The sequence below is a fragment of the Rhinolophus ferrumequinum genome, chromosome 6 (genome assembly GCF_004115265.2).
Source record: "Rhinolophus ferrumequinum isolate MPI-CBG mRhiFer1 chromosome 6, mRhiFer1_v1.p, whole genome shotgun sequence".
NCBI classification, from domain to species: domain Eukaryota; kingdom Metazoa; phylum Chordata; class Mammalia; order Chiroptera; family Rhinolophidae; genus Rhinolophus; species Rhinolophus ferrumequinum.
In genome coordinates this window covers 58,731,398-58,859,524 of record NC_046289.1, presented here as the reverse complement: position 1 = coordinate 58,859,524, position 128,127 = coordinate 58,731,398, and the positions used below count along the sequence as shown (strand labels likewise).

The 128,127-nt window shown below is 37.7% G+C and overlaps 2 protein-coding genes and 1 pseudogene across 5 annotated transcripts; 2 read left to right on the top strand and 1 right to left on the bottom strand.

The window, feature by feature from the left end:
* Positions 1-6,661: 6,661 nt before the first annotated feature.
* Positions 6,662-17,462, top strand: CTXN2 (cortexin 2). Of its 3 annotated transcripts, none has more exons than XM_033108935.1 (2): positions 6,662-7,312; positions 17,029-17,462. In XM_033108935.1, the coding sequence occupies exon 2, from the start codon at positions 17,086-17,088 to the stop codon at positions 17,329-17,331; it is 246 nt and encodes an 81-aa protein (XP_032964826.1). In that variant the 5' UTR covers positions 6,662-7,312; positions 17,029-17,085; the 3' UTR covers positions 17,332-17,462. The 3 variants fall into 3 exon arrangements, with proteins under 3 accessions (XP_032964826.1, XP_032964827.1, XP_032964828.1); XM_033108936.1 differs by lacking the exon at positions 6,662-7,312 and adding an exon at positions 7,321-7,472; XM_033108937.1 differs by lacking the exon at positions 6,662-7,312 and adding an exon at positions 7,842-7,920.
* Positions 17,463-24,689: 7,227 nt separating this feature from the next.
* SLC12A1 (solute carrier family 12 member 1) lies at positions 24,690-108,692 on the top strand. 2 transcript variants are annotated; one of them, XM_033108421.1, is made up of 26 exons: positions 24,690-25,117; positions 36,208-36,339; positions 36,493-36,568; positions 41,750-41,845; positions 44,093-44,232; positions 46,479-46,589; positions 48,315-48,426; positions 50,482-50,609; positions 56,750-56,834; positions 59,371-59,522; positions 60,658-60,765; positions 61,087-61,210; positions 63,019-63,120; positions 65,030-65,185; positions 67,671-67,770; positions 68,571-68,682; positions 77,987-78,127; positions 80,638-80,744; positions 84,765-84,847; positions 94,121-94,264; positions 96,987-97,118; positions 97,349-97,460; positions 99,168-99,254; positions 104,819-104,954; positions 106,313-106,380; positions 107,409-108,692. In XM_033108421.1, exons 1-26 carry the CDS (start codon positions 24,698-24,700, stop codon positions 107,542-107,544), a joined length of 3,300 nt encoding a protein of 1,099 aa, XP_032964312.1. In that variant the 5' UTR covers positions 24,690-24,697; the 3' UTR covers positions 107,545-108,692. The 2 variants fall into 2 exon arrangements, with proteins under 2 accessions (XP_032964312.1, XP_032964313.1); XM_033108422.1 differs by lacking the exon at positions 41,750-41,845 and adding an exon at positions 42,348-42,443 and having other exon boundaries at positions 24,698-25,117.
* LOC117023536 (ubiquitin-like) lies at positions 56,084-56,499 on the bottom strand (annotated as a pseudogene).
* Positions 108,693-128,127: the final 19,435 nt, after the last annotated feature.

Below are 128,127 nucleotides of genomic sequence, written 5' to 3'. Positions count from 1 at the left end.
AACATACTCTTACAAGTCAATGAAGCAATCACCCTCATAGTTATTTACCAAAATGAGCTGAAAACTTATGTTCACACAAAAACCTGCACATGTATCTTTTTAGCATCTTTATTCATAATTTCCAAAACTGGTAAATATCTTTCTATAGGTAAATGGGTAAACCAACTGTGGTATATCCATGCAATGCAATGGAATAAAGTGATAAAAAGAAATAAGCTATTAAGGCATGAAAATTCAAGGAGGAATCTTAAACGCATACTGCTAAGTGAGAAAAAGCCAGTCTGAATAGGTAACAGAGTCTGTATGACTCTATACTCGCATTCTGGAAAAGACAAAACTATAGTGACAGTAAAAAGATCAGTGGTTTCCAGGGGTTCACCAGGGAAGTGGGGAAAGAGGAGGAATGAATAAATGGAGCATAGGGATTATTTAGAGAAATGAAACCATTCTGTTATGATATATAATGGTGGATACAAGACATTATACATTTGTCAAAACCTGTAGAGCTAAACAACACAAAGAGTAAACTCATATGTAAAATATGGACTTTAGTTAATAATAAGGTATCAATACTGATTCATCAGTTGTAACCAATGCACCACATTAATGCAAGATGTTAATAATAGATAAACTGTGGGGTAAGAGGGAAGGAGGTATATAGGAATATTCTATACTTTCTGTTTGATTTTTCTGTTATCCTAAAGCTGTTCTAAAAAAGTCCATTCAATTAAAAAAAATAACTGGCAAGATTTAGGGGAAAATCATGTTGGGGAAAAACCCAATGTAAAACCCATGCAACTTCATAACCAGAGCACTACAAAAAGCTTTACAAACCTAATGAAAATACTAGCACAGTTAAAAATACAAGTTAAATATATACATTACAATATATCTAGAGCTTCACAAAAATTAATTAAGAAAAATTATGCAAAAGTATAAGGAAAGGTTCAATTACGAAAATAAGAGCAAATGCACAAAGATCAGGAACAACTGTTCAATATGCATTTCAAGGCCGCATGTGGCCAAATTGAGGCAAGAGGATGGAGGAGTGAATGGGCATTGGGTCTAAGACTGCTTTCCTCCACAGCTCACTGCATTCAGCTGTGTTAGTGGCCTTAGAATTAAGCTTCTTTTATGTGGTAGACAAAACACTAATGTACTGGAGAAAATCATGTATAAGCCAAATGGTTTCCGCATTTTATTGACATCCCTATCTGCCAATAACTAGCTCATATTACAGAAACATAGACCGCAGCAGAATAAACTGCTTTTGTCTCTCTGTTTCTTTAACCCAGCAAAATAACTTCAGCCAAATAAATATATTATACTGTAGTTATGGCTCACACATCTGTGGAGATTGTGCCCAAGGTACCCTATCATACTCATTGGATTGAACACTAAATATAGTAGAAGACTTGAAATATACTTTAAATTAATTAATTTAAGGCTTAGGGGCAGTCAAATTAAAACCAATTAAATAAAACTTCATAGATGACTCTGAATTGAAACATGTAGTGAATTTTTCTTTGCAGGGAAGTTTACCAGCAAAACATAATATCTCATTTTCAATGGGACTTGTCCAGTAGGCCAGCATTACATCATTATCCACACTAAAGTGTCATCATGCTCAATTCATTTATGAGTCCACTTAGATAATTTCTTCACTGTTGACAAAAATTCCACACAGCCATTTTCTAGTCAAATCTAATCCTCCTATTACTGTACTCTCTAATCCTATTTCAGCATATTCAGCATTGGTACTTGCTAGAGATCAGATGTTAAAATGACTCCATCTGATCTCAAAGAAAATCCAAGGGAAACAAATAGAACAGTAATGAGGCAAAACAAAAACAAAAACAAAACAGGACTTTAAGCCAGTCAATACTTAGCTGCAAAACTGAGAATGAGACCATGGATCATTCATTTATAGGAGAAATTTTGAATCGCTCCTTCCATTACTATAGGATTATAAAAATGGACTTCTAATGCCCTGAGTTATAAGCAAAATTATATGCACATATGCATTTTTAGATAGAGGGTACATATTTCTTATTGGAATTTCAAAACCATTTTTAATCCTCCAAAAAGATTAAAACCACTTACTCGTATGTAGGAAAAAAGTATGGGGAGCTACAAATGACACTCAAAATAGGTAGGAATGCTTTTTTTTTTAAAGAAAGAAACAGGTGAGTTTTAGATATAGCTAATAATTATCTAACACCATCTAAAGCCAAATAAGCATTGGATCAATGCTTTAAATGTTTATAACAAAAGTAATATATATTTGTCTTTAATCTTTGTCTAAAGTTTTGCATTTGAAAGTTGTAATATCCGATGTTCGAGTAAATAGCACATTTCAAATAAAAAGGCACAGCTACATTAAAACATTTAGCTCAGAAAGAATAATCTAACTCCAGCCAGACTATATCTAAATCGAGATATAGATTTCCACGAACAGCTGAAGGTAACGTGTTGGTCTAATAAGTATAAGAGATGACCCCTCTGTAGAAAACTTGAGAGCAAGGCGTCAACTGGAGCCAAAATGGCACGAATTCATAGCAAGCAAAATTTTTCTTTGAAAAGAATTTTTAGCTGACATGTTAGAGGAAATTCAGTTCCTCTGTGACACCCCCATTCTAGACTCTATTCATTAGAGCAGAGCTGTCACGTTCTTTAAATTTCTATAGTTACCATGTCTTCTAACAAGGTAGATAATTAACACTTCTACTCTCTGACATAACAAAAACCCTAATCATATAAGGGACATTATTTATAGTGTATAGAATTAGAAACAAGGAAGCAAAGTGTTTAGAAATAAAGCTGATCTGTAGTTATATAAATTGAAATTTTCTTCTGATAGCTTAACATTTATTTAGTCATAATGAATAAGATTTTTATCTTCATGATGATCATTTTTTTAATATTTTAGTATCTTGTTAAACACAAATCGATAAAACCAGGTATACACACCCAGTAGTCAAAATTTTGGGCCAACATAAAGAAGAAAGAAATCTTACCATTTGCAACAACATGGATGGACCTAGAGAACATTATGTTAAGTGAAATAAGTCAGACAGAGAAAGATAAGTACCATATGATCTCACTTATATGCAGAATCTAAAGAAAAGAATAAGTGAATGATCTAATCACTTATTAGATAATTATTAGCTATATGTAAAACTCACCTGTTTCTTTCTTTAAAAAAAAAAAGCATTCCTACCTATTTTGAGTGTCATTTGTAGCTCCCCATACTTTTTTCCTACATACGAGTAAGTGGTTTAATCAGAAACAGTTTTGGAGACAAAGAGGAAAAACTGAGGGTTGCTAGATGGGTGGGGTTAAGGGGGAAGGGATTAGAAAACAGTTAGTAACCACAAGATGGCCACGGGGTTTTGAAAATTAATCTGGGGAACGTAATCAATAATGTTGTAAAGATTTTGTAGGGTATCCAATAGACACGTGTCCCATTTGGGAGACCATCTCAGGGAAGATGTAGATGCCTGATCACTGCACTGTACACCTGAAGCTGAACAATAATGAATGCCAACTATAATATTATATATATATATATGTATATGTAGGTATGTATACATTTACAAGAGGCAGAGTACAGCATTGGGAGTGGAGATAGTAGAAATGGGATGGCTCGGTGCGATGTCAGAGAGATAGTGGATGGGGGGCGGGGGGTCCAATAAATGATAAACGTCTAAGTAAAAAAAAAAAAACTCATAGACACAGACAATAGTTTAGGTTACCAGAGGGTAAGGGAGGTGGGGGGTGGGAGATGAGGGTAAGGGGGATCAAATATATGGTGATGGAAGGAGAACTGACTCTGGGTGGTGAACACACAATGTAATTTATAGATGATGTGATACAGAATTGTACACCTGAAATCTATGTAATTTTACTAACAATTGTCACCCCAATAAATTAAAAAAAAAAATGGGGCCAAGAAGTAAAGAAATAAATGTATTTATTTACTTATTATTTATTCATTTGCTTCATTTATGATTTTATGACAATATTTACATGAGGACATATATTAAAACAGATAATTAAAATAAAATAATATGCCAATACCTGACATAACAAAATTATAGCAGTCAAGGCAGTAGAGAAAAATCACACAAATATAAAGACCTTAAAGTCTTACATAGTTACTCATTCATAGCTTTTAATTTGACTCTGACATCCCTGATAACCAAAACAAAAGGCAAATGTGATCAGTTACATGATATACATTGTATATTAGAAGAGAACCTACCACTTGCCTTGGGATGGCTGAAGTGAGGAGGAGTGTAAGAGTTCAATTCATGAAACTAGTATTTTGGAGGAATGTCACATAAAAAAATAGTAAGTGATGTTTTGGGCAAGGCTTTAGTTAACAACTCTATAACAAACATAGAGCAGGCTGTGTAAGCTAAGGATTGTTTTATATAGAATATTTGTGTATAAGATGAAAGTGGAATGTCAAAGCATAGTAAAGGCAATTCTGTTTGGGGAATGTCTAAACAATGCCACCCTTGTATTTACCTTTCTAATAATTTGGATTGCTCTGAAAATAAATGATAGAAATATAGGTTAACCATATCTTCTTTAGAAAAGCATTCAAATATTTCATATCTTTCTACAACTTTGTAAACATAAAAGTTGGGCGGCAGACTTTGGTTAGAACCTGAAATACAGGTATTCTAGGTTTTATTCTATTCTTCATTACTTCTTTGGCAATGGAGAATAAAATATAAATTATTAATCTCTGTGCTTCTATAGAACTTGCCAAGTTGATTTGCAATGTATCTCATCAAGGGCAGAGACTAAATCTCATCTATCTTTTTATCCCAGCATCTAGCAAAGGAAATGAAACATAATGGATTTTTAATCCATTATGCTTTCCCAAATGAGCCACTTTGCAGACTTTTCAGAACATCACCCTTGTTCATACAGCATGAAAAGGGTCAAGGTTAAGTACCAAGTAACCTAATTTATAATCAAAACTTTCCTTTGGCATCAATTCAAAATCATTAACTAAAAGCACTGTATCAACTGATATAGGTATGGATTTTTTAAAACTCCAGCAAACCATCCAGAGGAACCTTCAAAATATATGTGCATTATGTCAATGACATGACGAATCAGCATCACTCAAATGATTGTGAAACAATGGCCCCATCCCAGTTTCTAATCTGGGTGAGAATTGTATCTGTAACATCCAGATTTTTAAAATCAGTGTCATGAGCATTTACTATGGAGCCATATTTAAAGTCATAAAATGACAAGTCAAAGTCTCCAATCATGATAAATTCTTGGAGTAGGGCCCATATATCAACAGTAGAATCATGTAATTTAGTCCTGCTTCCTTGAGCAGGGATTGAAAAGAGAGTGGGTGATTGCAGATCATAGTATGGAAATAGAGAGTGGAGTAAATTATAGCATGTGTCTAGACAATGTCAAAATCAAAATAAAATTATAAAATTCATAAACAGTTTGTTAATATTTTGCAAACAAAATAGTAACTTCTGAACTTATTTGAATAAAATATTCTTGCAACAGTGTAAACACATACATAGAATAATAGATGGAAGAAAATGATCTCCTTTCCCATTCTCTATGAGTGACTGTATTTCCAGTATACAATCTCTCTACTAGCACCTTGCGACTTGAAGTGTGGTTCTGAGACTAGCAACCCTTAGCATCACCCGGAATACTGTTAAAAAATGCAGAATCTGAGACCCAACCTCAGATTTACTGAGTAAGAATGTGCATTTTAGTAAGATCTCCAGGACATTCATATGCACATTAAATTTCAAGAAGCACTGCTCTGCCCTAGCACATAGTACCAAAAAAGAATATGGACATTAGTGAGCTTTTAAAAAGTCAATAAAACCGTGGCTATGATCATGTCACTGGAAGAAGATAACTTCTACTTTTTCCCTTGGTGCGTAGTTAGCTAGTTTTAAATGAAAACTAGTTTTAAATGGAAAAAAAAAAATCTCAACTTTTTTGTAAAGTCTTTTATGAACTCCCAGTTATATATTGCCCATTTTTAAAAATTTTCTAAGTTAGTAAATATTCCAAATGACCATAGAGTTAATTATTATTATTGAACTATACCACACCTTTATATTATGTGTTCTCAGCATTATTTTTTACATGAACGATGACCCAATTCTGTGTTTACATTTTCCGCAATTGTTTACAATTTAATGATTCATAAGACCAATAAGTAAGTATTTAGGGCATCTACAGGTGTTCACAACTTGTGGGTTCTGGATATATTATAGTATCCAAACATAAATAGAATTGGAACATTATAACTGAATTTAAAGAACAAGACCCCTAAGTAAGAATGAGGGGAGATATTTATGTTGTTTTTGTATTGTTTTGCTTTCAATGCTGTTTAGGCTTGGATTGTGTATAGTCAACAACGGTCTTTATCAGAGCGTCCCTCACCTGGTGTCTTCCAGCTCCCAAGTAGAAGCTAGATCTTACTGCGCAATATTTCAGCACTACGGACAGCGCCGAGGCACCTAATCCTCAAAGAGGAGGGGAACCGGTTGAGTTTGCGTAAGGGAGAAAAAGTGCAGCAGGGGAAAATAATTCCAAATGCCGCATGCAGTCTTCAGTTAAACCTTTCACTCCAGTCTTTCACATATCGGAGAGGGAAGACGTAAGAATTTAGTCTCTACTCCTCGACTGAGACTGAGGTCACCGAGCACAGCAAAATGCTCGCCGCACAGCTACTGATGCAGCTAGGAGAGGAAAACAAGGATTTCAACAATAAATTAACCCCCCACTGCCTTAGGAAGCGATATTGGAGACGAACTCCGATAGCTAATCTGCAGCATGTGATATGAGTGAAAATGTGCGCCTATCTTTTTTATTTATTTTTTCTTCTTTTTAGCAGATCGAAAGAACAGATAGAGCCTGTTGCTGCAGTGGCGGATTCTTTTCCCCCTCTCACTTCCCATTTCTTCTCTGCCTCACATACACACAGTCAAACGCCCTTACATACACACGCGCGCGCGAGCAAATATTTACACACTGCTACATCGAAGAAATGCATGCACATTTCCCTGCAAATACACTCGCTCGCACACACGTACTTCGCTGGCGCCCACGTCCTCTGCCTCTCACCGACAGATACATTTACACACGTAGGCCAGGAAAGCGCAAACCACGGTCCTGTGACTCCACGCAGGTTCCCAGGAAATGCCTTTTACATTATTATTGAACCGATCAGCAACCACAGACAAACCTGCCAACACTTAGGTCTACTCTCTGGATTTAATCTCCATGGCAACAAGCATGGAAGGTGAGACAATCCTGCCTGCGAAGTAACTTTCTCCCGGTTCCCTCCGCATTAACTGACAGGGTTCCAGTGCAGCATCAGATGAGAAGCATGTCCTCATCCTCTTGTATTTCTGAAACTAGGAAGCTGGAAAGGAGGTGGGGGGAAGGAGCCGGCAGGTCTGGTGAGTTCAAATTCTGAAGCAGAAAGAGCCCTAATGTTTCTGCTACAGCTGCTGCTGCCGCCGCCAAAAAGAAAAGGGAAAAAAAAATCATGTGTTGTGTGTGGGGGGTCAGTTTGTTGATGCTTCCCCCATAATGTTTTGTAGGATGTTTCCATGCTTCTTCAGTTTAATATGTCCAAAGAGAACTGGAGACAAACAAGGCAGAATGACAATGACAGTCTAGGTTTCTCTAGTGAGACATTTTGAGAATTTTCAGACAAGGTTTTCAGTGCTTGAAAGGAAGGAATGTCAAGAGCCCTTGAGGAGTCATCCAAAGATTTTCTTAAGAAGGAAATTCCCTTAAGGTTGAAATCTGCAAGGTTGGGGGCTGGATTCTGGCAGATCCCAAGTTTTCCGATACCTGGGAAGGCCTGAAATTTATGTACTTCATCATGATGAAGACATCTGGGTTTGTAATTTAAGGTTTTCCTTTGATTCCAACACATTCTGTTCTTAACGACTAATAAGCTCTGTGCAGATGTGGCCTCAGTAATGTTTCTTTTACCTCTTTACTTTTAACGAGATTTAATAACCTTGATATATGGTGTGGGGGGTGTATGTGTGTGTATGGGAGGAGTCATTCTTTTTCCAGCTTGGGTTTTCTTATGTCTCATTTCATGAAATAATAAATGTTCATATTATTAGCATTAGAGATTATTATATCTAATGACCAATATCAAAATACTTTTCACCCAGAACACCATATTCCATTATAATATTTCAGATTTGCTGTTTGGAATATCATTACTAGATAAATAAACAGGAAAAAAAAACCTGTTGATTAAAATAAAATACAGGAGGTTCTTTTTCTTTTAATAGTCACATACTTTTCAATATTGGTTCTGCAACTGCACATTGCTGCATGTAAATTAAATAATTATATGTTCCTGAAAAGTGAATTTTTATACCTCCAGTCAGTAAACTTATTTCATAGAAGAAACAAACATCACACACAACATTCATATTTTATGAAAGACTATATATAAGGTATAAAACTATTCTTATCTTTGCGGTATGATTTGTAAGACTTACCATAGAAAGATTTTTATTTATTGGCTAATAACTACAAAACAATTCAGTGAGCTTTGGGCCTTTGGGTATCCATAGGTATACCCTTGGTCCAATCTTATGACTAGTCAGGACTTATTAGACTTATTAATAGAAATCCCAGTTTCCATGAAGGAGATGATGGTGCTTTCAATGCAATTGCTCATTTCTAAAGTACCTAAACATTTATTCCAATAATATGACTTGAGGCAATATCTTATCATTTGCAATAGTCCTTAAATATTTTAACCATAATACATATAGACCCTGATATTTAAACTGTGCAATGTTGATAATTTTATCCCCCCCTTTTCTTTTCTGGTATAGCATGCTTAAAATAACATTTCCACACAATTTTACATTCCACTCTTTTTTGGAAAATTTATTTCTTTCTTCTTAACTATTTTTTTTCTCATAAGGGTTTATTTATTCATGGTTTTGTAACTTCATGGTCTAAATTTCTCTCATTTTTCTTTCATTTTCTATTTCCCAGTAAACAGGATATTAAAATGATGTTTTCCCTCTGAGGTAGGCATTAAAATGTCTGTTGTGCAGAAAGAATCTGCTGATTTTTTTTGCTTTTCCATCTCTTCCAGGGTTTAGAGAAACTGAAAATATATCTTTTGTCCACAGTTGTTGAGTAATTTTGGGTACTTATTAACTATGAAGAAATCAGTGTTGTAACTGAAGACCTATTTATTCTTGACAATATTTTGTTATTAACATTACTTTTATATCAGATGATGTTCTGTATCAATGGAAAGGTGCAAAGTTCAGCACACGTAGCAGTATATTCTCAAAAACTTTAGACTTGGTGATGAAATGAGACAAGTTGTTAATTTCACAGAGCAGGTAAAATGGAATGTTGGGGCTAATGTTTTGAAAATTTAGGCCTGAAAATACTGGTATTTCAGCTGCTACATACATGGCTTAAATTTCCAAGAGCATTTGTTTCCTGAACACATTGTTAAGCAATTGCTTCACTTTTAACTTATTTGCTTGTGTAGACACAATATGCAGCAATGGCCAGACTTTCTTCAACCTTGACTATTACTCATTCAGTTGTTCTCCTTGACCTGTATTTTGTTCTCATTTTTAGTGTAAGGTAGAATTTTAAGATAAATACAAAAGTTTAAGTTCTTCCTTTTCAGATGTTAATAAAACATCTGTTCTTTCTCAACCCAAATTTTTTGTTAAAAATGGGAAATTTCATAGTTCTTTGAACTCCCAGTGAATTTACTCGGCTCTGCTTTAAAAAACTGAATACATATATAGTCATGCCCTTGCTATTGAAAGTAATTTGTCTAATGATCTAAACTTCTGCACTTTTAACTTTTATACAAATAAAACTTTTCTGTCAAGTTTCCTTTACCACCTGACTCCATTTTCTCTTTAGCCATCATTCCTAAATCTTCTCAATTTAGTGCCCTTCCTGGACATTCAACTGAAATTTATTAAATAATGAAAAAATTTGGAATGGAAAACCCACAACTGTGTTTCAGTTCTTCGTTCCCATCACCACTGCAGAATTGGACACTCTTTACCCACACCTTTTAGAAACTCTAACCTCCTTTGTTCCTAGTGAACTTCCCACTAGATTTACTCATGTCTCTAATTACTCCTTATACAACTCCACTATCAGATCTGATTTTCTCCTTGTAAGAGACACATTCAATGAGGCTCATTGCTAGGCTTCTTCCATCTTCAGTGGTTTCAAGTACCTGCAAGTAGAACCTTAAGGGAATTACAACACAGTTGCCTTTTGAATCAAACCAGAAGTAGATCTGACTTCCTACAGGATAATACTTCGAATATTTGAATGCAGATATTGTCTTCCTCGATTTTCCCTTTCCTAGGCAAATCTCAGCCGTTCTTTCCACGTCTTAAATTTTGATCTGTGATGTTTTGATGCTTCTATGTATTGGACTCTCTCTGTCCTGGATGCATTCTTCTACACAAACTTTATTTGACAATAAATGACCTTCAGGTATTCTCCCCACCAGCTATTTATGCTAGACAAAATTATCTAGATTAATTTATTTAAGGCTGCCTGTTAAAGTGTCTACTATGTGCCAGATATGAGCACCATGAATTCACTAAGTTCAGAACAAAACTCTTCATTTACTTTCTAAATTTACACTTTGCTTGTCTTTCTCTATTATGGTTAATGAAAGCGCTATTATTACACTTGTCTAGCCTTAGTAGAGCGGCATTATCTTTGACGCCTCTCTATCCATGGCCCACTCCATTCCACCAGTCGATAAATCCTAGCTCTCATATCTTTATAAATATTTTTCAAACCCATTCCCTTTTCCATACATTTACCTCCTAGTCCAGGCCCTCATTGCTTCTCACCTGGACCATTTCTTTTCTACGATGTTCCGTCCCTGAAATCTGTCTAATTCAGTGTCATCAACAACCACTCAAGCTTTTAGCAAATAAATTTCAAACTCATCCTGACAGTTAAGATATTTCACATTTTGGCTTCAACCTACCTTTCCAATATTTTGTTTCCTATACTCTCCTTTGCTTGGGCCAAATTGCTCACTATCCTCTGGACAAATCCAGCACTTTTCTGCCTTCATATTTATTGTCATGCTGTTTGCTTCTCCACATACCTCAATCCTCTGTGTGTCAAAACTCAGCTCAAATACAATCTCTTACCAAAAAAAAAAAAAAAAGAAGAAGAAAAAAAATTTCTTGATCCCTAAATGGGTGAAATCTCTATTCCCTCTAAATTTGTTTATCCTCTTTGAATCTAATTTTTATCAAGACATTGAAGATAATATTTACCCTGTATTGTTGTTATAGAGATTAAATAAAATAACATACAAAGCAGTGTTTGGTACTCAGCATGTGTTAAATACAGACTTATTTCCTTTGTAGAAGGCTTTGTAGAAGCCTACACTTTTTTATTCTTGTTTGTACATGGATCGTCCCCCTTACAAGCTGGAACCTCTTTGAATAGAGAGGTCCATGTCTATTAGAACATATTAGCAACTGAATAAATATTTTTGCATGGAAGTATAGTGAATAGTATCACTTTCCATATAGACTGACCAATGAATAATAATAATGTTATTATTTTCTATCATTTGGACCCCATTCAATTTAAGATTACATTTGCTTTTTGAAGTAAACACTTCACATCTTTGGCTCATATTGACTTTTCATTAATTGAAACTTCAATATTAACATGAACATCCAAGTAAATTCTCCTCTATCTGGGGTTGAAGCACCTCACTCCTTCTCACTTAAATGCAGAACTTTAGAAGTGTTTCTATTAAATTTTATGTTCTGGTTTCAATCCAGAATTCCAATCATCAGAATTGTCTTGAATCTTGACTCTGTGAGCTACCATATAGTTTTCAGCCAAATTTTGTGCCAAATTTAGTAATTGTAACTTCAATGTCTTTCTTCAGCCTAGTCAATGTTTAAAAACTAAAGAGGATGTAGATAGAATTAAACCTTTGTGGTACTACAATGGAGAGCTCTCTCTGATTATAGGAACCAATATTTATTGGGAACACTTTCGAGAACTGTGACTCTACATAAAAATACTATTATCCAGGCTATTATCCAAATACATCTTCCCAAAAAACATATAATGGGACACTGTTAAATGCATTGCTGAAATCACTAAACGATGTCCTTGCTATTTTCCTGATTCCCCATGTTAGTAGTAAATTTTCAAAAAAGGAAGTAAATTTGGCATTACATCTTATTAAACTCATGTTAACTTTTAGTGACTTCTTAAATGCTGCAAATTAACTGTTAAATAATTAACTACGGACTTGTAACACAGATTAATTCCAAGTTACCAATATGCAATTTTCACAATTTCCCATCACTTTTTCTGAAAATGAGACATTTTTCCACATCCATACTTTTGGCAGCACTCTCATACTAGTCAAGAATTTCTCAAAGGTTTTGAAAGGTTTTTGCAGATGCAAGTTATAAATCATCTTATCCTGAGAGTTTTCACTTATCTGTGACTAAACAATATTCTACTACATTCTTGTCTTTTATTGTTTGATATTTTGGTCACTTCTAAAGACCATTCCACATTGGTTAAAAATACAGAAGTAGATTAAGTAGTTCTGCCCACTTTGTCATCCGATACCATTACACCATCTTGTTCAAGTAGGGACTTTAATCATTCATTAGTCAATTTCTTGATCTGAATATATTTTATATAAAATCCTCCCACCTCAAAGCCTTTGCAATGGCTATTTTCTCAAATGTCAATGCTCTTCCTCCAGATACTGTCATGGCTCCATTCTTGACATCATTCAAGCTTCAGGTTAAATGTTGTCTCGCTAGGGAGGCCTTTGCTGACCTCTAATTAAAGAAGTTCCCTTTTTCCAACATTATTCTCTTTCCTCTTAACTTGCTTTGCTTTCTCTCATAGCATTTATGAATACTTGAAATAACATGCATAGGTAGATAGATAGATAGACAGATAGATACACAGATAGATAGACAAGTATTTTAAATATACTTGTGTCTCCACCACCAGGATATAACACTCATTATGTAAGGTATACATTATTATCTAGTTCACCACTATAGCATCAAGAACAGTACTGAAACATAGCAGATACTCAATATATATATATATATTTGTTCAATGATGAATTAAAATATTATTGCTATATTTATTATTATATATTACCTTAAGCTCATTCAGTTCTTTAGAATTCCTGACAGTATCCCTAAAGTTTTTGGTCACTTTTCAGCATTAGTCTCTGTTACACTGCATTTTTCTAATATATTTATACCAACAATAGAGAGCCAAAGAGACCTTGTGAATTATGTTTAAAGCCATGAAACAACCATCTATTTATTCTCCCAAGATAGAATAAAAATTGCTGACTTGAATGACTTACGAGCAGTGGCTCTGTACGTCCATTCATTGTTTGTATCCCTACCTGGTTCCAAAATCCTTTGAAGGATCTTAATTAAGTATCTTTGAAGTACCTTACCCTTCTTAGCTAAGTGTAGCAGCAGTAAAGTAATAAAGAGGGCAGGGGCAGAGGAAGAAGGGATAATTTTAACAGACATCTTAAGCTAATCAAAGTCACTACAACTGAATACAAATTTTAACTCTATACTTTCTGGTAGTCAACACCAAAATATTATGATGGCTACATATCTTTCCTTAGACAATAAAAGGCAACTCACAAAGTTTTTAGAAAAGATCTGCTTTCTCTACTTTTGAATGCTACAAATTATGTGAGTCCTTCAGGGAATATTGTATTAATCAATCTGATTTTAAAAAAAGAAAAAAACAGAAATACTGAACTCTGAATGAGCTGGTGAATTTTGATATTTATCCTCAAGGCCAGTTTTTTTGAAATTGAATAAAAGTTTTCTTGTTCCCTATATTTTAACGAAAGTTATTTTTATGTTCTGGGTGTTTAAGACTTAGGCTTTTTAAAGCCAGAACTTTATTCATCAAAAATTACATTGTTCAATAAATTTAGTTTAATTCAATTCAAATATTTATTGAATACCTACATTGTGCCAGGAATTGTGGCCACTACTTAAGAAGTAGTTATTTTTCCATAAAAAATGATAAGTAACTGTCCACAGATTGTCTAAGACACTAAAAACAAAGCATTATCTGGTATATGTTAAACAAATTATAATATAAAATATAAAGGATTTTGTATTTCTAACGAGGAAGTTACCTTGTTTTGACTTAATAGTAACAAATGAGTGTGCTATTGCTACAGCTAGAAAACACCTCTTATTTTTATTTGGTTGGTTGGTGGATTTTAATAAGAATAACAGAATCTAGAGGATTAATCACTGGCTGAGAGCCAACTTAACAATGCTTAACTCTTCTAATGATTAGCTATCAGCCTGTATTTTTGCTTACATTATGATTTTAAAAACACATAAATAAATTTAGCTAACATCTTAACTATACTTAATTTAGGCTATTTCTACATGATGGTAAAATGAACTAGCTTTAAAATGTACAGATTATTTAAGCTGCCCAGATGTTTTAACTTTTGTCATCATTTAACCAGACTCCGAGACAGAGTTTAGTGTGCAGGATGTTTAGTAAGTAGTGCCCTTGAGCTCAATCTCTGTGGAAGAGAGGGGTATTTAGCAGGAGTAGGCAGAAATTGAGCTGTGATTTGGAACCAATGACAGCCTTGGTTTACACCAGATAGAACTCTAGACCCAGAATGGTCCTTCAGAGTTGTGCCCCTTTGGGTCAAGATAGCCAGGTTTTTTTTACTGTCATATCAACCAGTCATTGAAAATGGTCTGCCCTAGGAAGTGGCCTGACCTTGGTGAGGCAGCTCTTTGCTATCCGGGCAATCTGTGTAAGGGGCTCACAGTTGAAGACTATCTGCTGGCAGCATTCCCAGATGCTGGGCAACAAGTCCTTCATTGAAGAGAGTCTGCTGGGCACACCAGTGTCTACCAGTAAACCACTCTTATTGCTTCCTCTTACGCACATATCCCCTGAAATATCCTAATGGCATATGTAGCCTAGCAAGGTCATGGTTCTAGTAAAAAAATAATTCAAACAAGTTACTTGGCTGAATCAGGCAGTTACTTGGCAAATGTTTGGTAATCACCAAATGGAAACATCATGTTTTTCAGTTTCTCCACCCATTAAACAAAGGAACCACAAAATGTATGGATCGCAACAAAAGACTTTCAATTGATGAAAGCAATAAAATTAGAAGTTTAGTTTAAAAAAATGTTCTAGTTAAGTCCCAAGATCATTAGCTATTCAGTCCAGTCTCCTATGCCTTCTATGGGATAAATTGGACAACAGAGCTGTGAGGGTAAATGGGATCGGATATATGGTGATGAAAAGAGAACTGAGTCTAGGTGGTGAACACACAATGTGATATATATAGATGATGTATTACAGAATTGTACCCTGAAATCTATGCAACTTTAGTAACAATTGTCTCCCCAATAAACTTGAAAAAAATAAAAGTTGTACAACAAGAATTCTATCTTCAGAAAAATCACTCTGAGCCACTTAAGTGATCCTAAATTTTAAAAAATAAAGTATATTGACTATTAGGGCAGAAAAAATGATTTTGTGGAAAGAAATTCAACAGAGATGTTTGAAACAATATTTTTTCTTTTATTAAATAAAAAAATCAAATAACCAGCAAAGCCCAGAATGTACTCAATATTTCTGACACTTAAGGTTTGAAGATTAAGCCTCTTTGTATTCCTAGCCACTATAAGATAACATATTGCTTGATATTAACTGGTGTGTTAGTTGGTAAATAATTTTAGAAGCTACAGGCTTGTTCTTATTAATTACTCCCTTTCTCTACTCCTTACCTCCCATTCTAAAAAAAAAAAAAATACTGAAGGGCCAGTCATTTTAATAAACATAGTTCTTAAAAATTATTAGAAGAAGCAATAACCAAACACACACAAAAAAAAAACCTAAATGAAACAAAATGACAACAAACAAAAATGAAAGCACTAACAATCTATCATTCTCAGTTATTGGATGGCAAGATATTTGATGACAGTTCTCTCAAGAAGGGTGGATGTGGGTTAGTAACCACTGATTTAATTGACTGATTTTAATTTTAATTAACATTAAGACATCAAATGGGATTTTTTGTTTGTTTGTTTGTTTCAACACACTCTTTTCCAACACTTTTGTTCTAGTTTTAGAATCTTAGTGTAGGAGGAACTTAGATGTGGGAATCTGATGGGAAGAGGACTGAGGAGCTGGCCTAGAAGCTGAATTTTCATAGAAGACACACTGTTTAACTTAGATTTTATGTTTATTTAGGGTGTTCTGAAAGCTAATGGAGATGATGGAGAGATGGCTAATGGTCCACAGTGGCTTGTTACTTGCAAGATGCTATGTTGGGTACTGCACTTACAAACAAAAATTTAAAAACACAATTTGTCTTTTAAAGAAATCACAATTTAGTGTTTGGAGTAGTAGTAGAAAAGAAAATAATTCTAAAAGTTAAGGGATGAAAAAGAGAGAAGACATTAAAGGGATCAGAATCTGTATCAGACAAAATGGCACCAGAGATAGAGCTTGAAACATGGACTTTAGAGAATTTGACGAGCTCACATCTTGTGCTTACTTGTGGTATTATCTACACATGGCAAAATTAGATCACAATTCAGGTCAAAAAAGCTCTGGCCTAACCACTTTGAAATACTTTTAATTAAAAACTTCTCGGATTAATTATTTGAATATTTACCTTCACACTTGATTTTATATTTAGTGTTATGTAAGTACTGTTTTATGTGTTCACAAAGGCAATTCTGTAATTTCTACAATAGAAGTAGCATCTCCAATGCTAATTTGAACCTGATTCATATCTGATGTTTTCTAACATCTTTTGTGAGTTTAGTCAAGAAGGTTTGAAAAATGCCAGATTTTATAGAACAAGTACCTGCCCAATACCACAAATGGATAAAACTAAACTGATTCCAATTTTGTATCTAGGCCAAGAGGTGACTGCAGCTGGAATTCTGAAGAGCCACCAGGATGTGACAGTGAATAATGAGTAGTACCTATTGTGGCAACTCTTCAGCTAAGATGAGTGTCAACGAAGTATCAGCTTTCTCATTGACTCTGGAGCAAAAAACTGGCTTTGCTTTTGTTGGGATTTTGTGTATTTTCTTGGGACTTCTGATTATCAGATGCTTCAAAATCCTGTTAGACCCGTACAGTAGCATGCCTTCCTCTACATGGGAAGATGAAGTTGAAGAGTTTGATAAAGGGACATTTGAATATGCACTTGCATGACAGCACCAGCTTTATGGATTTTAGCATTATGCTATCGGGACTCACGGTGGATACAACTGTAATTACCTTGAGCGTGCTGGAGAGAGGCTCATTTCATTCACTGAATTCAATAAATGTGTGTGGTTAATTTATCCACCATGGTGTAAATGATAAACGATTATTGGGTTTCCTCACTTTCCTCTGTCTTCCGTATTGAGGTTCCCAATGAATACAGCAGAAGATCACTCCAACCATATGTACCATCTTTATTCTTATCTCATACATCTGCCTTAAATCTCTGTTTCCTTTTGTGCTAATGAACTGTGCTAGAGGCTTCCTGCTTCTGCCCTTCGGCAATGCCTAGACACCCTCTCCACATTCCTGACTTCAGCCCCCCAGTGTTAAAGACCAGGTATCTTAAATATAAGGCACCCTCAGTCCAAAGAATAAATCAAATATGATTTTCCTAATCATAGCCATTGGTCAAAAATGAATATGGGTGAAAAAAATCTCACAAAACTAATACACAAATCCTGAAAGGAGTCGCAGGCCCTAAAGGCCCCCAAATCTCACAATGCTCTGACCCTCTAGTTATTCTTCTAGACTCTCTTGCAATAAAAGCCCCTAGCATGGGATCCAAACCAGATTTGCTTCATACTGATATTTTCTCCTTCTCCCCTTTTATAAACAGTACAAAAAGGGAGTTTCCAGCATGACCTAGTGGAAAGAGCATTTTTCCAGAAATAAGACGTCCAGTCCCACCCTGCCCTGATTAGAGCTATGCAGACTTGGTTAAGTCATCTAATCTCTGTGGACTTCAGTGAGGAAGCTAACTAGAGGATTTTTAATGTCCCTTTCAATCCTAGTTTCCTATGAACTCTACAAACATTCCTGGAAACCCAGAGATCTGAGATGAATGAGGACTTAAGATGTTATGAAAACATTTTTAGTTTAGGAAGCCAAACTCAGAGATTTGATTTCTAATGTTGATCCAGCCAAGAAGAAGCTTTAGGACCTAAAGTTACCTAAGGGGGAACTTATTTTCCACATCTGCAAAACAAGGATAAAGAAATCCATTCTGCATATCTTGCAGGAATATTGAGAGGACCAAGTGACTTACAATGAATGGAAGAGCATTTGAACCCAATTTAAACATACCTTGTTACCATTACTTATAATCCTCACTGGTAATAGTAACAGAGGTTCTCAAACCTTAAGAAACAATGATTTAGTGTCAATTGTTCACCCTCTCTAGTCTTCATTCTCTTCATTTGATAAGTAAAAAGATAGAGTTTTATAATTTTAAAATCCTTTCCAGCTACAAAATTCTGACTCTCTATGATCACTGAATGTAGGAATAGCAGGAGATAAATAAATACAAAAAAATTTGTGTCACTTGAGAACACAGAACTGCTGAACATACCAAAAAAGAATAGCTAATATACATATATTGAGAGTTAACACTAAATTAGGTGCTTCCCACTTATTGTGTGATTTGCTACCCTTATCAACCCTTGAGTTTGGTATTACTATTGCCATTTTATTATCTACATTTTGTAGATGAGGAACTGAAGTTGACAGAGACTAACTAACTTCCCAAAGTCACCAAGCTTGAGAGTGGTTGTGTTAGAAATTGAACTTGGGCAATCTAATGTCAGAGTCCTTGTTTGTAAACACTCTGCTGTACTCCGACACTGCCCTCAACACTTCTACATATCTTACAAACACAGTTATTGCTCAGGTCTATGGTACTCCAAAACCAGCTGTCTCAGTGAGATGCCCTGGTACTTCCTATCTCCTAGTAGATTTAGAACACATCTGTGTTGGCTATGGATCTTCTGGAACAAATCCACATGTCACCAAAGCTCTTTGAACCCCAGTAGGTACAGGAGGGTTGGCCTGAGACATCTGGTAGCCAGTTAGTAATTTGGCCCAAGAACACCTCATTGAACCATGTCAGTTGGACACACTGAAATTTGCATATGCCAGGACACTAGGCATCTCCTTTGTGATCCAGGCTTGTCAAGTACTCACTAAGACATATGTCCAAGACATATGTTCCATTTGTCTCCCAGGGAAGACACCCACCAAGATGCTCCATTTTGGTCTCTAGACCATAACAAAGCCAGATCTTTATTTCAAAAAGAAAAAAGGCCCGAAAACCAAAAGACAAGAAAACTTTATGAAGTATGAACATTATTTCAGAAAGTTCAACATCCACAAGCTTTTTCAGACATCATCAACTTCACTGTAATGTTATTTAAATCCCTCTAAAGAGGAATTCTTTTAACCAAAAGTGCCTTCAACCATGGCATTCATTCATGCCTTATAGCAGGGAAAGGAGGAGAAAGAGTGGTCAGTATCTGTATTTTCAGAGCAAGAAACAATATGAAAGATATAAAAAGGCTAATTAATGTATGGATACAACATAAAGACTTCCTGAAATGCGAAGCCTTCTAAGGACAGACGTCCAATGTCATAGCCAGATCCTCCCCTAGCTGCCCCTTCACAAGAACTGTGTCAGGGAGAACAAGAGGAAAGATAGAGGAGCATACCTCCAGACAGTTTCCTCATGTTACCTTACCCACCTGTCTGAAATACCTAAATTGGGTTTACCTTTCAAGGTTGGCTTTATGGATGGTGTAATTTCATCCATATCCCCCAAACCATCTTCCATCTGCTCCAGGATGTCTGAATCCCATAAGTAGAGAACAAGACTTTCACTTCAGTTAGAGATAAAAGGCTTAGAATAAAAAGGTCTGCTTGATGTAAGACCAAGACTAAAACTAATTCACTCTACACTCTAGTCAAGCAGTCAGTCAGTAAGAAAAAAAGAAATTGACCATTATCAAAGGGCATTCACAGTCATTGGTAGAGTAAAAAAGTTAGGAAATAAATAGGTAGATCATGTGGTAATTCTATGTTTTTATTAAAGTAGAATTGTATGCAATATTATATTAGTTTCAGGAATAGTGATTCTACATTTATATACCATACAATGTTATTACCACAATATCTCTAGTAACTATCTGTCACCATACAAAGTTATTATGACATTATTGACTATATTCCCTGTGCTATACATTACATCCCTATGATTTATTTATTTTATAACTGAAAGTTTGTACTTCTTATTCCCCTACACCTTTTTTCACCCATCCCCCCACACCCTTCCTCTCTTGCAACCATCAGTTTGTCCACTCCTGGTATACAACCCAAAGAATTTAAACAGGGTCTCAAAAAGATATTTGTACACCCATGTTCTTAGCAGCATTATTCATAATAGCTAAAATGTGGAAGCAACCCCAGTGTCCATTGATGGATGAATGGATAAGTAATAGTGGTATATAGATACAATCGAATATTTATTATTCAGTCTTAAAAAGGAAGGAAATTCTGCTATATGAGAAAACATGGATGAACTTAGGGACATTATGCAAAGTGAAATAAGCCAGTCACAAAAAGGAAAATACTGTACGATTCCATTTACATAAGGTACTTAGAGTAGTCAAAAATCATAAACACAGAAAGTATAATGGTGATTGCCAAAGATGGGGAAGGGAAGAATGGAGAGTTATTGTTTAATAGTTACAGAGTTTGTTTTCAGGATAAAAAGAGTTATGGGGATGGATGGCAGGGATGACTGCAAAACAATGTGAAGTATTTAATGTCACTGAACTGTATACCTAAAAACAGTTAGAGTAGTAAATTTTATGTTAAGTGTATTTTATTATTAATACAATGAAAATGCAAAAGCAAAAACAAACAACAACTAAAAGCCTGCCTACCAGGGACAGAGGATATAAAACATGTTCATTTTCAACCCCCCCCCCCCAACAAAATTGTTTTTAAAAGAAAGAAAGAAAGAAAGAAAGAAAGAAAGAAAGAAAGAAAGAAAGAAAGAAAGAAAGAAAGAAAGAAAGAAAGAGAAAGAAAGAAAGAAAGAGAAAGAAAGAAGAAAGAAAGAAAGAAAGAAAGAAAGAAAGAAAGAAAGAAAGAAAGAAGAAAGAAAGAAAGAAAGAAAGAAAGAAAGAAAGAAAGAAAGAAAGAAAGAAAGAAAGAAAGAAAGAAAGAAAAGAAAGAAATGGGCAGGCTCCCGAAAGCTGGCCAGTGTTGAAGGGAAGGGAGACTGGAGGTGGCAGAAGTAATCACAAGCCAGTCCACAGCTCCTGTCCAGGGCCAGTGAATAGGACTTGTTTTGGGTCTCAGCCTCATCTCAGCTGATTTAAATAACCAGCCCCACCAGGCTGAATCTGAAATGTGTCTAATTCCTATGCCTGACTACCTTCTACATGGGGAGTCAGAACCCTTTGTAGAAAGAACAGATAAATGCTCTCGATATTTAAGAGCAGAAGGAATTATAGTTGCGTACTTGTGATTCTGTCTCTATATCTGATACAGCCTCATGACACCATGTTTCCCTGAAAATAAGACCTAGCCGGACCATCAGCTCTAATGCATCTTTTATAGCAAAAATTAATTTAAGACCCCGTATTATATTATATTATATTATATTATATTATATATTATACTGGGTATTTAGATTAGATTAGATTAGATTAGATTAGATTAGATTAGATTAGACCCGGTATCATATCATATCATACCCGGTCTTACATTATAATAAAATAAGACCGGGTCTTATATTAATGTTTGTTCCAAAAGACGCATTAGAGCTGATGGTCCAGCTAGGTCTGATTTTCGGGGAAACACGGCATTAGCCTGACTGATTAACATGACACCTGACAAAGAGCATCTAAGGAGTTTTACTTAAGTACCTCCAGACCACTTTCTACAATCTTGAATCTGTTCACCAACCTACCTTTCCCTCTATTTTAAAAGGTATAGTACCTATTCCAGGCTCTAATGATGCACCCCCGAATCTTCGATGTGACTAAATAAAAGTCACCAATTGTAAATATTGCTAAAATAGTAAAAGCGAGTGCTAAGCATAAACTAAGTATAAACAGGTGCTTTTTCCAAACCCTCTACACAAATTGACTCATTTTATCCTCACAATAATTCTACAACAAGGTAGGTACCATTATTATCCACAACTGTATTTTACAGATGAGAAAAATATGGCAGAGAGACTGCGTCATTTGCCAGAGATCACACAGTTAGAAAGTGGCAGGACTAGGATGGGAATTGAGCATTCTGACTCTAGAGACTTGCTCTTAACCACTGTATCATACCACAAACATGCTGCCCAGGCCACTGGAACTCACTTGGATAGTTTCGCATAGAACACTAGGAGGATTCATTCAGTCATACCAATTGAAAACCATAACAGGACCCGCAAGGAGAGATTGTTTGTGCTGTCTTAATAATCACCACCTCACAGAGTTGAGCAAAACATTTCCCACAGTAAAACTCAAAAACCGGGTTTGATAGAAATGCTTTGCCACAGGGAGACAAAGAGGTCATTTAGCAGTGCCACTGGGAAACTTACCCACAGTTTGATTTCTTCTTGAAAGTGTTTTCCCACTAGGTAGAAATATTTTCCATAAATCATGGATTCTACTCTCAATCTGCTTACTTCCCATGCAAAGAAGAGCCAAAGTGAGATGTACAAAGATAAAATAATCTCAAACACCATTTTCTAGTTATAAAGTATAGAAACTATCCCAGGAGAACAGTATTTTGCTACATGTGCTGAACAATAGGAGGTCATTAGGAATCATGTGAACTACGATGACGGGATTTGATTTATTCAGTTCCAAACAACTGAAGTACTGCTCATATTTTCTTAGGTGATTGCTGTTGAATAATATAACTCCCCTTATGAATTAAAGAAACTTTATTTTACTTCCTGTCTAAAAGGATTAATGGTTTACTACTAGTTACTTGTTGATGTAGTACTTAAGGTTCCTCAGGGCTAATGACTGGGCAGGACTTACAGTATTATTCCAGGCCAATCATTGCTCAGTCATCTCTTTCAAGGAAGACTCTAACCAATAGGAAGAAGCCTAAGGTTCCAAGGGGGAAAACTAAGTGCCCCATATATGCCTGGGTGATGCTGAAGCAGGTTACACTTCCTGAGAAGAAGGTTCCTGGTTGATAAGGTAAACATTTCTGGACAAGGTAAAAAAATTACACTTAATATTATGTCATAAAGTAGATTCTAAGGAGTAGAGGAAAGGCAAAGATATCAAGAACTATGAAGAGAAGTGGGATGTTCTATAAAAACTAAAGAGATAACAGATTCACTTACAATTTCCCCAGGAAAGGTTATTTGAGAATTGAAGTTGAGATTTCTTTTTTAATTCAAAGAAATAACTTTAATAATGTCAAGAGAGAGGCAGCTTTCTGTTTGTATTTATCTATCTTTCCAGAACTTTCTTTGAAAAGCCAAATTTTAAGGTATGAATGAAGAGATATTATTCTAATGGGAAAATGTTCTAAGATGGGTTATACCATGGATTATGAAATTAATCATATGGTCTGTTTATCTGGCAGTCAAATATAAACTTCTCGATAAGACTGAGAATGTTTCACTAAAGAGAATCAGAAGAGCATGATTATTTTACATAAATCTAGCACACTACTTTATTAAGGACCGTGATTTATTTCCTTACCCTGAATACTCGTATGTTATTTTAAAGGTTTTATAACAGCATTTGTAAAACAAATTTATGAGCATATCAAACATTTTGAAGGCTAGCAAAATAACCGAGTATTTACAGAAACATCATCTTGACAGAACGTATTTTTATAAACTAACAAGAATATAAATTTCTAGAAGTTTTAAAAATATTTTAAAATCATATATATATATATATATATATATATATATATAATAAAATACTTCACAGCTTCAATATTGAGTATTGTGAATGAGCTGTGTTTCTGGCTAAGAATATTCTCATCAGCTTCTACTGTACTAAATTGGTAGTTACATCTTTTCTAAAGTCATATTTAATCCAATTGCACAAAGTCCAAGCAAATATTACAAACACAGGTAACATTTTAATGACTCCATTGGAGATTCTGTTTGCTGAAGCAAGTCCCCAGTTATTTATTATGGGATTTAATTGCTCAGGTGATTAAGATGCCTGGACAGGTAATTTTTAATGAAATGAATTTAAAACTGCATGTCTTGTGAAAGAAAACTGTTTCTTCATACCCCCACTCCTACTTAAATATATTTATATTCCTTGGAACAAGTTTAATTTTCTTTTTCAATGACAGCTTTGAAGAACAATGTGAAGATTGTATAGGAGACAATACATCAAGAATCTGCTTATTGAATTCTTCTAGAACAAAAGCCAGAAACTCACTAATTAAAATACTTTAGTGTTTATTTTGAGGAGGAAATATATAGATTTTTTTAAAAAACAACCATAAAGTAGATAGTTTAGTCCAAAAAAAAAATCCAGTTTGGAAGATGTCACTGAACAACTCTTCCAACGTATTTCTGGATTCAGTGCCCAGTAATACCAATCGCTTTCAAGTTAATGTCATACCCGAGAGCCATGAGAGCAGTGCAGCAGCGGCTAACAACACCGACCCTCCACATTATGAGGAAACTTCTTTTGGGGATGAAGCTCAGAACAGATTCAGAGTCAGCTTTAGGCCTGGGAAACAGGACTGCTATGACAATTTCCTCCAAAATGGAGAAACTGCTAAAACAGATGCCAGTTTTCATGCTTATGATTCTCACACAAACACATACTACCTACAAACCTTTGGCCACAACACCATGGATGCTGTTCCGAAAATCGAGTACTATCGCAACACCGGCAGCGTCAGTGGGCCCAAGATCAACCGACCCAGCCTGCTTGAGATTCACGAGCAACTTGCAAAGGTAAGCTTAAGGGCACCAGCAGGTATCCTCCCTTCTTCACTCAGGTGATCTCCTGCTCTTTAATAACACTAGAAATGTAAAGGCTTCCAGTGGTGGGTCTACTCCAAACTATCCATCTTACTCACATGAATGTGCCTAGTTCCCAATAAACAGAAAATACACAAAAGTGTTTCACAAATGTTTACTGAGGACAGAGACCTAGCAAATTGAATCTGAAAGTTAGGCAATATGTTGTATCTTGTTTATAATTGTTGTCTATTCAATTCACATTTGGTTCAACATGCCAAACTGAATACTAAGCTAGTTCACCTTAATATTAACCCCTCTACAACAGTTGTGGAAAAAAAAAAAAAATCCCTGATGCTTGCTGTAGTCAATACTGTGGTGACAGCCTTTAGTGCACATGGGTATTTTTATATTCTTTAAAGAGACAGCAGAGTTTTATAAGATTCAGCACTTTATCCCTTTCTTCTTCGAAGTTTTGCCTCAGGATCCTGAGTGCACTTAAGTATATAAAAGTAACTAAATTAAATTTAAGTACAGAAGCAGCAGATGTGGCTAAACTTTTTATTATTTAAGGAATATAGCCAAAGTTCCCAAATCAGCCAGAAACATGAGGCAGCACTTTTTCTAATCTTGTAGCAAATCATTTATAAGCTTAGTAGATTTCCTCTTCCATAGCTTGCTCTAAAATATGTTGATGCACTTTATCTTCCTGTTCTGGAACACAGTTAGGAATGAATATCATTCTTTATGCATATAATTACTTGCTAAGAAGAATAATTAGCTGTCACATATCCACATGTAATTTACTCTTGCCCAAGTCTTAAAATAAGGAAAAAAAAATGATGGAAATAATTTCTTTGATATTCATTCATTCATTCAACAATTGTTTTTGGGTAACCATTTAATACAAATGGTTACCCACTCCAGGGATTCTAGGACTACTGCACTCGTGAGAGATGCTAATGAAGGTGAAAATCTCCCTTTAGTTTCTGATCATCCTTCTTTCTACAAGGAAGCCCATCTCCACAACTTGTTCTCCTTGGCTGTTCAGGGTCCCTGACTCTGGGTCCTACCGCCAGAGACTGAGTGGCTTCCTGAGGAGTAGCCCATGCTCTGAAGTCTGTACTGTTATTCCTTCTCCCCACCAAACCTTACTTGTCCTGTGTACTGTATGGCAACACTCTGCTACAGCGCTGGTTTCTTTGTGGAAACAAGATTTAGATTTTGTCTGGGCTGTTTGATGCTTTCACCAAGAGAAGTTAGCAATGTGTCAGTGTCAGACAAAATGACAGCCCCCGTGAATATTTTTAAGAAGAAGGCCAATTTGAAGCTCCCGAAATCAGACTGAGGTATCACTTTTCTATTTAAGGGAAAAGGAAAGGAGAAGAGAAAAAAGGAAGATGAAAAGAAGGCTGAGAGAAGAGGGCACAGGGAACTTCTAAGATGTGGGAGGGGAAGAAAGAGAAATTGAAGGTATTATAAAGAGATTTTAATTCATTCTGAAGAAGTAAAATAAAGCAAATTCCTTTCCAAAAAAAAAAAAAGACCTGAAATTCTATTCCACCATACTCTACCTCTTTACACATGATAATTTTTAAAGCTGCATCCTTCATAAAATTGTGATCAAAATTTAAATATTCTCATTCACCCTCTTCCCCAACTTACAACAAAAGAAAATTTTAACTCCATTAGAAAGGAAATGGAGTAAACTCACATTGTTCTTAGGATTGATATTCAGGAGAGAGAGAAGAGTAGCTTATTTATAATTTCTAAAGCAATAACATGTAAATCATTATATAAGGGGAAAAAAACTCTGGGGGAACACTGTTAGAAAGTCATCTAAATGGACACAAAGCTAGAATGCATTAGCTGCATTTGACAGATTTGATAGCTGTTTGCGATATGGTATTGTTTTCAAAGGATAAAATGAGACTAAGGACATAACGTGGACTTAAAGCACTTTTTTTTCTCATATACAAAGGAATGGCAAATTAAATAAATTAAAAATTAGGTTTGGGTTCAATTCCCTGCATAATTCTGAATGAGCATAGTAATAAGTAAACTCTTTTTATGAACTTGACCCTGACTTATCTAGGGTTATTCGTCTTGATTAAATCATTCAGAAGTATCTGCATAGCCAAACTGGGAGCAGATACAATCACAGAACCTACAAATGGCGCATTCCCATAGCCAGGACCACTCTAGTGTTGCTCAACTTGTAGGGGCATGACTGCCTCTCCATATGTCCTGCTCCTGTGCTATCCTTTGACTTCACACATTGACAGTCAAGGCCTTCTTCAATTCATCTCTTTCTTCCTTTACAGTGGAAAGTAATTGACATAGCACAAGTTTGGCGATCTTTTTTGAATCCATGATTATATTGCTTTAAAAAAGCCACATAGCAAAGGGATATAAAGTACAGCATAGGGAATATAGTCAATAATATTGTAATAACTATAAATAGGGCCAGATGCGTACTAGAATAATCACGGGGGATCACTATGTAAACTATGTAAATGTCTAACCACTATTCTGTACACCTGAAACTAATATAAAACAATATTGAATGTCAACTGCAATTGAAAATTTAAAAAAAGAAATTTTTAAAGTACTTACTAAGCACACTATTTACATTATATAAAGCTTACTTACCTGACAACTAAGCTTTATTAAGACAACAAACTATATAGTTCTAGAGAACAGATTTTTTTAAATCCAAATATTGAGATTCATTTTCATTATTACTGATTTAATCCAATCCTTAATCATTTTTACACATTAATCAGAATATCTTTAACAACTATTTTGAAGTCTTTTTTTTTTTAGATTTTGGCTCAATATGGAAACAGTTCTAAGATTTTATTAACTACTAGAATTTGTTTTGACTGTAAAAAATCAAAGCCATATAGGAATGGTACATTCATACTAAATGGCAGGACATATTTAGTCAGAAACTAGTTGGAATTTGTGCAAATTGTGGTTATAACTTCCAAATCAGAAAAAAACAAATTACATGACAAGTTTGTCCTAATAGGGAAAACAAAAAATACATTTCAAAGACATTATTTTCAGTGTCTATCTTAAGTAAAACTCTAGGAGGGATAGATATTGAAAGAATGTGTAATCCCAATGATTTGAGATCATAGTTAAAGAAATCCTTTCCGTTTTCTATGTAGCTAAGAGCTAAATGCCTATACTAATGGCTCTAAATTAAGGTCTTCTGAAAACTCTAGCTAAAAGCAGAGAGAAAAAAAATTTACTCCATCCCTTACTTGCTCTACAATATTATACAGGCTACAGAACTTCAACTGATCTTGCAAGATGCTTGTGAATACCATGTTTCCCTGAAAATAAGACCTAGTCCTACAATCAGCTCTAATACATCTTTTGGAGCAAAAATTAATATAAGACCCGGTCTTATTTTACTATAATATAAGACTGGGTCTTATATAATGTAATATAATATAATATAATAATATAATACCGGGTCTTATATTAATTTTTGCTCCAAAAGATGCATTAGAACTGATTGTCTGGCTAGGTCTTATTTTCGGGGAAACATGGTATTAGAGTTTATATGCCTAGAAAGTCTAGCACCATTGCCTATAATGGGTAGAAACTCAATAAATGTTGATGATGATGGTAATTTTTATACTAGCTAATTTTAAAATTTTATTTAAAAAGTAAAATATACACTGATACAATATTTAACAATACATAAATATATACACATATGTGTGTGTGTGTGTGTGTGTGTATATATATATACATATATATATATATATATATGTATATATAATGAAATATCTCTTATTTTATGTAAATCCTTATTTATTCTCTCCAGGTAAATCATTACTGACAGTTTCTTAAAAATCCCTTCCGAGATTTTCTATGCCTATACAAACATAATATATATGTATGTTTGTGAGTGTGTGTGTGTGTGTGTGTGTGTGTATTCCTATCTAATTTTCTGTCTGTATTCTTTTTTCAAACACGTATTGTGATATGTTTTACATATTGTCCTGCACTATGCTGTTTTCACTAAACAATGTACTTTGGAGATCTTTCCATATCAAAACATGCATAATGATTATTATACATCTGGCAAAGATTAATCTAGTATTTCTACTTTGTAAAAATAATTCCACTTTTTATATCCAGCCTAATTCGCATGGTCGCCTTTTCATATACAATTCCTAACTATAGGCCTAACTAATCGAACTCCTTTTCAGCCTTACTCACCACCATTGTTGTTAGCATTTCAGAAAAATATAATTATAAGGAAATCAGGAAAATATATAGCCTTTCTATCAAACTCAGGGTTCTGATATCATTGCAATAAATTGTCTATGTAAAGTATACAATAACTATAAAAATTAAGATGGAAATATTATTCTTTAGGAAGCCAACTGTTTATAAACTGATCCAAAACAAAAACAATGGAATGATTTCACATTGGGTCATTAGGCTGTTAGCAACTAAAAGTAATTTATGAATAAAAGCATTAAGAGAGCCTGTGATATAGAATAACAAGCACTTTACTGAGAATTTTTTGTATCAGACACGATGCTCACACTTGACAAATTCTCACTCAATCCTTATAACTCTTCAAGTTAGTACTATTATTATTGCTATTTTAAAGATGGTGCAAGTTTTATATTCACTATGGATATTTTAGAAGAGAAAACAATGACTTAGAGAAGTCAAACTTCCAAGGTCAAGAAGCAAAGGTCACATGACTAAAAAGTTGAACCCATGCTTGCATGACTCGAGAGTCCATGCTTTTTATCACTATATTTCATCCTCCATCTGTTCTCCCATAGCACTTTGCCTCAGCTCATTGGATAGCTATACAAAATGATGGAACTCAGGCACAAAAAAAAAATCTCACCTCAGTCACGATGGGCTCAGCAGGGGATCCCAATTCCTTCCTTAGATGGGGGACTGTGCCAAGAGATATCATTGCTTCTCCTACAAAATTAATTGTAGGTCTTAATTTTTATTGTCATCATGAAAAGCATTTATTAGCCATTTATTTACAAGAGCTGCTATATAAAGTGAGTTAAAGAGATTTGACCTATACTCTCTAGAATTTGATTTTATGAGTCAAATGGCATTGCTATGGGTAGAAATAAAGGACATGCAGTCAAGTTAACAAGCATTAAACCACACAAATCAATGTATAAATGCTTATCTTCTGTAAAAGGACAAACAGAATGTACAAATGTGTTCTCTAGAAAATATTTTCTAAAGTGTTTCAAAGTTCAAATTTGGAACTTTAGCATTCAAAATGGGGATATCCAAAATTAGAAATAATCATCAAGACAAATAAGATAAACATTAAAATCAGACAATAAATGTCTTGAAGCATTTATGTGCTTCACTTTTTTGATGCCCATCCTCCCACCTGGCAATCATCAGTTTGTTCAGTGATAACAAGAAGCTACCCCTAAAATATTTGTTGGAGTGAAACTGTGCAACTTAGGGCTCATCTAATACCTGTCAGAGTTTTTAGTGCTCAAAGCCACACCTGGGAGCTCTCACTATTAAAATACTCTGTGGAAACAAACAAACAAAACACATTAATTGCTCATTATGAACAGTTCAGTGATAGATGGTAAGTCGAGTGGGCGTTTCCTTAAAGTACACTTGGAAAATATCAAGAATCTTTTAATTCTACTTTCTTAAGATGGCTTATCTGGTTTATCACACATCACTACCTTTTGGCCTAAGTTATCAAAAATATAAGTCGATTTGTGTGTGAGCTATATGTTGTCAGATGTAGTAAAAATATTTTGATCATAAATTGTGACCATTGGTAGTGATTTAAAGGCATGGTTTATGGTAACTTTTAAAACAAGAAAAAAACCTCTCATGTTCTTATTTTATTTTGTAATTATAGTTAACAATATTATATTAGTTTCAAGTGCACAACATAGTGATTAGACATGTATATACCTTATGAATTTATCATCATAATGTCTAGTAACCATCTGTCACCATACAGTTATTATGATATTATTGACTATATATCCTATGACATTACATCCCTGCGAATAATTTTATAACTGGCAATTTGTACTTCTTAATCTCCTCCACCTTTTTCGCCCATCCTCCTATCTGGCAATCATCACTTTGTTCTTTGTATCTATGAGTCTGTATCTGTTTTGTTTTGTTTGTTCATTTTCACAATTTAAAATACTCCCCATTATCACAAAGGGCTAGAAATGTACACAAACACAATAATATTAATATTAAGATATAGAAATATTAAAATCATGTTTTTTATTCTGATATGAACCTTAAGAATTATCTGGTCTTTACTGGGATTGTTTTTAAAACAATCCAGTGACAGCAGTCTGAAAGGCTTACTAGGTGGAATGATACTGGCCATATGTTAGCAATTGCTGAGGCTGTGATGGGTATACGAGATATATTATCCTCCTTACTATTGCATATGTTTAAATATTTCAGTAATGAAGGAAAGTTTAAAACAATGGGGAGGAGATCATGTAGGCCTAAATATTTATGGAACTACTTCAATGATGGTTTAAAATTTCTACTATCCCGAGATTAAAAGCTAAAAACTTGAAAACACATATAGAAGCAAATATTATCTAGTTAGAACTTAAAGAATAAATATGTTAATAGTTTTTTATTTACCCCTTAATCTGCATGTGATTGAGCTTTACTGGTTTATCAATATTGGGGATGGGGGCAAAGTTTTTATCAAATGGTCTTCCTCTCTCTCTCTCTCTCTCTCTCTCTCTCTCTCTCTCTCTCTCTCTCTCTCTCTCTTTTGCCCTCTCTCTCTTGCTCTTTTTCTTTCTTCCTAATGCACTTTATTTTACCTTCTCTGAATACTTAATGCACAAGTAAAACTCTTAGTAAATAAATAATCATTCCCTAAAGCTATGCAATTTAAAATGCATTTATAAAAGGTTGTGGGTCATCATTTACGATAATGGACTGTGAACAAACAAATTAATTCAAAGTATGAAGGAAAAAAACTGGTTTCAGGCAGCAATCATAAAACTTCTGGTTTTTGAGACTTCGGTCCCAAGCACATGCAGCACCCAGGAGTCTGTCAGCCACTGGTTATAGCTCACAGCCACTGAGTCCCCCACAAACCCTCCACCCGAAATCTTGTTCAGTACTTTGATGATAGTTGACTTTATAATTGCTGTTTGGGCTTACAAAGGAGGCATTTCTGAAGAGGAAGATGGCAAACCTAGAAAAATGATTTTGCCTTAGAGTAAACTACTTCAAAGTAAGGTTTTCAGGAAACCCACTGGATATATCCTCATTTTCAGTATCCAGGAAAGATTAAGTAACTAGCTGGAGGACACACCCTGAATTAATTGTAAAACCAAAACTATATTTCAAGTCTTCTAGTTTATATGGTTTTTCAGCTCCTGCATGAGTGTCAGCAATGGAAACGGATTTTGTACTTATAAATTTACTATCAGAACTTTATAGTCAATAGAAGAAATATACATTTGAGGTTTTTTCCCCTCTAAGGTATAAATATATTTAAAACTTTGAAACTCTAGCAAGTTGAACACATTTACCTTAGGGATGGTTGAACAGCCAACATTGACTCTATTTTTGAACAGCTGAGAAAATTATTGCCTTACTAATTTCCATATATGATGATTTCCCTGACATGCCTTTATAGAATATTCATTTCGCTTTATATTATGATGTACTAGTGATAAATTGAAGAACTGTTAAACTGTGACTAGAAAGGCATCAATCAGATTGAAATGTTCATTTAAGGGGAACTTTTAAGTATCCTATTCATCCTTTAGCCTGCCTTGTAAGATGATTTTTAGTTATTGGTGTTCTCATTAATCCAGATCTAAGGGTCACAGTTACCATCAGAGTTCATCAGAGAGGAGAACAATTTCCTGGACCAAACCCTTAAGTTCAGGTTTAATCATAAAACATGGGTTTTATTCCCAAGATTGCCTTTAAAAAGCAAATGATTAGGTTTTGTCTCATGGGATCCCCAGTTAATCCAGGAAAAGGAAATTGCCTTCTCCCTGAATGAGTAGCTGCTGATGGTCTGGCCATGGGATCTTTTTTTCTTTTTCTTTTTTCCAAAGCATGTTAACATATAAATTTTAAAAAATTTAAATTAATTTTTTTCAATTACATTTGACATAGAATATTATATTAGTTTCAGTGTACAATGTAGTCATTAGACATTTATATGCCTTATGAAGTAATCACCCTGATAAGTCTAGTACCCATCTGACATCATACATAGTTATTACAATATTATTGACAATATTCCCCATGCGATACTTTACATCCCCATGACTATTTTTATAATTGGCAATTTGTATTTCTTAATCTGGCCATGGGATCTTGATTAACTAGAATATTGACAATGTAAAACGTTTTTCTTAAATTAAGTCAAATAAATGACTCTCAGAACCAAATAACCCCTTCAACATTCATGGACTTTTTAACATATTCCTCAATTCCTTGCTCTCATTGATTTTTCCAGTCGTGGGAAATGAAAGTTATTGTTGACCCCTCAGCTGCCTACGTGCAGGGAATCCTTTCAGAAAAATGTAGAATTTTTGTATGACTGGAGAACAACCTCAAATGTTTCATCCGTCTGTAATTGGCTCTATTATATAGACATGTGTCATCCAATATGGTACCCACTAGTGCCATGCAGCTATCAAGCACTTGAAATGTGGCTGATCTGAATTGAGATGTGCTGTCAGTGGAAAATACACACCAGATTTCAAAGGCATAATATGAAAAAAGGAATGTAAAATAGCTTGTTAATATTTTTATATTGATGACATGTTGAAATGATAATACTTTATACAGATCCTATTAAGTAAAATGTAGTTAAGACATTCTAATTCAGGTTCCTCCTACAAGGTGGCGTGCCACCACTGCTAGTGAATATTTACATTGCAAATATTAGGAATATGGTATTCTACAGAAATTAAATATGTTTTTAAAATTTAAGGATCCAAGTCTGAACCCATGTTATTTCACTATTTTTTTTTTCACTTTTTAAAAAATAGCACCTGAAAAATTGTCACTTCCATACACAACTCACATTTGTGGCTGGTATAGAGCACCAAGTTCTGTCCTGCTACTTCAGTCTTCATTTCCATGGACTTTGTTTATCCATATTTTACACTGATATAAATACGTGTCAGCTTTCAATTATTTGTACAAGTAGGGCCTGAGGATGCCTAAAGTTAAGATATCCTCAGGTAATTCAGTACTAAATTTTAACTATTAATTTATTTCTTTTGTCATTCAATCCTTTTCCCCAATGCTGTTGGAAGATAATAAAATTATCTGGCTTGGGATTCATTCCCTTCCTCTCCCTTTTTATGTGGCCTGTACAAAAGAAACAATGAGAAATGGAATACCCAATAGGGAAGGAAAAGAAATAGAAGCAAAAACAGATTTAAAAACTTGGTTATCTGCTCCTCAGGTGGAATTGCAGTCCACAAAATGCATTCAATACTGTATTTATCTGACGGCCTGCTATATGACAAGCCCTTGGTTGGCACTGAGGAGAAGTAACCATACCACCATCTTCCTCCAATTCAGTTCACATACATTAACTTTACTGCATTGTATTACGTTGGTTATCCAAAGGTCACATTGGTATCATGAAAAAAGTCTTATGGGGGAGCAAAGTTGGGAGAAACCCTTACCTACAGAGGGAAGTAGAAGAACATGCTGGAAGAAGGAGACAAGAAGTCAAAATCAGTTGGAGTAAACAGTCCAAATTAGAGTCAGTTTACAGGGGTAGGTTAATGGTACACCAAAACCCAAAGAAGCAAGAATCCATGAGCATATCAAAGGCAAGATCTTTGATCATTCCCAAGTAAAGACCTTATAATAAATACTGAATATTTATTTCACATCAATCCCATGTTAGAGGGAGGAAAAACACCCTTGTCCAAGACCTCTTAGCCAGTAATGTCAGAACACATCATTCTAGGCTTAAACCAATTTAGACCATTTAAATAAGACTTGTTCTTTAATAATGATAATTAATGCTGAATCTTAGAGAATTCCCCAACGGTTTCAAAACCATTACTGGAAAAGATGGCTTTTGGGGCCCTCAAAAGGGTGTAATCTAACCATTGAAGAGTCAGATGGATGTGGATAGGCTAAATTAAGTGGATGCATCTGAAATTAATAAAAGTCATACCTAAAAGAGAAATTAGAGAGTTGTTTTTGAGAGAAACAGAGCTATTTCCTCCCCCATTGAATTCAGAGACTATCATAATGACAAGGAAGTTCTTTTTCAAAATTAGGCCACAGGAAAATAAAAACAAAATCAAAATAAAGGTTTGAAACTTTTTTTATACTATTTCCTTTTTATTTCTACTGGCCTATCTTTCTAATTGTGAGATTTCTTTCCTTCTGTACATGACTAATAGCACATCCAACAGTTCTCAGGCAAAGGTGTGTCAAATTGGAAAGAAATTTTCCCTTTATGAATTGCACTCTTGTAGCCATACAGTACCTCGACATTTTTTCTTTTTTTGTTTTGGTAAGGAAAACACTTCTCTATCCATTCTTTCACTGAATCCTCCTAAAGATCCTCTGATGTGATTAGAGAAATTTTATCATTAGTATTTTAGACGAATAAAATTAGACCCAAAGAGGATAATGGAAGAAAGGCCAGGTACTCTGCGTTAGCGAGGAAGGTTAATTGTCCAGCCCTCTTACCAAGCCTTCTCAGAGACCCTCATTCACTCTTGACAGACTTCCCTCCCTGTATTGCATCCCTTCTTCTCTCTTCTAAACAAAGCCAGATCTGGCCATTTTCCCCTAAGGTAATATTCTCAACAGTAGAAAAACTTCCCAGGTTCCTTCATCACCGCTGCAGTCTTGGTGCCTAAAAACACTGACAAAACAAACCCATCACCTTCCCAGGGAGAACATTATTTATCTTATTAAAATGCCTAGAATTTGTTTTCTTGTCTAAATTTTTACGTCAATTGTTTTGATTTGCCTCTGAAAGTCTTATGGAACTGTGTATTTGTTGACCATACACTATGTTTTTGCTATCTGTAAAAATGCAGAATGTGGCAGTGACCCCTGGTTCAGCTGACAGGGTTGCTAATGGTGATGGGATGACTGGAGATGAACAAGCTGAAAACAAAGAAGAAGATCAATCCGGTGCTGTGAAGTTTGGATGGGTGAAAGGTGTGCTGGTGAGAAAGCTCCTATGTTTACAAATGAAAACTATCTATTCAATATTCTCGTAGACTTAATGTTAATAAGACCTGAACACCAAAGTTACTAAGACCTAGGTCTTGCCCCACTATCACTTCTCATGTCCTTTTCCCTGCTCCGTCAATCCACAGGTAAGATGCATGCTGAATATCTGGGGTGTCATGCTCTTCATTCGCCTCTCCTGGATTGTTGGAGAAGCTGGAATTGGTAAGCGTTTTTTTCTCTCCTATGTAATTTTCAATGTAAATTGTAAACTCCGCAAGCAATTTGTTTTCATTATTAATGCTGAATGTGAGATGAAGGTTACAGAAATAATCTGCACTGGGGCTCTTTCACTTTGCCTCTTGGACAGTGTTTGTCAGAGGGGAAAGGTGTAACGTTAACTCCTGGGAGACTAGAATTTTCCAGCTTGCCAACCAGATAAATGCTCAAGGAAATATTTCTATCTTTTCATAGATTTTTAGGTGCACAGGTATATAGAGACACATTCATTTTAAATCATAGTATTCATATTTGGGGACATACTGAAATTTATCAGCGTATCCCCCTTTTGATTATTGCCAAAACTTCACTAAGTAAAAACAACTTGTGGGAAAACTGGTGTAAATGTGACCTGACTCATAAAAATGCGGAATTGTTGAACATTTTCCAAAGAAAATAATTGTGTTACTTTTAGATACCCAGCAGTAAGAAAACAAAGATTAATAAAATATTGCTTAAAATAATAAGTAAAATGACTGAGATAATGTATGTAACTATTGCTAATTTTTCTAAATGGAAAATGATTTTGAAATTACTGTGTGAGATTATTTAATATTTTAAATATTATATCCCACTTAAAGTATTATTTCCTGTGGCAAATTTTTTTATTGAGAGTATATTAATAAAATTTATATGAAAAATTTATTTGAATTTTATCAAAGTTCCTGATTTAATGTAATAAAAATTAATGGTGTTCTACTCTACGTATGGAAAATACATTATAGGTTCACTTTTGGGGGAGGCTGATAAATCATTACTATCAAGAACATAGAGGTTCAGCTGTGCTTTCAGAGACTATTCCAGAATGTATCTCAGTTCACATTCAAAAGGTACTTGGTCATTATTTATTGCCTTCACTCCTCAAAACACATTTAGAAGCACTCAGAAAAAGAAAGGGCTGAGTTGTAAATTGAAAAACTGGAACCAGTTCTCATAGTTTTTCCATGTTTCATGTTTGGCAACTGCTGGGTTCCTGACAAAGGACTGCTTGCAGGCTTTATGATGCATATCAAATGAACGTTTACAGCCTCAGGGTCCAAAATAAGTATATGCTGTTCCATGGAAAATCTGCATCTTAATATTGCCAAGGTTTTGCTCCAGGGCTTCATGCAAAATTAGGTTTTTAAGGGCAGTTTAGTAACTTATTGAGATCATCAAGAAACATTACTTTGTTTGGAGGTGTGAGTGTAGCCAAGGGCAAGAGTAATTCTTTTTAATGCAATTTATTTAACATCCATATGTTTGGGCAATAATCTGAACTTTAATCAGATCTTACATTACTCTTCACATTTAATCCAGTTTCATGTTTATTGCAAAACTGTAATATATGAAGAATCGTACCTTCTGCTAAATTTTTATTATACTTTCAGATATCAGTATTGTTTTAATAAGGACCTCTTATTTAAGTAGTTCAAGCCTACTTTAGAAGAGTGTAGAGTTCTATTTAAATGGGTGTTCAGAAAGTTTTCCTTTGAATGGAAGTTGTTCTTTTTTCTTTTAATTCTCAGAAAATAGACTTTAGAAACTTATTAGCACCCTTACTTATTTTATTGGCCTCTGCTGTAAACTTAAAGCTATAGGAATTGATGAAGTCACCGTCTGCATCCCATTAATTGGGTAAGAAAAGAAACAATACCAGTAGTTTCTTCTTACGTGGATAGTTTGGGGATGGAACCTGAACATGCTTTAAGCCTCTTAGACCCTGGGAACAAAGCCCGAAGGAAGCTAGAGCCAGAAGAAGTAACAGTAGCTATAGCCCTTCGGTAACCATTCAGAGGCTAAGAGTTTTGGCTATCTTGTCCCCAAAAGCAAATGGAAGAATGAGCCAATAATGCCATCTAGTTGTTCTCTGTCTTGGAGACTTTGGCTGGGGCAAGATGATTTCCAATAAATTTAACCATCAGGCGTAGAAAAACGGTGTGAAATCAGGTATGACCTGAAGCAAGTAATTTATACTCTGTGAGTTCGATTTTTTTATGTGAATATTAGGGAACTGGATTAATTGTTTCCCAGTGAACTCTTTGAAGATAATGCTAAAGAACCTTGCTGAATAGGCAGACACAAACTGAGATCAACTGAGAGTACTGCAAAAGTCTGAAGTCTGTGAGGTGTATAAGAATTACAGGGGAAGTTAAGTTATAAAACTGCAGCATCCAGGGATTCACTGTGAAAGATCTAAACTCAGTAGGTCTGAGCATTTTTAATAAGCACCCCAGGCATTTCCTCAAGCAGGTGGTTCAAAGACCACATTTTTAGAAAATATGAACTGAATGTTCTCTCAACTGCCTTTTATCCTGGGATTTTATGTTTGAATATGAGAGGGAAGCAAATCCTTCGCTATTTAAATATATAAAATTTGGTTCCAGGATGTCATATGGTTTACAAAAATATATAGAATGCAAAAGAAAACATTAAAAATTGTTGGAAAAGTAGAGGCAAAGGGAAAATAAGGGTAGGGAAATAATAAAGTCAGAGGAGGTTTAATGTCCTGAAATGCAACTGTATGTCCTTATACAGTTGCTGGTGAGAGCTAAACATTTGATATCAAACTTCCACCAAACAATGTCAAGAGCAAAATCATGTACAAAAGGTAAAAAGAAATCACCTCTAGGGGTACTTAGTGATAGAGTGGTGATGAATTGAGGCCACTTAGTGATAGAGTGGTGATGCAACAGATACGAAAAATTAAGTGCAACTATCTCTTACAACACCAAACTTTTAAGAGTCGACAGGGGCCAAAGCAATACGGCCCAAGTTTGCATGTCATGCCCATAGCTAGCCTCTTCCTACTGTAATTTAACCTGTAAAATAGCCTAGACACTTCTGCTAGAGCCAGGATACAGCTGGGAGCATCAAAAGAGCTAGCCTCCAGTACCTCATTCCCATTTCTATCCTTAATCTCCCTCCACTCCCCCTTCTCCCAGGGCACGACCAGAGAGATCATAGCCTCTCTTAGTCAACTACCCTTTTAATCATCCTTGGAACAAGAGAGACTGCCAACAACAACTATGGAGCATCATTTTATGTAGGGGAGCATACATACCACACAGGCCCAGGCAAGAACATTCTGGCTGGAACTAGGGTGATTTCCGCCCTGCAACTTCTCCCCGAATTCTGGGTTGGCCTCTATTAAGGAAGGTATCTCAGGGGTGAAAAGCTGTTTTCCCACTATGCTTATTAGGGTCACTGGCTAAAGCCCTGCAAATTAGACTGACAAAAGACAGTAACAAGAGAAAAACAATCAGAAGTTTATGAACATGTGCAGTGTGCATACACACGGGAGGATTCAGCAATGAGGAATTCAGAGGGGTGGTTAGAGTTGGGCTTATACAGCATCTTAACCAGAGAATGATACATTTTTAGAGAAGTGACAAGACAAAGGAAAAGGACTGAGTTTCTAGGGTGGCAAATGGTTAGAAGGCAAATATATGGGGGGATTAATGGAAGATAAGTAAAGTTTGTTATGTAAGTTCCTCTGGTATATTCTCCAGCTGCTAAGGGTCTAGAATGGTATCTGGTGATTTAACTTCTGCCCTTTCAGGTATAGAGGAAAGGGAAAGAGGAGATACCTTTGCAAACTTAGGTCCCGATTTTAGGCCAATAGGGGGAGGTATCTGCTTCTCATTTACCTGTAGCTCAAAATAATCTTTCTGTTGAAGTGGCATATTTGGGGGTGGCCTATTCTGCTGTTTTGCAGTATCCTCCTTGCTGTGTATTTTTTGAAGCTGAATTTTGGCTTGCCACCTTTTCCCTCTCGTAATCATTGACCTTCTCCACCATAAAATCGTTGAGGGCAGACTTTTTCATTTCATTTTATTTGTTCCTTGCATTTCTCATGTTACCTAACATATAGCTCTTAAGATTATTGTGGATCTAATCAAAAGGCAGTGCACTGACTATGTGCTGTGTTCTATGCACTATGCTAGCCACTTTACACATGCATTCTTTCTCATTTCTTTGTCATTTTTGACACAGAAAATAAGTAACTTGCCAGAGGTCACATAGCCAATGAGTGAAACTCATTTAATTTGGTTCTTCCTACTTTACTTATTTGCCAGATGAATGATTTGTTATACTGTGTGTCATTTTCCACCTTACACAACCAAATGTATGTAAAAAAAAATAGTTACCTGGAAAGATGAACATTTATTCTTTAGTTATATTAACAGCTTGGAATTGTATGGACCAGTTATTAAGTTTATAGGTGTCTAGAACCTCATCAAAAATGCAGTTTATATTAAATTTTGACCAGCCACAGTTGTGCAGTTGTGTGCAACTTCTCACTGCACATCTTAGCAATGAGTTCCTAGAATGCGTGCTACAACAGGCAGAAAACGTCATAGCTGAGCACTTTCCCTGTGGTGATTTCCAGGCTAACTTGTTAACTCAAATGTGGTCCTTTGGTGATTACCCTAGACTTGCTGGCTTTTATGTAAACAATCTAACGGATTGTTCTACCGATTAATTGCCTCTATTTTTCCTCTCTCAACTGAGGTCTTGGTGTGATTATCATCGGCTTAGCCGTGACAGTGACTGCTATCACTGGTTTATCCACCTCTGCTATTGCTACAAATGGATATGTCAGAGGAGGTAATTAAACTTGTGACCTGCACGATCATTTGTAAGGTAAAGGCAACACAGGCTCAAATAGTTCATCACTGACCTTTCTGGAGTGTTTTCAAAGGTAATCCAAGTTGGTTCCTTTTTTTCCACCCCCCCATCCCCCCGCCAGGCAAGAGAGATACAAGAAGAATGAGGAAGGATTTAACCTTTGTCAAACCCCCAACTTTCTCATTCAGGTTCCTTTCAAGCAAGAGAGAAGGTCAAATGTCATGTTTTGTCTTTTCACAGCCAGGGTAGTTTCTCTCCCAGGACACCAGCATAAGTCAACTTTTCCTTTCTAGGGCTGCATTTCAGATTGTGTTTACTTTTGGAAACCATCCTTCTTCGTAATGAGCAGTTCTCTGACTTGATCTTTATGCAGGTTTCTCCTTAGCACCAAGGAACTCCATTGGGGCCCAAGGCTTGGACGTGAAAACTTCAATTAAAGGCAGTATAGTTTGTGGCAATAGGGAATCCAAGGAAGAAAAGTAAAATGTAATATCTTTTATCTTTCATTGCTGACAGGTCTTGGAGTTCTCATAATTCTTCTTTCCACCATGGTAACTTCTATTACTGGGTTGTCAACTTCCGCAATAGCAACTAACGGGTTTGTTCGTGGAGGTAAAATTTCTAAGATATCTAAAGCTCTCATCACTTGCTACGGGTAGGCAAAAACTTTTTATATACTTCTTTTTGATGGGGACAAGAAAGTAGCCCAACGTGCTTGAAGCCTGACTAATTCTTTGGATGAGGTGGATTCAGAAGGAAACATAAGGTACGGTGAGTATAAGGGCTGGTCCATTCTGGTCAGCCAGCTTCTCTTGTCTGACGGAACTCTCTGGCACTTTGCAGATCATGGTTTCCAGATTCTCCAATTCCTTTGGTAAAAGTTTTATTTCTCAGGCTAGTCTGCACACTTCTTGGTGTTTCTTGGAAAATGATTCCCGGACATGGCTTCAGTTTAAAGTTTAGTACATTTCAGGTGCTTCCTAGACCTTCGTGGAATGGGATCTTTTTAGAACATTTCAGGTTTATCATGACAAGATTCCAGCTGCTGCGTCCTGAAGTACTGGTGACTTCTTGAAGTACTGGAGCCAAACACTTTTCTTGGGGGATTTTACAGGTCTTGGAGTGATCATCATTGGCCTGAGTGTGGTCGTGACAACACTCACAGGTATTTCTATGTCCGCTATTTGCACAAATGGAGTAGTAAGAGGAGGTAAGCCAATTCCTTTACTTGTGACTATAAGCTTCGGTAATAGTTCTAAGATGTCTAGAATTGGTTTAATGTGGGAAGTAAAAATTGTACATCGATAGTAAGTCCCTCAAAGCCTTAAAACAAAACAAAATAATCCAAAATGTAAGGAGTAAGGCAAAATTCTTCTCAATTAAAATTGAGAGCTCCCCAGGAAAGACTTTTTTGACCCATTTCCTGTGATTAAACATGTTTGTTAAGTAAAGAGTGGCCAGGTGCCTAGAAAGAGGGCAATTTCTTTGTGCCTTGAATGAGCCCTGCTGGGTCTCTCCCAGGTTCCCTCAGCTTGGGTCTTCTCCAGTGCCCCCCGCTGACACTGCTGATGCTTCTCAGTTAAGTCCTCAGAGTTTACCCCAACATGGCGCCCAGTGGCCAATAGCCATGAGAAGATCATTAAAAAGAAAATCAAAACAAAACAGAGTTTCTTTCAAATCATCTAGGAACAAGCAGAAAATGAAGTGCGTGGAGTTTATCATTGTTCTAACTTCCTTTCTTCCCCTCTCCCATTTTGCTTTGGCTCCTCAGGGTCTCTACTTGGGTACCTTATCCAGGTCTCCCCTTCATACACCTTTTAAAACACCACCCTCCCCACAATACACCTCTCACAATGTCTGCCTGTCTCTCATTTTGACCACGCCTAAGTAACTGTCTAGCTAATTTATTTAATATAATCTGGACAAAAGAAATAATGGGGATTTGCACCACCTAGGTAATAGGTAAAATTTTTAGAGGGGACCTTGACCCCTTAATCCAAAGGAATTAATAAGGTGGAGAAAATTTATTTTCAGTAAAAGATTGTTTTGTTTTGTTTTTAGATATGTTTGTTCGGTGTCATTTCCCTACCATTCTGTCGACTTCTAACATTAGCTCAACATCGGAAGTTATTAATTTGCTACAGTCTGTGATAATATCTTGTTATCTAGGCCTTTCAACATCTAGTCTTTTTCATTTTCAGTAACCTGCTCTCAGTACCCTTGAGGCAGTTAACAAGCCCAGCTCAGTCTTTCACATGCACAGAGGTACACAACCATATGTAGAACTACCTTTTCAAAGTCCAAGGAAGAAGCACTTGTTCCAAGCCCTCTCCTCCCTTTCTTCCCATTTGCCACCTCCATATACATATGGGTATTTGGCAATAATAATGCCTTCTTGAGCTAAAAACATAGACAATCAAGTCTGATTTATAGAGTGAATAATACATAGCACTATACAGATAACTTTTTTAAACAGCAAACATATACCAGAAAATTGTACCACAAAAGAAGTTAGAATAACAATGATAAATTTCACTCACTTCATTTTCTGCCTAGGGCTACCTGCTCCTGGAAATTTCAGATATAAAATTTTACTTCATTTACAATATTGATTGAACTCTCCAGTGAATTTATTTTAAAGACAAAGCGTTAAGTCAGGATAGTTCTATTATATTATTAAGTCAGATTGTTCTATTATATAATATATACAGAGTGAAAAGAAGGGCTAAGTAGGAAATTATAATATTTTTATTAGAAAAATTAATATGTCAAGCGTTTTCAGATGTTCAAAATTATTTGGTCATGTACTAAATCCCTTAGTTGTTCCTCAATGTAGAGAATGTTTGTTTCTTTTTTCAGGTGGGGCCTACTATCTTATTTCCAGAAGCTTAGGGCCTGAGTTTGGTGGGTCTATAGGCTTGATCTTTGCTTTTGCCAATGCGGTGGCTGTTGCTATGTATGTGGTGGGATTTGCTGAGACTGTGGTCGACCTTCTTAAGGTAAGTAAAAGCTTTTCTTTTCATTAGCCAAGCAAGATGATTTGATTCAAGTTGTTTTTTTCAGGGCACAAAGGCCTATAATGATGGCCAGATGATAGGAAATAGGTTTATTCTGCAGAATGTGGAAGTTGGATAGTTGAAGGAGCCGTAGGCTTGGCATCAGAACTGACTTGGAATCCTGGCTCTCATATTTACCAGCTGAGAGATTTTGGACCAGTTTTCTAAATCCATAATATGGATTAATAATGCTGTTCTGTGTATTTTATAGAAATATGATACAGATCAAATGAAATACTGTGTAAAATACAAAACAGATAAATAATGGGTATTATTATCAGCAACATACAGTAGTCCCCTTATCCATTGAGGATATGTTCCAAGATTCCCTATGGATGCCTGAAACCATGAATAGTATTGAATACTACATATGCTATGTTTTTTCCTATACACACCTATGTATAAAGTTTAATTGACAAATTAAGCACAATAAGAGGCTAACATCAAAACTATTAATAAAATAGAACAATTATAATAACATATTATAATAAAAGTTAAGTGAATGTGGGTCTCTCTCTCTCAAAATATCTTATTGTACCATATTGTACCATATACTTTGGTACCATATGTACCAAATATCTTATTGTACCATATTTCCACTTATAGGAAGCACTTTACAGTTTCTCTTTGGCATATCTAAATTGCCAGCATCACTGCTTTTGGACTTTGGGGCTACTATTAAGTAAAATAAGGGTGACTGGAACACAAGCACTGCAATAACTGAGAAGGCTGCTAAGTGACTAACAGGCAGGTATCATATACAGCGTGCATATACTGGACAAAGGTAAGATTTATGTCTCAGGCGGGACAGAGTAGGACAGTTTAAGGTTTCATCATGCTACTCAGAATGGCACTTGGTTTAAAACCTCTGAATTGTGCATTTCTGGAATTTTCCATTTCGTATTTTTGGACCACTGTTGACCATGTGTAACTCAAACCAGGGAAAGTGAAATTGCAAATAAGGGGAGATTACTGTATTACTATTATGGTTATAGATTTTCAAAGGGAAAGAAAGTTCAAACATTAAAATAACTTATTGCAGAACACTAAGTGTTTCCTCGTTTAGGTGCCCCACCTAGATGGTGTATATATGAGCACGTGAATTAGCTGGTATACAAACAAACTTCTAGTCCTCCTTTTGTAATAGTGATAGCACTTACTGAATTCAATCAGTAGCAGTACCTCTATTTAAAATTTAGATGAATAAATGAGTGGATTATATAGTTCATAAGGTATATTACCTTCAAGAGGTGCATTATCTAGTTTGTGTAGCTTGTTATTTAATTGAATTACACTTATGTTCAAATATTCACACTGGAAACCACTCGTTTTTATTCCTCTAAGATTTCCCTGACACTCAAAAATAACTAGCCATTCTTCGGAAACAAAACTTGATATATGTATGTATACATACTTTTATTTGATGCTACGATAGCTTCAAAAGCTGTAACCAGAATGAATCTCTAAAATTTCCGACTCCTAACCTTAGCTATCAAAGGCCTATTATAGGAAAAAATGTTGGTTTATTTATCTTCTCATATTTATGAGCACTTCATTTTTCTATTATCCTCTATGGTCCCAGACATTAGTGCACAGTATCTCTTCTTATTGTTAAATACTACAATAAGAAATATAGGGGGAGGCCAGCCCAGTGGCTCAGGCAGTTAGAGCTCCGAAAGCTGCCAGTTCGATTCCCACATGGGCCAGTGGGCTCTCAACCACGAGGTTGCCAGTTCAATTCCTCAAGTCCCGCAAGGGATGGTGGGCAGCACCCCCTGCAACTAAGATTGAACACAGCACCTTGAGCTGAGCTGCCGCTGAGCTCCCGGATGGCTCAGTTGGTTGGAGCGCGTCCTCTCAACCACAAGGTTTCTGGTTCAACTCCCGCAAGGGATGGTGGTCTGCGCCCCCTGCAACTAGCAAGGCAACTGGACCTGGAGTTGAGCTGCACCCTCCACAACTAAGACTGAAAGGACAACAACTTGAAGCTGAACGGCACCCTGCACAACTAAGATTAAAAGGACAACAACTTGACTTAGAAAAAAAGGCCTGGAAGTACACACTGTCCCCCAATAAAGTCCTGCTCCCCTTCCCCAATAAAATCTTAAAAAAAAAAAAAAAGAAAGAAAGAAATATAGAGGGAGAAAACCTCCATCTCTAAACAGTTTTGCAACTTGTTTTCTTTCCAGGAGAGTGATTCAATGATGGTGGATCCAACCAATGATATCCGGATAATAGGCTCCATTACAGTGGTGATTCTTTTAGGAATTTCAGTAGCTGGAATGGAATGGGAAGCAAAGGTAAATTTCTCAGAATGAAGTTATCAACAACCGCTGGTCAGGTCCTGAACAAATTGCAGGGATAGAAGGAATCTCATATTCAAAAAGAATTGCTACTATTACTTACTATGGAAAAATTGTAAGTTAATGTGTGGTGGAACACCAAAGCCGTCAAAGCCCAAGGTCCAGGCAGTCATGACTCCCAGCTCATGTGTCACATGATCAGACCTGTACTTTGTCCTTTATAATATCATCACAGTGACACAACTATCAAGGTTGCTGCCATCATCACACACAAGACCCTTTATGATCATAACAACAGTACATGCTGGAAGCCTCTCAATCCCGCTTCTGGTATCCCCTTTCAAGGTGCTAAACGCCAAAAGAAATGGCAACTATGTTGGGAGAAGGTAATAGACGCAGATGCTATCATTCTCTTCTAAAATCCAGTAAGTGCGTCAGTAGCAAATTTGAGAGCATCATAGGCCCTGGAACGAGAGACTATCTGGATTTAACTAGTAGTAAAACAGCAATTTCCGAGTGATGGGGAGCGTGTTTATTACCTGCCTCGTAACTCCCTAGAGTGACTGGTGCGATAGAAATGGATCCTATGTGCCTGGAGATGGGCCATTAGACCTCAAGCGGTCACCGGCAATGAAAAGATGGCCAAGGTCTCCCACCTGTATAAGGCAATAGGAAACGTTCTTACATGGCACTTACTTAACGGATTATGTATTCCCACACTAAACAAAAATTGATTAAGTGCTTACATGTGCTGGGCATTCTGCTAGGCTCTGGATATTCAGCTGTGAATAAAACAGGCACAATTCCTACCCTGGTGGAGTATATGGTCTCGGAGGATATGAGTAATAATCAGGTAGGTAAACAAGTAAATCTAAAATGGCAAATTGTAAAAGTGCTGTGAAGAAAATAAACAGGGCACTGAATAGAAAATAATGGGGAGTCTACTTTCGATGACTTTATTCCCTGAGGGAGGCAATGCGGTTTCACGGCAGGAGACGGTAGAATTTAAAGCTCCAGCTCTGCTGTTAGAAGGCTTGGATTTGAATCTGCTTTATGTCCAGATGACCTTTAGTAAAACTGCTTAACCTATCTGTGCCTCAGTTTTTTAATCTTTAAAATGAGGGTAATAATATTATCTACTTCACATGGTTATTGGTGGTATTATTTATCTGAAAGAATACTGGTGCAGTTTAATCTGTGTCTGTTCTGTTGTAAGCCCACAGTGAACATTAGTTGTTATTATTTAGACTCAGTGGTCAAGAAATACCTGTCTGAGAAGGTAACTAAGACTTAAAAGATGAGAAGAAAATAGTTATGCCAAGAGTAGAAGTGCCTTCTTAGCAGAGGGAACAGCATATGGAAATGCCAAGACCCCCCAAAAAACACCTCAAAACGTATGAGGAAATAAAGACAATTTGGCTAGTCAACCGTGCAGACCGCTGGTGCTGAGCACATTGTGGCAGCCCAACATCAAATGCACTGAGCGTCAGGCGGATTCTATGAGTCATTCTGTGTTCTCGTACTCCTGCAGTTAGCTCTGGAAAGGGAAGGAATCCAGGGTGCTCTGCCTAGAAAGGAAATAAACTCCATTAATGCTAAAATTTTGGGTTGCATTTATATTCCTGAGGACACTGCAGTCTTCAGTGGACACATAACTTTTGTAACTGTGTAAAAAGCTGTTAAATAAATCTAATTTGGACTCCTTTTACTTTGCCATTCTAGGCTCAAGTGATCCTTCTAGTCATTCTTCTTATTGCTATAGCAAACTTCTTCATTGGAACTGTCATTCCATCCAACAATGAGAAGAAGTCCAGAGGTTTCTTTAACTACCAAGGTATGTGTGATAAATGAACTGCTTTGCTATAAATGGTTCTTCATCATTCGCCTCCATCACCATCCCTGTGACCCCCACTCCAGCCTTGAAATCCTAGTGCGATCCAGGGAAGAGTCTGGAGTGGAATTCCAGAGAGCGTCAATCCTGCTGCTTATCAGTTAGACGGGTCACCTAATATGTTCGGGTCTCAGATTTTTCTGGTAATATGTGCATGATAATAATAACTTCCTGAAGGGATTTTTTTTTTTTAAAGATTTTATTGGGGAAGGAGAACAGGACTTTATTGGGGAACAGTGTGTACTTCCAGGACTTTTTTTCCAAGTCAAGTTGTTGTCCTTTCTGTCTTAGTTGTGGAGGGCGAAGCTCAGCTCCAGGTCCAGTTGCCGTTGCTAGTTACAGGGGCACAGCCCACCATCCCTTGGGGGAGTTGAACCGGCAACCTTGTGGTTGAGAGGACGTGCTCCAACCAACTGAGCCATCAGGGAGCTCAGCGGCAGCTCACCTCAAGGTTCTGTGTTCAATCTTAGTTGCAGGGGGCGGAGCCCACCATCCCTTGCGGGCTCAAGGAGTTTAACTGGCAACCTTGTGGTTGAGAGCCCACTGGCCCATGTGGGAATCGAATCGGCAGCCTTCGGAGTTAGGAGCACGGAGCTCCAACTACCTGAGCCACCCGGCCGGCCCCTGAAGGGATTTTTGAGTAGCAAATAGATAGTGGGTATAAAAGTGTTTAGAAAACCTTAAAGTGTTAGACAAATTGTTGTTGCTGTCCAGGGTAGAAACAGAGTGTACCTGCAGGGAAAGAGAAAAAAGCTCAAGCCATTTGTTCAACAATTGAGAGCACTAAAGACAAGCATACTCAGTTTTTTCCCTGCTTTACTTTTTGGCGCGTTCCCTTTTTAGAGCCTTACCTAGTTAAGTATCACTGTCAAGTTTTCAAGCATAAAAATTGTAGGAGTTATTTAGTGTAGCATCTTGTGATAATGCCACAAAGCATGAAATTTGACATTTGATTTCTCCCCCGTTTTACTCTACCTACCTATTCTTTCTTAACTTTCCACTCTAGCTTACTCAAGATCCATTGATGAGATTTAAAAAATATTTCCCTTCATTTACTTAGTTGTCACTATTCATTTCTTTTTTATATCACAACACCTCTTTTGTTCTGATTCTTTTTCTTTGTAAAGATTGTCTTGTTTGCTTTGCATTGTTATCATCCTTCTTCTTTCTATTCTTTCTCCTTCTTCCAGCTCCTGCTGTATTTTTTCTGGTACTATAAATTTTCTTTACTTGTTTTTGCATTATTCCAGATTCTTTTGTTCACATTTTTCTTCCTTCCTCTTTTTGCTTCCTTTTCCTTTCTGTTTTTCTTCTAGATTATTTCCTTTCATTTAAGTAATATGGTGACAACCTGTGAGATAGTATTATTTGATGACCAAAGCTCTTCCTGATGTTATTCTCCCATATATTAGACTTTGGTATAAGAATTTAAGATGTAATCTTTCGGAGCAAGGAGCGGGGAGGTTAGAATATTAGTAGCAAAACTAACCAACAAGGTTCACCTTCAATTAAAAAAAGCATAGAAAAGTAGTGTGTTGATTAAGGTATTTGTGCATGTGAGAATGTAGTTGTGTATATATATATATATATATATATGTATGTATATATATATATATATATATATATATATATATATATATACAGTACATGTGTGCGGTATATTTGTGAGTATGCCAGTGTTATCATGAGAGAATTCTCCATTTCCTCCTTTTTCAGTCTTCTAAATTCAAAGAAGACAGGTGGCCTGGGTCTCCATTGGCACAAAATTTATGGATTTTTAGAGTTTTTTCCTAGAGATCTAAAACCTTAAGATACGTATTTTGACCTTTGACAAATATTAACTTAAGGTTCACCACAAGTCCACCAACATCTTTGAGTTTATTCCATGTAGATTATAGGAACCCGTGTGCGTTTAGGGCGATGGATGCCAACAGTAACTTTATCTCCTACTCTGTGAAAAAAGTTTACATGATAATTCTGTCATTGTTTGTGTTGCAGCATCAATATTTGCAGAAAACTTTGGGCCAAGCTTCACAAAAGGTGAAGGCTTCTTCTCTGTCTTTGCCATTTTCTTCCCGGCAGCTACTGGGATTCTCGCAGGTGCCAATATCTCAGGAGACTTGGAGGTATGTTGTTTTCTCTGCTTTTGTAGTCCTGGGGGGTGGTGGTTCAGTTGGTGGGCATCACAAGACATCGATAATGACCCTGTTTCTCTACAGATTTCAAAACTGTAAGATTTCTGTAAGGTTTCCTGGTTATTTAAAAATTCTCTTTTAATGCCAAAGTTTAATGTCAAACTATCCAATTCCAGATAGTCCTTCCAGAATTCTTATTTAGTGATATCAGAAGGGCAGAGTACATTGACAGTGTATCACATTTCCCACAGAATGAATATAGCTCAGTGAAAACATAAATATGAGAACCACCCTTTCTCGTTGAAACACATGGCGAACAAGAACACGGAACATTCAAGAAATAACAAACCCCCCCAAAAAAAAAATTTACTTTGTTACTGAACACATGGCATTAAATTCAGAGGTGCATTCACTCATTTGATAGGTATTTATTTAGCATTCACTAACATATTGTTCTATGGTAAGTACTGTAATGAGTACTGTATTAGTCAGGATATTGCTTTGAATGTTTTACAAAAATCCAGTAACAGTGACCTAAACAAGATAGAAGCTTGTTTTTCTACCACATTAAAATTTGAGCTGAATAGCCATCAAGAGGAATAAAAAAGGTCTGCTCCTAAAGGTAGCCCAGGAACCCAGATGACCTCCCTTGTTTTACCATTCCCTTGGGGTTTGCCCCAGTAGAGGACAAGCAATTCCTGGACCTTGCATGTGTCACTTTTGTTGGCGTTCCATTGGCCAGAATTTAGTCTGAGGCCTTCCCTCAATGCAAAGAAGGCTGAGAAATGTAGTATCTAGCTGGGCAGCCATGTGCCCAGATAAAAATTTTAGGGGGTTCTAGTATTAAAAGGAGGAAGGTGAGAATGGCTGTTTGGGAGAAAATAAATAGTTTCTATCGCACACAGAGGTTTTTCCTCAATAAATTTATATCTACTTTAGAAGACAAGAAATATTTGCAAGAGCCATCAAGGCATATTTATATGATATGATATGATATGATATGATATGATATGATATGATATTACATTATATTATATTTATTATGTATATAAATGAAAACTGTATGCACTGTCCAAATGGATTGTGAAATTAAAATAATGAACAAATAATTGTTAAGGATGATTTCCTCAAGGAAGTAACTTTTGAGTGTGAACTGAAATCAAAGGTTAGGTACTGACTATTGGTGAAAAAATGTACTACAGGGAGAGAAGACAAAAGAACACTCAGGCATGGAGAAACTGGGAACAATAAGGAATCTCTCACAGTTTAACTGGAGACGCCCTCATGAGGCTGGATAACCTTGTAAGGCAAGGGAATAGCTGTTGGAGGGAACTGAGCCAGAGGTGCTTGCCCTGAAACATAACGTTGAATGTGACTTTGCCTTTGGTTTTGTTCATTGCTATATCCTGGGAGCTAGTAAGGCTTCAATAAATATTTATTGAGTGAAGGAATAAACACATTTAGATTTGTCATATTAAGCACCACAGTGCCATGGTAAATTCTTTAGCAGAAACACGGCATTAAAAAAACGATTAGGCTGAGGCTCAAAAATTAAGTAACTTGTTTGCAATGATTCAAGCGGTATCACTGTTTAATGAAATTTAGCTATGGATGTTGAGCTCCCAGTTTTTCAGATTTGGAAAAGCATTAGATGTCACTGATTTAAATTTCTGCAAACTGTAAGCGCACATTTAAATTGAAGAATAGTTTTCTTTTCTTAGTCTCCTTAAAGACTATTTTGTACTAGAGGCTTAGTAGTTAGTTCAGCTCAGCCAATACTTACTGAACGCCTACTTACACCAGGCACTGGGGAAGCAAAGAAGAGCTCGATCTTTCCCTCAAGGAGCTCATGGTCCAAGAGGGACACATACTTACTCAAATTGAGTCATAAGAAGCAAAAACAGATTGTGTGCAAGGGAAAGAAGAAACAGTAATTGCCTATCCCTAAAGAAGTAAGGGAAGGCTTTCAGAGGAGGAGACACTCAATCCAAATTTAAGGGATGAGTAGGAGCTCCTCAACAGAACATAGAAGAGAGGGACATTTGGAAGAGTCAGCATGGAATGTAAAAAGACACAGAGAAAGATGCTGCTGACGGAAAGTAGTTTATGTACAGAGTGAGGCATGCAAGTAAATCTTTTCATCAATATATTAATCAACATATTTATAAAGGACCTTCTATGGGTCCTAGGTAATCTGCAAGTAAGCAGAAAACTGGAAGATATCCCTACCTAAAAAGGCAAAACTTACAATTTCTTTCTCCCACAATAAATGCTAACTTGATTTAGTGGTGCCATATTAGTAAAGATTTTTACTTTTCCATCAATCTGTACTAAGAAATCTCTGATTTTGAGATTATATGGAAAGAAAATGCTGAGGATATTTCATCATGATTTTCAGGGTACAAGTAAGTGGTCATAGCATTGTTGCCAAAAGTTTTATTCTTTCTATTTAAAAATATTTTGGTGATTTTATAATGAAGCTTAACTTTCATCACATATACTACAGTATACTATTAAACAGAACTCAGAGGTCCTTTAGACTACTGACAATGGAGTTTGGATATTATCCCAAAACTAGCTAGAGACACTAAGGAGATTAGATCAGGATTAGACATGTGTTTTACAGAGAGCCTGCTAGCATTTGTGAAGGATGGATTAGAGGGTGGGAGGTGATAGGTAGGGAGACTGGAGGCAAAAAGATCAGTTATAAGATATCATGGTAGTCTGCACAGAGATGACATGGTCTTGAATTGAGGGTATGGCAAGGGAATTGAATCAAAAGGGTCGGCTTTTCTTAGAGTTACCTAGGAGAGGAAATGAAAAGGATTTTTTTTTTTTTTACTATGATCTGCAGTAAGAAAACATTATACATCACAATCAAGTGCACACATACAAAATTTTCCCCAAACAGTTCTTTACTTTACTAAAAATGATGTCTTCTGATATTTTCACATTACTTCTCTTCTACTATATTGTTTTAATGCTGGTTGGAACCTACTGAACTTATTCCATGGTATAATAGATGAGAAAAAAGAAGCTCAGATTTGGTCATGGGGGTTGAAATGACAGAAGGACGTCAGAGTGGATATGCCTAGTGCGTGGCTAGATTTATGAGTCTGGAGCTCTGGAAAGGAATGAGAGCAGGATTAGAAGCCATGGCATGGATGAGTTCATCCAGGTCTGTGCAAGAGGCAGGAGAGAAGAGTACCAAGGCAGCATCCAGGGCAACAGACATTCAAAGTATTGAAGGTGGGAAAGGAACCCATGAAGAAGAAAGAGGAGGAGGTAGGAGAACCCAAGAGAAAGGGGGGTCATGAAAGCCAAAGGAGGAGAATGCTTTAAGAAGTAATAATTTACCATCAGAAACCAGCGTGGTCCAGCATGATAAGGACTGAGAGGCGATTGCATATAGGGAAGCGGCTAGCAACCTTCCATATTTATTTCTAAGAGTGAAATTGGAAATAACCAAAACATAATAGATTCAGATCACCTTAGTAAACATTTATTTTTTACACACCATGGAAATATGCAAGATGCTACCTCTGCTCACAACCTTAGCGTGCTTCTCAAGATGGCACTTCAGGCTGCCAGTGACAGTCAATGAGAGTTGGCACAAGAGGATGCTACTGCAACGTTCCATCCTGAGCCATCTATGTGTTAAGACATTCATTTATATCTGTAAATATGTGCCTGGGAGAAGATCTGGGAGGTACCCGAGCCTAATCAATAGAGTGTAGATGAAGTTTCAGAGATGCAAGATTAAGATGTGGTTGACATCCTCTGAAAACAGCAATCTAAGATTCCTTCTATTCTGTCTTGAGAAAAAATGTAATATTTAGTGAAGAAGGGTGAAGGAAGGTTAAATTTTGGGTAACTGCTGGGATGTGGGGTGGAAAGTAACATTTAGAGTGAAAACTAAATATTTGTCACAGTCCTGAGCCCTGTCTAGGGGAAATGTAGCTAGACCAGACAACGTGAATATGTGATCATACATTAAGAGATTGGCATCACAATTTATATTGAGTCAAGTTTGACCCTCATGTAAGTGCTAAATAAGTAATTTTAGAACTTGTAATAGATAGTTCTAAATAAAGACTAAGTTTTTAGGTTTTAGGTACAAGACTACCTACCATCTTCACACCTCTTCTTATCCTCACATATATTCCCCTTTCTTCCCACTTAAATCAGTTCTTCACATTTCACTCAGATCCCCCAAAATCCTTAATCAAGACAATAAATTTTGAAACATAGCATGAATTAGGAGATTGAATAGGGCCATGATTGTCTTCTCCTCCCTTCTATGCGCTGCTTAATTGCACACACTTCCCACATTCACTTTTGGAGACAATAGCTTCGAAGGAAGAGGCTGGGTATGTATGTATTAAAACAAACCATGTGTGGAGATATTCCTAAAAGAGTGGGAAGGAATTAATGATCACAGAGTGACTCCGCAGGGATAGATTACTCCCATGCGGGGACAGATTTGCTTGGTTTAGTTATCATTTCCAGCTGTCAGGTTGAGTTTACACTCACCATGAGTTCATCTTTTGCATGGATTTGATCAACAAATTTAAGCTAAAAAACAAATGAATAAAAACAACTTCACACTTTCACTGCATTGATTGCTTGTTTGTATTGATGAGTCTCATGTCCTCTGCTGGGAGAACTAATGCCTACTGTGATTGTGATTTCCTCAATTCAATATTTATTGACTCCTACTATATGCTAGGCACTGTCCTATATAAACAATGACTGTATTTAAATCTTTATTTAATAATCCCTGTTAAGTTGAATTCAATTATTCAGATGTTATGCTGCTTGGAATTGATTATGACATGATTTAGCCCCACAAATAGGATCTAAAATGGTATGATGTCAGTTCAGCTCAGTGAATTCATATACATTTATAAGCAAGAGAAAAGCCCATTTTCTGGTATCAGCTTAAATTTGTCTCTTTCTTTATGCCTGCTTATGAAAATTAAATATCTCCATTGCAGTCATTCCTGAACTAGATTCCAAATGGGAAATTTGAGGGATTGGAGAATTTAGCAGATCATCCTTTTTGCTCAATCAAAAGTGATTTTTTTAAAAGGCAAGCCTAGCTTAGTCCAAAACAAATACATACAGAGATATTGTCAATGTGCCGGGTATGGTTGTATATCTCTCGTAATAATTTAAGGTCTAATAAATCTGCGAAATTCACAGGAGGTAAAGAAAAGAAAGAGAAGCGTTAGTGAGTGAACTAACTAATGTACTTTTCTATAAAACCTCCCTCCTGGGCAATTAGAGATCTCTTCTGTTCAGTGCAAAGTTCTTCATATTTTTTTCTTTCTCTCTCTCTCTCCCTCCCTCCTTCCCTCCCTGTCTCTCTCTCTCTCTCTCTCTCTCTCTCTCTCTCTCTCTCTCTCTCTCTCTCTCTCTCTCTCTCTCTCTCTCTCTCTCCCTTTTTCAAAGAAAGGGAAACTTTACTGAAGCCCCAGGGCCAAGCGATTTGGCCAGAAGGCCGCCCTGTGGGCCGAGGTGGCGGTGGAGGGGCTTTATTTGACCTTCTTCTTGGGGTGTAGGTTGTTGGCGTGGCCACACTACACTTGCGGCAGATCATCTTGTTGCATTTGTACTTCAAGGCAAGCTTGCGAAGGGAAGGCTCCATGATGCTGCCCTGCAGAGAAAGCACCAAGGGCAGGGTGGATGCGTTCTGGATATTGTAGTCTCAGGGAGTGCAGCCATCCTCCAGCTATTTGCCCGCCAGTATCAGGCCCCGCCGGTCAGGTGCGAGGCCCTCCTTGCCTGGGAATTTAGCTTTGATGTTCTCAGTAGCATCCCTGGGCTCCACCTCGAGTGTGATGGTCTTGTCCGTCAGAATCTTCACAAAGCTCTGCATCTCTGCGTCTGCTGCGGAGGTTGCTCTGCCAGCCTCTCATTGAAAAGAAAGAGCTCTACAGATTTCCTTATTCACTCTGAGTACTTTGTCTTTGCCCCCAAAGAACCATTTTGCCATTTGCTTGATCTTTTCTTTAGAACTTGCCTTAGGAACGGTAGCCTAAAATTTTGAAAATACAGAAATAACTCCAAGTGATCTCTGTCTCTTATTCTACTCTGTCTCCTCATACCGCCATGTTATTTTTTCAAAGGATCCCCAAGATGCCATCCCTAGAGGAACCATGCTGGCCATTTTCATCACCACCGTTGCCTACATAGGAGTTGCTATTTGTGTAGGTAAGTTGTTTGTCTCTGGTGTTGGAATGCCAGATTTATAAGGGTCTTCATGTCCAGTGGATTTTCAGTGGAACGTAAGTAGAACGTTTTTTAAAATGCAACAATTTTAGGGGTTTGAATGCAATTAATCTGTGACACATTTGTCTCTGGGTGAGGACTAGAGTAGAGATAATCAGATTGTCATTTTACCTGAACACAAAAGGGTTCCATTTTGCTACTCTTGATAATATTCCTGCTGCCAAGGAAGCCACCACGTCCAGCCCGCCCCCCCCCCTTACCTTAAGGAGGCAGGTGAGGACCAGAGCGAAGAAAAGAAACCCAAAGCAAAACAAAACCAACAACAACAACAACAAAAGCCTTAGGGAAATAGAATTGATGGCTGTGTCTCCTCCTTGCACTGCTATTCCTAATATGGAAATGTCGCTGTCACTAAGCAGTGGGAAATCAGAACAAGACCCAGCTGCCAGCAGTGTGGGTGACCAGCCCCCACGTTGCTCACTGAGCAGAAAATATATGGATTCGCCTGCTGTTCCGAAGCTGACTTTTGTTCCACCTGCTGCCTGCAGCCACACCTCCTCCTGGCTGGGGGTCACCTCATGCTTATGCCAGTATGGGAGAGGAAGCAATATAGAACATTCAGAGAAGAAAACTCTTTTCTGTGCACACTAGGGAATAGAGCCCTGGGCTGGACCACTACAGAAACCCGGATGACCACTTCCCAAAGGGCACATCCCAGTTGTCCTCTTACTGTTTACTATGTCCCTGTTTACTATGAAGACGATTAGGAGAGCACATATATCTTGAGTTGGTTTCTAAAGAAAAAAGCAAAACAATTAATTTAGATTCTTGTTTCTCTCACTGCTTCTCATTTGAGGAAACTGAATAATGTTAACTGTATTGTTGCGGCATTTCCAAGTTTAATTACATGTAAAGAGATTTTATTCCAATGCTTTTGTTAAATCAATATGTTTTTAAATGACATTGACACCACTTAAATGTCCCCAATGTGTTTTTTTTTCCTCACACAAAGTAAAAACAGAATGAATAAATTTAGAGACCTGATTTCAAAGATTCTTTTAGTTTTTGCCCCTGATGAGTGGGAAAATCTGTTTCTATACTTTTCCCAGGATAGGAGAAGGATATTCATGGGGTCCGTGGCTGGTCATTAGTGCAAATAATGGCTCATGGATTGACTTCATGGCTGTTAGGGGAATTATAGTCCGGAGAAGTTAAAATACATGACTTACAAAAGTCAGCTCAACATAAATGAACACTGCAAAGAAGTCAAACCTAGAATAGATGGTTTTTCTTGGTAACCAACACCCATAATTTTAAGTGGTTCAGCAGAGGCTGGCAGGCCGTCTCTCAGGCCTATATAAAAAAGATTCCTGCACCCTGATTATTTTAAATGATTCTTTCAACTTGAGGATTCTATGATTTTTAAGTCTTTCTGAGATTTAAAGAATATGAATTTGTGGCTAAAATTGAGGGTTCCCATTAGTACCTGTCACTGGCACCTCTCTTATACTTATTAGAAAACTTACCCTGGCTGGAATTTAAAAAGCAAAATGAAGTTTTATTAGTTGGCATTAGTTTGTATTTATTTATCCTTCAGGTGGGTCAGAAAAGTTTATATATATTTCATGCCTATGTTCATATATTTTAATAATCTTATCAAATACATAATGGGAGAAATTGCAGTTGCAAAAATTTACAAGAAATGTCAGTGATTAAAATGTATATCAAGGATCTTTAAAAACTTTGTAACTCCATTTCTGGGAAACTATCCTGGAGAAATACTTTGAAATACAGAAAAAAGTTTATGCACAAAGATGTTCATAGAATGTTTATAATAGAAAATAACAGAAATGCCCAACTGTATGAAGATAATGGGATAAACGGAGATGAAGAGTTGATAGAATATTATTTGACTATTAATGTCACTTGAGAAACCTTAATATTTTTACCCCAATGTATTTTCTGTATTATTTAAACACTTAAATTGAATATAAAGTAGAATTATTACTGTTAAAAACATTTTGCTAAGAATATCATTAGTTGAAAACTAGGGCTCAGTCCTCTTAATTACTCGAATTCAATAAGGCCATCTCTTGGTTCTCCCACAGATGAGAAAATAAGATCTTCTACTTGAAAAACTCCCAATCAGTAGCACGAAGTCAGAAATATCAATAGAGTATGCATTACAGGCAAGGCACTGCCATGGGCATTTTAATAGGTAAAATAGAAAAGGAGTCCAAACCCCCAAGTGTCTGTCAGAGGCTGGCGAGAGCCAGGCCTGAAACGACCCAAGGCAGCAGAAGTAGCAGCCTGTTAAAGACAGGAGGCGCTCCCGGGCCTCAGAGGATGGGAACTTCCAGGGACCATGTCCCAGGAAGCATTGACAATAAAGACAGCAGAGTCAGTAGGCCTGCTCAGACTCAAAGAAAACTAAATATGTTTTCAGAAGAACCCCTTAAGGGAAGAGAACTCTTCATATAAAGAAATGACGAAATGACGAGCCACTGTTTTTCCCCAGGGGCCTGTGTGGTCCGAGATGCCACTGGGAACATGAACGACACCATCATTTCTGGGATGAACTGCAATGGTTCAGCAGCCTGTGGGTTGGGCTATGACTTCTCAAGATGTCAACACGAACCATGTCAATATGGGCTGATGAACAACTTCCAGGTTTGAACTGCAATAATTATAATAATGTTTATTGCCATTTTTTTTCATTTTTAGAATATCTGGTATAATGAAACTTCTGACTCTGCAACTGATTGATTTGAATTCAGCAAGGAACAATGGGTGTGGGAGGGAAGGGAGTCATACCAGCATTATGTGATAGCAAATCCTGTGGTTACATGCACGGTGGTGAGGAGAAAACAGACGCTTGTCTGAATTGCATCACCAGTGAAAGCTTACCACCCTACATTATGTATCGTCCAATCAATTGTGCAGGATTTCATGGTGGAGAGAAGGAGAGACTTAGATTAGTGGGCACTTGGAATGCATTTCATGCATGGGCTTTGGCTTAGGAAAAGCCTCTGTGGTGGTCCTGGAGTGCCTGGAAGATAAAGCTCAGAGAGAAATTGTGAGTGGCAGAAAGGGAGGTAAATGAGGGGGAAGGAACAAGGGAAGTTGGGAAAAGTGTAGGACTTGAAACTCATTAATTTGTCTGAACGATTGGCAAGCAGAGGGAGAAGCAAATTTGTCGTGAAGGCTTCATTCATCTGTTTTAACAACCAACAAAGAAAAATTAGCTCAGCTGAAGTCATTATTCCAAAATATGACATAAATGAATAGAATCTTATCATGTTTCAGATCTAAAATTATGTTTTATGAGCACAGAAAAAGCAAAGGTTTGAAAAGCCTCTGAGCAGAAACAAGAAAGGCTAATGCCTTTAAAAAGACTGGTAAACAGCTGAGTCCCTCCCCAGAACTTATTAAAATACTACCTTATGTGGGACAGACTTTCCCATCGTGAAAGAAACATGTGCCCACAAAGCACAGAAGGGGCAAATGTCAGAGTCCTTGAAACCTTCCTGCCTTATTCTTTCCAGGATCTTCTAGATGTATTGTGGTGCACATTTATTATTTTTATAAACAACAAAAAGGCCATATCCATTTTGAAAAAACAACTATTAAAAACTCGAGAATGAAAGGGCGGTGTGGGGGGGGGCGGAATCTGTTTAGAAGCAATTAGCTTATAAAGGAGATTCCAGATCCCAGTTTCTATAAAAACTGGGCTGTTTGTTTGTTTGTTTGTTTGTTTTGTACTGTCTGTTGGATGAGTCCCCTTACTTGAGCTTCTCTTCCCCAGGTCATGAGCATGGTGTCAGGATTTGGCCCCCTCATCACGGCTGGCATCTTTTCTGCCACTCTCTCCTCGGCCCTGGCCTCGCTCGTCAGCGCTCCCAAAGTGTTCCAGGTGATACAGGCACAGGAGCATGTGCTTCTCCCTGCTGCCATTGCCACTGAACATGGATCAAGCTGCAATAGTCATTCTCACTGGCAATCAGTTTCCATCATTTTCTGAAACAGTTTAATGTTTGCATCTGGCTCAAATGCTATGTCTGCCACATAGTTAAGATCGATTCAAATAATATAAAGAATGATAAACTGCAGCGTTAACTTGTGCCTCATATTGTGTATCTCTTTATCTTTCCCCAAATCTTCTTGTTTGAATCACCTAGGGGAAACGGTTGTGCATAGATATAAGTGACAGATTTATCCTCTTCTTTCCCATTAGGCTCTGTGCAAGGACAATATCTACAAAGCCCTGCAGTTCTTCGCAAAAGGATATGGGAAAAACAATGAACCGCTGAGAGGATACGTTCTCACTTTTGTTATAGCCATGGCCTTCATTCTTATTGGTTTGTAGTTTTCTTGGTCTTACTGAAAGCCAAATAATTCTTCTGATTACTCCCAGGTTTTTCCTCTTAGCTTGAGAAATTACCTGTTTTATGTTTAATATTCCGTTTGGGAATATTGGAATCTGTCTAAGAAGGAAATGAGAACTCCTTATGTGCAGAGGCCTTTGAAGACTTGAGTCCAAAGTCTTTTGGACTTTAATCTCTTCTTTGAATCTGAATGTTGGAAATCTATCTGACCAAATGTAACTGAATCCTTCCTCCAACCTGTCCAATATTGCCTAATCCCAGAGTCTCCCCCAGCTGCCACCTGTCTTTCCGTCTCCTGGCCTGGCAACTAGCAGGAGCGGTAAAGCGTCTGTTCTCAAAAAGTGGTCCGGTAACCATTTGTGTCAGAATCAGAACCATCTGCAGGTTTTTTAAAGTGCAGATTTTTCAGGCACAACCCAGAGGTAGAATCAGAATCTCTGGTGATGAGTAATCTGTATTTTTACAAGTTCCTGAAGAGACTTATAGACAACTAAGGTTGGAGAACCACTTACCTAAACTTTAATCTTGACTCCTTCTCCTGAAACAATATAAAAACAGCTATATAATCTTGGAGAGGCACATGCATCAACTGTACGTTGCACATTCCTCACGGCTCCCTAGGGCACCCCCTTTGCTGGTGAGCATGTCAGAGGAAAAGAAGCAACAGGCAAGGAAGATGATAGCTACGCATAGATGGGCGGAGCCTCCCTCAGCACAATGGTGCCACACAGTGAGGGATCCTCCTCACCACATCAACCCAGGAAGTGACCAATTCATGAAGCCTCATAAGATTTCCATAAGGGTGAAGATGTTTGTTACAAGGGAACAAGGTTTGTTAGATTTTTAAAAAATTAAACAAAAAAGCAATTATGTGTAGATATGTTTCAATTATGTCATTTAAGCTTTAAGACTTCAAATCATTGCTGTATACTGCATTTCAGTGATGAAATAGACAAAGTTTTTAAAAATTGTAAAAATGAAAGAATATCCTTAAAAATCATTCTTTCAGAACAACATAGATGAGCTTCATGGCACAACCTACTCCCTTGCAGGCTTCCGTGTTCTAGCATCACACCCAGCTGCCACCCTCATTTGCATCACTGAGGTTGACCTGCGTCTGACCCTCAGAGAAATAGGATTATCTTTAATTCATTTCTTATATCTTATAATTCACCCATAGACCAATTCAGCTAGGATTAAGTCATACTGGATGTTTAGCTACTGCGGTAAAACATTTTGGCAAATCTTAAGAAGTAGAACTCTCTAGAGATGTAGAAAAGACCAAATGACTAACAAGAGTTCTGAAAGTCAGAGAGAGCAAGTCGAGTATATGCAGAGAGATTTCCAAGCAGGCATTTCTGGTGCACTGGTATTTAACTAATCTGATACCCTGTAGAGCCTTTTGATTGTATGCATAACAGATAAAGAACACAGTATTTGGTACCTTCGGGATAACAGCAGGGGAATTAATTTATCATCTACCCAGTCCCCAACCCTGCTACCCATTTCCATTCAAATTTTTGGTGGGTAGAGGTCTTGATTGCCTATTTTCTGATGAGAAGGTTTTCTTGCTCTTTACTTTATTGGAAATAAACTCTGGCTAAGAATAGATTTTTTTTAATGAATGCAGTCCCAAAGAAAAATCACTAACTTCTTCAACTTTGACAGATGCTAGCTATGTTTTCAATTTCCAAATGAAGTCAAGCTTCCAGGCTATAACAGCTGTTCCGCTCCTGGTCTCATCACTCACATGTACATGCTCGATTCTGCTTTGTTCACAGCGGAGCTGAACACCATTGCTCCCATCATCTCCAACTTTTTCTTGGCCTCATACGCACTTATTAATTTCTCCTGCTTCCATGCCTCTTATGCCAAATCTCCAGGTAAGTTGACTTTTCAAAATTAAACTACACGTAAGCGAACAGGTAGTCGCAATAAAAAGAAAGAAGTCAGTGCAAGGTGCTTAATTTGCGTTTATGTGTTTCCTGATATCCTAGTAGGCAGCGTAATCCACTTTGTGTCGGTGAGTTGGGGGAAGACTTCTGAAATAGAAAAAGAATCATTTGAGCAATGGCCTTTTTGACCAACCGTAAAGTCAATTTTCTCCTGCAGCAATAAATTATTCATCGCAAGAGAAACCACATTTATTTCAGCTGTAGAAAAACACCACTATTTATTTCCAGGGTGAAAGTGACCACAGAAGTGGAATAAATGTATATATTTGAAACTTCCTTGCTATCAATTTGTTTCCTGCCCATGGTGCAGAAGAGAAGGATGAGTAGCTCCCATAATTACCTGCTGAGTGTAGTCAACGCAGAGTCACATTGAAGCTGGTGACATCCTTGCACTCTCAGACTGTGCTTTAAAGTGGTACAAAATTTCACACCAAAGCACCTTTCCCTCTCTAGTCACCCCTCACCTCTGCTGTGCTTCCATTGGCCAATCGAATTTCTTCTGCCTTTCCACCAGATGAGAGACTTGCCATTATCAACCAGCAGAAAGTTCTTCGCCACGAGGATTTTTATCAGAGATATAAACATATTTCCACTCGTTTAGGGCCTGCCACTATTGAGCTTCCTTTGGCAAAGCTGCTGCCAATAAGACTGTAGATGGAAGGAGAGCCTTCATCCATCCAAGGCCACCAAGGCTCCAGAAGATATTGAGGACTTTTTGTTTCTGTTTTGTTGTCTTCTTTTAAGCAGAGAACAGAAAGTTCTAGTCAGAGAATACAACAAATCATAGAAATGTATGCCTCCATGCCATGTGTATGTCCATTTTTGAAAAACAACGTGAAGTGATAGAGTGAAAAGGAAAGAGGGAGAAAAAGAGAGAGGAAAAATAGAAAAGCACACAGACGGGGACACATGGATACACAAACCCAGAAAATAAGAAATGCGACTCTCCTCCTCCCTGCCCCCACACCTGCATCCCAAGCCAGACTCTGAGAAATAAGGGCATTTCCAGTGATGTTCTTCTCAAAATGCTGTTTCCATCTTGTGGCCATTTAGGAAATTGCTCTAGAAGACTTGGAAAACTGTTGTGTTTTGGCAACTCCAAATTCAAAATGTACTTCACCGATAGACCAAATGTGCCCTTCAAACCAGAGCTTCCCCATCCTGGCCATACCGTCTTCCAGCTTCTTTTATTTCAGGGAACTAATAAAACATGGGAAACCCCATGCAAATATGAACCATTGGAAATGTGTAACATATTAATGCATAGGGTTTGAGATGACATTGCAGACAAATTCCCTCTCTATTCCCATAGATTATTATTTCTGAAAGAGCAGGCACTGTCTTCTTAGGGTAAAGGAACAGCTAGCCAGAAGTTAGTGGATTGACCTTTGATGACTCTGCCCTCTCCACAGGAACAATAAGCCTGTTGTCTTAATCTTCTTCTTAGGCCACCAAGGAGTTCTTCCCAGCCCACCCCAAAAGACCCCACTTTTTCCATCCCTCCTGCCTCCTTTCAATTCCTAATGGCATAGACATCAGATGCTGAAGGCTGTAGTTTGGTAAGACAATCAGGAGGCACGCAGGTAGTGTGGAGGGGCCATGAGTGACACATTTTCTGTATTTCACAGCATCCTTATTTGGTATAATTACACCTTCGTAGGCCAGGGACCAAAGATCACAACAAATTAATAACAAAGTTAGAAACTTGACTTAAAAGTTCTGATTTTTATGCTAGGAAAAAAATGTTAGCTGTATTTTAATGATATACAGTGCCATGATGGTGAGAGTGTGGAAGTTTTTCTTAGGCACATAGATTTTTTTTCTTTTTTACTTTTAGGATGGAGACCTGCATATGGAATTTACAACATGTGGGTATCTCTTTTTGGAGCTGTTCTGTGCTGTGCAGTCATGTTTGTCATCAACTGGTGGGCAGCTGTCATCACCTATGTCATTGAGTTCTTCCTCTATATCTATGTGACCTATAAGAAGCCAGGTAAGATAAAGACTGTATAGGAGGGGGGGTTCCAAAGCAGCTTCTAACGACCCATGTATTCAACAGTTATTGAGTGGCTCCTATGTGCTTAGGTGTGCCATGTGTATGGTGGATATCAATGATATAATGTAACATAATAACAATCTTTAGCCTTGTTGAGCACCTATTACATACTATACACTCATTTAATCCTCACAACAATACTGTACAGCAAGCATTATTAGACCCATTTTACAGATGAAGAAACTGGACTTAACTATAATACAATATAATAATGTGAGAGTGATATGAATGAATTGCTGAGGAAAGGCGAGAACTGGATGGACTGCAAATGGGAGAGGCTAGAGACCACAGAGGGAGATATTGAGAGGTCCAGTCTCACACTCCCCTTCCCCTTGCTCTGCAAGTAGAGCAGAGAAGGTAATAATATCTTGGAGGGGTATATTTGTTGTTTATTTTTATTACTTCATGTATTTTAAACATCAGGTATAATTTACATATGGTAAAACTCACCCCTTTTAGATGTACAGTCTATAAGTTTTGACAAACTTACACAATCTTATAACTACCACCAGAATCAAGACAGAGGACATTTCCACCATCACTATAAGTTCTTTTATACTCCTATGTAGTCAATCTCTTCCCTCCAATTTAGCCCCAGCAAACACTTTTCTGATTTCGGCCCCTATAGAAATGCCTTTTCCAGAATATTATATAGAATCATATAGTATGTAACCCTTGTGTGTGCTTCCTTTCACTTAACAGGATGCTTTTAGATTCATCCATGTTGTTGCGTGTATAAGTAGTTTCTTCCTTTTTGTTGCTGAGTAGTATTTGATTGTATAAATACATCTCAATGCATGTCAGTTGATGGACTTTTAGGTTGCTTTCAGCTAAGGGTGATTATATATAAAGCTGCTATAAACATTCACACATAGGGTTTTATGAGGACCTATGTTTTTCTCTAAGAATGAGATATCTAGGAGTGCGATTTCTAATATAACAAGTGTATATACAACTTTATAAGGAACTGCCAAATTGTTTTCCACAGTAGCAGTACCATTTTCTATTTCTACTAGCAATGACATGAAAGTCCTAGTTGCTCCACTTCTTGTCAGCACTTAGTATTGTCAGTTGCTTTAAGAAACAAACAAACAAACGAACAACAACAAAAAAAACATTCTAACAGATGTAGTGTACTATCTGACAGTGGCTTGGTTTTCATTTTCCCAATGATTAATGATCTTATTTGCCATCCATGTATCTTCTTTAGTCAAGTGTCTCTTTAAGTCTTTTTCCCACTTTTTTGAGTTGTTTGTTATTATTCAGTGGTGAGAACTGTTTATAAATTCCAGATGCAAATCTTTTAGCAGTACATGTTTTACAAATATTACCTACAGGTTTGTGACTTTTCATTTTTCTTACAGTTGTTTTGAAGAATTTTAATTTCTATAAATTCTAATTTATGATTTTTTTTCTTTTATGGCATGGTTTTTTGCTTCTAATTGAAGGTAACATTCCCTAATCCAAGATCACTAACTTCTTTTAGATGTTTTAATGCTCTATATTTTAGATTTATGTTTATTATCCATTTTGAGTTAATTTTTATATATCATGCGAGGAATGGTTCAAGGTTCCTTTTTTTTTTTTTTACATATAAGTATCCAACTGACTAGTAGGGTTTTTATAAGAATAAAATAACTTAAGATATACTAAATACCTGGTGCGTGGTCAACACTTAATCAGTATTAATTTTCTTTATCTTGAGATAGTGATCCGCCACCATTTCCCGGGTTCTTTCAAGCAAACCTGGGAAGATGGTTCTGTCTGCCATCTGGGGTGAACCTGTACATTCCCGTCAGGGATTTTCTCTTATCAGTTTAGAGAACCCATCTAATATTTAATTTGTTCAACAACAACAACAACAACAACAAAAAGCCAAGGGATGGTAGTGCTTACCACCCTTATGAAGACTAGTCCCTAAAAGATCAAACTAAAATGCTTGATAAAAATTGACCTCTTCATGAACACCCAAAAGTAAGAATTCCTAAGCTATTCAGTTTTACTATTCAAAATAAAAAGGTTGCTGCACACTATCTGTGTATACAAAAATGTCTCTTCTTTTCATCTTAAGAATTTGTGAAGACCCCTTGAATTTATTCAGGCGCTTACCCTTTTCCCGTCTATCACCTGCAATGTGGTCATCACACAAGTTCTCCACAAAGAAAAATTTCTGAGCTGCAGCTTTAAAAGTATGATCCTTAGCTGGAAAGAGAGGTCTCACTTCTAAGAATTCACGAAGGGTTCATAGAAAAATACAGTGTTCTTCCTAGGAAATACTACATTATATTTTCTGTAATTTGGGCACTCATCACTGCTGACATAGCCAGGGGAAATCATAGTAAGGGATGGCTTATAAAACTTATTCACGGTATACAGAGGGAAGGTCAATACTTTTTATGCCACATTTCTCCTTCGTCCACAGATGTGAACTGGGGCTCCTCCACACAGGCTCTTTCCTATGTGAGCGCTTTAGACAATGCTCTGGAATTAACCACAGTGGAAGACCATGTGAAAAATTTCAGGTAAAATGGGCTTCTCAGGCATCCTGGTGTTGTTCCATATTAGAAGTGGTTTTTCTTTATGAGGGACAAATGCACTGGAGTACTTATATGCTTTTATGGGTATATTCTAAGACTAGGCAGTTATACAAAACTACCACATTCTCATGACAGCCCCTCCTGCAAATAAGTACTTCTATTCCTCTCTGAGCTATGCCCACCCCCAATTATAAACGCTCATGGTGCCAAGGGTCACTTCCCATGCCTGGAGATACAGAGGTGATCTAAGTCATGTGATTTCAGAAAGATGTCCCCAAACCCCCACAAACCTTAATCTTTGGTGCTGTCTCCATTCAATTTAAGGCTTTTTGGCTTACTGCATTCTCTTAGAAGAAGTAACACTTTAAGCTCTGCATTAGTTATATATTATTTTGAATGGAACTTCAAAACACAACCTTTGCAAGGAGGATGAAGGAAAATAGTCTGAAAATACTGGTTGGAGAACAACAGGCTGTTTTGGGATTTGGGATTTGGGACAGGATAGTGTCCGGGGGTGAGGGGGGTTAAGGGGTTAAACAGAGAAAACTCAAAATCATCTTTTCCTTACTTGACATTTTGGCTCTCACTGTCTAAACTAAGAATATAAAAAGAGCAAGATGGACAGGCAGGATGATTCAAGACTTCTGGTGAGAAACCTAAGACATATTTAGGGTAGAGAATGTCCCATTTTGCCAAGCCTTCTGTACCTGCCATTTCCATTGGGGTAGTTTTGAGCTCATAGGCTTCTTGCAGTAGTTCTCACATCTTCTTTTCTCCACTTTCAGGCCCCAGTGCATTGTCTTAACAGGGGGACCCATGACAAGACCTGCTCTCTTGGACATAAGTCACGCCTTTACCAAGAACAGTGGCCTTTGCATCTGCTGTGAAGTCTTTGTGGTAAGAGCCACTTCATCCCAGGAAAATGCTTTTTTCTCCCTGCTCACCTTGTGTTGTTTTAGGTGAGCCGAACAGGTACATGTGGTGATAGGAGAATGGCAAGACAGTTTGGACAAGAACCCTTTTCCCTGATTCATATAGCAAGAACTAGCAAGGGCCCGTGATCCTGAATTTAAATGAGTGGATAAAATGACTTTCCGATCACAAGAGACAAAGTAAAAGTGATAAATATTTCCAAATGATGGCCATTGAGTCAAGAAAAAGAGAACTGGCTCAGAAATAAATAAATAAAATGAAAGTATTCGAAGCAATAACTGTCCCCAGACATATAAAAGGATGAAATGAGCCAGAGAGCGCTATTATATAAATTAACTGATGAGGAAAGAATCAGACCAAATGGCCTTAAATGACAGCACACAGAATTTAGATTGAATATTTCGATAAACTTGATGACACTTTAGATAATCTAGGGAATTAAACCAAGTTTTTCATGTCTTAGATACACATTCCGAGCTGAATGAGTTCTTTTTTGTTCAGGAAGTACATGGTAGACTGATGATAATTTATTGGTGGGTTTTCCCAGGAGGGATCAAAGTACATGCTAAAATTTTAACCAGAATTGTTGACTGACAAATCACCAAAATCACCAATATCTAAAATGAGGAGAAAACATTAAAATGATAACAAAATAATAAGTCTAAGTCCTCCAAACCAGTCTAACTCTGTTTGTATTCCCATCTCTCTCTCTCTCTCTCTCTCTCTCTCAATCTCCCTCTCTCTCTCTCTCTCTCTCTCTCTCTCTCTCTCTCACACACACACACACATACACACACACACACAGGCACACCACTCAAAATCCTCAGCTACTTCAAAGTCTTTTTATAGTAGTTACCTATTTTTCAAAGCATTTTCCTACAGTTTTTATTTGATCTACATAACAGCCTAGTGAGGCAGAAAGGAAAGAAGCCGTGTTCTCATTTTACTGATTGAAAAAGTAAGATTCAAGAAACTTAAGTTATTACACAGGGTCACATGATAAGAAAGTGACACAGCCAAGATGTCAGTCCAGGCCACCTGACTGTGCTCTGTGTTACATCATGAGGAGAAAGCCTTGGCAGAATTGTATCCAGGTTGTGCTGTTAGAATCAGGTAGCACTACCTAAATGCCCGACACCTGCCAGAGAATGGGGCCATCAGTAAGCTGTGGAATCCGGGGTCCAGTCCACTGTGCCATGCCGCAGGGCGTCATTTACCAGACATCATCATGACCAGCACTTCAGCATCTTTTTACACTTGGCAATACCCTAAATGCTATAGAAAGTCAATTGGTCATATTCTCTTTCCTCTCAGTGCTTACTTATATGATAGTAACTCTAACAATATAACTCAATGCAATTATCCAGTAGGGGGTGAAGGGAATCCTACTGACTACATAAGATTGACAGGTTAAGTAATGACCAAATGTGACTCCAGAGGATTTTTAAAAATCTCATCAAGTGCTCTTTTTCTCATATTATCAACTTTGGTGCCCCAGATTAGTGGATTTCATTTCAGCCAATATAATACAGGAGTGGGTTTTGATGGAATAAGCAGTTTGGGGTGTTTTTCTTCTCCAGCAATTTAGAGAAAACTTACTTTAGCAGGCAACAAAATACCTTTAGGACAGGACAAATGAACTGGGAGTATAAACAGTCATATATTGGCAAGGGAGAAAAGGTCTTTTTACAGAGGCAAAAGATATTGCTTTTAATTAACCCTTTGCTGCTTTAACTATAATAAAAGAGTATGATTCTGGAATATCATTTCATGTGAAGTAGGTCCCTGAGGCTGTGCCTCCAGCAGCCCTGTTTGATATGTATATTGGACCACATTCTACATCACTGTGCGTTTCTCTCTGAGTAAGGACCAAGAGTCTTACTCCCAGGTACTGAGTTCTCTTGGGGACAGAAAATAGTGCATCATTTAATGACTTTCCAGTTAGTTACTTCCTGTGAGCTCCTGGGGCTGCAGATGCTGTCAGCATTTTTCAACTCCATGTTCAGTCGTCAATCATCTTTGCAAAGAAACAGATGGAAGGGGATGTGGGGAAAGTCAACATACCATTAGAAAATTTTTTCCCAAAAGCACAGTGCTCGGTATTTAGGCCAACCTTGTGGAAAAGTAAAATAGTAACGGTAGTGTTAAGGGATGACAACTTAATTTTTAATTCTAGGAAGTTGGTGCTCATGGGCGTTGGAGACACATAGTCAAGATCTGAATCTCTGTTTTGCTATCTGTTAGCTGTGAATCCCGTAGGCACATAATTTAGTCTTTCTATGCCTCAATTTTGTCAGGTGTAAAATGGGAATATTAATAATAATAACACCTATGTGACAGAGTTGTTGTGAGAATTCTGTAAGATAAACTTTTAGTGCTCATCGCAGTATCTGTCAAACAGTAAATGCTCGATTTTAGCTGTTATTATTGATATTGCTATTATCATTATTTTGGTATATCATAGTTGCCATTTTGATTTCAAAACTATACCCCCTTCAATAGAAGCCTGAAGCACTCTCTTTTAAAGAAACCAGGTCCAGACACTGGATGTTGGATTTGGTATCTGATGGCTTACTCGTGATGCAACAGTGAAGTATTTACTCCCACCCAGCTAGTCACAGGACAGCAGGCTCTGTGCTCTGTCCCTCGGGTGGCCTTCAATCATTTGACATGCTTGCTTGAAGTGCTGTTACACTACAAGGAAGAAGCAAGATTCAGAGCTCGCTGACATTTTGATACTGGTGGGTAGATGGAAAGCATGTGGCTACAACTGCCATTTCCTACAACAGAGGTTTTTTAAAGGACTGGACATCATAACCCTCAAAGCTGCTGGAATTGAAACTAAGAGTTATTATTACACCGAAACTAAGAGTTGTTATTACACCATCACCAACGTTGTAGTCTTCCAACTATCTAGCTAAATCTTACCTGCAACCATGAGAGCCTCTTCCACTCTTTTGCCTTTTTCCTACTCAGCCTAACAATGTCAAATGAGGGACCCTTTAACAAGACAAATTTGGGAATCCTTTTTAAGAAATCCAGCTTGGTAACTTAAAATAATATATATTTTCCCCTTTTGAATTACCATATAATAAATCAGTGACATACTTATATCCCAAGAGACTTTATATTCCACTTCTCCTAATAAACAACTCTTACCTTTTTTTCTCATAGATGCTTCCGTTCACTTTTTAAATGAGATAAACCCTTACAGATCAACCTAACATCCCCTTTATAACCACTCAGTCCCATGGCTGTCTCTCTCCAAAGGAAATGGTATCTGTGTTTGATTGGTATTCTTCTAGTCATTTCATGTATGTGTACCAAGATGTAGATTTATTTTGATTAATGTTTTTTTCTCTTTAGTATTCTTTAAACCTTTATTATCCTGTCTGGTCTTCTCATTGTAAAGGAGAAAAAGGAATAGTTTTTGACCAGATCCCTCATGTAGATCCCATTTAAGAAAATTTCACCTTTACTATTTCCATTTCTTTTTTTTTCCTGAAAATATATAAACTATTTAAACAAAACCTAAAGCTTTTTTTGAATTCAAAGAAGCTCTTAAGAAAATTCAGGGAAGACAACCAACTCCCAACTCTATGGCATGATGGAGGGCAGCTGAAACATAGATAACCCAGGGGAAACTAAAATTCTCATTTTTATCTTCAGCTTTTTTTTAATCTCAACTTTCACATCCACTGAGAAGAAATGCACTCTTTTTTAGATGTATCTATTCTCCTTTAACTAGTCAGTCTCTGTCATGACGTTAACAAAGTAGTGACATGACCAAATACAGGAAGAATGAAGTGACCTATCAGTGGGCTCTAGGATGCAAGGTGAGATGAAATACGGACAAATCAGAAACGGAAAAATTCTCTTTCCCACAGTTCCCACCAGAGCAGCAATGAAATCTAAAACAGAGTAATAGGACTCTCAATGTTTTGAGAAATAGAAATTGGAAAGAACACTTCACTTGGCCCAAATTCCTCTGTTTAATCCTAATGATATTGGAACGCCTTTGCAAATTTTTTTTCATAATGTTAATTTATTTGAAGTAGTGTCACATCAACTTCTTCTCCAGACTAAATAATTATAATTCCTTTACCCCTTTCTCAATCAATAACAAAGTTGTAATATATTCAATATTTTTTAGAGTGTCTTCGTTCAAATCCTGAATTAATTTATGTACTCTTATTTTGGATCCTAACTGAACTAATCTCTATAATATTTTAATTGGGTGGTAAAATTCATTTTTGCAACTATGACATATTTGAATGTTGAATAATTATTTTCTAGTATGTCTTCCCTCTTTGTTAGTTTGATTTTTCCTTACTACATTTGTATTGAGCCTTGCTTCACATTAATAAGTGTGCTAAAAAGGATATTATAATCTTTTTTTAGCCAAGAGAGATTCTGCATGAAATACTTTTATGATTTCTCAAAATGGCAAATTTAGGCATTAAAATAAATCTTTCTGTCACAATTAATGTTTAATCTAGATTTTTGTATTACAAATAGACATATGTTACACTGTATTTATTTAAATAAATGCCAGTTTCCCCAGGGGTTCACAGTCATTGTGGCACAACTCAGTATATTGATGGTCCAATACCTTTCCTAGCTGTTGGTTTTTCTTCTATTTCATGGCTGTTGTTACCACTGAGCTTACTTGAATAAAATAGTCCATCTTCCTTTTGCTGTCCATGGACTCTAGAACGGCCAAGAAGGACTAGTAGTTCAAAATGCATTGACAGTCTGGAACCCTGAGCAAAATTTGACCCATAGTGACTTATCTTTCTTTAGGCTAGGTCTTCTGGTTTAATAACCGCACTCTTTAAATCTTTACTTTCTCCGTCTTCACTGAAGGTTCTTGTTTTTTTAACTTTAATATACAAATAATGTTTAATTGGTATTCTTCTAGTCATTTCATGTATGTGTACCGAGATGTAGATTTACTCTGATTAATTTTTTTTCTCTTTAATATTCTTTAAACATTTATTGTCCTGTCCTCTCCTCTCATTGTAAAAGAGAAAAAGGAATAGTTTTGATCAGGTCCCTCATGTAGATCCCATTTAAGAAAATTTCGCCTTTACTATTTCCATTTCTCTTTTTTTTTCTGAAAATATATAAACTATTTTAACAAAACCTAAAGCTTTCTTTGAATTCAAAGAAGCTCTTAAGAAAATTCAGGGAAGACAACCAACTCCTGATACATGCCACAAAAGTCATCCAAACTTTTTGACACGTTATCATGTTCCAGAAAACATTCTGATAAAAATCAGTACATAAATAATCTGATCCAATTTAAATAGCATATTGAAAGGGAAGTGATCCCAGAGATCACCTAGTGTTGTGTAATAGCAATTGAATACATGCCACAAATGTAATGTAAAATTTTCTAGTAGCCAATTAAGAAAGTAAAAAAAAGGTACAGTTAATTTTAATAATACATTTTATTTAATATTCCTAGATTATTATTTCAATATGCCATTAATATAACATTATTAATGAGATGTTTTACTTTTTTCATACTAAGGCTTCCAAATTCAGTACGTGCTTTACATTTTCAGCACATCTCAATGTGGATCAGCCACATTCAAATGCTCCATTGGCAACATGTGGATAAGGGCTATCACACTGGGCAGTGAGGACCTAGACAATTTCCTTATTCTTAGAAATGCATGATCCACATCAAGAGAGAACGAACGCATAAGCCGGGTATCAGCTAGGAGGTGCCAGAGCCAGACCTAACCCAAGCTTCAGGTTCGCAGTTCAGTCCTCTTTCAGCTCTGTTATCGAACAAACACAGTGGTGCAATTAGGTCCAAGTCATCAATGAGATTGTGAGCACTCAGTTAAGATAATAAAAATCAACTTTGGATAAGCAACTACTATGTTCCAGACACCACATTAGGCACTTTATCATGACTACTTAAAACAACCTTGCAGGATAGAAATTGTTATCTCTGTTTTCAGAATAACATACCAAAGCTCAGAGATTATCAATAACCTCCAAAGTGGTCACGTGTAGATGTGAAACCAGTTCTGCCTGACTGCAAAGTCTGGTATCTTTTTCATACATTCAAAACACTTTCCAATCCAAGTGCGGTCTGAGAACCAGCACTGCATCTGTATCACCAGGGCATTGTTAGAAAGGCAGAATCTTTTTTTGGGGGGAGGGGTTGAAGGGGAGCAGGATTTTATTGGGGAACAGTAATCTTTTTTTTTTAATTTATTGGGTTGACAATTGTTAGTAAAATTACATAGATTTCAGGTATACACTTCTGTATTACATCATCAATCTGTAAATCCCATTGTGTGTTCACCACCCAGAGTCAGTTCTCCTTCCATCACCATATATTTGATCCCCCTTACCCTCATCTCCCATCCCCCACCCCCCCCCCCTTACCCTCTGGTAACCACTAAACTATTGTCTGTGTCTATGAGTTTTTGTTTCTCATTTGTTTGTCTTGTTCTTTTGTTGTTTTTGGTTTACATACCAAATATCAGTGAAATCATATGGTTCTCTGCTTTTTCTGTCTGACTTATTTCGCTTAGCATTATACTCCCAAGATCCATCCATGTTGTCACAAATGTTCCTATATCATCTTTTCTTACTGCCAAATAGTATTCCATAGTATTCCACCACAACTTCTTTATCCATTCATCTATCGAAGGACATTTTGGTTGTTTCTATGTCTTGGCCACCGTAAACAAAGCTGCAATGAACATTGGAGCACACGTGTCTTTATGTATAAATGTTTGCAGATTTTTTGGGTAGATATCCTGGAGAGGGATTGCTAGGTCATATGGTAATTCTATTCGTAATTTTTTGAGGAACCTCCACACTGCCTTCCATAACGGCTGCACCCATCTGCATTCCCACAGTGTATGAGGGTTCCTTTTTCTCCACAGCCTCTCCAACACTTTTTACTATTTGTCTTGTTGATGATAGCCATTCTGACTGGGGTGAGGTGATATCTCATTGTGGTTTTTATTTGCATTTCTCTGATGATTAGTGATGTTGAGCATTTTTTTCATATGTCTATTTGCCATTTGTATGTCCTCTTTGGAGAAATGTCTCTTCAGATCCTCTGCCCATTTTTCAATTGGGTTGTTTGTTTTGTTGTTGTTGAGTTTCATGAGTTCCTTGTATATTTTGGAAGTCATCTCCTTATCGGAGGCACTGTTTGCAAAAATCTTCTCCCATTCAGTTGGCTCTTTATTTTGTCGATGGTTTCTTTTGCTGTGCAGAAGCTTTTAAGTTTCATATAGTCCCATTCATTTATTTTAGCTTTTACTTCCATTGCCTTTGGAGTCAAATTCATAAAATGCTCTTTGAACCCAGGGTCCATAAGTTTAGTACCTATGTTTTCTTCTATGCAGTTTATTGTATCAGGTCTTATGCTTAAGTCTTTGATCCATTTTGAATTAATTTTGGTACATGGTAACAGATAGCAGTCCAGTTTCATTCTTTTGCACGTGGCTTTCCAATTTTGCCAGCACCATTTATTGAAGAGGCTGTCTTTCCTCCATTGTATGTTTTTAGCTTCTTTGTCAAAAATTATCTGTCCATATTTATGTGGTTTTATTTCTGGGTTCTCAATTCTATTCCATTGGTCTATGTGTCTGTTTTTCTGCCAATACCATGCTGTTTTGATTATTGTAGCCCTGTAGTACAAGCTAAAGTCAGGGAGTGTGATACCTCCAGTATTGTTCATTTTTCTTAAGATTGCTTTGGCTATTTGGGTTCTTTTGTGGTCCCAAACAAATCTGATGATTTTTTGTCTATTTCTTTAAAAAGTGCCATTGAGATTTTGATGGGGATTGCATTGAATCTGTATATTGCTTTGGGTAATATGGCCATTTTAACTATGTTGATTCTTCCAATCCATGAGCACGGAATGTCTTTCCATTTCTTTGTGTCTTCTTCAATTTCTTTCAAAAATGTCTTATAGTTTTCAGCATATAGGTCCTTCACAACCTTGGTTAAGTTTATTCCTAGGTATTTTATTCTTTTTGCTGCAATTGCAAAAGGAATTGTTTTTTGTATTTCTTTTTCTGAGATTTCATTGTTAGTATATAGGAATGCAATGGACTATTCTACATTGATCTTGTAGCCAGCAACTTTACTGTATTCGCTGATTGTTTCTAATAGCTTTTTGGTGAAGTCTTTAGGGTTTTCTATATATAGCATCATGTCATCTGCAAAGAGTGATAATTTAACTTCTTCATTCCCAATTTGGATGTCTTTTATTTCTTTCTCTTGCCTGATTTGGGGAACAGCAATCTTGAGCCCCGTTCCAGACCTACACTTTGCATTTTATCAAGATTCAAGGTGGACTATAAGAAATCTAAGAAAATCAACAAAATTCCAAATCTCTCAATGAATTGATATAAAATCCCAGGAAGATAGTAGATTTATTCTCTATCAGCACATGGAAGATAATCAGAAGTACATTTTGGAGTAATTTGAAATATGCAAGCAAGGAAAAGACCTGGCTTGGACCGTTAAGGAAGGAGAAACAAGAATATAATTTTTAGTTAAATATGAGCTAACTGAACTCAAATCTTGAAGTTATAAAATGCTTCATCTACCACCACAACACTTGCCTCCTTCTTAATCTCTTCTAGTCTTCCTGTGCCATGGATATGTGAACTTTTATTCCCACCAAATTTAGTGAGTGAATAGGAAATGTTGATTTATTTCAGTGGGAGTATGTCAACATTACACAGGGAAAGTGGCACAAGGGTAGCCTTACCACACATAGAAAGCAATGAATGGGCCTAATAGAGTTGCCAAGATGTGGTCGTCCACAGAAGGAACTGCAACTCTCCATGCTCTGGTTCGCAAGAACGCTGTCCATTTCTTGCACTTGGGCTCTAACTGAGATTTCCTTGGTGTTCCTAAAAGTGGCTCTTAGTTATTAAGTCAGAGGTTTATTGTGTATTTATCCAGAACTTCTTCAGCTACATTTTTAGTATTTTCCTCATGTATGATGCCCTCAGCTCTTTCTTTCACTCAGCATAAGGCAATTAATTAAGCAGGTATTAATACATTAGACATTCTGGGTGGAAAGTGAGTATGTGAGCAGCACAGGTTCTCTCCCAAAGGCTGAATCTGCGTGAACCCCATTTAGTGAGGTGTTTTCTCTTTCCCACTTCTTGACTCAATGGGGCATTGCCAGCTATTTTTGTCCTTTAGACAACAACAACGGTGCGATGTATAATAGCAGGGCTTCTAACCAATATTTCATTATGTCATACAGGGACCGCGCAAGCTGTGTGTTAAAGAGATGAACAGTGGCATGGCGAAAAAGCAGGCCTGGCTTATAAAGAACAAAATCAAGGCTTTTTATGCTGCAGTGGCGGCAGATTGTTTCAGGGATGGTGTCCGGAGTCTCCTTCAGGTAAGGAGGGAATAAGTACAGAGGCAAAAGACAATTAGCTCTCCATGTTAATGAAGCTTCCAAAGCGAATGGCTCTGCTTAGGCAGTCCAACATCAGAGATCAATGCAGATAGTTAAGGAATTCCTTTTGCATTCCTGGGGATAGGCACCGCAAAACCAAAGAAGAGAGGTTCGGTTCCAATGAACTATGACTGATACACTGGAAATGGAAACCGAGGTTTCCTTTGGCCAACAGCACACATTCTGTCCCCGTATTTATTGAAATGCAAATTTGTTCTGATGCTTGATGACATTCAGGATCCTATTAAAACTTCAAACTATTTTTGCATCTCACACTGCACGTAGCAATGCTCGAGTCAGGCACTCTTTTCCTTTTTTCTTTCACAAATGGTGTGAGGGCAGCTGCTAGACTAAATAAATGCATAGTGATGGTGATCTGGGCGGAAAATCTCCCTGTCCTCCTCAATTATTTCCAGAATGTTGAATAAATTCTAATAATCTCTGTGGTTCAACACTAAAGCCCACAGTTCTCCCATCTTCCCTCACTTACTCTTTCCTTTTGCCACCCCTTCTATAGTAAGTACGCTTTCCCTAGTTCTGAGTTTCATAATTTAGAGTGCCAGAGTTTCCCTTAAAACAATCCAAGAGCCCCTCAGAAATTGTAGAGTTTGGCTTTCTAACCATTTTGCCTTTAATATGGTTGAATAGCCCTTTTTCTGCATATACCAAACGATGCACTTAGCTTTCGGAGTTGCCATGTACAGTAGTGTCAAAATTCAGGACTGCATCCAGGCAATTCTGATGCTTGTGCAGGCAGGAAAAGAAAAAATATTGATTAAATTGTAATATTTTGGAGATTAAGAGTATTTGACGCATTCCTGTCTCTAAGGTACCTGAAGAACACTTGCAAAGTAGCTGCACACAGAGATAAATCATTTCTGAAAGAACTATTACCCCCATTGAGCCTCTTTTCATCTGTTATTATTTGCTAAACCATGGAAATAGATGTCATTGCAAGATGCTGATATTTCTTTCCGTAGTGAGTTACTTTTCAGTGGCTCTTTGGTTAAATATGTTGGGAAGGTTACACATTTAACGTAAAATTACCACAGAAGATTGGAAACATAATAAAAATTTCAACTAGGAATGGGAGGATAGACATAGAATAAGAACAGGGAGATATAGAAAAACAATTCATGTATTAATCCAGAAGGAACTATAAAAAAAAAAGAAAATGACAACTCACAAAGCTTGTTCAAACAAGTTTCTTCAAGGAAAAGTGAAACGCCGAGGGGTCATGACAAAGGGCAGGACAGAGTGGTATTAAAGGGAAGCACTGACAATTACACCATTTTAGATAAAGGCTTCTTTGCATCTAAGAAATTATGGTATGAAGGACCACATCCCCAAACTGTAGTCACGGAAAAGACTACCTCCATATTGCCAGGCATCTGCAAAGGGCCAAATGAGCTATTCTGTTACCTGTACATTTCTAAGAGCAATATACCAAATGTGATGGAGGCAAAATTTATTTCAGGAACCCTCCATCAATGTCTACTGTCCCCTCTGAAATATCCTGCTCTGATCATTTGTTTCACAGTTCCCATGACCCAGAATGTCCTTCCTTCCCTCCCACTGCTCTCCTTATCTTTACTGGCAAGATCTAACCAACCTGCAAGATCCAGGACAAATGCCACCTCTGCCATGAAGCAATTCATGAATCCTGAACTGGATTATCAGGTTTCTTGCTGTATGCTCTCCAGATGAGTTCCTACTGCATTTGCACTTGAATTACAATTGCTTGTGTGCATCTTGTTTCCTCCACCGTATTCTAAGCTCGTTAAGGCCCAAGAATATGCCTCCCCACTGTGCCACAGCACCTAACATAGGACTTTGCAATTAATAGGTGCTGTGTCATATTGCTGGATTAAATTTAATTAACTGGAAGCCATATCCTGTCATCTAATGGAGGTATGAAACTTCTGATATGGAAGATGGCTATTAATGATACTGCCATATAAGAGAATTAAGTTCTGGAAACATAGTTCAGTTACTCTTCAGTAAATAATACAAGTAGAAGATTCAGTGATCCTTATATATAAGAATTTTCCAAACATGGATTTTATAGCTAATGACGTTATGGACATAACAGGTGGAAATGAGCTTTGAACCACTAAGTTACAATACGCATGCCAACAGTTAAGCTACCCTCACGTGATTTTAAATTATTGAACCATTTTAATGAGTATGTCAGAAGAAATGCAAATGACTGCTAATTTAGAAAAGCCACATTTCTGTCATCTAAAATCCATTTATGGCTGAGATGATTTAAAACTAATCTTTCTACTTTATGCTTGGATATGGACACGAAGGACATGCACTAAAATGTAATCTAATCTTCAGAGTCATCAGAACATTACTTCAGTGCTCTTTTGGACATTATTTTTCATTTGCAGTGGTAGTTTCCTGGTATGGTAAGGATTGCTGATGTGTTTATCTCTCCTGTTTAGGCCTCGGGCTTAGGAAGAATGAAACCAAACACTCTGGTGATTGGATATAAGAAAAACTGGAGAAAAGCTCCCTTGACAGAGATTGAAAACTATGTGGGAATCATACAGTAAGTGATGGCTTTCAAGACGTGTTCTTGTTTATAAAGCGCTAACCAGGGCAGTACGTAACTGACACCGTTATACCAGACTAAATTACCTGAGAAGAGCACATTCCCCTGGTACTCTGAATTCTTTACCAAAGTGAAAAAACACTGCCAATAATAGAACTTGAGGGAGTCAAAATATCAAAGGAAGCAGGGTAGGGGAAATTCGGAGTCAAAGAAAAAGGTAAATACTGTTTCCCCGAAAATAAGACCTAGCCGGACAATCAGCTCTAATGCGTCTTTTGGAGTAAAAATTAATATGAGACCCGGTATTAGATTAGATTAGATTAGATTAGATTAGATTAGATTAGACCCGGTGTCATATCATATCATATCATATCATACCCGGTCTTATATTATAATAAAATAAGACCGGGTCTTATATTAATTTTTGCTCCAAAAGACGCATTAGAGCTGATTGTCCGGCTAAGTCTTATCCCAGGGAAATACGGTATTAAGAGTTAGAAACTTAGAATCTATTTATAAGATTAAAAGCAAAGGACAACTAGTTAAGGAAGGAATTTTCTTTCAAAACAGCTGGAATCTTGGATTGGCTGGTGTGCCCAATTTAGTCGTTGTCTTCTGAGCCAATGTAACGTAGTCACTACCCCAAAGCCTCAGATCTCCCATGGTGAATATGAGGGTCCCATATACCGGTTGCCTCAGCCATGTAGCAGTGATGGTTTCTACACAGAATGTGAGTTTTAAATGGTACGTGAAGTCTGATACCTTAATATTGAAAGAATCTTGGGATAAAGGTAGTAATGATAGTCGTTAAAGGATGTGCAGGTACCAGGCTAACGTCCTTAACATGAGTTATCCCATTTAATTCTCACAAGAAGACTTGGAAGTAAGTACTGCTATTGTTCTCATTTTACAAATAGACACACAGACATTAAAAATTAAGTAACGCAGAAAACGACAGAGTTGAATAAGTGAAAGAACTGGAATTCCAATCCAATACTACCTCAATTCAAAGTTCAAATTTCTGACCACATATTATACTGCCTCTAAAAGCACAAAGTGTTACCTGGCTTGGCTCCTTCTTTTGCATAAGAGAAGACAAATTCTACACTTACTGAGAAACACAGGGTGTCCTCAGTGACCATGCTAGAAAATTGAGCCTGTCTTCCAGGCTTGAAAATACTTAACCAGATTCATCTCAAGGGGAGCAATGTTAGCTATGCCCAACAGACATCTTTTGTGTCAATTGCTCTGAAAATGGAAGATTTCCTTAGTTCATGGTCTGGCTTTGCTCTGATTTCATACCACAGGGTAGATAGAGAACATGCCTTGAGAGGTCTGACTGCATTTAAAAACCTAATATACAGGAAAGCAATCCTCACCCATCAAAACAAATGTACTCAGTGCTTTTTATGCTCAGCTATATCCTCTGGCCTCTGCTAGAATGTGCACCAATTTATCATTATTTGGGGGAAAATTTAGGCAACACAACAAAAGCATTCTAATATTAGTTCTGCTGAAAAGAAGCATAAGAAAATAATTTTCATCTTTTGAAATTATATGCATTACTGACCAAACAAAAATTCACTTAGTCTTCCTAACATGGGAACCCTATGCTTTAAATGCATTCTCCTGAACTGTAGTCCCCAAATGTACAAAGCCTGGGTGCCACGTGCTGCCATCTGGCTCCTGCTGGTTCTCTAAATTCAGTAGACGAAGGCTAAACCAGGTGATCAAGGTCAGAATTTTGCCAGGCTCAGCAAACAGCATTTTGATATGTTTAGAATCAGTCAGCTGCTGACCAGATGTTCTTGAACATGGATTAGATCTGCTCTCTGTTATCCAGATTCTTCAGTAAAATTTCATCTTTACTTTTGAGAAAAAGGGGTGGAGGGGAAAGAAATTTCATCTTTACTTTTGGAACAAAAAGGGTTGGAACAAATAGGAAGGAATATGTAAACCTTCAGTCATAAAGTCCATTATTTAATATAAAATTACCTGGGAACATCTTCCAACCTCCCCACCATCCCAAACATTCTAGAAATTCAAAGGGACCAAAATAATCAAATCTAGTAATAAAAAGCTGAGGAGAATTCTAGCTTTTATACCAAATTAATAATTGGTCTTCTTAGTAATAAAGTTCAGTGTTAAGGTGGCTCAAATTTGTACTAGTATCAACTTAGTGGCTTGGTAAAGTTAAATGACTTTACTACCATAACAACAGGGTCAATATAGAAAAAAGACAATCAGGCAACCATATTGTATTGTATTCTCCTTTTTTAACTTTTTTTGTTTTGTTTTATGACTTAAAATAAAGCACAGTATTATTGTTATCATAAGGATATTGTTATAATAGTATGGTATTTTGCTAGTTTTATTTGTATAAAAGATTTTAAATATCTGTAATATTCTTAAGTGTGGTTTAATTTTAATTAGAATCTTTGTAGTTTTTGTTGGCTGCATTAACGAATTACCTCCAACTTAGTGGCTTAAAACAACACAAATGCATTAGCTTATAGTAGTGTGGGTTAAAAGTCTGACACTAACTCACTGGAGTAAAACCAAGGTGTGGACTGGGCTACATTACCTCCTGGAGACCCTAGGAGAGAATTCCAGGCCTTGCTTCTCCAGGTTCTGAGAGGCTGGCCACTCTGATGGCGCCCCCTTCCTCCATCTTCAAAGCCCTTGATGGGTCAAGTCCTTCTCACATCATATTACTCAGATCTCCTCTCCTGCCTCCCAACTTCACTTTTAAGGACCCTGATGATTGCATTGGGCCCATCTGGATAATCCAAGATGATCTTCCCATCTCAAGGTCCTTAACCTAATCACATCTGTAAAGTCCCTTTGGCCACGTGAAGTAATTTATTCACTGGTCCCAGGGATTAAAATGTGGAAGTTTTTGGGGGCCCCAAATTATTCTGCCTAGCACAAAGTCCAAATAGCTTTGGGGGAACACACTGTCTAGTTTTTATAATCAAGGACAATTAGAAACCAGATTTATTGGAAATTTATTTTGTGGCAACTTTTGCTAGAATGAATCTATTTTGTTAAGTGAAGATCACTTATGGTTTGAATTTTGAATGGATATTCATATTATACTGAAATTTTTATATCATTATTTGAATATTCAGGTTTACTCTGGCTATTGAGAAAACTTGTTTGCATATAGGCACATGAGGGGAAAGAAACTTCATCTTCACTTTTGGGAAAAAAAGGGGTGAGATAAGCACAAACTGCATTGTTTCTAGGGGAGGTGACTCAAAGGAAAGTGTCCTGGGCTTTAGATCCATAGAAGATTGAACAGAGGAACACCCAAGGAGAAAATTTTAAATGAACTCAAAATACTAATTGGCTTGTGCTACATTTAGAAGTAGAGAAAGATATTCTACAAGAACAGACATAAAAGAAAGAGAGCTTTTCTTTTCCTTCTAGATAATCTAACTCCTTTGGGTTGGGTGTGCAGAAGACACAACAGCCAACTTCAATAGCATAGGGTTGCCGTGAAAAAGCCTTGCTTCAGGTGGTCTGTCCAAAGTCAATGGGGAAAGTTCCTGAGAGGAACTGGAGACATTTTTAACTGGGAATTTGATAACAACAATGTTGTAGGATTCCCCCTCAATGGGTGAGAGGTTTGGCTGATGATTTCAAAGGGTCTTTGCAGCTTAGAAACTCTCTGTTCTAAGTATTTCAGAGATTATTTTGTTTACATTAGAAAACAATAAGTGTCTTAAGTATGTAACACGCTCTTAATCAAAATTCTAGTTGATAGTATTGTTTGAATAAATTGGTGCCAGAGTAAATGAGTTAGTTATCTCAGTTACCTTTCCCCAGAAAACATTTTTAAAAGGCATAAACGGAGAACAAACTAAGAGAAAGGCATCAGCTTTTGGTTGTATTCTAACGTGAATTTTCTTAGTTTAATTGCATTAAAATCCTAGCCGCAAGTTTAATAGTAATGCAAAACTTGAGGATTAAAGCAGTCGTTTAAATCACTAACCACTTTGCTTCCACTTTCAGTGATGCATTTGATTTCGAGATTGGTGTGGTCATCGTCAGAATCAGCCAAGGGTTTGACATTTCTCAAGTTCTTCAGGTGCAAGGTATGTACTTTCTTTATTCAACCAACAAATGGTTATTGAGCCCCTACCCCATGCCTGGCATGGAGTTCCAAGTGTGGGAGTGAGAGCAATCGGTGCACAACCCCCTAACCACGGCACTGTGTTATGGTACTGGCCCCGGGTTTGTACACTCCCCAGTGTTTTCCCCATTGCTAAGGGAGGTGGCTTGTGTCCTGCTAACCAGAAAAGTAGAACAACCCAGGGTAGTCATCAATTATTCTTCTTATCACAAAACCACAAAGCCAGCATCACTGAAAATAAACACCTTCGGTAAATTAACCTGCTGAATTAATTTCTGCAAGATGTTTCAGAAAATGAAGATTAATTCCTTCCTCAGAAAACCATGTATTTTGTTTTTAAGAGTCTATGATCTAGTTTACAACTAACATGGAAATGAGCCTGAATGTATCGTGCCATGAATCACTAATCTAAGTCGGAGACAAAAACACTAATTCAGATTAGTGACTCTGCTTTTTCCCTATAGGGGGTAGGGGGTCCACTTACACAGGATTTATTTTCAATTGACCTGAGTAGTTCAACTGACTGCAGTTCAATCGAACCTCACAGTTGAATTGAAGTGAAACGTATGAAGCAGATAATAGTAAAATATGAAGCTGCTGATATAATAGCCTGATTTTAAAAACCCTCATTTGCCATATTTAAAAATGTGGAACATATTTTTAACCAATGAAGAACCATTGAAGAGATTTGAGTGAGAGAGTAATGTGGTCAAATTTAGATCTTAGAACTTAGAACTTAGATCTCATGCTCTGTTACATACATGGGCATGGATTCAATGAGGACTAGAAAGAAAACAGAAAGACAAATCAAAAAGGCTTTTATAAAAATCAAAATTAGAGAAAGTGACAGCCTGAACTAGAGCTAGGGATAGAGAAAAAAAGGACAAAAGTACTTTGGAGGTATAAAGAGCAGCATTTGGGGGTTGGCTGGATGTGTAGAATATGAGAGGGAGAGGAGTAAAAAAGATTCCTTGGCTGACTAACTGAATGGTAGTTCTACCAATGGAAATGGAAAAACACAAGAGGAAGCGTGGGTTTAATCAAGAGATGACTGGTTCAGTTTTAAACAATCTCCTGTGGGAAATTCTACTGGAAATGTCCAATAGGCTGTTAGACAGTTTTGGTCTTAAAGGAGAAATGTTAGCTGGAGATGTAGATATTGGAGATATTATGGGCCAAATTGTGTCGTTCCTCCCTCCCACCCCCAAATTCATGTGTTGAAGACCTAATCTCAGGTGTGACTGTATTTGGAGATAGGGTCTTTAAAGAGGCAAGTAAGGTAAAATGAAATCATTAGGATGGGTCCTAGTTCAATATGATTAGTGTCCTTATAAAAAGAGATTAGGACACAGATAAGCACAGAGGAAAGGAGGAAGACAGCCATCCACAAGCCAAGGGGAGAGGCCTCAGAATGAAACCAGCTCTGGCAGCACTTGATCTTGGACTTCTAGTCTCCAGAACTGTGAGAAAATAAATTTCTGCTGCTTAAGCCATCAAGTCTGTGGTATGTGTTACGGCAGACCTACCAAACTAATACAGGAGACATCATAGTTAAGGGGAAAATTGAAACTATGACACAGGAAAATATAGTCCAAAGAGTGAAGTACTTGAGAGGCCCAAGGCACAGGAAAGGGACCCCAAAGAAGGAGCAGTGAAGGAACCAGGAGTCTGTGGTGGCATGAAAACCGTAGGAGCAGAGCGCTTAAAATGAGAAGAATCATCAACATTGTCAAGTACAGCACAAAATTCCAGAAAGACTATAAATGAAATATAATTGACATGGCACCGATAATCCTAGTGAGCCTAATTGCTGTAAAGCAGTGCTGGCAGAATCCAGATTGCAGCGTGCTGAGGAGAGAATGTGACATGAGGAAAGAGAATGTGGAAGTGGTCAAACATTCTGAGAAGTTTGGATGCTAAGGAGAAGGATATGATTGAGGAAATTTACTATAGGGAGAATTATAGACCTTACAACGGGAGACAGAGGCATGTTTTTAAAATAAGAAAATGGGCCCAAGAGAGTGGGACAGATTGAAGATGAAGGTGGAAAAAAAAAATGGCAGGAGGGATGACCCATGGAGCAAGAACTGGAGAAACAGGAAGAATCAAGCAAAGAGCATGGGTCGAAGAGTTGGCCTAAAACAGAAGAAAAATGCTTCATCTTCTAAAATTAGAGCCAAAGAGGAGAGGATTGATGCTGCGGTACATAATTTGTAAGAATGGAGTGATAAATTGAGGAGGATCATGCGTAATAGTCTCAGTTCTCTTTTCGAAGTTGGAGCAATTTCTCTAGTTGTCCAGTTCTTCTCCAGCAGCATTTGGTCTCCAAAGTAGAAGAGTATCAGGGTTTTGCGAGGCAGGTTCAGCAGAAAAGAAAAGCCTATGAGAGATTTGAGAATGCTGGTGCCTGATGGGTCCAGATGCTATTTGGCCATTTCACGATTGTCTCCATCATAACAGGAGTGGATTAGGTGAAATTTCTGGTGCAAACCATTTTGGTGTGTTACAAGGGAGGAGGCGAAAGAAGGAACTAGAGATCAAGGGTTTGTATAGAACAGAGAACCATTATCTGATATGTATACTCTATGTTTATGTACAAAGAGCTTTAAAAAATAAAATTGAGAATAGAGTCCATCCTATGCAAAATTGTAGCATAAAGGTTATCTTTGGTGCCTTCAGTATTCCATTTTTATGCCCCTTTTCTCTTTTCATGGGCTTTTTACATTCATAGATCGGATATACTAATTCTCTCTTGGTGTTCATGATTAATTTATATTCCTTCCTAGTAGAACTTAATATGTTAGTAGCAACAATAGCTAACATTTTGAGTACTTATTATGTGCCGTGTATTGTGTTTCATGTTCACATGCATTATAACATTTATCATCCCAAATACCCTATGAGGAAAGTAGTATCATTGTCCCCATTTTACTCTTAATGAAATTGAGGCTTACACAAGATTCACGAGGCTTGTAATTGGTAGAGCTGAGATTCAAACATGTCTGTTTGAAGTGCTGTTCTACCTTTGAAAGCCAGAGAGAACAATGACTTACATAATGAGAAGCAATAGTAAAATCTGAGATCATGGAATGGAACAAGGATATTTCTACCTATTCCTTTAAAAACCCAACATAGGGGCTGCCCGTCTATGTTAAGATAGACTTGAATTGAGGACAATGATAAGAACCTAATATTAAGAAGCCAGTTCTTTTGCTAACTTTCTATATTCTACTTTAATTTGCCTGCCTTTTGTGCTATGATGTTTTTCCATCTAAACAATGAGAATACAAAATGCAATTTGTATTTAGATTACATATTTGTTTTGTATGTTATGTTGATCTCTTCAAGTTGAAAGATATGATGTAGCTCAAAAATATTCTTCCCACCTCTCACTGCTCCATCCACCAAAATGCACCATCAATTTAGTTCTATAAAACAATACAGAAGCAAATTCTGTAGTATTTCTGAAAGAATTCTGGCAGTGAACTGCATCCCCTTTTAATTTCCCAAGGGATGTATCTGATTTATATCAACTTTGATGTCTGAAATATTTCTGCTTCTTAGTCAAGAAGGCGAAAATATAGTTGGATGCTAATAAAATAATTATAAGTACCAATTATCTAGGGTAAACAAAAAACAATGTTCCACAAATACATGAAGAACATGCAGAAAAACAATAGCATAATGATAGAAATTAACTTCACGCCATATTTCCATGCATTGTTTTGAAGTTTATGTAATTCATGACACAGCCCTCATATTAGATTTTGAATTGGAAGAAATAAGCTTGTGTTTCATTATATTATACTGTAATGTAGGGCTTAATAAGAGCCTGATAAATCTTAAATATTGCATTACACTATGTTAATGATTATCATCATAGCTTTTCCAACACAGGCGCCACAGTGTCATCACAGATTATAATTTAAAGGAAATATTAGCAACTCAGAGTGCCCATACACTGTAGTTAATAAAGCAGTGAATAGAAATCACCTTTATAGGTAATTTACCAGCTAATGACAATTATTTCTATACCGTGTCACGGGCTTATGTGAGGAGAATACCTTTTTATAGAGATAAGATCGATGCGCACAGCATTCTAACTTGTGTACAGCAGCAACTCATCCAGTACTGGCGGCTGACAGTGTCTCTTAATAAATTTATTTATTGCCTGACAACACAAAAACCCGGTATTTCATATTGCTCGATTCCCAAGGGTATTTAACAAGTTTGCCAACTTCAACAAAGAGTCCAAATGATACTGGTAGGAATAAAGTGATGAAATGTGATTTGTAATATATTGCGGTCAAGTGTTCCATGTAAGGCCTGCCCGATTTATGACCATCTCAGAGCATGGGGATTCTGCTGTGTCTGATAAAGTGGTTTAGCAAAATAAAGACAGATGGCAGTGTAGTAAATAATGACTTCATTGGAAGGTGACCACCGCAGGATCACTAGGAGGTGATCAACCGCCTTCAGTTGAACTTGACTTTACCTGGGCTACGGCAGGTCGATTCATGTGAGTATTTATAGCTTTGAGTTGATTGACCAAGGGAAAAAACTATAATTTAGTAGTTAATGAAGAACATGGATGCTGTGGAGTGGGAGGGGATGCGCTTTCCCCGGGGCTTTCCCTGTGCTCCCTTCTGTTGTCAGATGCTTGACTACTCTTCTTCCCTTAAGGCTCAAAATGAATTGCAATGTGCAGACTCCTGCCTATGTCTAAAAGACATCTTTTAAAACAAAACAAAACAAAACAGGACAGAACATTGGAGGCAATCTTGGTAACTAAATTGAGTTTCAAAATATGGTCACTCCAGTTTGTTACCATACGATCAACTTATAAACTCATACACTTGAATACAGAGTAACTACTACTGAAGTGGCTTTGGCATTTGCACAAAGATATGGCTCAGGATTCACTCTTTGTTCTTACTATGAGAACTGTTTGAAGAATTGGTTAGAAACCCACTCAACTGAGAGAACCTAAAGTTTAAGTTTTTTTCATCCATCATTAGAACATCAGAGAGTCTCTTAATCTTGGAAAGAGAGAAGGGCAGGGTTTTACTCTCTGTCTAGTATTGTGGCTCTGTAAATCATGAGAGACTATGGAGTTATCTAACATGGAAGATTAAAATTCCCACCTGAGGCCCAGGTGGTGGTCCTTTCCTGGGAAAGGACCCCTTTCCTTGCCTCTTCATTCTTCCGATGAATCCTGCCATCCTGCCTTCTGTCACATTCCAGCTTGATTTGTACCATCAGCGCCTATAAGTCCCTCTTTTTATAGCTCTATATACGGCACTAACTCTGCTTCTTTCAAACATTGTCTTTTGTACTTACCCACCCTCCATGTACACACATACTTTACACACACCACCCCCAACAACTATTTACTTGTTTTTCTTCCTTTATAGAGATAATACTTTCAAATGTATTGAATTATATTGACAGCAATGACCTGTTCTTTCATTTCAACAAACTATTCTTTTAGCACTTATGGTGGAAAGGCACTACTAGGGAGGTGTGTGCACAATAAAAAATGTGAGAGGGAGTATGTGAAGTCTAAGCACAGGCTTTGGAATCAGACAGACCTGGGTTCAAATCTCAGGTTGACATTTTTGGGCTGTGTGGTTTTAATGAAATTACTTATCCTCTCTGTGTTTCACTTTTCACATTTTCAAATTAGAATAATTATAGTAGCTACGTTACAGATTTGTTATTTTGCATTAAAGGATATGATAGGGTATCCCATCCTGTCATGTAGTTTGATATTGTACTTGGCACAAAATAAACTCTCAATAAATGGTGGTAATGAAATATAACATAAGCTATTCTCCAGGAATTTGCAGCCTAGTGGGGGTAAAATAAAGATGTATTTTAAAACTCTATTCCATGTCTCACAGTTATAGTTACTGCAATAAAATTTGAAGCAGACTATTAGGGAAATGTACAGCATTGTGTAAATTTCTCTGATTAGGGAATTTCGGGTGGTTTCTTCAAAAAGTGCAGACTGAGTACCCCTTTAACAGACAGGTATAGGCAGTCAGAGAACATCACTGCAAAGGGATGGTAAACAGGAATGAACAGTAGGATTGGAAGACAACGCTTGGGTCACCAGTTATAGAACCCTGGACAATTCACTTGAACTGCCTATACCCAAGTTTCCTTTACATTAAAAAAGCTCTGCCTGCATTACTAGCTCTGCCTGCATCCCAGTTTTGGTGTTGGGATCAAGTAAGATACTATGGGGAAAGCGTTTTATGAGTCCTAAAGATCACAAATGTAGTGATGGTGGTGGTGAGAGCAGTGATGAAACGAGCCGTTTTTATTGTCAGCCTCTTGGAATCCATTCAAACTACCTTGGCTCACCCACGTTGAGCCTAATGGTCAGCTAGCCAGTACTCCTGCTGAAAGAAATGTTTTGACAAAGTCTGCTCTTGATTTCGTATGCAAACAGAGGCAGGCACTACACCAGAGAGAGAATGCAGAACAGAGCATCAAAACATTACTTCTACTTTGTGCTGAAATGAGAAAAGGAGGGAGTGCATAGAAGGAGGCCTGATATCACCTATAAAGTGAATAATCCAGAATTAACTCTAATGAGAATTTGCAAAATCACTGCAAGTGATCGCACTACTGTGTGGATCTAAAAATCCAAGGTGGCCAAGCAAGCCGATTTTAGCCTTTAGAATAGACTCTGTTGGCCTCTGTCTCCGTTTTCTTTGAGGGACCTGATAAATCTGACTCGTTGAAGCAAAGTCTGGTTTTATCTCTCAGGCCTGGCATTTTGCAGTTTTCTCTGTCCAGGGTGGGCTGTGCACACACCTTCCAGCAAGCTGCTGGAGCAGCTCCAGGCACACTCAGCCAGCTGACTCTGTTACAAAGGAGGAGTCATCTTCTTTTCTCCATTGTCCGAACCAGAGGAGTGGCTAATCACAGGGTGTGCTGGAGCCCAGCCAAAAAGAAAAGCAAAGCAACCCTCTCCCTAGTGTGGCCCTTGCAGCTGTCCCCAAAGAAACTCACAAATATGCACCTTCTACACGACTGCAAAGAGCAGTTACCTCTCAGCTGCTTTCTGCAGCACCCCAAAATGTGGATAATAGCTGGGGGGCCATCACCCAGGGCCGGGATGCTACCAATATTACTGCTCTGGGTAGCCTGGCATATGTACCTGTATTTTAGGATCCTCCCTTTACAGTGACATGTTTGAGGCGCCATAGTTTGGGGGAATTAACTTGGCAATATACCATGTGCCTGAGAGCATTTAGTTCCTCTGATGATGAAAAGTTAGAGGTTAATAAGACAACTCTGAAATAATAGTAATAAGACAAAAGCAAAAGTTCTCTTCAAAGTGGAAAACGTGCAGGATTTGGAGTCAAGCAGACATTTGAACACTGTTACTTGCTGGATGACATCAGACAAGTTACTTAATCTTTCTGAGCCTCAATTTCTTAATCGACAAAATGAGGATAATCACAGTAACTATCTTAGAGTTGTTTGTGCCGCAAAGTTCCTGGCACCTGTGTTAATAAATAGCAACTACTAAAATAACTCCAGGCTTCTCAGAATACTCAATTTGCTTTGCACGACTAAGCCCATTTCCAGGAGTTGCATAAATACACTGCCTATAGAATGTTACTCATTGCTTTGTTCTTTAAGGAGCAGCAAAGCACTATGGGGAAACTGTTGTTTATTCTTTCTGCAATGCCAGGGAAAGGGGAAGGGTTACATTTTTCCATTTCACAGATAGGAAATCAGAGGCATAGAAAAAGTCAATGACTTGCTTAATGTCACATAAAGCCAGCTGCAGAGCTATAATCGGTCATGCACCCCAATGCAATGCAGCTTATGTTCACCTTTCAAAAGTCAGGGGTAAGCACCTCCTGTCTGAGCTTTAATACCATCAGTATAATTTCTCAGATTTTCTGTAGCTGCTGATCTTCAGACCCTTTGAAGCTTTGGGGAAATCACATGGGTGATTTGACCTTAAATCTCATGCCACTGGCAAAAGATTAATTGCTAAGACCTGGAAAGGAGCCAGACAATTCTGTGCAGCTGAATAACAGCACCGTCTAGGGATGTGACTGTCCTGACAGATTTAGTTAGTACATAACTGATAAATCTAGAGTTTGTATAGCTTCACTTCCCAGATAGATAAGGCAACAGGCTCCGCGGGTTGACATTTACAGAAGCCCTACCAGTGTTCTGTAACACTGAACCTAGGTTTTCTACTCTCTATCTCAGAACACTGCTTATTTTCTAAGGCTCTGTTCTCAGCAGGCAAGAAGATGAGGGGATCTGACAAGAGGGTTTCCTTGCTCACTGTAAGCGAGGATGCCTAGCACTCTTTAGCACTGTCATCTAACTGCTTTTAAAGTCTTTGTTTACCCTGATCCAATCCAGGCTGAGGTCAGAGAAGGATGCAACACATTACATAGCAGCTAGGAATTTTTCGTCACAATCAGAATCCAAAAAAGATAAAAGGCAGCCAGATATAACATTGAAGTTTGGATAGTGGGTCTAAACCCTGGACAGGAAATTTTGCACGGCTTGACTTTTATTCCAGACTCAAGTGTCATGAGACCCTTTTTAGCAATGTGCACTCTGAGAGGCACACAGAAATCTCAGCTTTTATTTTTTTTCACTTTGGTCACTCACTCTAGAAAGTATTTTGCTTGTCGGAAAGAATTGTTGGTGGATATTTTTCACTGCAATTTGTATTCAGAGCTCATAGGGTTTGTTATAAGATTTGGTTATCTTTCCTTAATTCTTGTTCTCTAGTTTTATGTGTCAATTCAGGACGTATTGTTGTGTGCCTGATATATACCCAGTATGCTTCTGTAATTTTGTCATTTCCACTTGTAAAACATCTTAACCCAGTAGCTTAGGTCAGTAAATCAGTGGTTTTCAGTGTATAAGATTTTATATACAGTGGATCTGGCTTTTTGGGGTTTTGCCGGACGTAAATGAAGATGGCATTAAATAGCCCCCCTTGCCCTTACAAACAAAAACCCAGTGACCTAACACATAGAGCTATTTGGGGGGGCCTAGTTATTACTCTCTGAATATAATTTACTGACATGCATTACTTTTTCATAATCATTCAGAAAAAAATCATATGATAATAATCATCTTATTGTATCTATGCCATTTTTATTATTAAACTAGTTTATGAATGTTCCTGGAAACTTGGTCACGCTGAGCTAAGTGAGTGATTTTTGTCTTCTGTCATCAGAGGAATTAGAGAAATTAGAACAGGAGAGGCTGGCTCTAGAAGCTACTATCAAAGACAATGACTGTGAAGAAGGAAATGGAGGCATCCGAGGCTTGTTTAAAAAAGCTGGCAAGTTGAACATTACTAAGCCCACTGCTAAAAAAGGTAAGTACTTTTAAAATTTGCAAGCGAGATTACAAGATGAGCACTTCTTGAGTATCTGTAGAGGTCAGCAGTCAGCTTCTAAGATGTTGGGGGCATTGAGTAAGGACTGAAAGACATTTCTTTTGAGAACATAGTACAGGTGAAAGGTAGAAGCTATTGTCATTTCTCAACAATGGTAAGCCCTTGGTAACATTTTACTGTAAAATCTTTATTTTCAAATAATGTTTGTTTTGGAATCCATTTCTTAGTTAAGATGAAAACGGGACAGAAATTTAATAACCAATACCCAAACTGGTTTATCTACATCCCCCTTCCCCCCACACACACACCTTGCAGACATTTCAGAGATTTGAAAATTGACTAGGACAGGTGAATAAGGGATCCTGCTAGAAGTCGAATTTCAAAAAAAGCATCTTTGTCGCAAACCAGAATTCTGGACTTGGAACTTGTTTGATACTAATTACCTGTAGATTTTGGCTGAGTGGTATACTTGTCTCTGAATATCAAGTATACATCCTTGGAACAAGGGACCAGAAAATGAGAAAGTATGTTTTAAATTTTATCAACGGGTTATTCAAATATCTGATTTTTTTTGGAAAATTGCTCTTTTCAGAAATCCTGCGACTTGAGTTTAATGAGGTCTGCAGCGACCTCTGCTGGTAGAAAATTAGAATGTTAACATTTATTTCTGTCAGGAACAAATATTCCTAGTTACTGAAGTCATTCACTTGTGTGGGGCCCAAGAAAGATCTTTTCTCTGGGATGGTCTCCAAGTCAAATAGCAAGATTCAAACTGAGACTTAGCAAGCTTTTTTTTTCATCTACGTTGACAGGATCCAACCTTTCAAAGAGGCTATCTTCTACCCAGGAAAATGCTTGGTTTTGTTTCCTTGTTTTCCTACCATAGCCTAAGGATGAAATTTCATCTGTCTATAATATTTTTACATATTTACATAGAATGATGGAAATACAAACATTTACTCCTTCAAATACTGGAGGTACTCTCAGGTACCTGGAATATTCCATGGGCTATTAAGAGAGCCCTTAAAATGACATTTTCTATGAAAATGATGTGTTTAAATCTAAAATTGGTGGTACATCAGGATTTTATGGGTGTAATTATTAGAAAAAGGCCATCGGGAAGCTAACTACTATCTTCTTTCCTTTCCAATTATTTGGTTTATTTGTGAGAAGAGTTAACTATCCAGTGAATCTCATCTATTCAATGGTGCAGTCTGGAAAAGCAATAGAAAATTCAGAAGTCATAGCCCAGTACTATTTTCTAGCGATGAGGAGGAAGGAAGCATTCATGTCCTTATTAATGAAAGGGGGACTTATTATTTATTCTGGAAGCCTGTCCTGCATTGCAATATTTTTGGCAAAAATGTACTCCTCTGAAAGTCAACATGTCTCATTGTTCAGAAAAGTAAAATAATGTTTTATTTCCAACACCTAAAATTTCAGACACAGCTCTAAGTAGGCCCCTTCACGGCTGGGCTTTCGTAGGTTAACAACTCTTTTGAGTTCTAGATCAGCACCAGCTCTGCCTCCCAGGCACTCATGCTTGAGTCCACTGGATGCTTTGATGTGCGTGTAAGTGGGAGCGGAGTTCAGTCCGTGTTGTAAATGTATTTACTTTCTCCCTCAGCAGTCCTAGGGAGACAGAAACAATATAAGATAATTGCTTTCAAAATGGACAGCCCCAAACATGGAAACAGCAAAAGATAGAACAAAGCATCTTTAGAACCTCTTAGATCAGAGAGAAAGCTCTGAGCGCTGTCAGCTCTCCTCTAAGCACTACGCTGACACCATCTCTTTGAAATAAGCAATAAAGTCACAACTTTCAAAGATGTGGAAATGAGAAAGAGTATATACGGTGTAGCAAAGAAACCCCTACTGGCAAATAGGAACAAGGGTCCAATTTAAACATTGGCCTAGTTCCCTCGTACACTTACATTGCGTCCCTGTTAGGTTGGAAATTGCATTAAAAAAAATTTTTTTTTTCACCTATCTTATGTGCACCCTTAATTATAACTCAAGTAAAGGAATTTTGTCTTTCCATATTTCCTGGCTTTTTCAACTCTTTCACAGAGATGGGAATAGCTCAAATGGCTTTACCTTAGCCTCAAAAACCTGCTTGAGAAGAAAGCAGAGGAGGGCCATGGAAAGTCAAGCTGTACATTGTCCCTGGCCACCTTTATAATCCAGACATTCGTGGAACTTACACCAAAATTACACTCGAGTGAATGACTTGTCTAATGAAGGAATACTTCTGATTCTATTGCTTAGCTCCAAAAAATTGATCACCACATGTTCTTCTTTCTAGTAAATCTGAAAATATGATTAAATTGACTTATATCTGAAATTTGGAAAAATCAGGATTTACTTGATAATTTAGCATTGTTACATGTTTAGATAATAATTCCACTCTGAGACAGATTACTAATGACCTGAAAACAATCCACAGCTTTATAATGTGGATTGTAAACTGTAACCATAAAACCAATATCAAGTTTTTTGAACTACTGAAGGTGATCTAAATTACTGTGGCACTTGACCTTTATCTCCCTTTTCAGAGACTAGAGATCACTATTTACCTGTAAGTATAAAAAGCACTTACAAATTCATGACCCTTCCTCTATTTTCCTGAATAGACTCATTGCAAAGTTATTTTGTTTCTTTCCTCAAAAGACAAATGGCTGTTTTATTTCTCTCATTACAGACAGCAGCATTAACACAATCCAGTCCATGCACGTGGGGGAGTTCAACCAGAAACTGGTGGAAGCCAGCACCCAATTTAAAAAGAAGCAAGGAAAAGGCACAATTGATGTTTGGTGGTTATTTGATGATGGAGGTAAAATATTCCAGAATATACACTAGGAAGGCAGAATTTCTGTGTTGATAAATTTAACAACTGGTGTGGGAAGGTATATGAAAACAATACTAAAGAATAACATTTCTGTGATCTCCAAAGACTATATTATTTAGGAGCTATGAAAGTGAGAATAAAATAGTTGCAAAGTCCTTCATTTCCTTTCAGTTAGATGTACTCATCTTTTCTGTCATAATTTACTTTTTTTTCAGGTTTAACACTCCTTATCCCCTATATCTTGACTCTCAGAAAAAAATGGAAAGACTGTAAGTTAAGAATCTATGTTGGAGGGAAGATAAACCGCATTGAAGAAGAAAAAATTGCGTAAGTAACTTATATCTCATGTGTTAAACATTTTGGATGTTTGTTGTTCTAAAGCATTACTTGGTTTTCTGGTCAATAAATTATCTGTGTAAGTTTTCTACTCACTGTCTTCAAGTCCTTTTATCCCCTGCCACAAATGCTTTCAAAAAGGAGTTGGCACAGAAGCCTCATCTCAAGTCTTGAGTGAGCATATCATTATCTCTTATAATGTCCATTATGTTCTGACTAGTAAGTGTATCCAAGAAAAAAAGAGCCTGAAAGAATTTGGGTCCAATAGTTTCTTCTAGGTGATTCAAACTGGTTAATTCACAGCAGTCACTCTAGCACAGCTCACTTAAAAGAGAACTGAGGGCACCTGGTCCTTGTCCCAGCCCTGCCACCAAAGAGCTGCAGGACTTTGCATTAGTCACACACATATCTGGGTCCCTAGTTTCTCAATTGTAGTTTGGAAGAGTTTAAATGGATGACTGTTGAGAACTCTTCCAATTAAAATAATAATAATAATAATGATAATAATAATAATAATAATAATAGTCCCATAGTGTGGGTCTGTTTCTTTATTAATCATGGAGAGTTGAGGCATAATTGTAAGAATAAGAGAATGTGCTGTAATCAAAGGTCTCTGGTGGAAATTTGAAGAAGCACCTGCAGCAGCTCTTGGTCCCTCATGGCATGTCTAATTCCTGAACCCTTCCTGGAACCTCCTTCCAGAAACTACAAAACAATGATGGAATGATGGACTTTTATGCAGTGATTTTTTCTTCATATTTTTTCCCCCTTCTTAGGAGGACATTATACATTTAATTCCTCTTAAAGAGAGTCATTAAAATGTAAACAAACATGATGTCTATAACAATTACATTTTCTTAAAGCCTCCAGTATCTTATTGAGAAAACTGGTGACAATTGAAAATAACTGGTGGATTAGATGACAGTATGGTATCAATGTTCAACTTCCTGATTTCAAAAATTGTACTCTATTCATATAAGAGAATGCCCTTGTTCTTAGGCAATCCCCACTGAAGTATTTAAAGGTAAAGGAGGCTGACAGCTGCAGATTTAAAATGGCAGGTAGGTAGGTAGGTGAGCAGGTAGGTAGGAAGCAAGCAAAAAAAGAAAAATTGAAAGAAAGAAGGTGTAGATAGATATAGACATATATAAATAAAAGAGAAAAAGAGAATGATAAATCAAATGGTGCAAAATATAAACAATTAATGAATCTGTGATTTCTTTGCACTCCTTGCAACTTTTCTGTAACTTTGAAATTATATCAAAATTTTCAGTTGCCAGGGGGAAAAAACCTCTACTATATAATGATACAATATATAGTAATTATTAGTTTGTCAGTATTTTGTCAGTAAACTATAAAAATTATCAGCAAGATAATAGTAACGCTGCTTTTTTTTTTTTTTTTTCCAAATAATAAGAGCTTAAACAGCTCTATATTATCTTCCCTGAAACGTGATTGCAGACCTGGGTTTGCTATTTTCAGTGTCTGCACTGACAGGAATTTGCCTTCAGTGGAATCACTTGGTCTACATTTAATATATCCATTAAGTACTGTAATGAAAATCAAACACTAACCAAAGCCTTTGTCTGAAAGCTAAGCTGAAATAAGATGTGATTGCTTTTGATATCTTAAACATAAAACTCTTTGACTGAAAATAGTTAAAAGTACAATGACAAAGTGTTTTTCTCCTATTTTCAGAATAGCTTCCCTTCTGAGCAAATTTAGGATAAAATTTGCAGACATCCATATCATTGGTGACATCAACATTAAGCCAAACAAAGAAAGGTACGAAACATTTAACAAGGTTCATTGTTTATTTGTGACATCTCTCATTCTCTGTTGTGTCGATTATTAAAGGGTAAAAATGTTATGTATTTCCTGCAGTGACCTCCTGAAAGGATATAACAAAAAGGGAATTCAAATAGTGATGACATAGCGCTGTCAAATACGTTCTAATGGAATGAAAAGGTGTCGTGGTGAAGATGAGCTTGAAAGGGAGACTTGTTGAAACACAGTTGCGTTAGCATTTTAGAATTGTCCTTCATGTTCCTGGTGTATATGGTAGCAAGAGGAACAAAAGGTAAAGCTCATATGGCTCTGACCTGAGCAGTGAAGGCAGATTTTCATTATTTAAAGTTACAGGTGGGGCATCCTGGATTGGATTGGGGAGCTCCAGTGGAGAAGATATGGAAACAGCGTGTGTTTTCTTGGCACAATGACAGTCATGGCCATTTCAACACTTAGAACATGTGAGGGCCCCCAAAGGGGGCTCCAAAATCATTTGAAGCCTGGCAAGGACATGTATCGGCTCCAAAATTTAACAAAGACAAAACTGAAATAACTGGTTAAATGTCCTCAAAACATGACATCATTTTAGCCCTCATTAATTGTTAAATTTGTCAAGTCCTTGATATTTGTAAGTTAGATCTTCACAGGAGTCCCCAGAGGTGCAAGAAGATTGTCTAGAAATTATAGCTAATTGTAAATTAAGTGATCTATTTAGGAGTGATAAGTTAAGAATTATAAAATGTTTTCAGTCCAAGATCATGTTTACTGTTGCGTTTGGATGCAACTTTCTACGTTTGATTTGGTGTGGAATGGGGCCTCCAAGTGTTAGAGAGTCACCAAGGTCTCAGTATGGCTTAGGTCCTCGCTGGCCTGTTGGACCTCTTCTCATTTCTGTTGACCATCATTTCTCCTGCAGTCTCATTGGGTTGCCATTCCACCCTCAAGTCTTCTTGCTCTTCCCTTACTGTTATCCTGCATGAGCTTCATAACTAATGGAAAATCATCCAGATGTAGGATGTATTCTTATTTACCAAACAACCACCTCCAAGTTCATGCTGTTTGAGGGTATTCATGATTCCACCAAGTCTATGCGTCAGTTAAAATTGTTTTACCAAACACCTTAAGTGCAATAAGAAAGCTGTAATTGACAGGGTTGTCCTAGATTATTACTAGGTAATATTTCTTTATATCATATATACCACAATGCTTTGTGTTCCTATATTTCTACAGTTATAAATCCTTAAGAAAAATTAAGAACAGATTTATAATTCTCCATGGTAAATGGAGTTAACATTCTGATGTGATTATTGTCATGCAATAATCTCTGGTAGCCTTCCACATTTCATTTGAAGAATTTTAATTCCTAAGTCTTTGCCTCTTGGCATTTGCAGTGATGTGATCAAATGAGTTCATTTTATGGCTCTAATGGTTGGAAATGCATTCTCTTTTATAACACAGCAGGTCCAATGATTCCCTAGTATGTGCCACTCAGCAACAGGCCAGAGCCTGCCAGTGCTCTGCAAGTACAGGGCCATTGACAGTTGTCTAAAGGGTAGTCATAGTGTTCCCTACTAACTGTGGGGTTTTTATAAGCCTGAGCTCAGTCCTGGGCACAATTTAGTTACCTACTTCTTAAAGCTGAATTCTTCTTGCTGTTGTCCTATCAGCAGCAAAGAACTGTCTGCTTGCTGATGTATTCTCATATCCCTTGCTTCTTCACCCATCAATATGATTTTCTCTACCCAGGTCCTTGTTTCCTTACCTTTCTGTCATGCTACTCTCTGCCCAGGTGCCACGGTCACCCCCTACCTACATTCCTGTCCTATCACTGAGAATGTTGTTATACCAGTAACCACGCCTCTTCATTCTTTGAATGCTCACCAGTGTACTCACTCTTTCTGTTACTGTCCCTGACCTTTGTGCCACGGTTGCCTCTTCTCAGGGAGCAAACTAAATAGTAAGAAACAAAGGACCCAGGCATTTTTGCTTTTGTCCTGGTATCTAAATTTGGTTGTAGACACCATTTTAATTTGATGGGATTTTTTTACATATTCAACATCATCCTGCAATGAAGAGATCTACTTCCCTTTCTCAGGGAAAAATGAAATCGTTTTCACAATTTTGGAGATTTCTCTCTGATATTTCCAGGTCTTGAAGGAGAGGCAGGGGGGAAAATCCATTCTTATTGGAATAAAAGAATTCTTGCAGTTAATATACCCTAGTGTGAAGACAAAAGGTCCACCAAGAAAAGGTGGGCTGGAAGTGCCATTCTCCTCTCTTCAGCCTCTGCTATAACTGATGATATATTATGTTGTAAAATGTAATATGGTAAATTTTAGAACAGAGAAAGGTCATTCAGTAAATCTCACAGATGGCCACAGGTAGCACATTTGGCACCTTTGTGATCATTTTAAAAAGGCAACTCCTCTGAGTTGCTCAATTAGAGAAAGAGAACTCTTTCTCTGGGCTGATGTAGCCCTGGGCCCAGGGCCCAAAGCTTAGAGTACTGGCACAATTTGAGTTCCCACATGGACCTTCTTGGCTGGGCAGCTCTTATCTACCATTAACAACGATCTCGAGCACTGCTGTTTCTTGGTCACCAGGTAACACACAATGTCAAAAATAGTTTGTCAATGATTTCCATTTTGGAGACTAATGTTAAATGCCCTTAAGTTGCCTTGAACAAATCTTTCAACTACCCATAAAACATTAGTAAGTCTTGATGAAGACATTTTATCATAGAAGCATTATCAATAAATATGGCAGAGCAAGGGTGAAAGGGAGTACAAAAGCAAAGTTAATGAGAAAATAATCGAGCCAGCAGAAACTGAAAAGCTCTTGCGCTTAAATTTCTTTTTTTATTGTATAGACTGAATTAAAAGTCATAGGCCAAAAAGACAACAATATTTATACAGAAATCAAAGAGGAACTAGGAGCAATGAACTAGATAATTTAGTTTAAAAATGTTAGAGTGGTCACAAAAACAACTAGTATATTAATTTGAGAGAAGAAATCTTATATGAATAGGGAGAAATTTTTATGCAATTTTAAAAAATTAAAATTTGTTATGAGGAACAAGGATGGGGAAGGCAGGGCAGCTGGGAGTTAATTATTTTAATTGAATTAATTCTCATTTATATTTCGTAACATGTAATGCTTGGCCTACTTTTGAATCAATTAAAAATACTTATGAGAAAAATCACATTTAATGAGAAGCAAAATAGAAATCTTGAGCTACCTTTGGATCACCTAGCTAGGAGATGGAAACTAGCCAGCCCAGGGATGAGCCTTAGGATGAAGAAATCAAAGATGAACATAGACAAGGAGCAGTGAGAGATGAGAGAAAATAAATGGGCAAATACAGCCCTGTGATAACCCTCTGTGTCATGTAGCATATTTCAATTGCAAGTAAAAGAAAAATTCAGTGACTTAAATAATGGAAATTATTGTCAAACATAGCTGAGAAATCCAAATGTATTTTTGCTTTCAGGCAAAGCTTGATATAGAAGGTTAATTTCACAATCAAGGACTAATTCTCTTTCATTCTTTTCATTCTACCTTCCATTATGAAATCCTCAAAGTTGATTTTGCTTATAAAAACTAGATGACTGCCCATAGCAACCAGGACAACACATCTGCTCATTTGTATTTAGGGAGAGAGAAAGTTTGTCTCTTCCCTGGTCATTGAATTGAGGCCATGGGCTCCATTCAGTTTACACCAATCTAAGCCACTGAGCCACTCACGGTAGTCAGTGGAATGCTAAGTACCTATTGGTCAAGCCTGCCTGGGTTATGTGCCCACTCTAGCCAATCACTCTAGCAGAAGGAATAGAACTGTGCTGATTGGCTGATACTGGGCAGGGATGGAGTCATTCCCATCTAGATGCAATGGGGAAACATAAATGCTGGGCGGAGACAACCAACAACCTCCACTCCACCTTCCATTTCTTAGGAACTATTTTTGAACTGGTCTTTCTGATAAGCACCGGTGCTGAGATGCAAAGAAAACTCTTATCTTGATCAAAATAAGTATACATGGAGTTTAAACAGAGAGCCTCTTAATTGCTAACCTCAGTCCTGTGACTGTGCGGTAAAATAAATGCCTTGTTTTTACAGGGCACTGCACACTTTTCTTAGCACCATCACCCAAATCATCATACTGACCCTCATACCAATCCTCTTGCCAGCTCTGAGCAACCCTTCTATGGGCAAGGTTATCGAGCCAAGGAGGAAAATGGAAGAGCTGGAGGGAGAACCCAGGCTCTTCCATCCTAGGCCAGCTCCTTTGCACTGATGGCTGTCAAAGGTCTCTGAAGGCAGGGCATTGTTGGAATGAACAGCAAATACAAGTATTGTGTGGTTGAAAGAATAATAGGGCACATCAGTCTTATTCCTTCCCTGTCGTTGTCTATCTTCAATAAGTCAAACTGTCAGAAATCTACTGCATTAAGTATCTATCTCATCAATCCCTTCACAAAGGCACACTGGTACGGATATCCTACTCCTTTGTATCTCTGCACTTTGATCTGCAAATCCTAAAACGATAAAGGATGAGATCATTGAACCCAAGGCTTCATGTTTTAATTTCTTAGCCTAACAGCATATTGAATCTAATTACTGCTGATTCCAAAGTTACTTAATTATAAGGAAGCTATGTTATATAAAACTAAAAAACAATTTTTATATTTGAGATCATCTTAAAATAGCATACCAAAAACAACTATTCTCATAAATTATAAGCTTTGTTTTATGCTATCATTTTAAAAAATATATCTTATGAAAGACAAGAGTGAGGTTTTTCCTGCAATTTTTTAAATGTTCCACAGCGCTGACATAGTGCTCCTAGTTTTCTACTAAATGATGTCTTCTTAATTGCTCTAAAATGGCCTCAGATTTTTAAACATTAAAATATTATTGATTTTCGTTCTTTCTTCTAACCTGCACCTGAATAATAGTCATTTGAAAAGCTCAGGCAGCAACACCAGAAGGAAAAAAGGCTGCATTATTTGCAGCAAAACATTCAAATTGTTCTATAGCCACTAAACCTGTGGGGACCCTTACTACCCTCCCAGCTGCCCACAGCCTCTTGCTGTGAGTGGGAGTTGCCATGTGGGCTAAAGTGAGGAGGGCAGCCCTACCCAACTCGCTAGGAGCCTAGTTTGTCCCCTACATTCATTCGTGCATGTCTCTCATGGAATCTGTAAAATAAGCTGATGGAAATTCTCTTATGGGCTAAGTGTCTACATTACAACTGTGTCTTTGACTATACTATAGTAGAAAATGTATTTGCAGAATATATTCGTGTGTTTATATTGAGGATCTAATACCTAGAAGGTTAACAATCCTCACACATGTTAAGTAAGACCTTTCCTTGGAGAGGGAGGCAGTATTATAGCCAAGATTTCACTCACAGTAAGTCCCCTGCAAAGATAACTCTTAAAAGATTTGCATGACATTCAGATTTGATTCAGCCAGCAGAGTCAGTCAGTCAAACCTGGAGTATCTGTGAAATAATGAGTTAATTTCCCACTGTGAGGTCTCCTTTATAATTCCAATTTCAGCTGGAAAGTCTTTGAAGAGATGATAGAACCATATTGTCTCCATGAAAGCTGCAAAGACTCAATAACTGCTGAGAAATTAAAGAGAGAAAATCCGTGGAAAATTACAGATGCAGAACTGGAAGCAGTCAAGGAAAAGGTAAAGATTTGTCTTAATTTTTACTTTGCTGTCTAACTAGCTGAAAAAGAAAACTGTGGTGGATTTAAAGATCAAGAAGTATTGTGTCTGTTATAGAATTTCATTGTTTAAGATCCAGGGTTCCTGCATTTTCCAAGTGCTTTTCAATTATATTACTGGATATGAGGATTTAAGAAAACTTTTCATTTTTTAACATAAAATCATTCTTTTAAAAGTTAAAAGGACAGCTTATTGATACATATTGTGAAGTCTCCTTTCAAATTTAATGTTATAGAACAGAAGACAGACCTATCAGTCTCAAATAATTTAAGTCAAGTCAATATCTATGCAAAGTAGATAAAGATAGATTATCACAATTTGACAAAATAACAAAGAATTTTAACCTGATAAAGATAGCTATGAAAACTAACAGAGGGATCTGAAAAAATAAGTAATTGGAATAATGAATATGAAAGTTGAATCAGGCCATGTTGTAGCATGGATGTAAAATGGTAAAATGGTGGTAACCCCAATCTGGCTGGGTTCTCTAGAAAAGATGGGAGTTACCCCTATCTGGCCTGAGCTGAAGTTGTGATGATGATGATGAAAGGGGCAGGGACATAAGAAAAAGGTAAAAGAATTGACTTCTGAATTGGATTGGACATTCAAGAAAAAGGACCACAAGAACCTCTAAACTACAAAATTTAAATAAACTCCATTAGGAGCTGAAGTTGGAACAAATTAGAGCACTTTCTTATTATTTAGTGGAAAAATTACTGAGCTAAGAATCTTACACTCTGTGTGTACTGAGATGCCTGAATCTAACACAGACTTTCATATAATTGAGTAAACCACATATCTGGAATATTATTACATTTCACTGAGCAATGAAATATAATAATAAACTGCAAAATAGATAATGTAGTTCTTTTTCCAAGTGAGTCTTCTGGTAACTTTGTACTTGAGACCAGTCTGATAAAATATTCAGTTTAAAGCAAGGTAGACTAGGATACAATCTATGTTCTTAGGATATGACATTGGTATATGAAGATTAGCTTAGTATTTTTCACTTGCAAACCTATTCCCCAGAACCCACCATTCTCACCTTCATTTTATGCTCATCCATGTTGTTTGCTTGCTTTTTTCTCCCTAGAATTTAATAACCCACTACAAAACAATGACAATCTGGTCTTATAGTTTATATTTCTAACATTTCTCATGTTTATAAAACACGTAAGTTTCCAAACCTGAATGAAATCATTGTAAAATTTTTAAAAAGTGAAGTGTTTCTACTTGTCCATAACTTGAGATGAGAAGGTAAATTCTTATTCATAATTCTGGGAGAGCTGCCCTCAACAAACCCTGAATGTTGTCCACAGAGTTACCGGCAAGTTCGGCTGAATGAACTCTTACAGGAGCACTCAAGAGCTGCTAGTCTCATAGTCCTGTAAGTATTACTGAGACATTTCAGAATGTTACAGGGAAATCTTAGGTAAATGGCTTAATCAATACAAAAGCTCACAACTATTCAAGTGGAAAGTTTTAACTTGAAAGGGGGCATTTTAGTGAAGGAAAATAAATGCCATCCTGAGACCTTGAAGACCAGGATCATGGGCTTTGGAAGGCCCCACGTGCCATTCCTCCAGGCTTGCCAGAGCCCTGGGGCCAGGGCAGTGCCCTCCTAGAACCCTGGCTGCCCCTCTAGACCATGCTCCAGGAACCTGACCCCAGAACTGCCGCCTAACAAGCCCCAAGCCGGCCACAGAGATTCACAGGCCCCTTCCCTGGGTGGGTGCTCTGTGGTGTGGGGTCCACGGCATGTTCCCAAGGCTCCTTGCCATGTGGGAAGAGGCCAAGGCGGGAGAAAACGGCAATGGGCTTTTCCACTCTTTGCCCTCCACCCCACAAATGTTAGAGGTGTACCTGCTGAGATCATTAATGTTTGTTTACCTAAAGATTGATAGCTAAACATGATCATCTCCAACTATTTCACATCTAAACACCATGAACTGACTTCTCTGTACAAAGACAATATGTCTTCAAGCAAAGTCTGGTTTGGAGGACTGGCTATCCATCGAAGACATAGAATGGTCTCTTGAATTGGGTGGTTCAAATAGCTGGTTTCTGAGGTTTCTCCCAAATAAAAGAACTTTAAGCCATTGGGAAAAATTATTTCTGCCCAAAAAAGTGAGGAGAAGTATTGGTTGATCAAATTTTCTATTTAAGAAGAGTGAAAATTTATAGCTGTGCTTTGTCTCTACAATGCCTAAGCCTATGTTTTCTGATTTATAGATTTTTGTATTATTGGAGAAGTACATCAGCATAATATCTATATTTAAAATAATTTCAGTGTTTTCATATTGGGAAGGAGGGGTATAAAAGTTTCAGACCACTGCTTATTAAATAGCTCAGACAACTAGTGGTGTTACTGACTGTAGTAATTGTCACTTCTGTTTTGCTTTTCCATTCTGTCAGGAGCCTTCCAGTGGCAAGAAAAGGATCGATATCAGATTGGTTGTACATGGCTTGGTTGGAAATCCTCACAAAGAACCTCCCTCCTGTCTTACTAGTTAGAGGAAATCACAAAAATGTCCTGACATTTTACTCTTAAAACATGAAAAATTAGAACACATTTTAGCTTAGCGTGTGGATAATTAAGAAACGTTCCAATACTTTATGTTGTAAATCCGATTATGGTTATGCGAACCTCTGGAGACTATCCTACAGCATTCTATATAAACTTTGCCACTTATTTTTTATTAGTTAATGGGAGCTGGGTTTTTTTCTATCAGCTTAAGGGGGATTTCAAAGCCAATGCTACTCCTAGAAAAACATCTTTATCATTGCTGTTGATAAACAAGAAAATTAAGCAACCCCATGCTGGTTTATGCTCATGAAAACCACCAACTTGATTATAAGCTTCTCCAGGCAACCCTAATCTTTTGTTTGCTTCTAGGCCCTGTTGAGACCTCAGGCCCCACAGCAGGTTCTTATTAAATGCCTATTGACAGGCTGTAGAGTAACATGGGTGGTTATCAAAGGAAAAGACCAGCTGGGCAGGAAACATGATTATACTTGCCCTTCTGAGAGGCTTATACCTACAAAGAAGATTTGAAAATCAATAACTGAAAACTTTCAGAAGTACTTGAGTCTACAAAATGTTTAAAGCAGTTACCTACATAAAGTTATTTAATGTAACACAGATTATATACTTAGAGTGATCTGAGCGATCATTGATAACATAACGGCTTCACTTTGCTGCTGACTAAAAAGTATATTAGCCGGATTAGAAGACAGCACATATTTTAATCAAATGAAATATATTCCATTCATGATATAAACTTTAACTTTCTCCCTATTAAGTATTTTGAAATTTCCATCATAGTATTACTTTACATATTTTTTTAATTAAGTGGTCTGCACAGATGAAATCTTCATAGATGTTTAGTAATTGAAAACCAACTACCACAAATTTTCAAACCGTCATAAAGAAATATATCCTGAATCATATATTTAGTTACTTTACATAGTGATTGTATGAATTTAAAAGAATAACTAAAATGTGAAGTGGAAAAGCTTGCAAAATTTGGAATATACGAGTATTGATTTTATTCATTTTTGTTAGTAGTCCTATAATACTTAATCACATTGAAAAACCAAAAAAATTTTATTTTCTGATGAATGCCTTGATTTTTCTTCCTGACGTGTTTTGACTGTTTATTCTAACGGATAAGATGTAAGGGAAACAATGAACCTGAAATAAAAGCACTGAAATTTGTTTGCTTTGGCCTAGGTCATGTTTTTATTTTCACTCCCTAAGACCACAGCGGAACGGTGTAGCAGATGTGAGCCTGAAAATTTCTATCAGTTGCCTCATCTGAAGGTTGTATAAAACTGGGATTTAAGACTTCCAAGACCGGATAGGGCTCAGAATGATGATAGAGAGGGAGAGAGAAACAGTTAGCAAAGCTTAAGCAACAGGCTGTCCCCACTCCACATCGGGGAGCATTTGACTTAACTCAGCCCTGCATTACACCCTTTCTCTTGTGCCCTATGTACCTGAAATCCACATGAGTAGACGTGGAAACTAGGGGAATAGGCACCCAGTTTCATCTGGGCCTGACATTCTCTGAAACACTTGGGAAGTTCTCTGGGAAAGGTGAGAAGTAATTTGAGTTCTGTAACAGGAAAATCTGACTCTTGTTTCTTTGAGTGGCTGTTGCAGTTTGGGTTCCCTGGGTAACAGACTCTGAGAGTTTAGCGTGGGGTATGTTTATTAAGGAGTGCTCTTGAGATCAACACCCGTGAAATGGAGGGGGAGAAAACAGGAAGGGTGGAGAAAAAGGTGAGCTGTGATGCAGGCCCAAGGACAAACTTGGCTGACCCCAAACGATGCTCTGGAGACAGCAGGTCCTTTTAGAGTAGTCCCAAGTAGGGTCAAGAGCACCAAGCCTTTATTCTCCTGCATTGATCAGTCATTGGATGTTGCTGCCCATGAGGGGATATGAACTTGGGTAAGGCAGCTCTCTGCAGCTGCAACATCCCTGGAGGACCTCAGAGCTAAAGTCTCTCTGCTGACTGCACTCCCAGCTGCTGGGGCAGTAAGTCTTCATGAAATAGGGTCTGGGTGGGACATCAACATGCCAACCACAGGGACCATATAGAGTAGTGGAAAATACACACACACATGCACACACACACCAATACACACACACCTTTAGACTGGCCTGAGTTCAAATCCTGATCTCACCATTTATTAGTGGTTTGACCTAAATTAGTTATTTAATTTTCTGAGGGTGACTGGCAAGAGAATGACTAAAGTAATGCCCCTTGGCTTCCAAATTAACAAAGCAGGACATGGACTGAGAGAAAAGGAATGAGTGGCAGCAAGGACTGGTGATTTTAAGGTCAAGAGCAGCTGTTTTGGGAAAAGGCTGGGATAGCAGAAAATTGAAAGGATGGGCTATGATCAGATACCAGAAGATCTTTGTAGTCTCCAATGTGCTGTCTTTGTCCTTTGCTTCACCCAACTCTATCAACCCAAACACCCATCATATGCATGTCTACACTCAGCTTTCTGAGCAAGGAGAAAGTTGCACAATCATGTGCATTGATGCCCAACTTACTCTGTCCTCTCACCTTGTTTACATTTCGTCTGCTCCCACCATGCTTTCCTCACAATGGCTTTTCCAAATCACCACTGTTTCAGTTGATGACCCTGCCATCATCCCTACAACACATCCATTTACATATAGACATAAAATTTTCCTACATAAATAGGACCACGCTGGAAGAATTGTCTTATAAGTTCTATTAATACTCAACTTTAGGAATCTTTCAATGGAAGCTTTAAAAAAAGATCGAAGGTTCTTGGAGATTACCAAGGGCCTGCTAAATCAGAATATCTGGGAGAGAGACTGATGATCTGCAAGATTTTGAAACTGCTGCTCTGGGCAGTCGCTCCTATTCTAGTGACCTGACTGTCCCCCCATGCTGATATCTCCCAAATTTTTATTTCTTACCCAGATCTCCCCTAAGTCTCAGTTACATGCATTCAATCACTAATTTTCATGATGTTTTTCTTTGGAAGTCCTGCAGACATCCTAAACGCAGGATGACCAGACTTCTGTTAAAAATAACAACAATAACAACAAAAACCTGAAATCACACAACTGGAGCAAAGGTATCTAATTCTCTTTACCGTCTATCAGATACCCTTGAAATGACCAAAGAAACATAAAAGTAGAAAAGATCTGCATCACAGTAGCAAGCTAAGGAAGAACGCCATCCATATAATAACATTTTTTAAAATGCAGTTTACTTGGGAGAGATTGAAGGAAGCTCTCTAAGGTCAGCCTACAACCAATGCTCCTGAGGAAAAAAAGTATCACAAGAAATCATTGCAAGAGACCCGGGTAGAAATCTATTAACCTCTCCCCTCAATTTGCAACAGGAGGTGAGAAGCTGCAGGTAGGAGAGTGTAGTAGTGAGTGGGATCCCTTTTGATGGATACTGAGAGTATTCACAAATGGCTACCCGGAGAGGCCAAACAGTATGCTTGGTGGACACACAAAGCAAGTGTAGGTATTTCACAGATGCCCTTTACAAAGGCACATAAAGATATCTGCCTGCCATAGAGGCTGAGCCAAAGAGAATCAGCCCTCAGTGCACAACTTCTCCTAATACAAAAAAGAAAACTTGTAGAGATGGACAATGCTGTCCCTGGTTCACACTCCTCCTAAGCTGCTGAGTTACTAAACTGGGCTGCAAGTTGATATTAAACAGGCCTCTAGCTAAGATTAAGTAGGGAGACTGTAACACTCCCAGGTGGTGTGGTGGAGGTCTCTATGCCAATCAAGAAGACCAGCCACATCTGTTTGTTGTCAGCGTGGTATATAAGACTTTGCATTCACAGGAGGGTCCTTGCTAGCTAGATGTCACCACACAGATCACCCAGAGACAGTCTACCTACATATTTCCAATGTTTTCCTTGGCAGAGATTTAGGGAACACACTGACATAAGGATGAGATCTGTCTGGACTCCACAAAGGGAGAAAAGGAGAAATTCTTCTTTGGGTGTGACTCACTTTGGTGCTAAGATATCCCAGTTACTGACAGATCATGGTGTCCCCATCACTTGCAGGAACAGCAAAGAGGTCAAACCCATGCTCCAAGCCCTACCATCTGCCCAGACACTCACAAGGCCACCACTTTCCCACACCATCCCAGGCCTGGTCTACAGGTGAAACTTCTCCACAGCAGGACATATCAGTCAATCTTACCTCTTTTAGAATTTCTGATGTTGAAAATAATCTGTCTTCCTTTTTTTGTGCAGAAAAAGTGTTTTCAAACAGAACATATAAGATTTCATCTCATCTGTGACACCATTCTAAACACACCATTATTTTAGGTCCCACTAAAGAAGAAAAATCTTTGCCATTTAGACTATGACATAATATTCTATCTCTTAGGATTTTTGTTATATTAACTGAGATACTTTCTTAAGGCTTGTATAGGTACAGAATTTTAAATCATATGCCATTATTGTGCATTTAAAAAGGGGAAACAGAAGTAAAATAAATGTGATTCCACTTCAGAGTCCTACTCTTTTATTCACCTTTCCATTCAGAGTGATGTCTCCAATTTTCCACATGACAAGATTTCAGTGCCACCAGGAGTGCTAGTGGTACAGTGTTTCTTACATGGGAAAACAAATACACATTATTTTATTATTGGCATTAATAATTTGGATATTTATAGCTTTGAGTATGACTTTTAAAAAATAGCTTAAATGTGTCTTCCAATAGAATTAAAAATATTGTCTGAAAGTTTCAATACATAAAGGGCATAGAAAAAAGAGAAACATAATCCAAAAAAGTCAGAAAAAAATTCTCATTAAAAAGAGAAATCATACAATATAATACAATCATACAGAGAATAGAAGATCACACATATAAGAAATAAACAGAAAATACAAATGTGTTTTTCTTTCTTAAAGAAACTCAAATTTAATTTTAAAAAATAAAATCAAACTATTCTGTTTGCTAGCATCATATTCTAAATTATGTATCAAAAAGGCTAAAAACAAAAGAATAAACAAAAATACATAGAAACAGAAGAATGATCCAAGATGGCAGAGTAGATAAAAGCTGTGTTTGCCTCATCCCGTAAACACATCAAAATTACAACTAAATTATAGATCAACCTGGAGAACCATCTAAAGTCTAGCTGAACAGAACTTTTATAACGGCATATAAAGAAGAAGCCAAGTCGAGACTGGTTGGTCGGAGGGGTGGAGACGCAAAATGGACTGGCCACAAACCTCCATGTGGTAGTTGAGAATCAGGAGGAATATCTCGGACAGAGAGGTTCCCATGGAGGAGTGAGGGACCCCAGCTCCACACCTGCCTCCTCTGCTTAGAGTACTGGTGCCAGCAAGAGGAGCCCCCACAACACCTGACTGTGAAAAACAGTGGGGATTTCGACCATCTGAGTGGGAAGGAGGCTTCAGAAAATCCTCTTAAACGGCCTGCGCACAGACTCACTCGTTAGCAGGCACTCACCTTGGGCTCTGGCGGAGGGACAGTGACTTGGGGGTGTCAGAAGCATATGTGGGCAGGCTGAGCGGTATGGCTTCAGGTGAGGGTTGGAGAACAGTCGCCATTTTCCCTGAGTGAGGTCCTTCTCCCATGCAGCTGGCAGGCGGGGCCATCTTCCCTATGTTGAGCCCGCCCCCTACACTTCCGGCCAAATCAGAATCTGATTTGTCTGGCGAGCTCTGCAGCTCTGCCCTGGTAACTCACTGAGACTGCCACACCCAACTCCATGCCACAGGAGGCTATATTTGCAGCAGAACCTTATAGGAGCCAGCAAACAGCAGCAGGATTGAGTGTCCTGGCTTCTTTTGGAGGTACCCCAGACCCTGTACTCATGGCAGCAGTCCTCAGTTCACACTATGGCCTCTCCCACATGCCTCCAGGTCCAGCACAGGCAGCAACTAACAATGGATCCCTTTGTAGCTCCTACCACGTAGTCCCCAGCCAGTCACAGGCAGTGGCTGACCTGGCCCTGTACCAGAGCCCCTCCCAAAAGGACCCAGAACCAACATACTTGTATTTAGCATTAGACCACAGCACAGCAACGCCCAATTAGCCCCACAAGTGGCACACATAAAGGGCAATCGCACCAGGCACCAGAGCCACTGGGGCAAATCCCGCTCTGTATGGTAAGCCCCTGTAGAGCAGCCCATAAGCTGTCTATGCATCCAGACCCCACAGCAAATCAATCAGCCTGAGGGGCAGTCCCACCTACTGACATGCCAATAGCAATCAAGGCTCAAATAAAACAGAAGGGCACATACAATCCACACAAGGGACATTCCTGGAATAGCCAGCTCAGATGACCAGGGAGCCTATGCCACAGGGCACCTACTATATAAGGGCACCCAGTGAAGATTGGGAGACAAAGCAGCTCTACCTGATACATAGAAACAACAGAAAGAGGCAACCAAAATGAAATACATCCCAAATGAACGAACAGAAGAAAAATCCAGACAAAGAATTAAACGAAATGGATGCAAGCAACCTACCAGACACAGAGTTCAAAACAATAGTTATAAGGATGCTCAAGGAACTTAGTGAGAACTTCAACAAAGAGATAGCAAGCACAAAAAAAGGACATCGAAACCATACAAAAGAACCAGTCAGAAGTGAAGAACACAATAACCGAAATGAAGAATGCATTAGAAGGAATCACCAGCAGACTAGATGAAGCAGAGGATCAAATCAGCAACTTGGAAGACAAGATAGCAGAAAACACCCAACTGGAACAACAAAAGGAAAAAAGAATTTAAAAAATGAGGACAGTTTAAGAGACTTCTGGAACAACATCGACCATAACAACATTGGCATCACAGGGGTACCACAATGAGAAGAGACAAAGCAAGAGATTGAGAACCTATTTGAAGAAATAATGACTGAAAACTTTCCTAACTTACTGAAGGAAATAGACATACAAGTCAAGGAAGCACAGAGAGACCCAAACAGGATGAACAGGCCCACACCAAGACACATTGTAATTAAAATAGCAAAGGTTAAAGACAAAAAGAGAATCATAAAAGCATCAAGAGAAAGGCAACTAGTAACTTATATGGGTGCTCCTTTAAAATTGTCAGCTGATTTGTCAACAGAAACTTTGCAGGCCAGAAGGGATTGGCATAAAACATTCAACATGATAAAAAGCAAGGAATTACACCCAAGACTACACTACCCAGCAAGACTATAATTTAAAATTGAAGGACAGACAAAGAGCTTCCCAGACAAGGAAAAGCTAAAGGAGTTTCTCACTACCAAAGCAGTATTACAAGGAATGTTAGAGGAACTTCTTTGAGATGGGAAAAAAAAAATAGATCAAAATTATGAATAATAAAATGGCAATAGCTACATACCTATCAAAAATTACTTTCCATGTAAATGGATTAAATGCTCCTATCAAAAGACATAGGAGGGCTGAATGGATAAAAAAACAAGACCCTTACATATGCTGCCTTCAAAAGAATCACTCCAGATTAAAAGACGCACAGAGATGGAAAATAAAGAAATGGAAAAAGTTATTTCATGAAAATGGAAATGAAGAAAACAAAAACCAAAAAAAGGTAGGATAACAATATTTATATCAGACAAAATAGACTTTAAAACAAAGCCTATAATAAGAAACAAAGAAGGACCCAGTAATCCTACTTCTGGGTGTTTATCCGAAGAAGCCCAAAATGCTAATTAAAGGTGACTTCTGCATCCCTATGTTCATTGCAGCATTGTTTACCATGGCCAAGATGTGGAGGCTGTCTGTGTTTCCATCTATGGATGAATGGATAAAGAGGAGGTGGTACACATATACAATGGAATATTGCTCAGCCATGGAAGGGAAAGGGTTCTTACCATCTGCAGCAGCATGGATGGACCTGGAGAGTATTGTGCTGAGTGGAGTATATCAGACAGAGAAAGACAGATGCAATGTGATTTCACTTATATGCAGAATCAAAAGAACAAAATAAACAACAAAACAGAAGCACACTCACAGTTACAAAGAACATTTTGATGGTTGCCAAATGGAAGGGGTTTTGAAGGGGTGGGTGAAAAATGGGAAGAGATTAAGTACAAATTGGTTGTTGCAAGGTAGTTATGGGAATATAGAGTGTAGCATAAGGAATACAGTCAATGATATTGTAATAACTATGTATGGTGTCAGATGGGTACTAGATTTATCAGGGTGATAGATAGGAGGGGGTTAGGGGAACAGGGTGAAAAGGTGAAGGGTTAAGAAGTACAAATTAGTGGTTACAGGATAGTCATGAGATGCAAAGTAAAGCATAGGGAATATAGTAAAAATATGGTAATAGCTATGTATAGTGCCAGGTGGGTACTAGACTAGACAGGAGGACCACTTTTTAAATTGTCTAACCACTATGCTGTACACCTGAAATTCATATAAAATAATATTGAATATCAGCTGCAATAGAAAAATTTAAAAAGGGGGAAAAAGGTGAAGGAAATTAGAGGTTTAAATTTCTAGGTATGAAACAAATGAGTCATGGGGATGTAACGTACAGCATGGGGAATATAGTCAATAACATTGTGAGAGTGTGGTAGTATCAGATGGTTGCTGGACTTGCAGTGATCACTTCTTTAGGTGTATAAATGTAGAACAACTATGGTGTACACCTGAAACTGACATAATGTTATATGTTGGCTATATTTTTTAATAACAATCATTTTAAAAGTTGAATAAAAAAGTTCTTGCCCCCCCACCCCAAAAAATGTGATGTAAAATGAGTTAGAGGGTAAATGCTGGAATATCATAACAGAGAAATAAAAGTGGTAGATCTATCAAAGAAAAGAATATAGAGACAGTCAAACAAAAAGAATAGATTTGGCAATATTGTTCAAAGTTTAAGACTAAAAGAATTAGGAAGGACAGGAGAGTATCATTTCATATTTATAATATAAATATAGCCATGATGTAGCTGTAATAATAATGGAGCTTTATGTAAACACATAGCATGGTATTGACATAAATAATACAAGAATTGTTGGAAACATAAGGAGTCACAGAAAGTCAATGTTCTTAGGATATAGCTCACTATATCACTTCTTTTCACAGATCAAATATAGGAGAATTCAAACTACATTAAAAAATGGATTTAATAGGTACAATAGTGCTCACCCACAGAGAATACACCATATTTTAGAAATCCACAGTGTTTATAAAAAGAAGTTATATATTAGATACTCAGTAAATTCCAAAATGTAGAAATAGTAAATATCACATTTTTATCACAATGTAATAAAACTAACATTATTTATAAGTATATAAACATCAAAACCCTTATTCATTGGAAAAAGAAAACTCTTCTAAATAACTCAGGTCAAAAAAGACTTATATGATGCAATTTTAAACTCTATCAAAAAAGACATTGAGAATTCCACATAACAAAATGTATTTTATGCTGATGGAACAGTACTCATAAGTAGATTTATACCTATAAGTAGATTTATTAATAAATAAGAAAAATGAAAGCGGTCTACTCAAGATAGAAACTGCACAAAGTAACTAAAGGAAAGCATGAAGAAGAAATAAAGGAAGAAAAGCAGGGAAGTAAAATTAAAAGCTGAGGTGCTGGAGTTAGACAGACAGAAACTGAATCTCAGTTCCCCCCTTACTAGTGGAAGGATCATTCCCCAGCCTCCTGAAGAATTGATTTTCTCATATGTAACATGAGGATTATTAAAAGAACCTGCCCTTGACGGTTGTTGCAAGGAAATGAGATCCTGTGTTATTAATAGCTGAGCACAGTACCTGGCTGAGCGCTTTATGGTAAATACTTAGAGAGGTGTTAGACATTATTATTTTCAGAAAAGACAAAACCAATACAGCTGATAAACTCAACTGCTGTTTGCTGTTATTGCTAAAAGGAAGAAAGGAAGAAAGAAAGGAAGAAAGAAAAAGAAATGGCAAAGAGTAAACTACCCTCTTTTAAAGGGCTTTGCCTGATTAAGTCAGGCCCACCTGGGTCAATCTCCCTTTGGATTAACTAAAAGTCAACTGATCAGGGACTTATGTATTCAAAATCCTTTGCCAAACATATAAAGTAACCTAATCGTTGGAGTGGCATCCTATTATACTCACAGGCCCCGCCCAGACTCAGGGGAGGAGATTACCAAGGGTATGAACATGAGGGGGCCGGGAAGCATTTGGACCATCTTAGAACTCTGGCTACCAGAGATGCTATCTTACACTTCTAAAGGTCATATCTCAGCTACTAAGATTCAAGCTGGAAATCAGATAATAAGTTAAAAATAGCCTGTAAAATATCCAAGAAATGCCCCACTACCTGTGTACAATATACACAATGCTCACTTTTCGGGAAATCTAGAACCATAAAAATATGTTAAATCTGAAAAAGACCTCAGAGATCTTCCATTACTAAAGCAGAGTTCTCAGGATATTTGTACACAATTGTGGTTACATGGTTTTCCAGTTAGTGTTTTCCAGTATGTTAAATGAGTAGTAATTAACAATAAATGACAGCAGGGATGATGCAGTAAAATACCAAAAACATTTTTACAAAGCAAACACAAGCCTCAAAAACATGTTAGTCTGAGGTGATAAGTGTGGGCGGCACAGACGCTACATACTTTCCGAGAGCCTGAGGACATCCTCACTTTGTGAGAGGACAGCCTAATGGCAGAAAAGTTCAATTTTGTTCCATGCAGTCTGGTTAAGAAAGCGAGACTATGTGCATTTCATCCTCAGAAAAATTCTCCTTCACATGGTTGACATCAAAGGACGGCTAAGCTTCAGTTATCTGGAAAATTAATTTACATGGAATGAGTCTGTGGTGAAGCAGCATGGATGGAGCTCTTGCTTAAGACTGATAGAGTGTATTTTCAGGTTAAATAGTTCAAGATGAGGAATGCAGAAGAACTCAGGCTGAGGCCAAGATCCAGTTAATGAATGTACTACTTATTTCAGAGAAGGTGGCAGGCAATGACATCTGCAGCAAGGAGCCTTTGCTTCTTTCTCAGCCTGGAACATCTCTCAGCAGAGGGTTGTTTGGGGCCAAAGCTAAGCAGTCAGCTTTTTAGAGATAGACCTGAGTCACTGCCAAGCTATAGATTCAGCTGCAGAGCCCTAGGGGCCAAAGCACAGGCCTCTGCTCTGAGGTAGCTCTTTCCCTGAAGTTGGCGGCTTTTCTGAGCTTCTGAATGCACTTATGAGCCACTCTTTCGATGCCCAAGATCTCAGGAAATTGACATTTTTCACATACAGACTTCTCAGTTATTATTTCCAAAGCAATTCTGTAGTTGGATTTTCTAATTTTCCTGTTGTATTTCTCCCAACAAAAACATGGTAGAAATATTCTCAGGGAAGGTGAGAAGTTCAGAGAAGTAAGCCATACTAGGTTTTGAAAGACGTTAAGCCAGTCTGGCCACTAATGCAACCAGCACACTGGAGAGATATGATCACCAGTTCTATGATTTTCTAATGCTCACAGGTACATTTACAAAATGAATTCTACTACAAAAAAGTATTACTTTTGCATTTTAGACATTATGTGTCCAACCCTGAGCTCTCTTGGTCTTCTTTCCCAAAGCAGCTCTTCTAGCACTCTTCCAAATCTCAATAAACGGCAACCCCATCTTTGCCATACATCTTGGAGTCATCCTTGACTTCTTTCCTTCACCTCATATCCAACTACCAGCAAATCCTGTTGGCTTCAGAATATACCCAGAATCTAATCATTTCTCGCCACCTCCACTGCTACATCCCTGATCTGTGCTACCAGTCACTGCATTGGTCCTTAATCCTTACCTGCCTCATTTCAGCATAGTAGCCCAAGCAATTCTTGAAATGAATTAAAATCTATTTAAGTGAAATAGATCATGTCCCTCCTCTTATCAAAATCTTCCAATAGCTTTCCATTTCACTCAGTGAAAAAGCCACTGTCCTTATTATGAAAACTTACAAGGCCCTACAACTGTAACCCTCCCCCCCACTTCTGTGACCTCATCCCCTACAACTGTGTGCCGCCTCTGTCAGTCTGTTTAGACCACACCGGCCTTCTTATGGGTGATTTTGTACCTCAGCACCTGAATGCTTCCTGTGCCCTCTGCCTAGAATGCCCTTCTCCCAGATGCCACTTCCTTCATCGTCAGTTTAACACTCCCTTTGCCCTCATCCCCATACCTGGCAGACACCGTGTTCTCACTGAGGCTTTCCCTGGCCACTCTCTACCCTACATCCCACGTCTCACTCTCCTGCTTTGCTTTTCTCCTTAACACTCAGCACTATTTATTTTAATCACTTCTGTTTACTGTCAGCTTATTTTTGTCTGGTCTGTGCCTGCTATGTCACCAAAGTCCAGACCAGTGCCTAGCACATGGACCATATTCAACAAATATTTGTTGAAAGGATGAATGAATGCAGGACGCTAAGGGGAATAGGGAGGATAAAGCCCAACCTCTTTGGGGGCTGGTGTCTGTCTCTGTCTGGAGCCTCACCCCACCAGCTCAGACCCCACTCTACGCCACTCATGCCTCACATCCCACACACACCTATGTGTGTCTCCGAACACCTGGGTCCTCCTGCCTGGGATTTCTGATTCTCTCTTGTTTATCTCACTGTTATTTGTATCCTCATTTATTTCACTACCAGGAAGGTTAGTACTACACAGTTTCTCAAGAGTTTATTGGCCATCTGGTATTGCTTCTTTTGTCACTTTAATAAAAATGTGCCAAGCTGTAAAGATATAAAAATACACTGTTCTAAACTCTCAAGATACAAGACAACCATGTTTATGGTCTAGATAGGTAAGTAAACAAGTACACCAAATAATTATAGCTTATTAAAAATATCGTGAAGGAAATAAAGAGGAAACTAAGACAGAATTATGGAAAGGGCAGTACTTAGAGCATTTGGGGAGAATGTCTTTGAAAAACTATTTGATGAAAAGGTACTGACAGTGTTGAACTATACTCGAGCCCTGTGCTCTTGAAAAACAGTGATGGATAAGAAATCTCCACAACATTTTTTTTTTTTTGTCAATTTCCCACCATTTTGTGTTCTAGAAAACAGCTAACTGCAATGAACCCCCATTCCCTACGTGGTTTAGATAAGACTTGCTGTTCACTCTTTCTCCTGACTCCCACAAGACTTGTGAAAAGAACCCATATTTACCTGTGACAAGGCCAAACCCAGACCACTCCCTTTTTGCCTGTGACAAGATCACACACAGACTTTTTAATTTTGTTCTTTGTCTCATGAATGATTAGCAACAATTAGAATCATCCCTGCCCCCACTGATACTAGCTACATACAGAAATAAACATTTCCTGTGCCACTGAAACTTGTTTTGATTGAAAAACAATCCCTACTGTAAATAACGCCACCCTGCAACTTACTTACTCCCCCCTATAAAAATCTAAGGTAAAACTACCTTGCTAAGACGCACTGTGGTGGGCTGAATAATGGCCCCTACAAGATATTCAGGTCCCAATCCCTGGCATACATGAATGTTACCTTATATGGAAAAGGGGCTTTTGCAGATGTGATTAAAGAGTTTGACATGAGACAGTTATCCTGGATCCCAAATATAATTACAAGTATCCTTGTAAGAGGAAAGCAGAAGGGGATATGACTACATACAGAAGAGAAGGCAGCCATGGGATGGAAACAGATAGAAGGAGTCAGAGATAAGATGCTATACCACTGATTCTGAAGATAGAGGAAGGTACCACGAGCCAAGGAATTCAGCTCTAAATGTCAGAAAAAGCAAGGAAACAGATTCTCCCCTAGATCCTCCAGAGGCAGTGCAGCCCTGCTAATACTTTAATTTTAGCCATTAAGATTCATTTTGGATGTGGATCCAAGATGGCGAAGTAGATAAACACTGTGCCTGCTTCTTTCAGTGAACACATTAAAATTACAACTAAATTATAAAACAATCAAACTGGAGAACCATCTGAGGTCTGGCTGAACAGAAGTTTTATAACTAAGGATATATAGAAGTCTCATCAAGAATGTTAGGAGGGGTGGAGACGTGAAACGGGCTGGCCCCAAACCTCTGTGTGGAGGTTGAGAATCAGGAGGGATATTTCAGCCACCGAGGTTCCCCCCAGAGAAGCGAGGGGCCCCAGCTTTACACCAGGCTTCTCAGGCTTGTGTATTGGTGCCAGGAAGTGGAGCCCCCACAACATCTAGCTGTGAAAGACAGTGGGGATTCCGACCAACCAGGTGGGATGGAAGGCTTCAGGAAACCCAGACGTTCTCTTAAATGGCTCGCACACAGACTCTCACACCCAGGCACTCACCCTAAGCTCCGGTGAAGGGATGGTGACTCTGGGAATTTTGGAGGCACACAAGGGCAGACTGAGGTTTGTGGCTTTGAGATGAGGGCTGAAGGATAGTCGCCATTTTCCTGGTGTAGGGTCCTTTTCCTAGGCAGCTGGCAGGTAGGCACCATTTTTACTGTGTTCAACAACCCCCCCCCCCCCACAACCAAATCTGAATCTGATTGGCTCAGAGAGCTCCGCTGGGATCCCTCCCCATCCAACTACCCCTATTCTGGAGACATCTTCTCATGACCAGCCCACCCTGCCCACATTGCACTCTTTCTGGGAAAACTATCAGAGTCTGTGGGCCCCAGGTGTGAGGCAACTGGCCTCTGTGTGCTCTGAGACTTTTGTTGAGTAGCTCCAGGCCCAGCACTGTCACCAAACTAGAGTCTACATTAACTTGTTGACCACAACTCTCTTCACTCTAGTGACTCCCTGAGTCCCAAATCGCATACCACATGAGGTTTTATCAGTGGCTGAACCTTAAGGGAGTTAGCAGGTAACAGCAAGCTTCAGGGTGTCCTGGCATTTTGCAGAGATACCCCCAACCCAGTACTGGTGGCAGCCATACTCTGTTCACAGCGTGGCCTCTCCCACGTACTTCCAACTTTAACATAGGCAACAAACAACCATAGATAACTTGGTAGCTCCTATCAGGTAGTCCCTAGCTGGTCACAGGTAGTGACTGACATAGCCCTGCACCGGAGTCCCTCCCAAAAGGCACTAGAACCAAAATACTTGGAGGTTGGCCTCAGACCCCAGCACTGCCCAATTAGCCCCACAAGAGGCACACACAAAGGGCAGTCTCAATAAGCACCAGAGCCACTGGGGTAAATCCCACTCAATGGGGTAAGACCATCTGCACAGCAGCCTGTAAACTGTGGACATGGGCAAACACCACCACCAATCAACCAGAGGGCCAATGCCATCCACTGATAGGCCAATAGCAATCAAGGCTCAACTACAGCAGAAAGGCACTCACAACCCACACAAGGCACCTCCTGGAGCACTCAGAGCAGGTGACCAGGGACACTGTGCTAGGGCCTCACAGGGCACCTACAGCATAAGACCATCTGGCCAAGACTGAGAGACATAGCAGATCTACCTCATACATAGAAACACACACAGAAAGGCAGCCAAAATGAGGAAACATAGAAATATATCCCAAATGAAAGAATAGGAGAAAACTCCAAAAAATAAAATAACTAAACGAAATGGAGGCAAGAAATCTACAGATACAGAGTTCAAAACAGTGGTTAGAAGGATGCTCAAGGAACTTAGTGAAAACGTCAACAAAGAGATAGCAAGCATAAAAAAGGACAGAAACCATACAAAAGAACCAGTCAAAAGAGAAGAATACAATAACTGAAATGAAGAATGCACTAGAATGAATCACCGGCAGATTACATAGGCAGAGGATTGACTCAGCAATTCGTAGGACAAGTTAGCATAAAACACCCAATTGCAACAGCAAAAAATAAAAATTAAAAAATTTAAAAATGAGGATAGTTTAAGAGAACTCTGGGACAATATCAAGTGTAACAACATTCACATCAGAGGGGTACCAGAAAGAGAAGAGAGAAAGCAAGAGATTGAGAACCTATTTGAAGAAATAATGACTGAAAACTTTCCTAATCTGGCAAAGGAAATAGACAAACAAGTCCAGGAAGCACAAAGAGTCCCAAACAAGATGAACCCAAACAGGCCCACACCAAGACACATTATAATTAAAATAGAAAGTTTAAAGACAAAGAGAGAATCCTAAAAGCAGTAAGAGAAAGACAACTACTAACTTATAAGGAAGCTCCCATAAGATTATCAGTGATTTCTCAACAGAAACTTTGCAGGCCAGAAGGGTTTGGCACAAAGTATTCAAAATGATGAAAAGTAAGGACCTACAACCAGGACTACATTACCCAGTAAGGCTATCATTTAAAAACGAAGGACAGATAAAGAGCTTTCCAGACAAGAAAAAGCTAAAGAAGTTCATCACCAACAAACCACTATTACAAGGAATGTTAGAGGGACTTTTTAAGACAGAACAAAAAAAAAAGATCAAAATCATGAATAATAAAATGGCAACAGCTACATATCTATCAAAATTACTTTTAATGTAAATGGATTAAGTGCCCCTACCAAAAGACAGAGGGCAGAATGGATAAGAAAACATAACCCTTACATCTGCCTCCTACAAGAGACTCACTTCAGATAGAAAGAAACAGACGAAAGTAAAAGGATTTAAAAAAAGTTATTTCATGAAAATGGAAAAGAAAAAAAAATCTGAAGTAGCAATACTTGTACCAGACAAAATAGACTTTAAAACAAAGGCTATAACAAGAAACAAAGAAGGACCCAGTAATCCCACTTCTGGGTATTTATCTGAAGAAACCCAAAATACTACTTCCGAGGGACCTGTGCATCCACATGTACATTGAAGCATTGTTTACAATGGCCAAGATGTGGAGGCAGCCTGTGTATCCATCTATGGATGAATGGATAAAGAAGTGGTGGTACATATATGCAGTGGAATATTGCTTGGCCATGGAAGGAAATGGGTTCTTGCTATCTGCAGCGGCATGGATGGACCTGGAGGATATTGTGCTGAGTGGAGCATCAGACAGAGAAAGACAGATGCAATGTGATTTCGCCTATATGTGGAATCTAAAGAACAAAATAAGAAAATAAAACGGAAACAAACTCATAGATACAGAAAACATTTTGATGGTTGCCAGATGGGAAGGGGGTTGGGGGTGTGAGTGAAAAAAAGGGGAAGGGATTTTAAACAAATTTTTTTTAAAAGATTCATTTTGGACTCTGGCCTCCAGAACTAAAAGAGAATCACTTATTTTTAAGCCACTAATTTTGCAGTAAATTGTTACAGCAACCATAGGAAACCAATATGCACTCTAGTCTTGAGATCCAGGGAACTTGCCCTATTGCATTAGACTGAATAAAATCTATCTCATTACTTATTCGGTTTCTGTCTTTGACACTGCTAACCATATCAGTACTCACCAGAGCAGGAGTCCAGGCAGAGTGAACAAAGGCCATCAGGCAAAAGAGAACATGGTGTGTTCTAGAACTTAGGAGATGATTGTGACTCAAGGTAAAGTTCAATGATAAGAGCCTACTTATACAGGGCCTTGGGCCATGGTAGCGAATTTGGATTTCATTACATTTGTGATGGGAAAACTTTAGAAAATTTTAAGAAGTAGGGAGATCACTTAGTAGTCCTGGTAAGAGATGATGGTGGCCCCAGAATGTGGGAAGTTTTCAATATAGGACTAAAGGAATCAGACTCTGTTTCTGTAAGGATTGTAATATGAAACAGCACAGTCCAACTAGGATAATTTAAGGAATGTTTACTAAAGAGGGTATTTATAAAGCTGTGGGCAAGATTTGGAAAACCAAACCCACAAAAGAGTACCCTGAAGCTTATATCAGTGCCAAGCCTGAAGAGAAAGGGGAGGAAAGTATGTAGTTTTCAGAGCCTAGAAGGAAGGGCAACCTTGACAAGAACAGAGGTCTTCAGGGGAAGGACCTGGCTTTTCATAGGAGGCCCTGACCTTACTCTCCTTTCTCTGAGCTCCTGCTGAGGCTCTCTGTTGTCAAACGCAAAAGCAAACCAGACGACAAGAGTGCTGATTGGTGATGTCCACATAGGTCAGCCTGCTGGGTAGAGAGCAGGGTAGATGGGGACAGAGAGTGGGTCTGGAGGGAAAAAGAAAGATATGTAGTAAAGACATTTCAATTAGTCCAATTTATTAAAAGAAAATGTGGAGACTTGACTTTTTACGTTATTTCCTGATTATTCAATTTCACTTAGCCTGTGCCTATAGGCACAAAAACAACGGCCTTTCACCTTCCTGACTTTTCTTTGAACATTTACAACTGCTCTTTTCTCCTAAAGGCAATCAGGAAAGACAGTGATTAAAACCTATGAGGACTAATAATGCTATCTTCAAAGTTCAGTGAAAAACCTCTTTTGTTAAAAATGTAAAATTTGAGGAGATGTTGCCACGTGAAAAATGGATCATTCTCCTTTAGACTGAAGAGAATTGAGTTTGTGCAGTCTAATAAGTAAAGGTCATTTGACAGGGGCAGAATATTGAATCACGATCAACTGAAAGCACAGCAAGCCTAATTCATATATCTCTCTGCATGGATACCCATATTTTACCATTGTTTCGGTTTCTGTTTTTTTGTTTTGTTTTGTTTTTTATTATTACTCTGGAAGATAATTCAATTTGCATTGCACATTTCCTCACAGAAAATTTGAATCTTATGAATATGAAAATCATGAACTTGGTCCAATTTTATTTTAATCAGTTTTTCTGTTTCTTAATTCAGGATTAACTTCCCAGGATGTACGCAGAGATATAGTAGCAAGAGCAACAGTGTGCACATGAAAATATGGAGAGTTTCAGCAGCAATCCGAGTTATGATAATTACTGGGTTTGCTTACACAGACATAGATAAAAAGCATAACCTTTTTGGTTCTCTTTTTTTTTAATTTGGAAAAATTGTGTGCTTATCAACAGAAAAATTATACAAGTTGTTCAATGTCATGGAGGAAATCGGGTGCAACCAACAAAACCGAGGAATGAAGAGATCAAAACTGCCTGAGGTAGTGTGTTCACTAAGCATCCTTTCTCCTGGAGCTTCCCTAAATGGTATGGAAAGGCTCTCATGCTCACATCCTGCTCAGAATGATTGTCACAACATCCGCCTGCACCCAGTGTGTCTCCACTCACATACACATTCCAGTGTGGCCCCAACATCGTCTTCTGTTTCCATAATCATTCTCCATAGGCTGTCTGTGGCCCCATTTGTTCCATCCAGGAATTGAGCCTGAGAGAGATGGGGCACATATGGGAAAAGAGGAACAGAAATAGGCAGATGGTCCAGGCAACTGGGAGCAAATGGCAGAGGCACCGGTGCTCTCAGGGAAGGTGAGAAAATAAGTCCATCTCTGGGAATATTCAGGAACAGACCTGCTTTTGTAAGGCTTGTGGATCCTAGATCTAGAGCCTTCCCTAAGACATGCATTGTTTCGTGAATTCCAGGTTTTTCCTCTTAAAAGCAGCAGAGAGACAGAACTTCATATGTCTTAGAACGGTTGAAAAAGGGTGAAATTACCCAAACGACTAATGCTTGATCTCAATATCTTGTTTTACCTCTTTCACCAACTTGACTTTATGGGTCATCAACCCAGCTAAAAGGAAAGTCGTACTGATTACTTAAAATATCTGTTCTCAGTGTTTATGCTAGACATAGTGATGGCTCCCCAAAGACATTCACAGCTTGATCAATGGAACCTGTGAATATATTATCTTATATGCAAAAGGGACTTTGCCGTTGGGAAGATGGGATTACAATTACTGACCTTGAGATAGAAAGATAATCTTGGATTATCTGGGTGGACCCAACCTAAGCACATGAGTCCTTAATGGAGGAGGACGTTTCCCAGCTGTGATCAGAGAACTAGAGAGATGGCAGCATAAGAAGGACTCAACCTTCTTGTTGTTGCTGTCTTTGAAGATGGAAGATGGAGGTGACAAGCAGGGAATGTGGTCAGCCTCCAGAAGCTGCAAAAGGCAAGGAAATGGGTTCTCTCTTAGAGCCTCTAGAAAGGATTGCAGCCTTGCCAACACCTTGATTTTAGCCCAGTGAGACCCTTGTCAGACTTCTGACCTAAAGAATTGTAAGATAACAAATTTGTATCGTTTAAACTACTAAGGTGATTTGGTGTGGTCATTTGTTATAGCAGCAATAGAAAATTTTGTTACCACAAGCTTGGATTAACACAACAGAAAATTTCCAGTTTAGCCTCTCTAGTCCTGGGCCATCTTAGAAACTCTTAATCCATAAACTCTTATCAAATATCACTCTCTTCATTCGTGATATTTCAAGAGCCTACAAACGGCAATTTTTTCAAAGTAAGCTCCTCTGAACGTTTGAAGATCTGAGGTATCTCCTCTTGACCTGCCAAAGTTCAGACTAGAAGATTAGTAAATATTGTTGAAGATGAACTGAAAAGATTCCTTGGAGAGACTGGTCAACAGAATTTTCCATGGGTTTCATCATCAAACATGATTAACAATAGGACAGTTTACACAATCTCACAGTGTTTGCCAGTTACACTGCCTTACTGATCAAAACAGTCAGTGTGCTGGAATAAGATCAGTTCTGCTACTCCGGTCAGAGTGGATCATACAATTAACCTCTCTAAACCACTGGATTATACAATAAACCTCTGAGCCAGGGACTAGTCAGGAGGGATTGTTACATTATAATACATT

Excerpts from the sequence above, each read along its gene's own strand:
- CTXN2 (XM_033108935.1), top strand. The coding sequence starts at position 17,086 with ATGAGTAGTACCTATTGTGGCAACTCTTCAGCTAAGATGAGTGTCAAC.
- SLC12A1 (XM_033108421.1), top strand. The coding sequence starts at position 24,698 with ATGTCACTGAACAACTCTTCCAACGTATTTCTGGATTCAGTGCCCAGT. Across the intron at positions 56,835-59,370 it reads AGGAGTTGCTATTTGTGTAG|GGGCCTGTGTGGTCCGAGAT; the intron begins GTAAGTTGTTTG and ends GTTTTTCCCCAG. Across the intron at positions 68,683-77,986 it reads TCTGCTGTGAAGTCTTTGTG|GGACCGCGCAAGCTGTGTGT; the intron begins GTAAGAGCCACT and ends TATGTCATACAG.